Source organism: Propithecus coquereli, unplaced genomic scaffold, assembly GCF_000956105.1.
Source record: "Propithecus coquereli isolate 6110/MARCELLA unplaced genomic scaffold, Pcoq_1.0 Scaffold461, whole genome shotgun sequence".
NCBI classification, from domain to species: domain Eukaryota; kingdom Metazoa; phylum Chordata; class Mammalia; order Primates; family Indriidae; genus Propithecus; species Propithecus coquereli.
Window position 1 is genome coordinate 2,346,659 of NW_012150408.1, and position 140,509 is coordinate 2,487,167.

A 140,509-nucleotide genomic window follows, 5' to 3' on the forward strand; every position below is an offset into this window, starting at 1 on the left:
AATCAAAATAATTACTGAGTGCTTACCATGTGCTGGGCTTGGTTCTATGTATTTTACATGAAATAACTCATTTAAGCCTCATAACACCTATGAGATAATAGTATTATTCCCTTCCCGTTTTTGTTAAGATAATGAAACCATTTGCTTCCCATCCCTGTTTGCTGGGAGGTGAAGGAGCCAGAATTTGAGCCCAGAAGTTCCAGAGCCCCCTGCTCTTCCCCCTTGCCACATCTCTGAGACGGATGCTCCTGTAAAGCACTTGGAGGGCCCGGAACCTAGTAAGTGCTCAATAAATGCCTACCGTGTGCCAGTAATGCAGTGTTACCATGTAACAGTGTCCCCAAATCCCAGATGCTGGAACCACGGCCAAGAGAAGCCAGGTGACTTGCTCAGGGTCGCAAGACAATCTTCCTGCTGCACCAGCAAGTTTAGGCAGGTTCAGGGGTCGTAAGTGCTCACCTGGCTGTGCCTTCACCTGGCCCACACCTGTTGCTTCACTGCCAAGGACTGAGACCTCCTGCAGCCCCACGTCAGTTCCGAATTCCTTCTAGATAGAAAGTCTGCATCTCCTCATCTCAGCTCTTGTTCCTGAGAAAGCAATACCTGTTCTGGAAGGTTCCTAGTCAGATCACCTCCTCAGCCCTTGCCCCTCCAGCTGGGGTCCACCTTCCCTGGGCATCTCAGACCCGTCTCTCCTCGAAGCCGCAACCACTGACAAGGCCCCAAGCCATCACAGTGGTCTGAAGGAGCCCCGGCCTCATTTCCTTCCTTCCCCCCTCAAGACTATGCCCCTGGGTGCCTCACTGTCCTTAGCTTACTCCAGCCACTTATGTTTTCTCTGCCCGGTTTCCTGAACTTACCCAAAGCCCGTGCACGGAGCAGGCAGTGGGAAGGGCACTGCTGAGCACAAAAGCCCCTGCTGCCTCCCTGCACCGGGCCTCGTGCAGCAGCCCACGTGTGCTGGAGGGCCCCTGCCTCCTGCAGCCAGTCCCGGCCTGGCCAGGGGGCCATGCTGAGGAGTTGCACTGGCTTCTAGCAGGGCAAGTGGAGTACTTGGCCCTAATCCCAAATGCCAGCACTCTCCCTGGAGAGGTTCAGCACCCTAGACCAGGCCCTGGACAGCCCTTTCGTACATGGTGGAGGACAAGAGTCCAAGATCTAAGGTTGAAAGGGTCTTCCACGTCCTGACACTTCCCGCTGTGTGACCTTGGGCCAGTGACGTCACAAACCCTCTGAACGTCATTCTCTCTGTTGGTAGAATGGGTTTAATTATAGTACCCACCTCACAGGGTTGTAGGGACTCAGCGAGATATCATATTCGCTTTTTATTTGTTCATTTATTCATTCAACACTTATTTATTAGGCACCTACTAGGAGCCGGGCACTTTTCTAGTCAGAGCAGCACAGAAAACATAGCAAACCCCCACCTCCTAGAATTTCCCTCGGATGGATGATACTCCACAGAAGTCTTAGCACAGGGCCTGATACATAGTAGATGCTCAAGAAATGGTCAGGGGAGCACTGTTGTTCATACAGACATTCTTGGTCCCTGACTCAACTGCTCCTACCAGGAATACACCGTTGGGGTCAAAACTCACGGGTTCTGTGGATGGTGTGTGATCTGTCCGTGGCCAAGGAGCGGGAGCACTCTCGTGGTATTGGAGTGTGGCACCGAGCGCACAGTTTCTTTGGCATCTCCCCTCTCTTGAGGCGTCATATCCGTGTTATATTCTACTCCACAAGGCACCTATTGGTCCCAGTGTAAAACTAATGCTTCCCGCTGCACCCTTGGGTAAAAGTGTCCCTTCTGTAAGGCATGACAGGTTTCTCTTGTGGCTCCAGCACCCCTGACCCACGACCGGGAAGCCCCATACCAGGTGGAAACACACCAGATTCGAACATGGTTTATAATTAGTTCCCAGTAAATAGAGAGGTGGCTGGGGCACAGGGGAGTGGGTAGGGGAGAGCGGCTGTTATTGTTCCCATTTCACAGATGCAGGAACTTGCCCAGGGTCCCATAGCCAGGATTTTGGAGAGCTCGGATTTGAGCCCAAACCACTCTCCTTCCAGACCCTGTGCTGTTAAGCGCTGCACGTGGCCCTGTCCACCCACCGGCCTGGGGTCTCAGAGAGGAGGGCGGGCGTCCCCTAGGGGTAGGGAAAAGAGCCCAGGCTGGGGGCCAGGAGACCACCCCTCTCTGCACTTCCTCTCTCTTGCTCTGCTCCGCAGCTCTGGACGAGTGCCTTTCCCTCTCTGAGCTTCCAGTGCCTCCGTGGGAAAATAAAGTTAACCCTAAAGTGCCTCCAGCGCTAATGACAAAAGGATTGCGAAGGAGACAGGCCAGGCCAGGGGCCTCCGTGCCGCTGCCCCCATCTCCTTCCCCCTCACTGCCCTGGGTCTGGGATGGCCAGCTGTCCCTGTGCCAGGCCCAGCCGAGCTCAGCAGGGGCCCTTTGTCACCCAACGCTTGCCAGGGCCTCGGCCTCCGGTGTTGGGTGTCTGGGCAGATTGGATTCTCTCCTGGCAGCCCCACAGATGCCGCACTTCTGCAAGGGTGGCCGGGCGGGCAGGGGGAAGCTGGAGCTCCCTCCTCCTCCTGGGCTCCAGAGAGGGAGGGTCGGCCGCTGTCCATGGTGCTGGTCTATCAGGCTGCAGGTGAGGGCTCTGCCGGCCAGTGCTCATGCTAGGGACAAAGCTCTGGGCTCAGCGACGTCCTCCTGGGTGTGCGAGAGCTGTTTTCTCTTGGGGGCTGAGGGCCTTGATTAACACGGCTGGGGGCTGCGGGTGAAGGCAGGGACCTTGCGCCCATCCCCATGCCTGTGAGAGCAGGAGGGAGTGTGGGAGAAGAGGTGTATGGGTGGGTGTAAGTGGCTTGTATGGGGGGGCTCAGGGGCTGTGAACTCAGGGGGGCAGATGTCCCTGATTGTGTGGGCTTGGGTCACACGTAAACATGCTGAAGACGGTGAGAGAATCAGGGAAGCGGGGTCTGGGTGTGCTCGGAGCATGAGCACAGGTGTCTTTGAGGGAAGAGGGGGATGTTAGTTTCATGCTTAGAGTATGACCAGCGGTGACAATGCGGGGGGTGGGGCGTGTCCATCAGAGTGGTGTGAAGTGGGCCCACGTGTCGGTGCCTGTGCGTGGCAGTGAGGCAGGCCTGAGGGTGTGCCAGTTGGGGGTCGCAGGCGCCTGAGGGCGTGTGCACACCGCGGTGTGTGCTGTGAAGTCAGGTGTTACATGACATGGTAGACAGCTGGCGGCTGGGGTGGGCTGTGGAGCTGTGCCTTCGGGGGCATATTGCGGGGTGCCCGGTGGGTGCTGGCGCCATCCGATTTACCGCGTGTGCTGGTGTGTTGGGGGTTGTAGGAAACTCCCATGCCAGGGTACGTGTGTAGGCAGTGTTACTTGGTATGCTCTGTGTGTGTGTGTGCACACGCGTGCACGCACTTAAGGCCTCCCTGAGCACCTGCCCCATGAGGCTGCCAGCGCCTGACCCTTGTCACCCACTCTGTGCTTGTCCCCACAGGAGCCACTGCCCCTGACCATGTAGATGCCAGCTCCAGGGAGCAGCATGGGCCCCACTGAATGGAGACTCCTGGGTCTACATCCCTGAGCCCCCCTGGCCCCTGGACCTCACCCCACGCCCAGGGACACCCCCTGGAGCTCACCACCGCTGTCGCCGGGACCCGGAGTCGGCCACCAGGAGCCACAGCTATCCAGCGAGGGTGTGCCCAGGACAGCCACAGCAACTGTCACCTGGCAGCCTCTTGTCCAGCGCTGACCCTCGGGCCCATTCCGAGCAGGGACTGCAGCAGACATGGGTGACATGACAAACAGCGACTTTTACTCCAAAAACCAAAGAAATGAGTCGAGCCATGGGGGCGAGTTCGGGTGCACGATGGAGGAGCTCCGCTCCCTCATGGAGCTGCGGGGCACGGAAGCTGTGGTCAAGATCAAAGAGACTTATGGGGACACCGAAGCCATCTGCCGGCGCCTCAGAACCTCGCCTGTGGAAGGTAGGTGCAAGAGGCTCGAACCCAGGGCCCAGCCCCAGCAGCCACTATCTGAGTCGGCCCCGGTGGCCCTGTTCACAATATTTAACAGCAGGGCTGTCCCAGACAAGGGCTGAAGTGCCAGAACGGCCGTTCTAACGCGTGCGGGCCGAGTGTCAGCCGGTTGGACAGGGCAGGGCACGGGACCTCGTCGGGGGCCGGGGCCTAACCCAAGGCACCTGCAGGAGAGTGGCGGGAGGAGAGCCAGGTCAGGGCTGTGTTCTGGACACAGCATGCCCGGTCAGCCCCGCCGCAGGGGGCAAGTTCAGCGTCCCAGGAACCTGGGAGGCATCTGATCTCTGAGGCTGGGGCAGGAGGGCCACAGGGTGAGACCAGCAGGGAGCCGCACCTTGCTGGCCTGCACCCAGGCCCAGGAGGGCTCCTGCTGTCCACACTTAGCCCACGGTGGCTGGATTAGGGGTTCTAGCCACCCAGGCCCCATCCTCCCTCTTTCCAGACCCCAGAAACTCCCTTAAGTGGGCTTGAGCATGGAGCCTTAGCACTGCCTGTCCCCCGCAGCTGGGCTGGAATCGTGTCTGCCTCTCCCAAATCCAGGCTCTGGTTGGGGATCGCTGGGGCTCGGGGGCTGCTTGGCAGACTAGGCAGGAAGACGGGCCGTGATGGGAAGGGTGACAGATGCCCTAGGGTGTCCTGCCCTGGGCATGAGAGAGGGGCTTTCTTGCAACTGCCAAAATCAGTGGGCCTGGGATCTCTGGAGAGAGAGGGTTTCAGCTCTTGGGGGCTTTTCTGGAGGGGCCCAAAGCTAGGTCATCTGCCACGAGTCAGCGAGAAGGAAAGCCAGCCCAGCTTGGCCTCCAGAGCTCAGAGTTCGGTTACCGCCCCAATGTACCTTCCCCTCGCCGTGAGGCGGAGGAGTTCCCTCCATAAGGCCAATGGCACGGCATGGGGGTGAGGCTGTGCCCTGACACTCCCGTAACCTGCAACTTTCTGCAGAGGCTGCACCGAGCCTCAGTTTCTTCCCGTGGAAAATGGCCCAGTGCCTACCTGACAGTACCTAGTGCACACCTGGGCATACAGTAGGTGCTCAATAAGTGGCAGGCTTGACTATCTAAGGAGAAGTGGCTGGACAGTCCCTTCTGCAGGTGTAGACCACACCCTGGGAGTCAGGCGGAGTCTGGACTGTCATCCGCACACGTCCCATCCCTGTGCCCAGGCGCTGCAGGACTCTGGTCCTGAATGCGCTTCCTGCAGAGGCTGCTGGGGCCCACGGGGTCACACGTGCCTCCACCCCACTGTCTCCCAGGTGTCTGTGTCCCTCTTCGTCTGCTCTCCTGGGTCAGGAGGAAAAGCTAAGCCTGGTTCTTCTTTCCACATAACTACTCTTGCTGACATTCGGCCTGCGGACTGAGCCCGGGACGTCAAGAAACGCCTTTCTCTCGGCGCTCTTGTTTGATTTCGGTGGGGAGGGTGGGACTAGAGGAGGCAACCTTCCTTCCCAGTGTGATTCCTGCTCAGGGCTTGGAAACGGCCACACGTGCCCTAAGATGGGTGTCAGCTCTGCTTGGGGACTTCTGGCCCCAGCCCCATGTGGTCACCTACCCCTGGTTAATGGTCCATGCTCCCCCCCACCTTCAGGTTGGCTTACCAGCCTGCTGGGGGGCAGGGTGCCCGAGGGGCCTTTGCCTTTTGGATGGGGACCTGGAGATGCCATTGAGTCAGGAATTCTTAAATGCCTCTGGGCCCTGGTCCCAGAGGAGAACCTGGTGGAAGCTGTGGCCCCTCTCCCCAGAAAAATAGGCAGTCGCAAGCAACAGACGTGGCTCATACTATCGCTGCATTTCCGGAACCCCCTGAAGCCAGGCCATGGCCCTCGGGTTAAGAAACCCACCCTCCTCTTGCACAGGAAAGGTTCTCCAGACCCTGGGGGACTGAGCAGCACACAACCAAGCTTCAGCTCTGTGTAGGGCCATTGCCTGGTGGCTCTGCGGGTCCCCCACTCTGTACTGCTGGGGGAGCGTTGGGTATCTGAGGGCGGGAACCCTGCCTGCTCTACCCGCACATCTAGTGCCAAATTGGTGCCTGGCCACTGAGTCCCAGCCCATAGGGAGCAGTTCTCAGACACCTGAGCAGCCCAAACGGCAGATAATGGAGACTGAGTGCAGTAAGGGCCCTGGGACTCTCAGGAGTGGTAAGGTAGGTGGGCAGTGAAAGTCTGGGAAGGCTTCCTGGAGGAGGAGTCGTTTGGACTTGGCTATAGAGGAAAGAGAACGAAAAGCATGTAGCATGGGCTAGAGCAGTGTTTCCTAGAGGAAATTCCACAGAATACCAGTATGCTGCAAGAAGTTGGGCTTTATGTGGCAAATCAAGGACTCAGTTTTCTCATCTATAAAATGGAAAGAATAATGACAGCTCTGTTGCCCTGCTGCCTGCCGGCTATGTGGCTTTGGGCCTTTTGTCTGACCTCTCTGGGCATTGGTTTCCAAATTTTTCATGAGGACCAAGTGAGATCTCTGATGGGAAAGATCTCCGAGAAGGAGGAAAGCCCATCGTAGGGTCTGCTGGAGCTCCTGCCTCACTGGGCTCTAGAAGGCTCTCCCAGGGTGCTGGGAGGGCAGAAGAGCACAAGCATACAGACCGAGACCCGTGAGCTGGGTCCAGTCCCGGCTCTGCCGTGTACCAGCCATGGGACTCCCAGCCTCTCTGCACCTCCATTTCCTCATCTGGAGACGGGGGAGCAACAGCGACTCCCTCACAGGCTGCGGCGAGGGCAGAGTGGAGCAGGACGGCGCCTACGCGCAGGCGGCCCTGCGTGAGGGAGCCAGCCCCAGAGACGGCCCACCTCCATTTCCTCAACTGTAAAGCGGTTGTGAACGTTGAGTAAGATTAGGCCAAGTGCCCAGTACTTAGGTGCTCAATAGATGTCAATTCTTGCTGTTGTTTTCGTGATGAGCGCCTTCTCCAGAAAGGGCGGAATGCGACTCTCCCAGGTCGTCGGCCGATGTCTGCACATCTGCAGCACGTGTGGGGGGCAGTTATGCACCCTTCTTACATGTGTTCCTGTTATCCCCCTTTGCAGAGGAAGAGTATGAGGGCTGAGGGTCACCACCGCTGTTTGTGTCCGAGCAGGCTCTCAGCACAGCCCCAGGCGACACCACAGCTGCCTGTCTCCGGCTCAGAGCCGAGCACGTCCACAGACGGGCCTGAGCAGGACGGGGCCACCGGGACACGTCCTGCCTCTCTCTCATGTTCGGCATTTGTCCTGCCCTATTCGGCCCCCTTAGAGAGATGCCTGGCCCCAGCCCACCCGCAGTTTGAAAGCCGCGTGGCCCGTGCTGTGCTGGCTCCAGACCGGGACTGGGGTCGGCCATTCCCAGCACCCCCCACCCCTGATCTGCTGACGTGAGCAGGGAGCTGGCCTCTGAGTCACGCTGCAGGACTTGCTCCAGGCCACGCATAATTAGCCTTCCCATCTATGTCCAGCTAATTTTAGGCAAAAAGATCTCTGCAAGTGATAAATGGGGTCTGAGGCCAGGAGGAATCAACTCCCACCCAGGGCACCGCCTACTGCCTGTGGGGGGCGTGGGCCTGGCTCTCCCCCACAGCGGGGGACTCTCCCTCCGGTGTGGAAGTCCCATCTGGAGGCCCAACTTAGGTGACACCTGTTGGGTAAACCTGGCTCCCTGTGAGGCCGCGGGCAGCTCTGCCGCCTCTGAGCTCTGTGGCCTTTCCTCGTCCACTGCTGCTTCTGTTCCACTCTGATTCGTGCCCTTCCCTTCCGGCCTCTGCTCTTCCCTGTCCTTCCACACCCTTGCAGCCCGGGATGGTAGAGTCCCCGAGACCTGGGTTCCAGTCCTGAGTGGGTTTCTCTTCAAGGGACATGGGGAGAGTTCAACTGAACCTCTGATCCTCAGTCAACCTATCTGTGAAATGAGGATGGTAACGGGACCCCCTCGTGGGGATGGTGTGAGGATTAAATTCGATAAGCCACAGCGCAAGGCAGACCTGAGACACTTACCAAGGGATGTTCGTTATCATTGTCATTATACCCGAGTGCTTCTTTTACAAAACAACGTGTGTGGACCCCACGCCCGTGAAAACATTAGGCAATAAGATGGTGATGGTGCCCAGGGAAGAGTTGATGTGCTGTCAGAGAAAGTGGAGATGGGTGACTAGTGTTGGGTGGTCCGGGAGCCTGGGGGCAGGGGCCCTGTGTCATTCTCCATTGTCCCCAGCACCTGGTACGATGCCTAGGGGCTCTTTCCTTCGGGGAGAGAAGGAAGGGAGGGAAAGGAACAGGCAGGGATGCCCTGGGACCCTGCCTGCATGGGACGGAGGCTGAAGGCCTGGGATGGACACAGGACACCCTCTGTCACCCATGAACAGTTGGCTCCAGTTCCTGAGCCCAGCGTGGCACTGCCCTGAGCCACGGCACACACGGCCCTGGCCCCTCACTTCCTGATACCCGCTCCTCGGGCTGTCAGGGCCATGCAGACAGGTCCCTGCCGGGTGTTCGCCACATGGCATGTTTCTCGGCGAGGGGAGAAGGTGAACAAAGACGGGGCAGCAGCAGGGGTGGGGTGGGAACCGGATACTGCAGAGTATTGTGAAACGGAACCTCCAGTTAATTTTGTATGAATCCCACAGCCCGCCCAAGCAGAGGAGAGAGCAGGGCTCGGAGAGGACGGGAGAGCAGGTCATGGGAGATGGTGGGGGCTTCGTGTTGCATGTCAGTACCGCGTGGAACAGGAATGCCCCTTGGCCTGGGTGGGGCCCAGGTCATCCAGGGAGCTGGGCAGCTGGGCACCGGGAGGGGTGGGGCAGGGATGGGGTCTTCCACTCGTCATTGCCCTGTGCTCTGGTTTTCCTGTGCTCCATTTCCCCAAGGGTGGCTGGGCCCCTGGGGGCCGACGGGGAAACTGGGGCAGCCAAACTCAGTGGTGCCCCTGCAGGGTGAGGCTAGGGGTGCCAGACGCAGCGTCCCCAGGGGGAAAGCACGGACTGGCCAGAGCCAGGCGAGACCGCCTCTCCAGACCCACCCCGGGGCTCCAGAGGAAGTGACCATGCTCCATTTTAGGGCCCGGGACTCTATCGGGTATAAAGCCTGGAGGAGAAAAAATCATCCAAGTACCTAAGAGGCTGAGGAGACATAGCTGCCTTCTCGAATGGATGCAGGCAGCAGGGGAGGCATGAAGGCGGGAGAGGTGTCCCAGCCTCACCTCTGTCACTAAGCAGGTTCGTGACCTCAGGCAAGATACTTAGACTCTCACAACCTCAGTTTTCTTACCTGTGAAGTGGGAATTGTGCTTTCCCTCTCTGCCATTTGGAGACGGTGAGTTGAAAGTGCTTTAAAAGTTTTCTAGAAAAGAATCTACTTCCAATATTTACAGAGTATTTCTATCGATGAGGGCCTTATCTGATTAAAAAAAAAATCTCAAACTGGTTTATGCACAAAAGGAATTTTCTGGCTTATGCATCTGAAAAGTCCAGGGATAGGTCTGGCCTCAGGCATGGCTGGATCCAGGGTCTCAAATGTTTTCAGGAGGACTTTGTCCCTCCCTTTCCTGCTATTGTGCACCTCCACTGTCCTCTGTGTTGGCCTCATCTCAGACAGGTCTCACCACGTGGGGGCCCAACAGCTTCAGCTAACACCTCCCATCCCAGCCACCCTAGCAGCCACAGGCAGCTATTTCCTCATAGTCCCCCCCTTATATCTCAGAATAGACTCTCATTGGGCCACCTGGAGTCACATGGCCACTCCTGAACCAATCCCTGTGGCTAGGGGATGGGATAAGCTGATAGGTCAGACCCACTCACATGCTCACCCCAGAGGGGCAGAGTCAGCCCACCCAGACCACATGGAGATTGGGGGAGGGAAGAGGAATGGAGGTGCAAACCATGGGCCAACTGCGTGGAAGGCCTACTGTGTGCTGGGGCAGAAGAGCAGAGCAGACGTGTTCTGTGCTCTTGAGGCAGGCGAGGCCTGGATGGAGAGGAAAGGTAGAATTGAGGAGGCAACTGAGGAGTGAGGGAAGGATTCAGCTGCCCCAGATACAGCACGACTACAGATTCTGCGAGCCAGACCTCCGCACCATTAATGTGACACCAGGGTGAGAGCATAACTGGGACTGTCCGGGCCGACTAGGTCTGCGACTAGTGTCACAGCGATGAAGAGGCCAACTTAGCATCACGGTCCAAATCCTGGCTCTGCTGCTTTTTTTGAGACAGGGTCTCCCTCTGTCGCCCAGGCTGGAGTGCAGTAGTGTCATCATAGCTCACTACAGACGCATGCTTCCGTGCCCGGCTGATTTTTCTTCAGTAGAGGCAGGGTCTCGCTGTTGCTCAGGCTGGTCTCGAACTCCTGAGCTCAAGTGATCCTCCCGCCTTGGCCTCCCAGAGTGCTAGGATTACAGGCGCGAGCCACCACACCGACCTTGGCTCTACTTATCCAGCTGGGAAACATGGGAGCAGTTATCTAACCTCTCTGTGCCTCAGTTTCCTCATCTGTAACATGGGATAATAGTGGGGCTGTAAGGATTAAAGTAATATGTTTAAAGCACTTAGTATGTGGCACATAGTAGGTGTTATGTCAGTGTTAGCTATTGTTATTAGTCTTTGCTGGAAACTGTGTGTGACTTTTAAGGGTCACGTTAGGTTTTAATTAGTGGAGAAGAGAAAGGCTGCTTGTCAGGGAAGATCAACGGGTTTGAGCAACACAAGTGAGGCTATGGGTTAAAAAACTGTCATCCCCATGTTTGATTTGCAGTGCTTAAACACCTCCCCTCCACCACCATGGAAAAACGACCCTTTAACAGCACGGTTTGATGTGGAGCTCTGAGGAATCGCGTGCAGACGCTTTCCAAAATGCCACCCGCACATCTTTCTCAATCAACCACAAAAGAAACCCACATGGCAATCGAGCCTGCTATGCCTTGTCCCAGGCCAAGGCTGCAGAGTCTCTGCCAGGCAGACAGTTCTGCAGGCCAGAGGGTGGCGGAGGGAGCACGGGACAGGTAGGCAAGGGCCCTCCCTGCAGCTGGCCAGAGGGCTTCCAGGTGATTCCAGCAGGAGTAGGGAGACTTTACATCCACGAGCGATGCTGCTTGGCCCAGTAGGTGCTTTGTGCCGTTGGGCACCTGGAGAGGTGTGGAGAAGATGGGTCATGAGGGCGGAATTTATGGGGCCTTGCTCTAGGCAGACCCACCATGCAGAGGATCCCAGAGCTACCTGGTGGCTGTCACTGTGTGCAAACTAAGGGCCGGGCCCCTCCAACACATGATCCCCGGGTCCCCCAGCAGCTCCTCAAGCAAGAAACAAAGCCTGGAGAGGAAGAGGGGCCTGATTCTGCCTGTGGAGACATCAGTCATTGTTTGCAGAATAAACATGCACTAAGTGCTAAGTGCCTACTGTGTGCCCAGAACAGGGAAGGAACGAGGAGACCATTGACTCTGAGTCCCAGCTCCCCTATATGGGGCCTCGAGCAAGTCACTCCCTCTCTCTGAGCTCCAGCGTCCCCATCTGTAGATGGTGTGACAGCAATGCCCGCCTCCCAGACCTGAGGATGCAGGTATCGGTGAACATCCGCATTGCTTCTCCTGACCCTACCCCACCAGTCAGCAGCAGAGGTGGGCACGCTTTTATTTGTTCAACAAATACGTGTTGTGCACCTACTATGTGCAGATGTGGGGCACATGTGCTGTCCTGTAAAGAGACCTAAAAGCTCTTCCGTGTGCTCCCTCAGGAGCAGTGTCTGTGCGATGTGGCTACACGAGGGGCAGGCGGGGAGGTAGGGACAGGAGCAGGCTTCAAGGACGTCCCCTCTCGGAAACAGCAGAGGCAGCCGGGGGCAGGACGCCAGGCCTCAGTCCAGCCTGAGGGGAGGAGGGGGGCCTCCTAGTCCCCTCCCCCAAGGCCTCCCCAAAGATTCCCAAGAAAGGAGGGTGCAGGGGTGGATGTAAACCACCCCTGCCCTTAAGACTTCGCCAGTCCAGCTGTGACACTGGTCGCTAATACCAGCTGCGACGCTAGTCGCGGCCACGCTGTGGAGACTGGTTAGCGCATACTGGGCGCCTAGAGCATGCCGGGCCCGCTGCTGGGGCGTCACGGCATTATCTCATGTAATCTCCACGTCACCCTTGTGAAGCGGGAGCTGTTCTTATCCCAGCTGACGGATGAGGAAGTGCAGGAAGTGCCGCCACTGACAAGCGGCCCAGTGGACGTGGTGCCCACGCTGACTGGCTCCGGAGTGCACACACATAACCTCTCTGTCTGCGGCCTGCTGCGGTCGAAAATAACCGCGGTGGGAGGGGGTGTTCTGAAGGTTGAAGCCAGAGTGATCCCGGCCTGTCTGGGGACAGAACCAGGAGAAGCTTCCTCTCAGCCAGGCCGCGAAGGACAGGAGGAGCTGCGAGTGCAGAGACAGGCACGGGAGCACGTGCTCAGTGGGAGAGCAGGCACGAGCAAAGGCCCTGAGGCGAGGGCAGGATGTGCCTGGGGAGAGGGAGGCTCGTCGTGCCTGGAGCCCAGGACGTCTCTCAGAGGACCGAGGACTGCAGCCCGTGGGCCGCAGATTGATGTTTGCAGACTCTGGCTGTTAGCTGGTTTGTTGGCGCTGTGCGTGCAGACCGTCAGCCTGGGCGAGCGGGCTTCTGTCTGCCTACGCTGTCCGTGCGCGTGTGGGCCGGACCTCCAGCTCCGCTAGGGCCAGGCCCTGGGAGCAGCCTTCTCTAGGTGCGAGGACCGCCGGAGAACTCAGCGAATTCAGGGACACTGAGGGTTTGGGGAAACGGTCTTCGCACCGGGCTCCCCGGTGGCCCGAGGCTCCGCAGAGGCGCCACGGCCAGGGGATGCTGCGCGGACGGCGCCCGGGGCTTCCCGCCCAGCCTGGACCACAGCCGCTGCTTCTTATCCGGTGTATGTGGTGAGGCAGCTGGTAAAAAAATTTTTATGTAACAGAGAGTTGAAAAAAAAGAAAAAAAAGCAAACAAACTCTGAACAGCTCTGAAACGGGGGAACAGTGCTGCTGAACCAGCGTATCTAACAGCCCGGGTTGGGGCACAGGGCATATCAGTTCTTGTCGCCTTGGTTGCTACATCTGTGAAATGGAGCAGACGACGTCCAGCTCCCAGGGCCTGTCCTGGCCGCAGGCTAACCGAGAGAACACACGGCGGGCCTTCGGGGCCACGTGCGGCTGCGCGGGAAAAGAACTCCGGATCCACCCGCCCGTGCTCAGCCGCGCTGCGCTGGGGGGAGGCGGCACCAGCCCGACTGTGGCCCTTATTGGCCAAGACCCTCTCCGGGCTCCCCCAGCCCTGTTCTGTGCCCTGGTCTCCCCATCTGAAAAATAAGAAAGGTGGGTCTGGTGGTATCAGAGGCCCCTCCAGGCTCAGACGTAGAATTGTGAGACTCGCAGCCTCAGTGTCCCCCGCAGTGCAGCTGTCAGGCTGGCAGAGGGTGGCTGACTCACAGCCGGACCCCGGGTCTCTTCCCTTGAAAGTCAGAGTCTCTGGACCTTGAGGCCTGGGCGTGCAGCTAAGGCCCCGTCACAAGGGCAGTGCCCTGGGCCCTTCCCTGCCAGGCAGCTTTGGGGCCCTACCCACACTGGCTCCCACAGGCTGGGCTTTGCCGCTGACCAGACGTGGGCGTGCCCTGGCCACAGTTCTCTGGCTCCCAGAAGCCCAGGGGCCTGGACCCCAGTTTTCAACTATTTTTCGTCCCTAAGCCTCGGTTTCCTCATTTGTCACATGAGCTAAGGTGTGAGAAGTGTTGCTCAGTAACTGCAGCCTGGACCATCTCTACTGTTAGTGGGACCTCGGTCGTTCACCCAGCCGAGGTCCCACAAAGTCCCCGAGTTCAACCAGAGAGAGCTGAAACAGCCTCTTTCTCCAGGCCGCCTGTCACCCGAGAGGCCCAGACGGGGCGAGTAAGTTATTTATACAGGCACCTCTCACCCTGCAACGATTGTCTTACTCCTCCTGGTGCAATCCAGGCCCCTGCTGTGGTTTCAGACCCGGAGTTATTTATAGTCAGTGGAAATTAGTGCCTCCACCGATGGCTCCCTAGCACCCGCCTGCCCTAGCCACCAACCCAAAGGGAGGGTCCCCTGGAAATTTCTATGGTCCCAGCAAATGACCCCAAGGACATTTCTAGCTGGGAAGACTCTGTTCCTTCTGTGAGATAGCTTTGGACAAGATTTCAAGGAGTTGAGAGGTGGGAGCCAGCATTTCTGGCTGGAGGATCTGGGAGGGCTGCATGGAGGAGGTAGTATTTCAATTAAAATGTTTAAGGGATAGGCAGGATTTGCAGTGGGGAAGGACACTCAAGGTAAAGGGAATAGCATGGACAAGGGCACAGAGGCAAGGAAGGAGGGTATGTGAAAGAAAGAACAAGTCATTCTGTTTGGCTGGGGCTTGGGGGAGGGAGTAACTAGAAGTAGTAGTTATAACGCAGAGTCCTTGAGCATTGTGGGTGTTCCAGACACTGTTCTAAGAGCTTTACATACAGCACTACCTCATTTAATCCTCCCAACAACCTTATGAAGTAAATGCTAGTATTATTCCCATGTTTACGAATGAGGAAACCGAGGCACAGAGATGTTAAATCACTTGCCCAAGGTCACACAGCTCATGAGTAGAGGAATTGGGATTGAAATTCAGACAGGTAATTCCAGATCCCACGCTAGGAACCTCTATAGAGAGATGTGAATGTTGAGCAAAAAGTGTGGGTTTAAATGAAGAGGTAAGAGGGGGCCCCAGAAGGTTCCCAGGCAGAGGAGCAGCGTGACTAAGACAGCTGGTGGTGCGTTTGGTTTAGAGTGGGAGACAGCCCATGGGCGTCCGGACGAGAGGTGACAGGGCGAGCCCACGGCCTGGCAATGCAGAGGAAGGACCTCAAAACAGCAGGACACAGCCTGTGATTGGCGGCCAAGGGAGAGAAGTGTCAGCGCCGACTCGGTTTCCAAGACAGCAGCTGGTGGCGGGTGGCAGAGGCTGGCCAACGAGGGAGGAGCAAGGTGCGATGAGAGGTTGCCCCGGGCACCGCACGCCGGCAGGGCCGGGGGGAGGACAGCAGTGTGGGACCTGAGAAAGCCTGGGCCCGGAGGCAGGACATCTAGTGACAGAGACGTCTGCAGAGAAGTTCTGATTCTGCTCACAAGTCCCCAACCTCCATGGGCGGGGGCAGCCACAGGGGGGCAGGATCTGAGCGTCTCATTCACTGCCCTGTCACAGCACCTGGAACAGTGCCTGCCCCCTCCAGACATGTGCAGGGACGGGTTCAGCAGGGCACCTGCTAAGGACAGACCCTTGAGGAACTGGCCTACTGAGGGAGCAGGCAGCCGGCAAAGGAGAAGGCATCGGAGAGGTGGAAGGAGAGTGTTGCCTGCAGGTGTGGTGTGACCGGGCATCTCACAGTGGATTGGCAGAAAGGTGGACATGGTCGTTGCCAGGAAGCAGGACAAAGAAGGAGAAACAGCCTTCACTGAGCAGGGCAGGCTGTCGGGTGAGCCCTTGGAAAACCTCTGCTGGACAGAACAGCAGAGGGGAGCGTCCCCTGGGGCCTCGCCCCACACGCCAGCTCGTGGGATCAGAGCAGTTGGGATGAGAGCCGGAGGGACTCACGGACCCATCCATGGGACCACAGGTCTGCAGGGCCTCAGGTACCATCTCATCCGGCAATCCCAGGGTGCACAGGGGAGACTGAGGCTCAGGAGGGAAGGGACTTGCCCAGTGCACAGTGGGTACAGGCCAGACCCCAGGCCGGGCGCTGAGTCATCCCTGCACGTGGTGAAGCGGGCAGAGACCCCCTCCTGGTCTGCGTTGCAGCCTCCTGGCCCCCCGCAGGCCCTCCGTACACTCACGCCGTCCTTTCCTGCCTCTCCGTGTCAGCCGCTAGGGCTGCCACAGACTGAGGGGCTTAAACGAGGGAAACTGACCCTCTCCCGGTCTGGAGGCCGGAAGTCCCAAATAGATTAAGACAGCAGGGTTGCTGCCTTCTGAGGGCGGTGAGGGCAAGACCTGTTCCAGGGCCCTGTCCTTGGCTTGCAGATGGCCATCTTCTCCTGTGTCTCTTCCCATCGCCTTCCCTGTGCCCAAATTTCCTCTTTACGTAAGGGCACCAGTCTCGCTGTGGACTGTGGCCCACCCTAACGGCCTCATCTTAACTTAGTAACTACTTACCTCTACAATGACCCTATTTCCAAATACGGTCACAATTTTAAGGTATTGGGGATTAGGACCTGAACATACGGATTTAGGGTGGCGTGATTCAGCCCAGAACACTCTCGCTTGGGAAAACCACTTCTGCGCTCAGAGCTGCAGTTTGTCTCCTGTAAAGTGGGGACATGAACGGGACCACGTGAGGAGCGGGGTGAGGGGACAAGCCCACGGCTGTAAGGGTCTCTTCCCGAGACCCCGTCACACAGTGGGCATTAGGGAGCAGCAGTGCCGCGTGAGTTAAGAGGCAGACATCCTGGGTCTGCCTCCCAGCCGTGCCGCTTACTAGCTGTGTCGTGCCAACCGAATGACATCACCTCTCAGAACCTGTTTACTCGTCTGTGAAATGGTTCTTACTCCTGAGGAGTAAATGAGCAGGTGAGAGTCTCACACACTTAGCATGTGTGTGAGGAAAGGAAGCCCACCGGAAATGGAAACCACCATCATCATCATTATTATTATTATTATTATTATCGTTATCATCAACATCATATAGGTTAAGAAGCACAGGCCCAGAGAGGGCAGGGTCTTGCCCAGGCTCACACAGCCATCTGACTGGCACAAAACCAAATGAGAGCTCTGGTCTCCCGACCCACAGTCGCAGATTTTTTAACCCACCCCTGTGTGACACTAAGGCAGGGAAAGGAACAAGTAATTCCTAAATGGCCAACATTAGGAGAGCAATTAAGCCCCTTTCGGCTTCTCCATGTGCCTTCGGAGCGTTCCGGGAAACAGCTGTCACAGAGAACACGAAGCAGCGCGGATGCGGCTCGAGAACGCACGGAAGGTCGAACAGCCAGGCTGCGGCACGGGACGCTCTGGCAACGGCAGCAGCTCCGGGAAGACAGACACAAGGGGAAGAGGCTAGCAGGAAACATCTAGAAAGTCCTGGTGTTGGGGTGGCAGGTGTGACCGAGGGCAATGGCTTTCCCCTTCTGCCCAGGAGGTGGTGTCACTCTCAGGCAGGCGCCAGGGCATTGCGGCGCGGGCAGCAGGCGCTAGCTGGCAGGGTGACGAAGAGCTGCAGGCAGGAGGGCAGTGGTCTCCCGGCGCCGGAGCAAAGCCTGGAAAACCTAGCTCGGCTTTCCAGAAGGAAGCTGGGACCTGCAGGGACTAGCGGCATGACTCACAGAGACATGTCCCTTTGGGGAATTTGGGGCTGGGACAAATCCACTCCAGCTGGTTTTGGTCCTCGTATCCCTCGGGATTCCAGACCGTGCCGTGCTGGTGAGTGGTTCACGCCGGCTCTCCCGCTGGGGGGGATGCCCATTGTAGTGGGTGCTGATTGCCATAGCGCAGATACGGCCACCAGATCGCCAACATGGCGTCATCAAAGACAGAGGTGGAGAGAGACGCGCAGTAGCACGCCATCGTAGGGTACTTCCACCACGCAGACACAACCGACCGTCTGTCCAAGGGAGTAGATAATAGTGAAATGTAGTGAAATAACGAGGAAGTGCCTTTTAAAATATAGTTTATATAATTGCAAGTTTATGTAATTGAATTCTAATGATGGCTATAATTAACAACCAGCTTACGAAATACCTGAAAATTTAGCAATTGGCTGTCACAAGCAGGTCTGGCTGGCTCCCACAAATCACTGACTCCAGTCCCAGGAGAGAGCATCCCTGGGAGGGGATTGGCCTACCTTGGTCATGTGCCCACCCCTAGGCCAGGAGGGTGGGGACATCTTGATTGACAGCCCCCAAGACTGTTCCTGAGGGGGAGACCTGATCCCGTAAAGGAAAGAGGGAGGCCCGGGGACAGCCAGAGCTCAGCATGTGCACTTGTTTCTCTCCTTGATAATTTCTTTGGATGTATTTTTTCTTTTAAGATATCCTTTTTATTTCTTTTTTTCTTCCTTAACTCATAATTGCTTGAAGTCCCAGAGTCTTTAAAAAAGGATCCAGAACTTTAATCCTGGACACAGTGAACCAGGGATCCAGCCAGGACAGGTCCAGGGCTCCGAGCAGCTGTATCTGCCCCCGAGCCCCACTCCCCTCTCCTCCTTCTCCAGAAGCGAAGACCCCCCTTCCCCACCTGTCACTTGGGGCCACCCTCAGAGGTCCCCCAAGGGAACACAGACACCTCAGGGTGAGGAGTATCTTGGGCAGAGTCTCGCCAAGCGCCCGTGAGGGTAGATGAGGGGGATGGGACCCTCGGAGGTGTGGAGTAGCGCAGATACAGGGATGCACCCTCGAAGGCCGAAGCCTCAGCTCGGAACACAGGCAGGGCAGGCATCCAAAGCCCGGGGAAGTCGTGACTTCCCGAGAGGCCCACTGAGCCTCCAGGAAGATGCAGGATCTCAACGGCCAGGGCGAAGAACCAGAGCCCCACATGAGGACCTCAGGTCCACGTGCTGCCCTCTTACTTGGGAACGTCCGGTGGCCAGCAGAAGGCCAGGGGATCCAACTGAGGAAGGGAGGCTGAGGGGAAGTACTGCCCCATCCTCCAGCAATAGTCCAGTTGACAAGTGACCAGCAGGTCATACCCCTAGGTGGGAGATGCCGGATTGACCCCATTTTGCAGATGAGGAAATTGAGGGACAGGGGTTGACCGGCTTGCCCAATTTATATAGCTGTGGGAGTAAAACTCAGGGCTGCCTGGGGCCTGACCTCGTGCTCTTAACCATCGGTCGAAGGGGATAAGGGATCATCCCCAGGACTCTGTGTCCCCACAGAGGAGGCAGGACTCCAGCCCAGAAACCTGGGGGTTTTCGGTTGCTCCAAAACACGCTGGAGCTCAGGCCCCAAATCTGAGAGACAGGAGCTAGGGTGGAGGCCAGGAAGACCCTCGATCTGCCAACGGGGCAGCTGAGAGCTTGGTCCGGGTTTCCAGGCCTCACTCATCCACCTCCTTCTGGCCGGCAGCATTCCCAGGGTCACCCAGGCCGGGGCCTCTTGGGCTATAAGAAGATGAACCTGGAATCCCAGACCATGGGATTAGAGGCTGTCAGCCTCAGAGCCACTCGACAAAGCCTAGCCAAGGAGCACCAACCGGGAGTCCCATGTCAGCTCCTCTGCTCACTTGCTGTGTGGTCTTGGGTGAATCACTGCCCCTCTCTGGACCTCAGTTTCTTCATCTGAAAAGTGGGTCTAGGTATGCTTGCTTACAGGGTTGTTAGAAAAATTAAATGAGAATAATGTAGGCATCAGCCCCTCCCTTTTTTCATCCTCTCTCCTCCCAGCTGTTTTCCCCACAGTGGCCAGAATAAACTTAAACATAAGCCAGGTTGTGCCAGCACCTGCTCAAAACCCAGTGACTCCCACTGCTCTCAGAATGAAATCACACCCCTCACTGTGGCTTGCAGGCCCAGCGTGATCCAGCCACCACCCCGTTGCAGGAGGTCCTTGAGGACAGGCTGCCAGGCCTACAGGAGATGGGAGTTCCCAACCTATAAAAATTCAGAGCTTCCTTTAAAATTGCAGAGCTTGCCCCCTCCAGGAATGCCATTTGGGATTCCAGAATAAATTAAAGATTGCGACTGAAAATAAATGATAGTAATTATAATGTTGAAGTTGTGCTCTGAGACTATAGATATCCTGCTTCTCACTACCTCCTGCAGAATGTTGACACATTGCCTAGTAGGGTACACCCCACTCCTTAGCTGAGAATCACTGAATTCATTTATTAATGCATTTACTGCCCGTTAAAGAAGCATTTATTGAACTTCTGCTTGGTGCTAGGTGCTGTCCTAGGTGCTGGGTGTATTACAGTGACGAAAACCAACAAAGATGCTCTTCTTCACAAAGCTCCCCGCAGTCCAGGAAAAAAAATGTAGAAATAAATTAATGAGCAAGAAAATATCAGGTGGTTAAGTGCTTTGAGAGTGATTTGGACAGGGGCAATCAAGGAGGGCTTCTGTGTGGAGGTGACATTTAACCCGTGCTTCAAATTGACATGCTGGGTGCCTAAGAACTACCCTCCATGGATCACTGAGGGTGAATAATAGTGGAGTCCCTGGGGTTTTCAGACACCTTATGTCCATTTCTTGGGCTCTACCAGGTATTCTTCGAGGCCTTGTAAGCTTCACGATTTCCTTTTATGGCATAGCTGCCAAGGGGAATACACATTTTTTGCCTCCCATTTTATAGTAAAGAGACTGGGGCTTAAGAGAGTGGCTTGTCCAGGGTCACACAGCAAGTGGATGACAGAGTCAGGACTTACCTTTGGGTATCCTAACCTTCCCAGTCCTGTGCCACCTTGCCCACCCCTTTCCTTGCCGAGATGCATTTAGAGAAATCAATGTCAGAAACAGAGCCCCACAGTCTGTTAGAGCCTGGAGCTGTCAGCAGACAGAGGGGCACTGAGTGTTCAGTAGGGACAAAGGGGTCCCCACACCATAGCCAATCCCTGGGAATAGGCGTGTGGGAAAAATCCTAGGTGAGCATGATTGCAAAAAGAAAAACTCCCTGCAGAGACGCACGTGGAACGCAGTGGGTGGCTCTGTCTGTTCGTACTTTGGCTCAGCTCCTGGGGGCTCAAGTGTTTCCCGTCCACGTGGGAGAGGCAGCTGCAGCACATCTGGTGGGGAGGCAGGCACCACTCCAGCTGTTGGATTTTACACCTCCTGGAGCAAGGGCAGCTTCATCTGCCTCTGAAACCCCAGCACCTAGCAAGTAAAAGACAACAGAAGTGAGTGCGTGGGTGTTGGTGCGTGTCTGTGTGCTGAGGGCTCCCCCAGTCCACCCCCACCCCCAAGCAGGACCCACAGACCAGCTCAGCTTCGGTGGAGACATCAGAGAATCTGTCCTGGCTAAAGCCAACAGCGACGCCTCTGCCACCTCCCAGTACACTCCCTGGCCAGGCTTCCCTGTCATCCCCTCTGTCCCTGCTGTAGCAAGCTATGTCCTTTTGACCCCCATGAGAGTCAAGACCTGAGGGAGAACCCCAGGCCCACAGGGGCTGTGATCTGAGCTTGCCAGCCTCAAGGACACATGCGTAAGATTTGCTTCTGGCACAAAGCCACCAGCATCGTCTTGGGAGATCTAATTACCCAGATGAGGGGAAAGTGTCGGGCAAGTGAGCGCCAGGGTTTGGAATAATCAGTTTTTTGACTGCTGCAGTTAATGTGAGGCCAGGCTGCAAAACTGTCCCTCTCATGTTCTGGCTCCCAGGATGGCTGACTGTTTCATCTAGAACTGCCAGCTTTTCTGTCGCCCCCACCCGCCGCCCAGCACCACCACCAGGAGACTGTCCTAAATTGTCCTAACAAGTACCATCTCCGGAGCCAGCCAAGCCTCAGGCCTCGTGCAGCCACAATGTGGCAGGCTCATGGAGACCCTGTCTGAGGCTGGGGCGGGTCCCAGCCCTGGGGTTTAATTCCGAGCACTGGGGAAGGGAGGACATGGCCTTTGTTATGGCATCTCCTTTCCATCTTATCACCATCTTACAGATGAGGAAACTGAGGATCAGTGTGCCCAAGGTCATGTGCCGACAGGTTGCAGAGGTGAGACCCAAACCCAGGCCTGCCTGGCTCAAGCCCTTGCTCTTCCAACTCGTCCCAGACACTTCAGATCTTTCTAATAGATATTTTTCCCTCTTCCTATTTCATGTATCTCAATGTCAGAGCCTCTTGGAACATGTCATGCCAGCTCCATCCTGAAATTTTATCCCTGAAAAGTGCCAGGAATGATGATTTTGTGCTAATGTGTTTTTCATTAAGGGATACTTGTATCTTTTGCTATAAATATCTGAAGAAGAATTGCCTCCCATAGATGCCAAACCAGGCAGTACAGGGTTTAAGGGTGTCAGCCCAGCCTCTCTTTGGAAAAAGAAAAACAAAGGGAGTTAAGGCTCATGAACACCAAGTGCCAGGCACTGGGAAACCCATGTTTTTATTCATTCATTCAATAGATGTTTCTTGAGCACCTACTATGTGCTAGACACAGTTCTAGGCCCTGGGGATAGACATAGTAGTGAACAAAACAGTAAATGTCTCTGCGCTCATGGAGCTTGTAAACCTTGGCCTTTTTATTTATTTATTATTTTTTTTGCAGTAAGCAGAAAAGCAAGTATAGACATGCCTTGGAGATATTGGGGTTCAGTTCCAGACCACCACAGTAAAGCCAAGATCACAATAAAGTGAGTCACATGCTAACTATCATCTGAGCCTTCAGCCAGCTGTGACCTTTTTGCTGCTAGAGGGTCTCGCCTCAGTGTTGACGGCACTGACTGATGAGGATGGTGGTTGCTGAAGGTCGAGGGGGCTGTGGCGATCTCTTAAAGTAAGACAACTATTGACGCTTGCCACATCGATTGGCTCTCACCAAGCTTCTGTAGCATGTGACGCTGCTTGGCAGCATTTCACCCCCGGCAGGACTTCCTTCACGATTGGAGTCAGTCCTCTCAAACCCTGCCACTGCACGATCTACTAAGTTTACGTGGTATTCTAAATCCCTCGTTGTCATTTCTAAATGTTCACAGCATCTTCACTAGGAGTGGATTCCATGCCAAGAAACTCCCTTTTTGCTCATCTGTAAGAAGCAACTCCTCATTCATTCAAGTTGTATCGTGACATTGCAGTAATTCAGTCACATCTTCGTGTGACTGCTAGGTCTAATTCTCTTGCTATCTTCACCACACCTGCAGTGACTTTCTCCACTGGAGTCTCGAGCCCTCAAAGTCACCCACGAGGACTGGAATCAACTGCTTCCGAACTGCTAATGCTGATACTTGACCTCCTCCCACGACTCACAGATGTCTTAATGGCATCTAGAATGGTGAATCCTTTCCAGCTTTTCATTTTACTTTGACCTCATTCGTCAGAGGAGTCGCTGTGTGTGGTAGCTTTCGCCTTATGAAATGTACTTCTTAAGTAATAAGACTAGAAAGTAGAAATGACTCCCTGATCCGTGGGCTGCGGAATGCGTGTCGTGCCAACAGGCCGGAAAGCAGCACTCATTTCCTCCTGCCTCTGTGTCAGTGCTCTGACAGGCTCCGGATAGACGAGTGCATTGTCAATGAGCTCTAGTAGTTTTTAAACAATCTTCTTTTCTGATCAGTAGGTCTCAACAGTGGGCTTAAAATATTCAGTAAACCATGCTGTAAACAGATGTGCTGTCATCTAGGCTTTGTTGTTCCGTTTATAGAGCACAGGTAGAGTAGACTTAGCATAATTCTTAAGAGCCCTAGGATTTGGGGAATGGTAAAGGAGCACTGGCTTCAACTTAAAGTCACCAGCTGCATCAGCCCCTAACAAGAGTGTCAGCCTGTCCTTCGAAGCCTCGAAGCCAGGCGTTGACTTCCGCTTTCCAGCTAGGAAAGTCCCAGGTGGCGCCTCCTTCCGGTGGAGGGCTGCTTCTTCTGCACTGAAACCTGTCGTTTAGTGCAGCCAGCTTCGTCCACTACCTCAGCTAGATCTTCCGGGTAACTCGCTGCAGCTGCTCCGTGAGCACGTGCTGCTTCGCCTCGCACGCTTGTGTCCTGGAGACGGCTTCTTTCCTTAAACCTCGCGAACCAACCTCTGCAAGCTGCAGGCTTCCCTTCTGTAGCTTCTCAGCCCTCTCAGGCTGCGCAGAACCGAAGAGAGCGAGGGCCTTGCTCTGGATCAGGCTTCGGCCAAAGGGAACGTCGCGCTGGTTTGACCCATGCAGACCACTGACGCTTGCTCCACATCAGCAGCGAGGCTGTTTTGCTTCCGTATCACTTGGGTGTTCACTGGGGTAGCACTTTAGTTTTCTTCAGGAACTTTTCCTTTGCATTCACAGCTCGGCAAACTGTTGGGTACAAGAGGTTTAGCTTTCTGCCCGTCTCAGCTTCTGACCTGCCTTCCTCACTAAGCTTAATCGTTTCTAGCTTCTGATTTAAAGTAAGAGACGTGTAACTCTTCCTTTCATTTGAACACTCGAAGGCCCTTGTAGGGTCACTAATTGTCCTAATGTCGATATTGCCATGTCTCAGGGAAGAGGGAGGCCACGGAGAGGGAGAGAGGCGGGGGACGGCGTCCGTGGAGCAGTCAGAACATGCCCGACATCTATCAGTGAAGGTCGTCATCTTAAACGGGAGTGGTTCCTGGCGCCCACGACAATGACAATGGTAACGTCAGTGATCACGGATCACCAGACAGATACAATAGTAATAGAAAAGTTTTGAAAGATGGTGGGATTTGCAGAGATGGGACACAAGACCCACAAAGCAGGTGCCAAATCCTCACTCTTGGAGGTCAGGAGCCGCAGAGGCTCCGAGGGCAGAAACGGCTGCCCGATGAGGAAGCGCTTCTTGAGACCAGACCTGGTCAACGGTCTCTGTCACACCTCACCCTGCCCTGTGCCCGGCCCGCCAGGGGCGGGAGTGGCCAGATTCCCAGCGCCAGTCTCCTGGCACAGTGCTCTGTCCCCGGGAAGCCTTGGTGTTTTGTTCTGCTCCTGTTGTTTCCGTTGCTGGGCCTCAGCCTGAACAGAACTCAATGGAATGTGATTTGAGGGTTTGCTGGGAACATCGTGTCTCCCCAGAAAATTTCAAGTGGCTGCAGAGATGGGTGTTCCGAATTGCTAGGCAACCAGGTGTGACAGTGAGGGGAGGGGGCGATGATTCATAAGCACAGAAGTGGCTGGTCCGCCCACCCTTCCCTCCCTCCCAGGCAGGTGGGAGGACCCCGGGGACTCACAGGAGGACAGATACAGGGCAAGAGAGGGTAACAATTCCAAACCAACACCAAATGGGTTTAGCCCCGGAGAAAAACAGAGAGAAGGGCCTCTTTCCAAAAATGTAGGAAAAGCCCCTCATGACGGAAATAGTGGCCTGCACCTTTACCACGTGGTGAACACTGTTCTAAGCACATTGACAGATAGGTTCATGTAGCTCATCCTCACGATAACCCTGTGAGGGAGGTGGAATGAAAGACGTGCTAACCCTTCTCTGCAGTACGGGCGGCAGCAGGGGTGGACTTTGCCAAATCCCTGGAGAGACATACAGAACATTCAGGTTACAAAAGAAAACCCAGTCGCGTGTGGTTAAGCATCAACATGAATGATCCATGGCGCGAATGGTTAACAGTTCCCCAGAGAGACACCCACACACACCAGTGTCAGGGAGCAACAAGACCATAAGGTCTTGGTGTCTAAAGACCTGGGTTCTAGTCCTGGCTGGGCTACTAATGGCTGCATGAGCTTGAACGAGTCACTTCACCTTGCTGAGCTTCAATTTCCTCCTCCGTAGAGTGTAGACGAGGCTATTGTCCCCGTGGAGTTGGAGTGAGGGGAATATCTCCCTTAACTGGTGACTTCAGGCAGCATTTATCAAATGCCCACTCTGTGCCAAGCACTGTGTACCAGGCATTGCCTCACAAAGCCTTCCCGTTGGCCTTCTGGGGTCTGCAGTATATCCCCCATTTTATAGCCCAAGAGGCCCAGAGAAGTGAGTAACTTGCCTTGGGTCACACAGCTGGAAAATGGTATGGCTGGAGCTGTGGTTAGTCATTGGATGCTGTGACCACGTGGCTCAAAGCCCAGAGGATCAGAATTAAGCGATACTTTATTTGCGCGTATCCCAGCAGCTCCCAAAAGATTTGAGACAGCACGTGATAAGAGCGCTACACAGTAAGGCCACCGAGTAGCACGGAAAGTCGGGGGAGGCTGGGAACTGATGTTTCTGCTCGTGCTCATGGAGTGCTGGGACCGGGCGCGGCGCAGGCTCAGAGCAGGACTCAGCCAGCTCCTCCGGCAGCCCGGCAGGCGAACGGCGAGTCAGGGCGGCAGAGCAGAGAGCAGGTGCGTCCGCATAAGAGGCTGGCCACCATCGCGGCATTGCCGGTAGGGCGCCCTGCACCTGGGTACAGCCCTCTCTCCTGGCGCCCCCCACACGCAGCACAGGTCCATTCCCTCGCTCGGTTGGCCGGTGCCCTCCACTAGGTGCCAGGGCCACAGTGCTGACCCAGCAGCCTGAAAAGGCCCCTCATGGAACATTGATGGCTTCCTGAATGAATGATTCGGTTACGAGAGAAGTAAGCCGAGGAGCTCAGAATTTTCAAGCACGAAGGGCCGTCAGAAGGCTGACCCAAGCCCCGCAGTCCAGAGGAAGCAGAGGCCCAGCAAGGGAAGACAACCCAGGCAGCCGGGCCCACGGCTCCCTCGCATCCGTCTTCGTTTGGGTGCCCCCAGAAGCAGAGCCTGGGTCAAAGCTGGGGCGCAGGTAGTGTGTTTGGGAGTGATGGCAGCAGTGGGAGGGTGAGGCGTGTTATACAGGAAAGAGAGACATGCCACAACAAGGGACACTCTCGAGCTGGTCACTGCTGTGGCAGCTGGCGCTCAGCCCCGCCGGGGACCGGGGAGGAAGCGTGTGGGATGCACTTCAGATGTCCCTCCAAGGGCACCAACCGGAGCATTTACCCTGACTCCCATCTCCCATTGGGCAGAGTCTGGGTAACTCCCGGCACTTCTGGGCTCCATGTTTGGGGGGACCTGGTGACCTCCCAGGTTCAGAAAAAAGCCCTGAAGCAGAAGACAGATGCAGTGTGTGCATGGAAGGGTGTGGCAAGCACGCTCAGGAGCTGCCCACCACAGCTGCGCCTGGAGTCAGGGAGGACCGAGGGGCTGGGCACATAGAGCGGATGTCACAGCTCTTTAGAAGTTAGTAATAGTTAGTAACAGCATTGACGATGGCTTCCATTAACTGAGGCATTTCCCTGCATGCTGAGCACATCACCTCATTTGATCCTCAGACTCATCTTAGGAAGTAGGAACCATTTATCCCCATTTTACAGATGAAGAAACTAAGGCCCAGGGCTGTTTATATAACTGTATAAGGTCATGCAACTAGAAAGTGACAGAGCCAGATTCAAACTCATCTCTTTGACTCCACAGAACCCTTTAAACCCCCAGCCGTGCTGCCTCCCAGGAGGTCAGCCCTTCCAGGTGGCCTGGACACAAGGAGCATGTCAGGGATGGAGGTGCTAAAACACGCCTCTTCAGAGGAGGCGCGTGCTGCTGTGGACCGTCCAGGTGCAGGTTCAACGATCCGCCTTGGGGAGCGCCACTTTCCCCTCTCTCGGTGCCTCAGTTTCCTCATCCTTCATGAGGGTCAGCCTGGCTGGAAGAACTTGCACGGGGTACACACGCTGAGAGAGGCCCGAGGCATGCTGGGGGCACAGTACCGTGGTTAAGACTTGGACTCTAGGTTCAGGCAGATGTGGAGTTCAAATCCAGAGGACAAGTTTCTTCACAGCCCTGTGCCTCAGTTTCCCCATCTGTAAAAGGGGGGTAATAGAATGAGGTCACTGGGAGACCCTGAGAAGTAAATGACATAGTGCCCAAACAGAGTAAGTGCTCAGTGACGCTGTGAGTACCGTCATTGCTCTGAAGTTTCGATGTGTGACCTCGAGTCAGTTCCTTAACCTCTCTGAACCGCCGTTCCCTCATCCGCGGTCCAGACCTCTCCACGCTCACCTCATCGTCTTCAGACATGAGAACGGGTGTCGGTGCCGCCTCTAGCTCGGCTTCCCCCCGGGACTCGCTCTCTGCTTCTGCGTCCCGTGGGTTTTCCGACTGGCTTCATAACCGTCTCAGCACCAGCTCCTCCAACCCCGGCCCCACCCCCACTGCCGTCCCCCTCAGCGTTCTCTCATCCAGAGGGACAATCCATTTCTAGGAAGTGCCTCCTGCTCCTCAAAAAAGCTGCGTTTTTGAAGAGCAGGGAGGAGCCACTGTCACAGAAAGGAAGGCCTCTACTTTCCTGGCATTTATTTCCGATACTGGATTTCACTGACAACTTCCCCCCGCAGTAACCTCAGACAGGTAAACGGGAAGTTCGAGGGACGTCCCAGGTTGAGGCTGGGGCTGGAGAGGCACATTTCCCCAGTACTTTCATGGCTTTCTCAGCCCTGGAGGTCTAGCTGGGGGCTCCGCCATCCCTCCTGTCAGCAACAAGGACATGGGAGGCCACTGGGGCACCTGCTGTGTGGCCTCGGGCACAGAAGAGAATGACTCGAGGAGTCCCTGGGTAGCTCCTCTGCTTCCCAATCCTTGGCCTGAAAATACCTCTCTTATAGCAGACATTGCTTTGGAGTTAAGCACTGGCCCCTATTCACTGCTTTCTTCCTATGCAGGTATACCTAGGAGAGGCCGCATGTTTATTCAGCATCTGCTATGTATCAGACCCAGACAGATGCAATCCTCACCCTCAGGGAACTCAGAGTCAGCAAGAGAAACAAACATTAAGAAAAACCAGACCAGGCATAGTGGCTCACACCTGTAATCCTAGCACTCTGGGAGCCCGAGGCAGGAAGATCGCTTGAGCTCAGGAGTTTGAGACCAGCCTGAGCAAGAGCAAGACCCATCTCTACTAAAAATAGAAAAATTGTCTGGGCATCAGGGCGCATGCCTATAGTCCCAGCTATTTGGGAGGCTGAGGCAAGAGAATTGCTTGAGTCCAGGAGTTTGAGGTTGCTGTGAGCTAGGATGGTGCCACTGCACTCTACCCAGGGTGACAGAGCAAGACTCTGTCTCAAAAAAAAAAAAAGAAAAAAAAAGAAAAACCACTACATTATTAATTATAAAAATGATTAAAATGAAATGGATTTGAGGGGAGCCATGAGAACATTCAAAAGGGGGTCTAACCTAGCCAGGAGCAAGGTTCAGCCAAAGAAAGTGCTGAGTTAGGAACAAAAAGAGGGAAAGAACATTCCAGGCAGAGGGAATAGCATGTGCAAAGGCCCTGAGGCAGGGAAGCAGTGTATTGAAGCCTCAGAAAAGAGGCTGGTGTCACTGGAGCATAGTGGTGGGACAGGAGCAGTGGGGCTACAGAGGACAGCGGGAGCAAGACCATCTACAGGGCCTTGCAGATCTGGGTAAGGAGAGTGGATTTCCTGCGCATGCAAGGGGAGCCACTGCAGCGTTTTAAGCAAGGGCTTCACGTGAACACAGTGCACTTTCCACATTTAAAACATCCTCTGGCTGCTGGGTGGAGACTGGATTGAGGGCGGGAGCAGGGATGCTGGTGAGGTGGCTGCTGAGGCCCTCCAGGCAAGCAAGGAGGTGGCCTGGACCAACGTGGGCAGCAGAGGGGAACAATCAGATCTGAGATAAGCTTTCCCTTGAGGTTTGCCGGGTGGCATAACGGGGTCAGGAGGCAGGAGAGGACCCTGATGGGAGATGGGGACAGGATACAGAAGAAAGGAAAAGATGGGTTCGTACATTGAACGCCTGCTCTGTGCCTGGTATGTCACACTCGTTACATTATTTTATTTATTTATTTATTTTATTTCAGCATATTACAGGGGTACAGATGTTTAGGTTACATATATTGTTACATTATTTTAGTCTTCACAGCCTGGCTCTAGGCCGGGCACCACAGCCCATGGTACAGAGGAGGTGAAGTGACTCAGAAAGAACACACAGATAGTAAGAGAGAAAGTGAGATTTTAACCCAGGAATGTTTGTGCCCAAGTCTGCTTCATCCAAAGGTTATGTGGAAACAAATATTTATTTTCTTACAGTACATACCGATTTCCCTTTTAAATTAAACTTCGAATTATTTAAATAAAACATGGACACATTCTCCTGATTAAAATTAAAATATTTCAATCAAAGCTAGAGTTTGCCTGACCACTGCAACCTAACATAGTACCCTTTCCCCTCCCCAGAGATACCATCTTCGTGAGTTTGGAGCAGATCCTTTCAGACCTTTTGCTACATATTTACATATATATGTACCCATAGAAAATACAGAATATTATTTTGTAGAGTTTTCTGTTTTATATAAGTGGAATAAAGCTATACATATTGTTCTGCAACTTGCTCTTTTTTAACTCAAAAAGGAGTCTTGGAGAGCCTTCTAGGTTAGTACATAAAAATGGATCTCATTTTTTTTAACTGCCGTGTAGTATTCTGTGGACTAGATGTACCACCGTTGATTTAGCCCACTCGCTTTCCAAAGACAGAAATGCATTTTTCTATAAATGTTGTAGCTTTTGAAAGACTTGTGGATTTTTTTTTCTTTCAAAATATAAGACTTTTATTTATGCTAATGGAGGAACCCACACCGCAGTGACAACACAAATATTTAGCAACACCCAGCCTGGTGACTAAGTTTTCCCTATTTCCTTCAGGTGCTTGGCATCCCTGGGAGCTAGCTCTTGTCTATTGCCAAGTCTCTGGTTATAGCAAGAGGCTGTCTCAAGAGCAACAAGGAAAATGGCAGAGTTGTCGGCTTTCATTTCCGTGCTGGGTCCTGAAGCAGGCAGCATGGCATGGTGTGGAAAGAGTACAGTTGTGGAGCCTCAAAGACCTGAGTGTAAATCCCAACTTTAGCTGTGTGGCCCTGAGCAAGCCTCTTTACCTTTCTGAGCCTTAGTTTGTCCATCCACAAAATGAAGCTTGTAGTCTCTGTCTTACAGCACGGCCAGAATTAGATGTGTGCAAAGTGATGCTCACGTAAGCACACACGTGCTCACTTACATGAGCTGCAGCCCCAGCCTGACGGGGGCGTTGCAGGGGGTTGGTCCTGCGTCACTGGAGGGGTCACTTGAGGTCACAGAACAATGAGAAGACACGAGCGCGCTGCCACTGCTGTCCATGCAGCATGGGGGTAGCGTTTGAGTTCAAAAGGAGAAAAGGAATATTCTGCCCGGGCTCTGGGTGCCAGCTGTGTGCCAGGCACTGTCCACGTTGCATTTCCTTTCATCTGCCCCGGCGGCCGAAGCTAGGCTGTCCCTCTGCCCCAGTTGGCAGATGAGGACACTGAGGCTCAGAGTGGGGCACCACTCTCTGTCTCTCTGTCGGGAGGTGGCAGGCTGAGTGGAGACTGGAACTGAAGCCGTCCTGGGAGGCTGCAGGCAGCGGCTCTGCGGGGCGCCTGGAGCGGCAGATGGCAGCACTCACGGAGGCCCCTGTGCAGGAGGAGGGAGAAATGGCTTTTCTGGCCTCCATTTTTCAAAGGGCTGAGACAAAGCCTGCTCAGAGGTCACCCCAGGACAGGCCGGATCCAGTCTCTCCAGCACAGCGGACAGAGGGGAGTAAGTAAGGCTGGTTTGAGCGAGCCGAGCGTTCGCTCCTTCCTTACGCCCCCGCGGGGTGGTGAAGGGGCCCGGGCTCCGCGCTGACTCTCGCTGGACCTGGGTCAGGTCACTGCCCGTCTCTGGGCCTCCCTTCTCCCACCTGTCCATGGGAGGGTGAGAGTGGCTGCCACGGGACATTTGCTGCTCCAGCTTCGGGGAAGCAAGGCAGGGACTTGGGGACGGGGTGGTCAGACCCCACGAAGACGGATACAGGACATCCCGTGAAATCGGAACTGCAGAGAGCAACAAACAATTCATTTTCTGTTGTCAGTGTGCGCCGCTGCACTGCTCCCGCCCCCGCACCCACGTCCCTGCCCGTGTGGCGGTCCAGCACCCTGAGCGGGGGGTTATTAAGAATTCCCGCAGCGGGGAGGGGCAGGGCCCAGCCTGCCTCGGGGAGAACACGAGTGGTGGACTCCGACCAGTGGAAACCTGTGCCGCGCGTGGCGGGTTAGAGGCACACAGCACGTGCCCCGCTCCGTGCCGTGCCCACGCGTGCACACCGGCCCACGGAGAAACCGCCCAGCGTGCAACTCCGCACATTCATGTCCACAGCCGCGTGCCACGTCTGCGTGTGCACGTGCATGGCTCGATGTCGGGTCTGTGTGTGAGCGTGCAACCAGTAAACACCTCCCCCTCCACCAGCCACTTGTAAGGATTAGAGACTTAGGTCCTTAGAAAACCCCACCTGGGGCCACCAGCTATGAGAAAGACACCCCTCACCCTGCACCCTGCCCATCAGGAGCCATCGGCTCTGTGATGTGATCATAAACTCCAAGCGCTATACCCGTGCTCAGCACAGATGCTGGGTGACAGACAGCCCATCAGACCTGTTCTGAATCTCCCGTGACCGCCCAGACAGACCCAGACCGCAGGCGATGCCCAGGGCATGGGCTGTTGTCCTGCAGAGGCAGTGTCTCTCTGTCCCAGGTTCATTAAGTGGCTCTTACAGGCGGCACGTGGCTGCCCATTTGTCCAGGGGCCTCTGGGCAGCTGCAGCATCCACACCCCCATCTCTGGCCGCCAGAGAGGCAGGAGGGGAGGGAGGTGCACTGGGGGCCTGCTGTGCTCTGGCGCAAGCAGCCTCCGTCAGGGGATAGCGGAATCCACGTCCAGAAGGCAGTGGCAGCAAAGGGCGATCTCAGCTGGGGATCTCTCGGGGCCAAAACCTGGCACAGGAGAGACGCCCAGCAGAGGCGTTAGTGAAGAAAGAGCTGCCTGACAAAGGCTGTTAAGGAAAGACAAGAAGGAGAGGTTGTTATTGCTAGGTAAACCGAGCAAGGCTTCCGGACGACGGCAGCAAACGTCCATCTGGGTCGCTGCAGACTAACTACACAGGGCGGTCGACAGAGGGAGGGTGGGCATGCTGGGGAGGAGCCAGATGAGCACGGACGGAGCAGACTAATGCCAGGCGCTGCAGGGCCTGCGGCTGGGCAGGACAGGGGGTAAGTGTGGCCTGGCTGGAGTGACGCAGGAGGAGTCCTTTGGGATGTCAGAGGGGCCACTGCAAGCCCAGGAATTGGATGGTCGTAAAGGGCATGGGGAGCCATGGAAGGTTGCGGAGCAGGACAGGGTGCCTCAGAGCTGACCTTGAGGGCGATCTCCTGGCCCTACGCTGCCTGCTCACTTCTGCCGGTCTCCTTTCTCTCCTCACCTGGTTCCTAGTTTCTCCTTCTCCAGCTGCCTTTAGCCACCAGCAGGAGACAGTCAGAGTGTGTGGTCTCCACACCCAGAGATTCGAGTCTGGGTTTGCCGGCTTCTCAGCTTGCAGCACTTACGACCTCCTCTGCCACCTCCGGAGAGGTGGTGAGCCTGGCCAGCAGCTCCCAGGGAAGGAGGTGGGCCCTGGGGGAGCCGGCAAGCCCTGCAGATGACAGCGAAGGCAGCCCCAGGCTGGGGCCGGGCTCTGTCACCCCCCGCTGTGTGACCCGGACAAGCCTTGGCAACCGCCCCCACGTCTCAGGGTTATTGACGAGGTTCCGAGGTGACGATGTGCCCAGAGCACCTGGCAGCTGAGCGTCCTTCTCCCCCTTGGCCCCAGGCCGGCGATTCTTCAGGCCGAGGCTGAGGGATTGGAACACCGCGGTGGCCGGGCCCCACCCCGCAGTGTGGACGCAGTAGGGCCAGTGAGGCCTGAGAATCTGCATTCTAACAAGTCTTCAGGGGATGCTGAAGCTGCCGCCCCTGGAGACCACCTCGCTGGCTGCACACCGCACACTTTGGGGAGCTCTTAAGACTCCCAGGGCCCAGGCTAAGGCCCTGCCCAGCCCGATTCACTCAGCGTCTCCGGACTACAGCCGGACAGTGATACTCTTTAAAGCTCCCTGGTGATGCCAACGTGCAGCCACGCTGGGAGCCAGAGCCTCGGCGGTGGCTCAGTAGTAACAGCAGCAGCAGTGGGAGCTCACATGAAGACAGCCCTGCTGTGCGCCAGGCGTCGAGGTGTTACCTCGCTTAACTCGATGAGGCAGGCGCTGTCAGTAGTCTTCATGTTGCGCACAAGGAAATGAAGGCCCAGAGAGGGGAAGTCACCCGCCCAAGGTCACAGAGCTGGGAAGCAGCCCCGGGCAAGGCTCAGACTTAGGTCTGCCGTCCCATTTCATGGCTTTGTCGTGAGCCACCGTGAGTTCCAAAAGTCCCATCAGTGACGCCTGTGTGAGCTGCCTGCTCTGCCTGGCCTCTGACGGGGCACGGGGCATGTGGACTCCTGCCCCACACCCCCGCGCGTGCCCACGTCCGCACAACCTTGGGCACACACGCTCGCGCTGACACCTCTCACGCGTACCGAGTCACGCGCCTGCTTTCTGGGTGCCTCTCGGGCACTGTTTGGTGTGAACCTTGTTTCTGTTTTTTAAATACGTGTAGCAGTGCCAGGAAGCCACCTGCACAGCTTTTCTCGGGAAAGCACTCATCATGCATTTCATCGGAAATCTCCTAAGCGCCCCAGAGTCACAGCGAGCGGGCCGGTGTGAAGCAGGATTCCTGTGGGGCATTTGTTCCGAGCGGACGCAGCCTGCCCCTAACTAGATCAGGCCGGAGCAGGCAGGGTGGCCGCTGGACTCTGTGGCAAAAGGCCTGGCTCAGTTACCTTCCCAACAGAAGGACCCTGTGCCTCAGTGTATGCATCTGCATAATGGGGCGCTCACAGTAGAAGAACTTTACCGTTTACAAAGCGCTGTCAGGGCCTTGGTTCTGTTTGATCCGCAAGTGAGACAGCTGAGGTCCCCCTCTCGGGACGGTGAGTGATCCACTCAATGTCACACAGCAGGGACAGGTGGATTCAAGTCAGGTCTCCAGATCTAGGTCGGGGTGTGCTGTGGCTGTGTTGGTGCTTTTTTCACAAACTAAGACAGTGGCAACGCAGACAGAAATACCGAGGATGCACATTCTAGGCCCAGAGTAGCAGCAGTAGTTTGTTACAGGAGTTAGTAATAACAACTGCATCTGTCTTTGTTTTTTTTGTTTGTTTTTTTTTTTTGAGACAAAGTCTCGCCCTGTCACCCAGGCTAAAGCGCAGTGGCATCATCATAGCTCACTGCAGCCTCAAACTCCTGGGCTCAAGTGATCCTCCTGCCTCAGCCTCCCAGAGTGCTGGGATTACAGGTGTGAGCCACCGCACCCAGCTCACACCTGTCATTTACGAGGGCCAATATGTGCCAGGCACTATTTATACACATCCTCCATCAACCCTGCAAGACGCTAATATCTTTTTCCACATTTCACTGCAGTGGAAACTGTGGCTCCGACAGGGAAAAAACTTGCCCAAGGCACCAGCCCTGAACCAAGGAGCTGCCGGGGTTCGAACCCAGGGCTGAGGTCACCCAACAGCCTGCTGCTGTCACCCACCCGTGTGGCCCATCCCAGCTTAGCGGCCCCTGCCCTGCAAACAAGGGGCAGGCTCCCATCCCCCACCCCCGTCAAGAACCCTGCTCTCGGCTCACTTCCCCCCTCACCACTACCTGTGGCCTGGGCTCCTCTGGGGGGCAGTTCGCTTTCACACGAACTCTGAGCAGCAGACGGAGAATCTGGGGGGCATGATTATTGCTGGGTTTTTTACTCGAAATCATTTCCTTGGGCAGTGGGCAGGTCCACTCAGCCAGATGGTGCCCCAAACATCAGCCAGCTCCTGCCAGGGGTGGAAACATCTCTGGGGTTCCCTTGTTGGAAACAGAGGTGCTCAGCCTCATGGAGCCTCAGAGCTGGGAGAAGAGGTCAGAGGTCATCTGGATGGCCTGGAACACTCACCCTGAGCCCCTCCCAATGGCCAGCGGCCTCTGCTGTCAGTGGAGCCCAGACTGTTGGCGTGCGGTGTCCCACTCATGGGAAGAGCAGAGCCCTGTCCTACCCCCACTGCCAGGGAGAAACATCCCTGCGCCGTCATCCCTCCCCTCCATTCTGACCTCCAGCCCAGCCCCTGCTCCTTTACCTATCTCAGTAGCCCCTTCCTCATTCTGATTAATTAACCGCATCCTACCACCAAAGTGGCTTATGAAAGTTTGTCTCACACTAAAAGGTTTTAAATCCACCTGAGTTAGGAAATCCAGACAAGGGGAGGAGAGGAGAAAGAAGATGAAGATTCACCAGCACAACACATGCCACTGAGTCATCCAGTGCAGCTTCAAGAGGTGAACTGCAAATCCAGTGCTAAGCTACCAAGCAGGCAAGGGGAAGAGGGTAGCGAGATGAGTTACAAGAGCCGAAGTCTCCGTCAGAGAACACTCTCACCTCCCCACTGCCCTCGAGGCCTGCATAGTGCTACCCCTGTGTGGCATGGGAAGAATTCAGCCTTTCCCGGCCACTGGGTGCAAAGAGCACAGTAGATGTGTCCTCTTCCTTGGAAGCCACTGGTCTCCTCTCCTGAGTGGCAAACCAGGGATGTTCCAGCTACTCTGGCTTTTCCCAGGCCCTTCGAAATTTCTTTCTCCTTTGCAGACCACTCACACCCTTTTGACTTATTAACTCTCACTCCTTCTTCTGAGCTCACCCAAATTATAATGACACCTGCCAGGAAATCCTTCCTGACGCCCTGCTCTTCCTCACTGAAGCACCCCCGACATATAGAACAATGTGTGGCTTATAGTAGGTGCTCAATGAATATTTGTTGATTGGCTGAATGGGTAGATGATTGATTGGATGCACACCATTTAGTATGACCCTAGGTACCTCCTCTACCTCCAGAGGGGCCGATGGAGTAGGAGAAACTCAGGCCTCCCTAAGATAGGAGGATCCTGAGTCTCTGGGGGCCTGGCTTCTGGTGATGGGACAGCCATGGTGGCCACCAGCCTTTGTGTGAACATTCTCCCTCCCTTCTTCCCTAGATAATCCATCCATCCTCAGCTCACCTGGTCGAAAGGCCTCCTCCTCATAACGCCAGAACGCCCTCCTTGTGCCTTGTCCTCCTGGTCCCCAGCTCTGTGCTCTGTGGCCCGACAAGGCACAGGCTCCCTCTGCCCTGAGAGACCAGCCGCCGCGCACTGTCGCCCAGGCTTTCCTTAACAGAGCTGATGTGGGGCTGGCGTTTGAGTCAGACAACTCCCAATCACGAGTTCCAACTTAGGTCGGTGCATGGCGCGCCAGACCTCGGGATGTTATGTGGAATTGCCTGAGTTTCGAACGTTTCTGAAAAATGTCCACTTTTTAAAAACACCGGCAGACCAAATAAAACCTCTGATGGCCTGAGGCTGCTGTTAGCAGGGGTCAGAAACGGCTGAGAAGAGAGAGGAAGGCACTCCGGGCAGAGGAGTGGGGAGTGCCAGGGCAGAGGCTTAGAGGCTGGGAAAGCCCGTTAGTGTCCAGGACAGCTGAGTAGAGATGAACTTTGGGACAGAGATTTCTCAAAATGCCCAGGGACAGCAAGCAGCCATTGCAACAAGCAGTTCCTGCACAGCCAGAGTGCCCCGCTCTGCCCTGTGGTTTCTTCTCTGTGCAAGTATAGGGCACCCCGGGTCTGACCCCGGGAGAAGAGTCTGGGCAAGTGCCGATGTATGTTTCACCACGAAGACACAATGATTGTGCTGTAGTCTGCAGAGAGCTTTCGCACCACTGCTCTGCGTGTGGCTCTCCCCAGCCTAGGGGTTATTTTATTGATGAGAAAACTGAGTCTCTGAAGGATGAAACAAATGGCTCAAGTTCACTCGTAAGTCCGGGTAGAGCCAAGACCCCAGCCTGGCTCCTGGCCCCGTGCTCTGTCTTGTTCAGAAAGCGAATTCACAGGGGAACACCCATACCCCGCAGCATCTGTCTGGGCATTTGTGTTTCTGAATTTCGGGGCCTCCCTGGCTTTGTCTAGTGATACTCGGCATACTATATTAATTTCTAACATGCTAAATGGTGAGATGCTCTCTAATCTAAATCGAATCTCTAACGCCATCTCTCACACCAACCTCTGTTGTTTCTGCTCCCAAAACCAGGTGTGTTGATGTTCAGCGGGAAGGCAGGGAGACGACGAGGCTCAGCTCCTGGGAAGGGCGTGGTGGGTGGGCTGGACCAGGCCACATGTCCCACCTGCAGGTCCTCAAAACCACTGTCTCTGGATACAGAGTACAGAAAGCCCCCGCCTTCATCCAGGCCAGTCCTTCATGTCACATGTGGGGAAACCGAGGCCCAGAGAGGGGAAGTGGTTTGCCTTCAGTCACAAGGCCCTTCTGCCGTGCCTTTCCTCACCTGAACCGACCCCTCTCCGTCTTACCAAAATCCTGCCAGTCCAAAGCCTTCCTCTCCCAGGAGGTCTGGGTGAATCTCCCACACAGCCTAAAAACTGGACAGTGGTCATAGTACGGTCCGCTCACCTGACACAGACGCAGTGCTGTGCCCCTCGCGGGAGACATCTCGCCGAAGCCCCACCCCACCCCTGTAAAATAGGCACTGCTGCTGCCTGCGTTTTACAAATGGGAAACTGAGGCACCGAGCAGTGAGGTCACTTACCCAGAGTCACTCAGAGCTGGGATTTGAGCCCAGGCCCAAGGTCTGAGCCCAAACCCCACCCGTGTTCTTGGGGCCTGGTATGCCCAGCTCCAGCTTGGCCCGCCTTCGCTGATAGGAAGATGGTGAGTGGGGTGTCGTGGCCACATATACCATCTCAGAGGCCCCACGTGGGCCTCCGTGCCCAGGAGTCCGCTCTTGGACTTAGATTCTGGGGTGTTGGGTGTTGTGGAAACTGCCTAGAAGTTTCTGCCATGGGAAAAGCCCTAGCAGAAGATACGAATATTTCTGTTCCCTGAGTTATTTCGGAAAGACAGAGGTCTTCTCTGAAGCCCGAGCGAGCAGGGCGGGGCCTGGCGCTGGGAAGGGAGCTGCCCAGGAGGGAGGCCAGGGAGGCTGCCCTGCTCTGGCCCCTCCCCCACCCCACCCCATAGCCTCGCGGGTCTCAAACTGGCAAGCTGAGGGCTGTATTTGGTCCTGGAATATTTTTAATGGGGAGATTTTACAGCAAATTCCAGATCCAGCTTCTCTTAGAAAACTGGAAGATCCGCCAACTGGGCCCACAGTCCCCCACGGGAGCTGAGAAACGGCTGCCCCCTTTAGAAGGACTGAGATTGTTCACTTTGCCGCAGACCCCACTGCTCCCCATCATCTCCCACCCACCTACTTCACTCATCACAAAACCTGTTCAAATTTGCCACCCCTACCCTGTTTGCTGTCCCAGGACTCAGGGTCCCAGTGCCTGGCCTGTGGCTCCCAGCACGACAGAGCCCCCAGAGCTGTGGCCTGGCTCCCAGAACTGGAGAACATCCACATGATATCAGCCGTTCACACTCTACACTCCAGAACGTTTGGCTCACAGAACCTCAGAAGGTTCAGAGACCGCTTTCTCTTTGAGTTAATCAAGAAGGGATGGGCTGGCCCCACCCTCACCAAGCTTTTTCTTAGCAAAGCCTCTTATTTACAGCAAATTTTATCAAGAGCTCTCCCAAAATGTGGAAACAGACCTCAGCAGAACCACTTCGGGGCCTGCAGACCTTGGAACCTCTGGGATCCTTGGGGCATACCCATCTTACTGAACTCCACCATTGTTGGGATGGGGAAACTGAGGCTCAGAGAAGGGAATTGGCTGGCCAAAGGCACAGCAACTCCTATAACAGACCAATGTGGGCTGGTCAGAGCCCACCACCCTCTTGAACTCCCCCTTCTCCCCTTGTCAAAACCCACTCCCAGGGAAAAGCCTGAAAGTCACTCACGCCGTGGCACCTGGAACTGAGGATGGCTTCTCCCTCCCAGGAAGTCTAAAGGAATTGGAGCCTTTAGTTAGAGGAATAAAGCTCAAGTAGGAGAATTTCAGACGTTGGCAGTGGGTGGAACTGGACGAAGGGAGGAAGACAGGAACCTTCCTACAGCTCCTGGAGGCGCACTATGGTGTGTTGTGCCTGCTTGCTCTGCGCGCAGGTAGCCCAGATGGCCGCCCTGGCACGGACAGTGGAGGCAACCTCTCTATCTGCTCAGGGCTAGCTGGGTTCTCGGGGGCCCAGGAGCTACCCCGAGGCAGCTGGGGCAGATGGGAAGCCTTTCTCCCCATCTATAAAGTGGGCATAACCTCACTGTCACTGCACAGGTGGGATGTGAAATCTGCAGAGCCGACAGGAGAGGCTGGTGCGAGGCCTCCTGGGGAACGAGCCATCCCTGAGCTCTCCCCCGGGGGTCTCGGCCATCCTGGCTCTTGGAGGCTCCCGATGGAGTTCTCACTGTCGGCAGCAGAGGACACCCAGCACCTAGAACTGCAGACAGGAAAAATGCCTGTCTCCCTGTACCCCTGAACCTCAGGCCGCTGGGCTCCCAGGACCACTCAGCTCTTGTCCACGGGTGGCTGGGCCTGTTACCTGCACCTCACTCTCCCCACATCACTAGGCTGGGCCCATGGTGGGGACTCAAGAAATGCAAATTGAGCGCACGAATGGATGAATGAGCCAGTGAACAACAGACTGGTGGAATCCTGGAACCGAATCGTATTAAACCACTAGGCCCCCATCAACTTAAAAGCCTACTGTTCCAGTCCTCCAAGCGTGCTGGTTGTCAGGAGTGGGCTGAAGGCCAGCCCTGCTTGGACTTCTGGCCTTTGGTGAGCGATGGAGGGGACGTACAGACAGCAGACAGCAGCAGGGACACTGGCAGAGACGGGCGCGGCACAAGCACAGTGTGGCAGGAGGAAGAGAACGCCAGACAGGGACCTGCCAGGCTACGCTGGGATGAAGCCACGTAGCGAAAGATGAGGCTGCCGACCTCACTCCAGGGTCAGGTCAGGAGGCCGGGGAGCCAGGCAGGGGAGCGCGGATTTCATTCCGGAGCTGAGGAGCCTCTCAGGGTTGCTGGGCAGGGCGCGAGTCTGGAAGAAGCACCTGGAAATGAAGAAGTGGTGGGTTGGAAGTGGGCCCTTACCACTGACCAGGCCCCACACAATGAGGGCTTTGCCAGGCCGCACCTCGCTCCCTCACCCAGAAGCGGCGCAACTGCTGGGTCAACTGAGTGGCCGCGGGCGGCTCTGAGCACCCGGCACAGGCACCCAGGCGAGGTCAGCTCCCGGGGCAGGGCGCTCTGTCTGGTTGGCTGCTCTGTTCCTGTGTCTACGACAGTGCCAGGCACTTAGTAGGTGCTCAGTAAATGCTCACGGACCACATGCATTACCTCCTGTGGTACTCGCAGCCACGCCGTGGGTTAGGTACGGTCCCCACCCCATTACAGAGGATACCAAGGTTCAGAGAGCTAGGGCCATCAGGCCGGGACTGGAATCCAGCAGAGCCTCTAGAGAGGCTGTTCTCTCATCTGTCGTGCTGCACTCGGCGGGAGGGTGGGTGGAAACGCAAACAAAGAACGGGGCCTGGTGCGGGGCGGGCACGGTGCTGTGTGTTCGCGTCCCACAGCTGCCAGAGCAACGACCACACGCTGGGGCCTTATTTGTTCTCTCACAGCTCTGGAGGCCAGAAGCCCTGAATCAGGGTGTCGGCAGGGCTGCCCCTCCCTGGAGATGCTGGCGGAGGACCCCTCCTTGCCTCTTCCAGGTCCTGGTGGCTCCAGCGTTCCTTGGCTTGTGGCTGCATCACCCCAGTCTCTGCGTCCGTTTTTACATGGCCATCTTCCCCGTGTCTGTGTCTCTCATAAGGACAATTGTCGCTGGATTTAAGGCCCATGCAAATAATCCAGGATGACCTCACCTCAAGGTCCTTAACTTAATTACATCAACAAAGACTTTTCCCAAATGAGGTCACACTCACAGGTTCCGGGGGTTCGGATGTGGACATATCTTTTGGGGGCCACTGTTCAGCCCACTCATGGCCCAAAGCCCGTGGAGGTGTGAACTCCTGGGCCAGGTGCCTGCAAGTTTCCTGCTCTGTTTGCCCCTCTCTGGCCCTAGATTCCTGGCACTGCCCCCGTGTCCCGCCCAGCCCCCGAGCCAACCTCTCTGCGCTCTGTCCACAGGTTTGCCGGGCACGGCTCCAGACCTGGAAAAGAGAAAGCAGATTTTTGGGCAAAACTTTATACCTCCGAAGAAGCCAAAAACCTTCTTGCAGCTTGTGTGGGAGGCGCTGCAGGACGTGACGCTCATCATCCTGGAGATCGCTGCCATCATCTCCCTGGGGCTGTCCTTCTACCACCCACCTGGCGAGAGCAATGAAGGTAAGACGGCCTCGGACCCCACTTGTTCCCGCCACGAGCGTGCACATGTGGACACGGCGTCCACACTGGAGCGTGCTCGGGGCTCACGGCCACCGCTCCTTCCAGGGGAGGAAACCGAGGCCCAGGGGACAGGGCCTCGCCACCACCGTAGTGGAACCAGGCCCCAGTTTTCCCATGTGTGCAGTGCAAGGGTGGCGCCAACAAGTGGTGGTCACAGTGAGCATCGTTGAGCACTTACACCATGCCAAGCTCCAGGCCGCAGTGTCGTCCTAATAACCCCATGCAGCAGGGGCCATGCTTGTGCCCATTTTAAAGATGAGGAAACCAAGGCGCGGAAAAGTGGATGTACTTGCTTGCGGTCGCCAGCTAATAAGGAGTCCTCAGCGTTTCCTGGGGAGCTTGTTAAGAGCATGGGTGTCAGCCCTCCCTGAGAGGGTCTGGTCCTGTTGGACAGAGACTGGAGCTGGACGTCTGGATGTTCGCAGGCACACAGGTGAGGGTCTGTGAGGGTCTCTCCTTCACCCCTGAAGACAGAGCCCCCGAAATGCTCACCCTGGGGGCTGCAGACATCGTCTGATTTGAGGTGCTTCAGCTCCCTTCACCGGTATCCCTCAGGGCAGCCCGCCTCTGCAGGGCCCTCCAAAGCTGGGCTGCTTCCCGGAATCCCCAAGTCCCCTCCCCATGAGGCACGCCACTGCAAAACATTCATGGCGATGTCAGAGGTCTCTGCACCTGATATTCTAGGACAGGGATGGACACCCTGCTGTCCACAGGCCACGTCTGGATGGCCTCACCTATGAGCTAAGGGTGCTTTTTACATTTTTAAATGATTGAAAAATACCAGAAGAATATTTCATGACATGGAAATATGACACATAATATATGTTTCCTGGTTTAAGAATAAAGTTTCATCTGAGCATGTGCACTTCCCTTCCACGTTGCAGCGAGGGTGAGCGGCGAGAGCCACGTGGCCCGCACGGCCTGAAACACTCACTGTCCGGCCTTCCGCAGAAAGAGTTTGCCCGCCTCTGTCCTGGAAGAGCGGGCTGGGAGGTTTGGCCTCATGAAAATCTCCCTCCCTCCCTCTTTCTCCCCTGCCTCTCCCCACAACCCTCCCCTCTCCCTCCGAGTGTGGAAGGAGAAAAAAGCCCAGCCTCTGAAGTCAGGCACCCGGGTTGAAATCCTGTCTCCATCACTTCCTAGCTGCGTGACCTTCGGCAAGGCTCTTTCCTTCTCTGATCCTCAGTTTCCTTATCTGCAAAACAGGGCAAGTGATCCTACCCCACAAGGTTACCGCAAGGAGCGATGAAGGGTCTCGTACCCAGTGCCGACGCAGCCCGGCACTCGGCTGCTGGGCGCTGGCCCTGCTCCTGCCATGGGCGTGGCGGCCCCACGCTTCCTCTGCAGCCTTCGTCTCGGACCCCATCCTTCCTGCCTCGCGTGAGAAGGCTGCTCAGTCCCTCTGCACCTCTCTGCCTTTCGCGGCCCTGTCGCTGGGCTTGGTTCCATGTGATGGACATACTCGTGTCACTGATGCCGACTGCGCTTTCCCACATGCACAGACTCGGTCTCAAGGGGGCATCCCAGACTCTGTCTCTGGATTCTCAACGGGGACACTGCTCCATAGGCTGAAGAAGCACCGTCCCCCCCCCGCCAGGGAGGGTCCCAAGCAAGCCCACTCTTCCCAAAGTCAGGACTTACGACTGCTGTGGGAAAACCTTGACCTCCGCTCACTCATCCTTTTATTCCAGAAACGGGTACCGAGCGCCTGCGGAGGGGCAGGGCTTCTCCAGCCCCACGCTGCTGTCCTTTGTGGTGGCCAGGTCTTTTAGACCTCTCCTGGTGAATGTTGCTTTAAATTAAAAATACACATGTAATTAGCATATTACAAAAGCCCCCCACGATTGCTGTAGAAAAAGTCTAAAATGCAGATAAGAAAAACAAAATCAGTCACAATCCTACCTACCACCCAGAGAGAACCCACTGCTAACCCAAGCTCTGTGGATCCCAAGTGAGTATATATACATACAGCACGCCAGATAGATAGCCGGGATCGCGTGAGATGTGTTATTTTGTTGTTAGGTGGTTTTATAATCCGCTTGCTCAATTAATAGGATTTTATAACTGCTTTTGCGATTATGATCCAACATTCCCTAATGAATGTGGTACATAAATAGATAATAATTTATTTGCTATTCAGACAAGCACATAAAAGATAATAGCATATAGGAAATAACCACTGTGGGCCTCATTTTCCCAAACAAGGAGGTGGCCTCTGAGGTCCCTTGAACATCTGTCACCCTACCCTCTCCTAAGCTAAAGTTGCCCAAGAAGCTGGATAACCAATTCTATTAGGCCAGCTACCTCAATTTTGTGCATATAATACTAAGTTGATTTTTTCTTTTCTGCATGACATATTTCCATAGAGAGTTTAAAGACACAAGAGGGACATATCTCACAAGATGAGGTCAAATAGAAAGCCAGGCAGAAAAGGAACGTTAGCAAATAAACCAGATCTAATTGCTACCATGATTGAGATTTAAATTTAACTTGAGCTTCCTGGCAGCCAAGGCAGAAAGGGAATTAGGATCATTTGCATAGTTCAAGTTATCAACAAGGAAAAATATTAATTCTTCAGGAAGATGACCTTTCTCCTGACAATGAATTCTGGGATGATCTTTCAGGTAGGACTTTGTAAGAGATGCATAATGAGCAGCCTTCTTTGCAGAAGTTTTATAGCAAATATAGAAGATTGTACTTAGCTACTTGAATAAGCCTTGAACAAAGCTAAGGGTGCAACACAAATGCAGAATGATGATAATAATCCTTACTGTTTTTATAGCTACCACTAGTTGGGAGCTATTATAGGAGAAGTCCATTTAATCTTCAATCTCACAACTCTGTAGGTAGGTGCCATTATTATGCAGGAAACCGAGGCCCTGACATGGTAAATGGCTTGCTAAGGTCACCCAGCGAGGAAGTGGCAGAGCCATGACTCAGACCGAGGCGTTCTGGCTCCTCACTCCTGTCCCTCAGCTGTGCTTCCTCAGGGAGGGATCGGCCTGAGTCAGCCCAGATAAGTGGCCTCGTGTGACCCAGTTTGGTGCAAGAGTAGAACTCAGGGGCAGGTGGTGGAGGGTGCGGTGGGAACACCGAACAACTCTCCATGTGTGCCGGGAGGAGCCTCCGCACAGCCCCCCAGCCGGGCAGCTGCGATTGCTTCCATCTTAGGGCTGTGGAAACTGAGGCCCAAAGAGGGGAAGGGCTTGCCTGAGGCTGCAAAGCTTGTAGGTGGCGGAGCTAGACTTCAAACCCAGTCGGTAGGGTTCTTTCCCTTGCTCCTCTCCACCGCTGGCCGAGGCTGTAGCTCAGACCACAACCTGGGTCAACGGCAGCTGCATGTACTCAGCCCCATGAGAAAAAAATAGTTCCTGGACTTTGTGACTGTACTTATTTCTTCTCCCCAAAACCCATGCCCCGGCCTGAGCTCGGAACGTTTCAGGTTGCCAGGATCCCTGCCCCGAGTTAGACTCGGGCTTCATCAGTCCCCAGCCCCCATCAAGTGCAAGGAAACCCCCACAATTCCAGAGGTTCTGGGGGAAATGTCGGTTTCACCAGGGAAGGTGGCAGGGAAAGTTACGTGGCCCTGCCGTCTCCCTTTTGGCCCCCGGTTACTGAGGGCCCGGCCATTGCTGAGCACCTAGTGGTGCTGGCACTCCACGCCAGGGCTCTCGTGGACCCCACAGCCATCTCACAGACCGGGAGCCTTGCCCGACGTCCCCAGCAGGGCCTTCCCTGGGCAGCCAGTGTGGAAACTGTGCCATCGCTGCGAGGGCACTGAGTTCTATTTGAAATCGTGAGATGAACCTGGTTTCTCTTTGACACCAGCTGCCACCTCCTGGAGGCAGCAGAAGCCAGTGGTCAGGGCCTGGGCTCAGGGCCCAGGTCTGCCTGTCTGACCCCAGACACAGGCCGGCCCTCGGTGCTCCCAGCCTCAGTGACTTCATCCACAAAATAAGGCGATAACAGTACCTACCCTGTGGGGCTCTTGTCGGGACTAGAGAAAATAATGCCAGGTGCTCAGCACACGGTCCCATCAGCACAGAGCCCCGTGCACAGGAAGCAGCGTCTCTATCCACGCGCCGATCCCTCCCCTCTGCAGAAGGGTAGCCACGTTATTGTCAACACCCTACAATTCTGGTGTCTTCTGTGGCAAAGCAGAGGTGGACGGCGTGAGCGTCTTAGAACCGCAGATTCCAAAGCCCCGGCACCTGTCAGACTGGGGCCTCGGAGGCCCGGTGCCCCGGATCTGGAGATCCAGGAGTTAGGGCCTGCGCCAGAGGGCCCCGTGCTTCCGGCGCGGCAGGCAGACCCTGCGCACACAGAGCGGGCTCGGGAGGTTCTGCATGAGGAGCAACAGCGGTCCTTCAGCGCAAGGAAGGGAGGGAGGGAGGGAAGAAGAAGGGAAGGGTTAGTTACAACCCAGCCCTGCAGGAAAGATGGACAACGTCCTACCACCAGCTGCCATTCAGACCCCAACTGTGTGTGAGTCATTCAGTGTTATTGACCACCTGCCGTTATCTTAAGTGCCTCTGAACAGACATCCTCAGCCCCGGGCCGTGGCATCCCCACCCCCGCCCCACTGGACAGCTGAGGAAACCGGAGCTCCACAACCGTGAGGACTGGCCTAGAGCTGCGGCCTGTGACCTCGAGCCAGGCCTTGGGCTTCCCTTGTTGGGGACAGTCTCAGAGAGCCAGGGGCACATCTGGACTCATTTCCAGGGTCAGGTTTAGGGGCAGGCAAAGGGATACGACAGGATGGCAGCACTAGAGGATCTGGCTGCGCCCGTCACACGGCATGTCTTCCCAAGGAGACCTGTTCTTAGAGGGTGAAAACCGCCGGGCTTGGGCCCCAGAGGGTTGTGGGTTCAAATCCAGACCCAGCCTGCTCATGGCAGGGCTGGGATTGACACACCTGGTGCTCCCAACCCCTGCTAGTGACAGCTCCCCTGGTGCTAGGGTGCCAGCAGAGTGGCAGACACACAGTGGGTGCTTAGAAAATGTGTGTGGCTTGGCCAGGTGTGGTAGCTCATGCCTGTAATCGTAACACTTTGGAAAGCCAAGGCAAGAGGGTCGCTTGAGACCAGGAGTTCAAGACCAGCCTGAGCAACATAGTGAGACCCCATCTCTACAACAACAGCAACAAAATAGCCGGGTGTGGTGATGCACGCCTGTAGTCCCAGCTACTTGGGAGGCTGGTGTGAGGACCGTGTGAGCCCAGGAGTTCAAGGTTGGGGTGGGCTATGAGGACGCCACTGCACTCTAGCCTGGGCAACAGAGCGAGATGCTGCCTCAAAAAAAAAGAAAAAGAAAGGAAAAGAAAATGTTCGTGGCTTGATCAGTTTTGAGGGGCTCTTTTTGAATGCCAGACTCTGATAACCACCTAGGAGGCAGATATCCCAAGCAGACTGAGGTCCACAAAGGCCAAGTGGCTTCCCGGAGGTCACGCAGACAGGGAAAGGCCATACCCTATACAGCCCAGGTCCAGGGAGAGCAGCTGCAGTTCCCCGGACCCTGTGACCACAGTCTCCAGATCCTGTCCCTGCCCCAGTCCAAGGGCGCCCTAGAGGAGACCTCAGGAGGGCCTCTCCCCCTCCCCGCTTCCTTCCCCTTCCTCTTCTCTTCCCCGTAACTACCCCCAGGGCAGCAGGAGTTGTTCCCAGGGTCCGCAGCTCCCGGGTGGCTGACGGCCTAACGCAGCAAGCTGCACACCCGCTTTCTAGCCGTCCCAAGGCACCGTGGGACCGTCAGTTCTCAAAAGGAGATAAAAGCTAATTGGCTTTTGCTGGCAGAGGGAATGTCCCCAAGGTTCAGAAGGCTCCTCGGTAGTGAGGTGGCAAGGGCAACTGACAGGCTGGGCGTGGGAAGAGGGTGCGAATCCTGCTCAGCCACTGTGCCCTTGGCTTTCAGCGGCCAGTTCAGGGAGAGGAGCTCATGAAATGAGGAGAGAACCAACATTTACCATGTATCCACCACATGCCAGCCCCTTGGCTCACAAAATCCCTGGGGTTATCCCACTTTACAGCTGCCCAAACTGAGACTCAGAGAGGCCAAGTCACTTCCCTAAGGTCACATAGCAGAGCTTGGAGTTGAAGCTCGGCCTTTCCAATTCCTGAGCCCAGAAACTTTCCATCGTCCTGTCTCTAAGTGTCGAGTGCTCCAGCAGCTGCTCCGGCAGGGGCCCCGCTGAGGAGCACGACGGGGGAAGTAGCGGCCTTCCCGTTCACGGTGCACACAGCAGGGCGGCTAACGCAAGTCCTGCGAAATGGGGCACTGGGCTCTGTGTCTCGGGTTGCTCCTTCCCCTCCCCACCCCTAAGCCCCAGGAGGACGCGTTTCCGTGTACTCTGTTTCTGGTCAGCAAGGTTCACCCATGTCTCCCAGTCTTTGGGGGCTCCACTGGTGTCCTCCAGGGTGGCGCAGGGCACGTGCCCTAGTTCCTCTCTCATCCCATCATCACGTTACCAAAATCCAGCTGGACCCCCTTTGTAACGGGGCTCGGGGCTCCACGGAGGCAGGCTGTGGAGCTCGAGTGCGACAAGGCGCCATGCACTGGAAACCGAGCGGCAGCCGCCTTCCCCGAGCATGTACCGTGTGCTCGCTGCAGCGCCGCTTCACGCGCAGGCTCTCGGCCCTCTCAACTGCCTTATGAGGGAGCGCCTGTTATTATGCCCATTTTGCAGATAAGAAAACCAAAACTGAGGCACAGTGGTTAAATAGCTAGCTCGCTCACGGGCACACAACAGTTAAGTACCACACCTGGGATTCGAACTCAGGGCTGGCCCAATGTCACTCATCATTAGCACCGTGATTATTATCATTACCACCAAGGCTGGTCCTGGTAAACAGCTTTAAATTACTGGAAAAGTCTAAAACTCCCAGGGGGGAAAAAGCGGCTTCGAGAGCCCCACATGGTGACATTGTCTACAGGCCTGCACTTCTCCAGTGTCACACACTGCTGGGCCACAGTGTTTCTGTGCCTCCCCAAGTTTGGGCCCACCAGCTGAGCCCCAACCCTCCCAGGAACCAGAAGCCACCAAATGTTCCCCAGGCAACACTTGGCTTTCTTGTCATGTTGCTCTGACCCCTGGCTTTCCAGAAGCTTCTGGTAGGTTCTCTTGAAACTGCTGCTTTCTTTTCCTTGAGACTGAATTGGACTTCCAGGTGGTCAGCCATGAGTCTTTGGCAAGCACGTGGCAGAGGGAGCCACTGGGCTCAGGGGTAGTGTGTAGGCCAGATTTGGTGTCAGATTCCAGGCCTGGATTTAAACCCCACTATCTGCTGTGTGACCCCAGATGAGTCGCCACCCTTCTCTGAACCACTTCCCTTCTCTCTGCCCACTTGAGGTTTAAAGCGAATGCTTAGTGCACAGAAGGCCTTGCACATTCCCTGGTCCCCTGCCCGGCCCCCATGGAAGGGACCACTCTGCGTTTTCCAAGAGTGGGTGGTCAGACACTGCTCAAGGTCACTTTCCATGGAGATGGTCATTCCCCAACCCCAGTGGAAACAAAGCCTGGGCTCATCCTGGCTGGGGCATCTCACCTCTCTGGGCCTCTGTAAATGGGGTAATAGCTCTGACTCTCAGGATCCTCGGAAGGATACGGGGAGAGGCTTGGAAAGGCCTTAGGCTCAGCCCCTCATGAATCAGGACCCGCCTGCCTTTGGGCTGGAGGCTTTCGGATCCAATGTGCCCGATGTTTTTCTTTTTTCTCTTCACCCCGTGGGTCTGCAGACGCGGAGAGTTCAGGGGCCCAGACTGGGAGGTTCAATGGTGCGAGGGTGCGGGATGCAGCGGGGTGGCCTGCAGCACGAGTGTCGGTGCCCTGGCTGTGCAGGCAGCTCCGCCCTCAGCTCGCAAGGCCTGAGCTGGAGCCTCCTGCACGCTGAGCACTGGCCGACACCTTTTGCCTCCCTCTCCCTGGGCCCGGGAAGGGGTCTCAAGGATTCCTATTTTGCAGATGAGGCCGCTGAAGCCGGGCGGGGGGCAGTGACCTGCCCAGGATCATGCAGGGGCAGCAGCAGGAGCAGAACCAGTGGGGCTGTGGCCCCTGCCCCCAGCCCTGCTGCCTGGAGAGCTGCCTCCTGGTTGCTGGAAGATCGGGAAGAGAGGACGTCGGCAAAAACGCACGTCAGCCCTAAAGCACGTGCACGGCTGGCTGCCTTCATTCTGTGAAAAACCATACTTTTTCTCTTTTCTCATAAATTAGAGAAAATTCTATTTCTTTTCTCATCAGTTAGGGAAAATAAATTCTCTCTTTTTTCTCCTCTGTGCCCGGTCTATGCTGGAGACTCCGTGGACTTCACCTCATTAAATTCCACCCCTCACAATAGATCCCCACGATAAAGAATATTCTTCTCATTTTACAGATGAGAAAACTGAGCTTCACAGAGGTGGAGTCATTTTCCCACCACCTCACAGCTGGAACAAAGGCGGGAGCCCGAGTGGCTAAGACGGGGGGCTCCGAACTGCCTGGCTGTACATCCTAGCTCCCTGCTTGCCCTTCCTAGCTTGGGCAAGTCACTCGACCCCTCTGAGAGGCCTCAGCTCCCACACCTGTGAAATGGGCAGCGTGCGTGCCCGTGAGCTGATCCGTGCGAGGCACTTTGCGCGGGGCGTGGCACCAGGCACGGAATAAAGGGATCGCCGTCATCGGATTACCAGCACTTGTTACCTGGCAGAGCTGGGCTTCAAGTCCAGGCCCAGGAGGCCCCTCCCGCCTGCCAAGCCTCACTGCCTGCCTCCTTCTGCTCTTGCAGGATGTGCAACGGCCCAGGGCGGGGCAGAGGATGAAGGAGAGGCGGAGGCCGGTTGGATCGAGGGGGCTGCCATTCTGCTCTCGGTCATCTGCGTGGTCCTGGTCACCGCCTTCAATGACTGGAGCAAAGAGAAACAGTTCCGGGGCCTGCAGAGCCGCATTGAGCAGGAACAGAAGTTCACCGTGGTCCGGGCTGGCCAGGTGGTCCAGATCCCTGTGGCTGAGATTGTGGTTGGGGACATTGCCCAGGTCAAATATGGTGAGTGTCCCAGCCACAGAGCCAGGCTCTAGAGCTGGAGTCTGGACAGAGGTGGGATAGGACAGGCAGATATAGAGATTGGCCCAGGGAAGGGGGTGGGTTCCTAAAGTCTGATCCCAAGTCAGGATGTCTTCTGAGATCCTTTGAGAAGTAGAAGGGTACTTCCCGGAGGAGGCAAGATCCCAGAATCCATTTAAATCAAAAATGGCAAATACATGGCACATGTGCCACCACTCTCCTAAGTTCCACCCCTAGCAGACATTACTTATCAATCACAGCTCAGGGCCTGGATACAGCCTCAGACGCCTTCTCAACACAACCCTGCAAGGACCGCTAATACTCAGAATAAGTTTATAAGATTAAATCCATTTCCCATCCCTGATTTGGCTGTTGAGGAGGTGCTAGAGGGAGCAGAAGTGGATGAGTGAATAATATGGACCAGCGCTACTGCCATGGAGAAGGTGGGCAGGTTGACACCAAAGAGGGTTTGGACCAGATATGCTCTGGGTAAGTAGAGGCATGAGGTAGATGAGAGATTGGATATTCCTCTTCATTCAGCCCTAGAGGGCTTGATTTCCCCCTGATAGTGTGCCATGGTTGGGGTCTCCTCAGCCTAGCCAAGATAGACTAATCCCTTCTAAAAAAATTTCCCAAAACTTGAATAAATTGAAGGTGTGAAAAAATAATAACAGTAATTTCCCCAAACTGTAACTGAGCCTAGAGAAAAACAAATCATTGAGAAAACTGAGCTTCAAATCCAAGCCAGGCCAAGAGAGACACTTCGTAAAGTACATGCCACTTGAGCCCAACCTCAGCCCCCCGGGCCTTGCGCCATTCACCGTGGCTCTGGTTTTACCCTGCCCTGTGGCCTGCAATGGGCAGCGTCTTGGCTCCGTACCCTGGGAGCTGTAGGCATCTGGCCCCCATTGGTGAACCTTCCCTTGTAGTCACACCTTTAAGGGAAAGTTCCAGCCTCTCCAGCCACCCGCCACCTGCTGACTCCCTGCCCTTCCTCCCACCAGGCGACCTCCTCCCTGCCGACGGCCTCTTCATCCAGGGCAATGATCTCAAGATCGATGAAAGCTCCCTGACCGGGGAATCTGACCAGGTGCGCAAGTCCGTGGACAAGGACCCCATGCTGCTGTCAGGTGAGCTGCAGCCCGACGGCAGGCACACCCCCATTGCCAGTTCCTGCCCCCAGGTGGAGCGGGACGCCTGTGTGTCCCCTTCATGAGGCTGAAGGATCTCAGAGACTTTGATCCTTGGCTCTGGGATCTTGGCCAGCTCGGCCCCAGTGGAACACCCTCCCCTTTTCCCAAGAAACATGCATCGAGCCTGCGGTGCACTCAGCAGCACTCCAGGCTGGGGAGACCGCCGTGAATTAACTGGACAATCCTGCCCTCGCAGCACTTACCTTCTAGGGACTTGGTTCACTGGAGCCCCTTCTTATGAGGGATGAGAAAGACTCAGTCAGGTGACAATCATTTTAGACACCTGCCGTGTGCCAGGCACTGGGCTGGGTGCTGGGGCCACAGCAGTGAATAAGGAAGACGAGGCCCCGGCCCTGAGGAGCTCGGGGTGGGGTGAGAAGCGAGAGGCAATGGAAAAATTCCAGAAGGGACAGGAGTCTGGAGGAAACAGACAGGGCTGTGGGATGCAGCTGGCTGGGAGGGCAGGGAAGGCTTCTCAGGGAGGTGACAAGGTACGCTGAGACATGGATGATGAGAAGGAGCTGGCCTTGGCACTGTCCAGAGGGAAGAGCAAGGGCAAAGGCCCAGAGGCAGGACTGTACTGGGAGTCACCAAGTTCAATTACAGAGAAAGGGCCCTCCCGGCAGAGGCCACCATGTGCAAAGGCACAGAGATCTAAAGGTATGTGACATGTCTTGGAAGAACAGAGGGGAATATCAACAGGTCTGCTGGGTAGGATGTTAGAAAGGAGTGAGATTCAAAGCTGGAGCATTTATTTATCCAGCATGTATTCAATCAACATCTATTAAGCACCTACTGTGTGCTAGTGGTTAAGGAGACAAACAAGGTCTCTGCCATCCTGGAGCTTAGCATCTAGTAAAGGAGGAGCCAGAAAAGGAAGAAGCACGCGAATGTGTGAGCGCGTTTCGGGGAATAAGCCAGATGGAGACGTTGCACTGTTGTTATGAGATACAGAGATCCAGAGGAAGGGGCAGGAATTTTAGTTGGTCAGGGGAGGCCTGTCTGAGATGTTGCATTTGACCTAAACCAGAAGGAAGAGCATTCCAGACAGAGGGACTGCAAGTGCAAAGGCCCTGGGGTCTGATCGAGAGATCATGGAAGGTCTCAGAATGCCCTCTTGGAACACAGAGCCACAGGAGAGAGCTCAATAAATGATCACGGCCCTGTGGCCCTGGCTCTTGCCTCTGGGATGATGTGGTTGACAGACAGGCACTCATCCTTGGGAGGAGTGGCCAGGTGAATCATCTGGATCTTCAGGAGCCCAGGGAAGGCACGGGCCTGAGTGAATGGGCGATGAGAGCTCAGGCGGGTTGGAGAAGGGGGAAGAGGGGAGGATGCTGGCAGGGGGGTGGGGAGAGAACGTGTTTGGAATCACTGGCCCGACAGCATCCCATCCAGCCAAGGAGACAGACACAGGTGCAGAGAGACCCTGGAAATGACATGGCTGGGCAGGGAGGGATGGGAAACCAGCCAGCCAGCCTGGGGTGAGTCACAGGGTAGCAGGGTCTCTGAGCAGGGACAGCAGGACCCAAAGAGAACAGAGGTGCCAAATATAAAACAATGCCGGAGGCAGAGGACAGGAGTGGGAGACTGTTCAGGGCCAGAAACAGGAGAGAGAGAGAGAGAGAGAGAGAGAGAGCAGGAGTTTGGGGGCCTTAGGGAGTACCTCTCTGGCTCTGTGTCCCTTCTCTCTATCAAGGAGAAGCCTTATAACTGGGGAGGGGCTGGGATGTCCCCAAGGCAGCCAGAAGTCCCGGGAGACCAAGGGGTCCCACAGGAGAGCCCAGGCTCGCAGGCCCTTGGTGACAGGAAGGCACTTGCCCCTCCGCAGACAAGCACAAGGGGACGGGAGCAGATAGGAGGCATTCCAGGTGTGAGCAGGAATCCCAGTGACTCCCGTGACACCCAGGCTGCGGGGGTCAGCATTGGTTCTCAGCAACATTCCCGTCAGCTTGGGAGTGGTGGCTTGTGAGCGCTGGGACAAGAATGGGGTGACCATAAGACGCCACTATGGGGACCCTGAGCCCCAGTTCAACCAGCAGCCTTGATCTCCATCTATCAGGCTGGCTGGAAGCCCAGGTAGATGGAGCAGGTCTGGGGCCTCTGGATGTCAAGAGACATCAGCCAAGGTCTCGGGGACGTCCTTGTGGGCAAAGAGGAAAAGGGCGCACTGGAGCCTGGAGATTGCGGTGGGTTGGTGCCGATTCCTGGATTGCCGGTGATCTGGTGGGAGGTGTCTAGCAGCCTTCCCTGGAGCTCTAGCCTGTCGTAACGTGGAAAGTGTGCCCACCGGGCTCTCAGAGACCGTGGGCGCAGGGAGGGTGGCAAAAAGAAAACAAGAGCCAGGATCCACAAGGATGGCCACAGGGTGCAGGATGAACTAGATCGAGGAAAGTGAAACTCAGTGGTGTCCCTGCAGCGCGGGCATTCCGAAAGGCAGCTGTGTGGGGTTGGCAGGGCAAGGGGATGTGGCTTAGCTCAAACTCATGCGGGGAAGACAGAAAGGGCATCGTTGGCCCAGTAGAAAATAGTATAACTGAAAAGGGAAGAATTCTGTAACAGTCAGAAACGCTCTAGGACAAAAGGGGCTGCCTATAAGGTAGTGTAAGTTCCCCGTCACTGATTGTGTGTGAGCAGGCTGTGGGTGGAGGTGTTGTAGAGTGGCCCCCTGGGTGGGCACTGCATTCAGTGCCCCTCCCAGCCCTGAGAGTCACAGATCCACCGCACTCCTTCCCCGTGACCCTCGCCTACAGATCCCCCTCATTTGTTCTCTCCAACTTGCAGCTGCTGAGGCTATTCCATCCTCCCAGGCAATCCTCTTCCTTCCTCTTTGCTCATTTAACTCCCGCCCATCTGCTCAGGCCCTGCCTCCTCCATGAAGGCTTCCATGATCACCTCTGCCCTGTGGCAGTCAGCCCCTGCCCACCTGGGATTCGCCTTTCAGCCTACACCACTCCACTTTGTGCCTGGCCCATTCAGGCACAGACTTGTAATGCTGATTGAGTTTTCACTGTGCAAACCAACTCAAATAAAATCTGCAGTCCTGCACCCCATCGTACCTAACTGGTCTCACTTTTGTAGGTCCTTCTGTCCTTGGCCATATGCAGACAGAGGGACACTGCCGTGATATGCTTCTTCACCAACCCTTCCACCCAGACAGGTCCAAGCAACTGGGAGCACGGACCAGAGACTCTCAGGAGCCTGTGCCCAGCTTCAGCCCGGGGCCCTGCAGACCTCAGGCACTGTCCTCCGAGCGAGGAGTGGGCGGCTGTGCAGAGGTGTAGAGAGAGCAGAGAGACAGCCAGGCTGAACTGGCCTGAGCTCTGGAGTGAACTCGCTGTGTGGCCTTAGGTACATGGCTTCACTTCTCTGAGCCCCGGTCTCCCTGTGAGGGGATAGGGAGGTCGGCGGTGGTGTGAGTGGGCGGCCCTCTAGCACAGTGCTGCCACAGGGAAGCCTGAGATGGGTTGGTTCCCTTCCCCATCGCCTGGGGGGAACCTGGACTTGGGGGTGAAGTAGCCTGGGTCCAGTCCCAGCTCTGCCCCTCTGTGGCTGGAGACCCCTGACAAACTTCTCCCCCTTTCCGAGCCTTCGTTTCCTCACTTGTGAAATGGGACAGTCAGCCCCGCTCCTGCGGTGCTGTTGGAGTGTGGCATCTCCAGCAACGTCCACGTCCCCTCTCTTCCTTCCTCTCGGACGTCTGCCTTTCCCTCTCCGGGCTGCCGGCTTCCTTCCGCCATGCAGCTCCTCCCTGCCTTCGCCTGCCTCAGCCCGCCTCCTCTGGGGGGGTTGCCTTGACTGCTGTCTTCCCCAGTGCTCTGAACTCTCCGCAGAGCACACATTTGGACGCTCATTTTTGTGCACGACCAGACACCTTGATGTGTGTTGGAAGCCTTGCTGGCCTTCTGGTTGGACAACCCTCGAGAAACACAGAGACAGGGCTGGGGTGCTTGTGGTGTCCTTATGGCAGTTCAGAAACCCCCTGCTGGCGTCTGACATACAGGTTCAGCCTAGAAGAAGGCAGAGAACACTTAGTTCCAGCCCGTTGGTCCAGCGATAATCGGCCTGTGTGCCTGGACAGGTCCTTTCACCTCTCTGAGCCTCCATGTTTGGGTCTATGCATTGGCGGAGCTGGGGGCCCCCACTGCCTACCCCACGGGGCTGTTGTGGGGACCACAGGCATGAACAGATGCGACTGTTCTTTGCAAACCCTGCAGGTACGGAGTGCTGTGTGGTGCAGAACCAGCATGATGTTTAGAAGCAGAACACCCAGGTTCCAGTCCTCCACTGGCTCCCACTGAGACCTCTGCCCCTCAGGCCCTCAGTTTCCCCATCTGACAAATGGGGGCATACCTGCCTTCGGAAAGACCAGATGACCCCAGTGCTCAGGGTACCAAGGAAATCACAAATATCTGTCAGGTTCCCTGGGACAGGTAGACAGACACCATCCCACTTCTGATATATTCAGACTGGGCAGAGTAAAAATGTTCAGGAATTGCAAACTCACGCGTCTGCAGGGCCAGGCAGGGAGAGCGCGGGTGCCAAACCAAGATGGCCGGTGCTTCCCATTGCTGCCTGCAGGAGCCAGCCAGTGTGACCTCAGTGCTCCCTTTGCAAGAGGAGCTAGGAATGCAGATTTCCGTGTACGATTTCCCCATGTTTAAATGTTAACAAGAAATTCCAATTTTTTAAAAGTCCGTGTGGGTCAAGCACCATATGAGTAGGTCCTACAGTACAAACTCTGGCCGAGGCCTGTCCTTTTAGCTTTGTAGTTTAAGATCATTTCAAACTTTTGGAAAGGTTGCAAGAGCAGTACAAAGAACAAATGCGTGCCCTCCGCTCTGATTCATCTGTCGCTAACATTTGCTCCGGCTGTCTCACAAGTCCCACTCTCGCCGTCATGGGTGCATGTGACAGCCCTGTCCCCTACACTCCAGGTGTATCTCCTGAGAGCGAGGCTGTTCTCGGGCAACGACACGGCACAGCCGTCACGTTCTGGGGACGCGATGTCGTTGCGGCACTATGACCCATGTGTTGTCCATATCACATTATGCCAATTGTCCAGGCAGCGAGCATCCTCCAGGCCTGGATCTGGGGCGTGGCACTTAGATGTCTCTCCTCCTGAGCCCCCTCTGCATGCAGCAGCTCCTCATCTAGTCTTCGTCTTCACGGAAGGCCTCCCAGGCCTGAACCCCCGTGAGCGTCCCACCAGGACAATGATCCCTCTCAGAAGGAATAGGTGCCCAGGCCTCTGATTGTGCAGCATTTCCAGGGCTTCAAAGATCCCTAGAGAACGCTGATCTTGTCCCAATTTGCAGCTGGGGAAACTGAGGCCCAGAGCAGGAGTGTAAGGCCCCCTGAAGGCAGGGCCAGGGCAGGAGTGAGACCCCAGCCTTTCATCCGCCCATCCCCGGGCGCCCCCTGCAGCCTCCAAGCACCATGTGGGCTTTATCATCTGGCAGTGTGGCGTGTTGGAAGCATCTTGTGGTAACTTCCACTGGGAACACACGCCTAGATGCCACTGATGTGGCAGTGGATGGGCCAGGGGGCTGGGGTGGGGGCGTGTGTTCAAACAGCAGCAGGGCCTGGCCCCGGCAGGACCTCCCTCCCACTCCATCACCCCCCAGTCGAGCAGTAACGGCACCAGGTTACGCAGGACATCAGTAAACCCTTGTGGGACTCTGCCCACATCCCAGTGCCTGCTATCCACCCTGCCAAGCAGCAGGCCAGGCACGGGAGAGCCGGACCTGCTGCCACTGCCGCCGCCTCCAGGGAGCCTAGGACGACACCGTGACTGCAGAAGGCCCAGTCTGCTGTTCGGCCCGCACTCTCTCCATTACACTACCCTGCCTCTTCTCCATGAGAGGCAGCGGGGTGTAGTGGATAGAGCACGGGTTCAAGTCCCGGCTCCTCCACTCACAGCTGTGTGACCCTGGGCTGTCACTCAACCTCTCTGAGCCAGAAAGGCCACGGTGGGCAGAGGGGCTCGGGGTTGTGCTTGCTCCAAAACCTACCTCACAGGGCTGTTGTGAGGGGGACACTTGCCTACGGTCCAGTGCTCTGGGAGTGTGCATGATCACGTTGCTAGCTGCACCGAGAGCGGTAGTGATGAAAGCTGTGTCTGGGCTGGGACCCTGTTGGCTTTGTGTGGTGCTTATGCCTGGAGGCAGATGGTAACCCCAGAAGTGGCCTCGATCCCTTCCTCACAGCCTCTCCCCACTGCAGGGGACCTTTTAGAAGACACACCCTGTCCCCTCTCCCTGTCCAGGGAGAGGCCTGGCTGGTCACACGCAGATGAAGGGGCCTGCATTCCAGGCCCAGCTGTCGCACACCCCTGTGCAAACCCCGTCAGTCGTTTCCCCTCTCTGGGCTCAGAAGCCACATTTTGTAAAATAGGCCCTTCTAGCTCTGCCACCAAGAGCTCAGTGGACCCCACTTGCCACCACATGAGGCTCTGGCTGCAAGGCAGCCAACATCTGGCCCAGCCTCAGGGAAGCTGTCTCCTGCCGCTCAGGACCAGCCCCAGGCCAGGCCAGGCTTTGGGCCTGCCGCTGGGAAGGTGCTGGCTCTCCTGCTGCCACCTGGTCAGACGCCGAGGAGCTCCCCCTCCACGGGATGGGGACAGGGACGGAGGCTCAGGCAGGACAGGACAGTCCCGTTGGCAGGAGCCACAGTGTTGCCCGGGCCTGGGCTCCCTTTTCCTCCCCATGGGAGGGCTGACGCAGCTGCCCAAACAGCTCTCCTTCCCACGCGCCCACCAGCCTGCCCCGCAAGGCAGGCAACGCGAGGTTGGAGCCACTCGCCGGCTCCAGCCCAGCTCTGCGCTCCCAGGCCGAATGTGGAGGCGACCCTCTGAGCTGTGCCTGTGAAGTGGGGGTGGCAGCGGCCACTTCACAGACTGTGACAGCTGAGGGAAAAGCAGCTCAGATCGTACTTGGCACACCGACTCCTCAACCGACGTCCCTTCTCCTCCTCCCTCCCCCACAGAATATTCTCAGGGCTTCTACTGAACACCAGGCAAGGGCCCCACCCTGCCACCTGTGCTCAGGCCCTGAGCTTCGCCATCACACGGGGCCCTCTCCCCACTCTGCCTGGGCTACGCCCCACCTGCCTCTGGATCCTTGGCTTGGTTTTATCTTTTTTTTTTTTTGAGACAGAGTCTCAGTTGCCCGGGCTAGAGTGCCGTGGCGTCAGCCTAGCTCACAACAGCCTCAAATTCCTAGGCTCAAGCAATCCTTCTGCCTCAGCCTCTCCTGAGTAGCTGGAACTACAGACATGCGCCACCACGCCTAGCTAATTTTTCTATCTTTTGTAGAGATGGGTCTCGCTCTTGCTCAGGCTGGTCTTGAACTCCTGAGCTCAAGCGATCCTCCCGCCTCGGCCTCCCAGAGTGCTGGGATTATAGGCATGAGCCACCGTGCATGGTGGGTTGGTTTTGTTCATGCTGCTGATCTGTGTGCCTGTCTGCTCCCCTTAACCCCAACTAGACCGGGTGCTGGGGTTCACAGGGAACCCTCATGCAGCCCCAGAACCTGGCTTGGAGTCAACACCCCATGATGTCTATCCATCAAATGAAGGACTGCGGCCTGGGTGGTGGGGCAGGGGGAGGGCCATCTGGTCAGTCTGTCCACACAGACAGGGGTCTGTCCTCTGCTGGCCCATCCAAACCCTTTTCTTCCTGAGATGTAGCTTCCCTACCCCACCCAGGACGTGCCCTGGTCTCCCTGGGACACAGAGTGTCCGGACACCATTGCTGAGAGGTAGTGACCTAAGCCAGCTCCCTCCCCATTTTACAGAGGATGACACTGAGGACCAGAGAGGAGAGGGCTGGCCTAGGGTCACACAGCAAATCAGAATCAGATTCCAGATCGTTCCCAGCCCAGGGCTCTCCATCCACACCCCAGCCCAGGTATTCCGAGGAGCCATGGGTGGTTGGAGGAGGGGAGGCCTAGAGAGTTGTGTCCAAGGGACAGTGGCCAGTGAGGCCTGGTGCAAGGCCCTGCCAGGCCTCCCCACCCAAAGGGTCCTCGCTTCTGCCCCACCCAGACTCCTGTGGCTTCCTCTGGGAGATGAGCCCCTGTCCTTGACTGCAATGCCTGCTGCTCCACCACCAGTGCCTTGGTCCCTGGTGTCAGCATCCCCTCTGCGAGGGCCTCCTGGGGCTGCGTAGGGCAGCAGCAGGGACCGCCTGGTCCCTCAGAGCGTTCCCCTGCAGGAGGGGCGGCCAGTGCTCAGGGCCTGGTCAAGGAGACGGCTGGGCCCAGAGGTGGGGAGGAGGAGGGCACACAGCTGGGAGGAACGTGACCCTTTGTCTACACAGATGATTTACTGGGGAAGTGGCTGGGTGTCCTCCGTTATAAATGTAGTACGTGCCCCCCATGGAAAGCACAAATAAGAAGGTAACAGGAAAAAGGGTGCTGGAGTTGCAGCTCCAAGCCAAATTCTGCTGGGGGAGGCCGAGAGGAGACTCGCACTCAGACCCTGCCCTCAAGGGGCTCACGTCTCGGGGAGCCCGGCTGGGAGGTACCCCCAGGGAAGACTGTGGGGGTGGTTCAGGGGAGACAGATGAAGTCCCCTTGTGGGAGGCAGGGGCCACCTAAGGGGAAAGGCATTTGCCCTGGGCCTTGAAGAGGGGGCTCTGGACCAGAGGTGAGAGAAGGGCACTCAGGCGGTGGTGACCGTGTGAGCACAGGCCCGGGGACGAGACACAAAGGCCGCGGGAGCTGTGCGTGCGCCGGGGCAGAGGCGCGTGGCAGGAATCCATGGCCGAGGGCCAGAAGAAGACTGGGGTCTGATCTAGGGGGCACTGCCTGAGTCGTTTGGACCGGGGGGAGAGTGTCTGTGCTGGGGGGCCACTGGGGAACAGAGGAGGAGGTCGGTGCCTGCACCTCCCCTGCCCCTGGCCAGGTGGGGCCCAGAGGACCCCTGGGGCTTCTCCAAGGCTGTGGCCAGAGGGCACCTCCCTGGCCTCCCCCTCCCTCCTCCCTGCCCCAGATGCGGTGCTGAGCTGCAGTTCCCGCTGCGATGGGAGTGATTAGATCAGCAGGTGATTTGGGGTCTGATTCTCTTGGGCGGAAACTGGCCCCTGTGTCTTTTTCCATCCTGTCTAACCTTGGGGGACAGGGAGCGGCCTCTCCGTTGCCACCCGGACAAGAGAACCAACACCTTCACTTTGCAGCAGACCTTTTCACTGATGTGTTTGAGACCTTGTCTCCTGGGGGCAAGGGGAACGTGACAAAGATAATAGGCTCGAGGGATAGCAGAGTTCCAGCCCTGGCTCTGCCCCTCACCAGCGGGTGACCCTGGGCAAGCCACATCTTCCATAGAGCCTCAGTTTCCTCTGGTGTGGGGACTAAATGAGATCATCGCGTGGAGGGCAGCACACGCCCTGCGCACAGCAAGTGTCCTGTGGAAGTTAGCTCGGGTGGCGGTTACTGCTTTCTGCGCTCCGTGAATGCGCGAAGTGTGTCCCTTCCTCTCCTTGGAAGAGTCTCCAGCAACCCCCAGCCCCATGTGACCTCGGTTTCCTCATCTGTCTAATGCTGACCTTTCACAACCCCTCCTCCAGGCCCCGACGCAAGCCAAGCTGGTGCCCGAGACAGCGTCTTGTCCACAAGTTACCATAATGACCAGTGTTCCGGTGACCGGGGCTCAGGGCAGGGGTGGGTGGGCTCCAGGAGAGGTCGCCAGGCCTGGGCTGCCCAGCCAGGAGCCCGTGTCTGAGCTCATTCTGTGGCCCCCACTGCACTCTGGCCAGGGGCAAAAGAGAACTGTCCTTGTGTACCAGGAATGGCCAAAGAGCTCACCGTCTGAGAATCCGGTTCTATTCCCGCTGCTGAGCGTCCTGCCCACTCTGTGAGCCTTCAGGACTCAGTTTCTGCATCTGTGCGTGGACAGGCTGACGCTCGCCTGCCTTAGAGGAGCTCCCTGGAGAGTATCTGTCTGTCTGCAAAGCACTTGAAGATCCGGAGATCCTGGAAGTCAAGGGGCCGGAGCACCACACGCTCACGCACATGCAGGCACGCGTGTGCACACACAGCACCGAGCTGTCACGCAGACCCTAGAAGGAAACGCCAGCGTGGGCGACACCACTTGGAAAGTGAAGGCAGACTCCTCGCTTAGGCAGAGCACTCCGGGTCCTGACTCAGAACCCCTGGACTCCTGCTCTAGCCGCCATTCGAATGAGTTTGCTTCCCTAGACTTCAAATCTGAAGCAAACTGGGAAACAATGAGAAGATTGTTAGAGACAAATTCTGCTGAAAACAGGGAGAAGTGGCAGCCAGTCCCGAGGGAAAGAAGGGAAAACTCTAAAAAGCAGGAGCGGGTTCCAGAAGCAAGTCCTAGAGCGTCGGGCGTCAGGATCGTGGCTGCTGGGGCCCCCGGGACACCGTCTGGCCACCCTGCTGTGGTGCTTACTGCGCTGTGCGAGGCGGCCTGAGACGCTGCGCTAGGCCGGGACGGGATGCTTGCTTCATTTGAGAAGGAGCCGCGTGCTGCGTTGTAGAGAGCCTTCCACCCAAAGTGGTAAAAAGTGAAATGAAATAAAATAAACGGGCGCCTGAAGAGCCGAACATCACTAATTCAAACTCGTCACTAAGTAGGGGCTGCGGCAGGCCTGGGCACCTCCCTGGGGTGTGCCCTGAGCCCGGCGCAGGCAGCACACGCAGGCCAGGAGGGCGGTGGACAGCAGCTGCATGCACCTGGCTCTGGCAGTGCGTCCACCCTGCGGCGCAGCCGTCGCCACCACCATCCCCAGGACTTTGTCATCTTCCCCACCTGAAACTCTGCCCATCAAACACTAACTCCCGTTCCCCCTCGCCCAGCCCTGGCACCCGCCATTCTCCTCTCTGTCTCTGTGAACTCGATTACCGTGGGGACCTCATGGGAGTGGAATCGCATGGTATCGACGGTCCTTTTGTGGGGGGCTTATTTCAGTTGTTACAATGTCCTCTTGCTTCGTCCATGTTGCAGCAGGTGCCAGAATCTCCTTCCTCTTTAAGGCTGAATAATATCCCATTGAGTACATAGACCTCATTTTTTCCCTTTGCGTCTTATCCTCACTAGGCCACAAGCACTCTGCACGCTCTCGGGTAAGTCGCTCTGTGAGCCTGCGTGGTGGAGGGGCCCATCTTCAAGCAACAGCGAGACTCTCATGTCAAACAAGAGCTGATGCCAAAACCCCCAAAGATGAAACAAATAAAAGTAGAATCACTCTACCAAAGGCCTCCTTTGCCCCCCACAGCTGCCCTTCCAGCCCCTGGAATTCTTTCTAGGGGCTGAAGGGCCCTTTGGAACCCAGTTTGAGAAATCTAAAATTCTAGCAAAGGAGTTCTAACCTTTCTTGCAGCATGGACCCCTGGGGAAGTCTGGTATCATCATGTGTCATCCCTATTCAGAATAACGCTTTGAAGTGCATAAAATAAAATCTATTGGAATGCAGGCAAAACCAATTACATTAACATAATTTGAGTAGTAAAAAATAAAGTGTGGTGATGTATTGCTTCTTTATTAGTATATTAAATAACAAGATCCACCTTAGTAGTAACATAGGGATGAACATCAACAATTCTGCAACAGCTGTAAAGTGAGATGAGGAAGTCTGTGGTTTTCATAATGTATGCATGGCATTGTGGGCGCCAGTGAGACTCCTGGGTTTGTTGCCTACATTTGTAATAGGAGAGATGCTAAGTTTCAGTTATAGGTTTGTGAAAATAAAGGCGTAATTTTTTTCTTGTCTAAGTTCACAGACCCCTGAATTCTTTCCACAGATCTTTGGTGGGGGGTTGCTGGGGACCCCATTTTAAGCAGTTCTGTCCAGGGCTTAGTTGGCATTTCTTTACTGATTGCAAAATTAGGCAGGATGAGATCTGGTTCTAAAGACTGTCAATAAAGAAAAGAGAGAGTGGTCCCTGCTTGGCCTCTAAGGGCGGGAGAGGAGGGGGGAGAATGAGGCAGAGGGAGGATGTGATCATCCAGGGCAGGGTAGTAGGTGGTGGGCCTGGAACTGTTTGGGGGCCTGAGAAGTGAGGAGGGATAGCAGCGTTTCAGCCCCAAGCCCATCCCATCACTGTCCTAGGGGAAATCTTCTTAAAAGGATCCACCACACACACACAGTGTGAAACATAACCATAGCCAGTGCCCCATGACCTCAGCAGAAGAAGAGCAAGGAGCTGACTGAGACCTCATTTCTTCTACTCCTTTGGGGAGGGGGCTTCAGCCATGCAATGGTTAACTTGGCTTTTGTCCTATTGCTCAGGGACCCATGTGATGGAGGGCTCAGGACGGATGTTGGTGACCGCCGTGGGTGTGAACTCTCAGACTGGCATCATCTTTACCCTGCTTGGGGCCGGCGGTGAAGAGGAAGAAAAGAAAGACAAAAAAGGTAAGTGCAACCCCTTTGCAGACCAGGAGAGGAGCTCTTAAGACCACTTTTTTTTTTTTTTTTTTTGGTTTATTCATTCACTCAACAAAATAGTTATTGAGTGCCTTCTGTGTCCACACCCTGTGCTGACAATCACCTCCTGCATCCTCAAGGCCCTGCTAGGGCCAGGTGGGCTCTGTCTGTTCCATCTCCAGGGTCTTGTCCCAGTCTCTGTCTTGTCCAATCATGTCATGGAGGCCCCTCCTTCCCCTCTGGGCCAGGCCATGCATGCTGACCACATTGTTGGGTCACCAGCCTCAGGTGGTAGAAACAGCCAGCATGAACTGGTCCCATCAACACCCCAATATTGAGTACAAATCCCTACCCAAGCATATTCCTTACACTGTCATCAACTCCACTGAGCAGAGCTGAAGATCCACCCAGCAGAGACTTGTCCAAGACGTGAACAGAGGAGGCTGGTAGGGAAGTTGGCCAAACAGATGGCTCCAACTCAGCCACTATGAGTTCCTTCTCCAGTGTCCCTGCAGTGGCCACCTTGCCTGGGTTCTGGTTCTTCCTCCCCCTCGGAAGTAAGATTCCTTATTCACCATTTTCCCCTCAGTGCAGCAGGCCAGCAGCCCAGGCTAAAAGTGCCTCTGAGAACAGGGAGGGATGCTCACACAAGAAGCTCAAATACCATCAGGCCAGGCCCACCTCCAAAGGCCCAGGCTTCTGGCCCCAGCACAGCCCACTCCTCATCTGACACCTACACTTTGCCTCAAGGACAGCCCCTTTTCACATTTTCAGTCTTTTGTCTCCTTCCCCAAGCTCCAGGGGAGCATCCGCAACATCTAGAACTTCTGGAATTAGAATGCTGGGAGAAGGGAGATGGCAGGGCAGAAGGCCCCTCCCTGAGTTTCTGGGGCAGCCCTGCCACCTCCAGCTCTCAGAAGCCAATCAGGTAGAGAGCCTGGGTCAGGATTGAAGGTGACTTGTTCCTGAAGGCAAAAACTGTTTTTAATGGTTCTCCCTAAGATTGTGGCTACCCCACCAGCAGGAACAATGGAGCTGGCTGTGGTCTGGGAAATCAAGAGGCTGGAGAGAGAAAGGGGTGCTGAGGTTGAAACTGAGGAGAGAGTCCTGGCCAAGAGACCTGGAGGGCATCACGATAGCGTCAATGCACTGAGTTGGAACCTGTGGCCAGGGTGGGCAGGCCCTGCCCCAGAGTGCTGGCAGGTGGGCAGATTTGAGCACTTGGACAGGATGCAGCAGCCTGTACCCATTTCCTTGTCCTCAGTCGGGCTTGGGTGAGGGGCAGACACACTCAGACCCTTCCACAGGCTAGGCATGTGTTTTTAAAAATGCCTCTAGGAAGACAGGCCTCAACTGGCCCAGAAGCGTGGGTTGGGGTCCTTTGCTGACATACACCTGCACCCCAGCAAGATGGGGTGTCGGAAGAATTGGCCTCATGTAGAGAGAAGGGATGGTATGTGGAAGGGACGTGGCAGAGGAAGCCTAGGGACAGCCCAGCATCTCAGTCCACAGTGAGCTGCGCGGCCAGGGCTGGGCCTCTCTGCTCTCCCGTCCTATCACCTCATCTAAGGACTCTCCTTAGAGCCCACCAACCACATGTTCCCATTTCACGATGAGCCCAGGTGTGTGGCTGTGTGTGCCCACACACACACGTGTGTGCATGTATGTGTGTGTGCTCATGTGTGCAGATGGGGCTGCGTGTGCTTCTCCTTCATTAACATGTCTCAAAAATCATCACACAGGTGTGAAGAAGGGGGATGGCCTTCAGCTACCAGGTACAGTAAGACACCCCTCGGGGTAGGCGGGCTTTTAGAAATAGCAGCAGCCTTTGGCCACTGGGCCCTGGCCCCAGACCACCAGCACGCAGCTGGGGAAGGCACGTGCCTGCTGAAGCCTCCCCCAAAGACACTCCTCTGTTTCCTCATGTGATGCCAGCCCCATGGGATGAGCCAACACCCCACTCTGCCCTCTTGCCCATATGTTGCCTCACCCTCCGGGCCAATGCCCCTTGGCACCACCATAGTGCCCGGCCCTGCTCCTCCCACCAGCACCCTACAGAGCCCATGTCCACCTCGCCCAATAGTGTGTCTCACCCAACAGGGCCTCTTCCTTCTCCTCCCCATAAAACCCTGTTCCCCACCCCACAAAAAAAGCACCAGGGGTGAATTTGGCCATTTCATATCACTTTTAATTTCTAAATTAAGATAAATTCACTAGTGCCTTTTCTGTCTCGTGTACAAAATGTGACATGCTTGATGTCACCTTTTAAGTGGCGGGACATCTCCTGTGGACGTTAACAAGGCAATCTTTGGCATGGGCAGTGGCCTGAGTCAGAGGCGTGAATCTGTTTAAGTCACAGCCATGGGCAGATGCCCTGCGGGAGCACCTGGCACACGGTCACTGAGGTCATAGCAGATACCCATCCTGAGTGGTTGGTGCCCACACCCCACGGTACATTGAATATTTTGAACTGACTCCTAGCCATGAGTCCCTCTGGCCCCGGTGGGCAGTCAGATCCTCTCCCCCGTGGAACCCTCCCTGAAGGGGGACCCGCCTGACCGGCCGGGCCGACAGGGTCCACACCTCACCACAGAGCAGTGCCATCCCCCCAGTCGCCCTGGTCGTCCTCCATGTTTTATTTCAAAGACCCTCCATGTCTGAGTTCTTCCCTTCAATGTCTGCATCTCTCTGGGAACATTTCACCCCCAAATTTGAGTTTCTCGATTTCCAACGAAGAATTTACTTTTTTTTAAGAATAGAGTCATGTTATTTCCCCACAAGTTGGTTCATGTCTTCACTGTTGTTGCTTTTCTCCATTGTGACGCACTGCATTTTCCATCCCTCCCACCCCTGCAGCAGCAGACGGTGTGGCAGCGTCCAAGGCTGCAGATAGTGCACATGCCAGCCTGGCCAATGGTATGTCTCCGGCGGCGAGCCTGGGTCTCGGTTGGATGGGCCTCTCCCCAGCTCTGGGCTTTCTTTCCCTGTTCTGGACCGCACAGATCTCAGATGTGCATGGGCTGCTCAGTCACCCTCTCACGCAGGGCCAGCGCTTAAGAGGAGCCACACTGCGGAGTCAACTCCACGCCCACTTGCGGCTGCCAAAAAGGCACTGGCCCCCATGGCCCTTGCCCCCCAGTGGGGCCCAGAAGAGGGACATGACTTTGGCTTCAGATCTGGCCCCCAGGGAGCAGTGGTATCCCACCTGGCGTGGCCCTCTCCTAAGTGCATCCTGGCCCTGGCTTTGGGAAGAAGGCCTGGGGTCAGGACCTGGGCTGAATCTGACATCTGGGTCCCCAGAAGAGGCTCCAGTCCTTGACTCTAAAATGCCCTCGAGGGAGGGGGACCCAGGCCAGGTTCAGCTCCTTGGCCCTGCCCCCTAGCATGGCTGAGCCACCAGTAGACATTTCTCCTCTCCTCTTTCACGGAGCAAACGGGCAGGGGGTGGCTTGGGCCCGGGCCTAGTTCTGTCCCTCGGACATAGACAGGTGTTTCTTGCTGTGCTTGTGCTGGAGCCTTTGTCCTGGGTCTCTGCGTTCCGACTGGCCCCTGGGGATGCGGGGAGGCGCTGCCTCTGTGTACCGGGGTCTGCTCTTCAGCCTCTTCACGCACGGCCAGGAGGTAATTCCCGTCGCTGGCCTCCAAGCCTCTAGAAGATTGCGGATTTCTATCCTCTCCCAACTTCAGAGCAACAGATGAGGCTTCTGTTTACTCAGACACAGCCCCTGTCCCCAAATAGGTAACACAGTCGTCACCCAGGCTACTTCTGAACTGCTGGGAGCCATCAGGGCTCGGTCATGAAAACCTTGCACCAGAGAAGCCAAAGGAAGGGGAAAGTCTCTGTTGCAGCACCGCTGCGTACCAGGCCCTGGGCCACGGGTTTCTTACCCATACCATTTACTCCTCACCGGTCCTGCAAAACGTGGAGACTGGTTCCCCCATCCTCCCATCCCTGCTCCAGACTTCTGGCCAAGCCACCTGCATTCAAAGTAACCAGGGATGGAAGCGCCTAGTAGATTTCTGGGCCCGGGCAAGGCACTTTTGCCAGCAGGACCTTGCCAAGAAGGGCTAATTCAGGTGTGGGTCTATTTCAGGCCCAGGAGGAGGAAGGAGGACAGCTTGGGGAGTGGGAGGTGTCATGTGTCAGGGAGAGGTGGCTAAGGGGTGACAGGGAGAACCAACGCGGGCAAACCCACTACTGGGGGAGAAGAAACCAGGAGGTGGCACCCCTTTCCCCCAGGTGATGAGCCCGCTGGGCTCTGTGAACATACAGACCCCTCCAGGCTGCCAGTTCCAGAGAAAAGGGCAGTTTCACTTCCACACCGCAGGAGAAACCACCAAATGTCCCAGGAAAAACTGCAGGAAAGATGGGGAACTTTCATTTCTTGACCACTGCTGTGCACCAGGCACTGTTGCAAGCATTTCATGTTCCCCATCTCATCTAATCCTCCTGACAACCCCGTGATGCAGGTTTTATTGTCCCCACTTTAAAGATGAGGAGACTGAGGCTCAAGGAGATCAAGACGCTAGCCCAGGGTCACAGAGCTGGAACCCAGACCTGGCTGGCTCTAAAGTGTGTGCTGTGCTCCTCCTCCTGATGCAGGATTTCTCAATGGAGTGTGTCTTGTAAGTTTCACAAGGATGTTAAGAGGTCCCCCCAAGAAAAGGATCCCGTGGCCAAAGATGTTTAGGGACCACTGGATTGAGTTGGTTTCTTCCTATTTAGAGGAGTTCTCAGAGCTTTGAATATGCTGGTGTGTAGTGAAGAGTTATATACAGGGTTTCCCAGGCCTTTCCTGGCTGAATCCTGCGGGATCGGCACACCCCATAATGTACTCGGGAAACAGTGCTCTAAGCCATTGCTATTCAAAGTGTGATCAAAGACCCGAAGCCCGAGCGTCACTGGGGAGCTTATTATAAGTGCAGAATTTCGGGGCCCACCCAGACCAACTGAGCGAGGGTCTCCATTTGAACAAACTTTCCAGACTCCAAGCGAGGCCTGAGCCTCAGTGAGGGGGAATTAACTGTTCTTCCCCTCCTTCCTCCGAGCCTCCCTTCCTTCCTCCAAGCCTCCCAACTGCAATGACTTGCATGTGGGGAAAAATTGGGGGCGGCAACATCCCCCTTGACCCCGCTCGCCAGGCCCCCAGCTGAAAGGTGGGTGTGCTCCATCTATCTCGGAGGCATTATGATTGCCATTATTATTTTATCATTTCCTTTTATGCTTGTTAATACATCACCTATAATCACAGTTACCATCACGATTAATTATACATCCCCGTTAACCCCTGAAGTTTACACAGCACTTTGTAGGTGCGTTTCGTAAACGTTGCCTTGGCTGACATCAGCCCATTCCACAGAGAAGGAAATGGAGGCACAGGGAAGAGGAGTGATATTTCCCAGGTCTCCCCAAAGCTTGTGTATCAGGTCACCCACCAGGAGTCCTCCAGATTTATGCTCTTCACACTCATGTCCCTCATGGGGCACCAAGAGAAGAGACCCATTTGGAAAAGCCTCATCTGGCATCGGATGCAGAGAAGAGCCTCCAAGACTCCGCCCTGGTGCCCCTTCTTGGATCCCATCCCCAGCTCCCCCGAAATATAGCCCATCCTCCAGGCCCCACGTGGAGCCAGAGCTGGCTGTCCCAACATAGTCCATGGCCAGGCGAGCACAAATTTGACTGAGGAGAGCCCCAAAAAATCCCCTTGCTGCTGAGAAACCAGGCCATCTGCTCCAAAGCTCTCCCAGAACGTGGCTCCCTTCCTCCAACATGTGCATTGGTGATTATTTTTCTGGCCACGTGGTCACTATGGAAATAAAAGAGGAAATTGCTAGCTTGGCTTAATGAGCACCCACACCCGCTCTTGCATGTGATAATATGCAATGCAAATAAAGGGCCCTTTGAGCCTCCTAAAACCAACTATTGAAGCAGAGTCCTCTGGTGCCCCCAGCCCAGTTAGTAAAATTATTTTAGAAAATAAAAATAATTGTTCATTCCTGTTTGCTCTAAAAAGCTTTTTTCTCTCATGTTTTTTAATCCAGTAGAGAGAGTTTTACAATAGAGCCCCGAGGGCCTTTCTCTTTAAGGCCCACAGTGGGCCACTGGCCCTGTGCTGTGGGAGGCCGTGGGAGCGGCCTTACGTAAGCTGCACTTACACTTGGATAGACAGTGTTGGGCGGGGCCCAGGGAAGCCACTTGTCCCCTCTGAGTCACCATGGGGTGGGTACAGTGACAGTGAGGAACTAATCACGCAGGGTCGTTCTGGGGGTGCTCCATAAATGCAGGCTGCCTGTGAGCCTCCCTTGGCCTCAGTTTCCTCCTCCATAAAATGAGAGCGATGAAAATCCCTCCTCCCCTAGCTTGCAGGACACTGGGAGACTGACAAGAGATGACACTTGCAAAAGCCCTTTGAAACTTCAAAAGGCTGAACCCTGCAAGTGGCTAATATTAAGGTAACTTTGGGGCTCTCTGGGAGGTGAATGTCTCATCCCATTTTATGGATGTGGAAACTGAGGCTGGGAGAGGTAAAGCTACACAGCTTGCTGGCGGCAAAACGGGAGCTTCGGGAATCCAGTCCCAGCAATGCCTCCTAATTCCACTGCCCTGGGCTCACAGAGAGTGAGGGGCAGCTGTGGTCTCCCGACTTGGCTTCCGGGGAGGCGACGGCTGGGCGGAAGCGTGCACGCACTTTGGAGCCAGCTATCCATTTACCTATTGAGGCTCGGGGCCTCAGTTTCTCATCTGTAAATGGGTATAATATGAGAGCACCCTTCGTAGGTGAGGCTGTGGTGAGGATTGGATGGAACCGTGGGGCCCGTGTGCACCCGGCATGCGTTGGGCTCTCGGAGAACGTGAACTATGACAATGACCTTCATGGCAAACACCCAAGGGTGACCGACCCTCTCAGACCCCTCCCAAGGGGGTGAGGCCCACAGGCAGAGCTCTGGGTGAGCGTGCGGGCCCAGTGGACAGGAAGGTGCAGGTAAAGGCAGGCGTCTTAGATGAGAGGCAGCAGCCACCAGTCCCCACACTGGGAACACAGGCCACAAGCCTCTGGCCAGGGCTGGGGCAGGGCCTCCAGGGCAGCCCTGACGAGGGGCTGGGGAGCCCCACATTCAGCCCTTTCCCAGACGAGGCAGCATCGGGTCCTGCTGGGGGGCGCCCAGGAGAGCCCTCGGACCCTGCTCAGCCTGTCTGCTGCGGCCCAAGGCACAGAGTAAGAACACACATTCCTACCCACGGGTCGACGGCCCCCCCTTGGGAACCAGGGCACCTCCACGAAGCCCCTGGACACACTCAGAGCCCCTCAGACACCACCACTGGGACCCCCTGCTCACTCTGTGCCCTGGTCACTCTCGGGGGTGTGGGGCAGGGTCATCCCTGCCATGGCTTCGCACCCTTCAGAGGAAGAAGGAGAAAGTAGAATCGTCCTCTAGAGCCAGAAACTAAGGACCACATTGACCCCTCCATTCTAGAAACTGCCCCCTTCCCCTGCCCTCTGTATCTCTCTCTCTCCACCCGCCTTCTCTCTCTCTCTCTCTCTCTCTCTCTCTCTCTCTCTCGTTGTGTTTGCGTCTTTTCCTTTATGGAAAAACGAAAAGCTGAACAAGTTTCCCTTTACCTTCTCTCAGCCCCTAAAATGCGCCAACCAGATCAGTCCTAAAAGGCTCTCCTCTCCCTCCTGCCAGGAGACTCTGGTCCCTTTTACCCTCAAATTCTGTCCTCTCATCTAGAAAGCGCTCAGGGCCACAGTTATCCAACAGAAACCCTCTGCCAAGCCCCCTGGAGAGTCCGGAGTTGCTGGGACTGGCGCAGCTGAGGCGGTGGCCAGGCTTGCTCTTGTGCCGGGGCCTCCCCAGTGTCCCTGTTCCCTGTACGGAGGGACAGAGTCAGCACGGCCCTTCCTCCATCTGTGCCGTGAGTGTCTGTGGCCTCTTGTGTCTCCGTGATGACCGACCGTGTGCTGTCTGTTCTCTGTTGTCTGTTAAAATTCTCTGTCGTGTAGGTAAGATGCAGGATGGCAATGTGGACTCCAGCCAGAGCAAAGGTAACCCTCTCCCATTCACCGGCTTTTGTGCTCCCTGCAGCCCCTCCCCATGGTTCTGAGAGTCACACCAGAGGCAGGGACTGGCGGGGCCAGAGGCAGACAGTCCACACTTGCGGGTGTCCGCTGACTTCGGGGGTGTAGCGGTGATCTGCATGGTGCCAGGCCAAATAAAGTGGTGTCCACCAGTGAGGAGAGGGGACGCCCGCGGGCCCGCGTCTCCCCAGCCTTTGAGTGCTGCTGCCCATTCAGCTGAGGACTTTGAGATCCTTAGAGGCCAAGAGGGAGGGAGTTTGGCTCAGTCTCCATCCGGAAGGGCCACAGCCCCTCCAGTCAGTCCTGCCTGAAGAGGCCACGCTGACTGGGGACAGGACTTGGCACCCATGGATGGGGAGAAACCTCTTGTACCTTTTAAGCCTCCTTTTTGTTCCTCCTGTTTGGTGGCTACTTGATATCTCAACAGCATGGCCCAAGGGCCGGCTGGGTAAAGCCCAAGCCTGCCTGTCCTGTCCGAATGTGGGAAAGGCCAAGGGGCCATTTGGGGTAGCATCCGTGGGCTGCTTCAGGTCCAGAGGGGCCCCCAGCCCGCTACTGCTGGGAATCCAGGGAGGAGCCGTGTCAGTCCCTGCGGTGGCCCAGATTCCAGGTCCGAGGCAGGGAGTGCCGCTGGCATCCAGAGGCTCCCGCTGGAGGAGGCAGCCCCCACCACAGGGCTTCTGCGCCAGCCATGCGGGGCAGGCGGGGGTGGGCGCCACACCCCCACCCTGCAGGCTGACCTGCGCATGTGTCTGTGTGTGTGCCCGTGCCTGCTCTGCCCCCCGCAGCCAAGCAGCAGGATGGGGCGGCCGCCATGGAGATGCAGCCCCTCAAGAGTGCCGAGGGCGGGGACGCCGACGACAAGAAGAAGGCCAACATGCACAAGAAGGAGAAGTCCGTGCTGCAGGGCAAGCTCACCAAGCTGGCTGTGCAGATCGGCAAGGCAGGTGAGTGTGCGGGGTCGGGGGGGGACACAGGACACATAGTGGGACCCAGGCAGAGCCCTGCCCCATGTGGGCCTCAGCCACCTCATCTGCAATGTGGGGGGCTTGAATGAGGGGGGGCCCTGAGGCCCTCCCTTTTCTACCGTAGCAACCAGTTTGAGTCCTGTATACAGTAGGCACTCAATTAGCACTTAGCAAGGCGTAAGATGAAGCTCAAAGCCTGGGCTCTGGTGGCAGACTGACTGCATTCCTGTCTAGCAACAGCTGTGAAAACTCGGGAAAGTAACTTCACCTAGCTCTGAGCCGCTGTCTCTTTGTAAAATGGGGATAATGGTTGTCCCTACGTCACAGGCTGCACGAGGATTAAAGGAGATGGTATATACAGAACACTGAGCACCGAGCACTGGGCATGTGCAGTGGCTAGAGAGGGGACAGGGCCTTCAGGGCCTGAAGCTCTAGGCAGCATGGACTTTATCCCGAGGACAGTGGGAGCTATGGAAAAGGTTTGAGCAGGGGAGGGCAGGGATGGATTTGGGCTTCATAATGTCCACCCTGGCTGCAGTGCAGACGAGAGATTGAAGAGGTTCCAGACAGTGCCAGCAGCCCAGGGAGAAGCCCATTGTCTGAGCCCCAACACAAGCCGGGCTTCCCAGTCGCAGTGGTAGTGGCAGGTGATGGCTGGGGACAGCCCCTCTGGCCCAGGAAGCCAAGCCCAGCTGCAAGGTGAGCCCTGACCCTCTGACATGGTCTTGGCTTCCCCTTCTGGGCAACCATGTGGCAAACGCCAAGGCCTCCCCACCTGGCTGCTCCATCCGTGGCTGTCTCCCGGCTCTAACTATAGACACACAGCCTGGGGACGGGAGGCAAATTATAGGCTTGGCTGTCTATATTTAAAGCCAGGGGCCTGGGGATGGCTCCGGCTGCTGGGAGCTTGGCTTCCCGCCCCTGCAACTGTCAGACAGGGACAGAGCTGGCTCTGCAGTGCTGCAGCTGGAGGTGGGGGTGGGGAGTAGTGGGCCCAGGGATTTCCTCCATCCCTGCCATTGCCACCATCACAGGCAGAAGGCCCCATGGAAACATGGCACCAGCGGGGCAGGGAACTAAGCGATGAGAACAACCCCGTGACCTCCTAAGTCCTCCCTCCCGCCTTCCCACAACCCCAGGCCTGCCGAAAATGGAGTTCCCAGGCAAGCAGTCCTGGCTTCATGATCCACTCTGCCTCTCGGGCTGAATTCCCTGGAGGTAGAGCTGAGATGGGTGGGCGAGGGACTTACGGATATGGCGCTCTCAGGTGAGACCTGCAGGGGTAGGGGGTGCAGGGAAAGGCCAGGGGAGAAGCCAGACACAGCTGAGATTTCCGGAGAACTCTCTATCTCGCCTGGTCCCGGGGGAGCCTGTCCCACCTCGCAGCAGGCGGCTAGGCTTCGGGACCCCCACATCAGCCGCTGGGTATTGGCCATCGGGTTGGGGCAAGTTGTATTTCCAGGTGCTTCCCAGCAAGGGGACTCCAGTCGCCCCAAGGGGCTCCTCGTCTGGCAGAAGCTGCAGATGCGAGCAGTCTCCACAGCACCTGTGGCAGCACCTGCAGCCATGGGGGGTGGGCATGCCCGACCAGCAAGAGGAACCCCAGGGGATCTGGACGGGTCCCCAGCTGCATTCCTACAGCTACAGCGTCTCCTCAGCTTGCAGCCATGGGCAAGTCACCTCCCTTCTCTGAGTCTCAGGTTCCTCACCCAAAAAAATGGCCACCCATCGTTTCCTCTACCTGGGACGCTGTCCCCCAGGTCACCATGTGGCTGCTCCCCTCATTATTCTGGTATCTGCTCAAATATCACCTCCTCCAAGAAGCCTTCCCTGGCCACCCTAGCTAAAGTAGCCACTCCCTGCCACCCCTTGTCACTTCCTACCACGCCGCCCTGGCAGTTTTCTTCACAGCACATATCCTTGTTTATTCGTGTCTTGTCTTCCTCCCCTCTGGGGTGTCAGCCCCCCAGGGCAGGAACTCTGCCTTCTTTACTGCTGTGTCCCTTCGTCCTTGACTAGGAGCTACCATGTGCCTGGCACATCGTAGGTGCTCAAAAGGTATCTGTCGATGAATGAGTACGTCAGCGACACCAACATGACGTTACTCCAGTTCGAAGGCCCTGTGCAAACAGCCCTTTGTTTCCCCGCGCAGTCGCCCGCACACGCTTGTTGAGTGCCTGCGACGTGCGGGCGCTGCGCTAGCATCTCACGTGCATCACACATCAGAGCCTTCCCTGTGGGGGGAGTGTGCATCCCCCTCGGACGGACTGGGACACTGAGGCCCAGTGAGAATCAAGGACTTGCCCCGAGTCACCGAGCGAGGAAATGGCGGAGCTGGCAGGTGAACTGGGGTCTGCCTGACCCCGGAGCCCTTTCGGCTGAGGGTCTAGTCCGCACTCACTCCCAAGAGCCTCCCAGCCCTAGCACGCCCTGAACACGCGTGCCCGTGTTGCAGGCTTGGTGATGTCGGCCATCACGGTGATCATCCTGGTGCTCTACTTCACCGTGGACACCTTCGTGGTCAACAAGAAGCCATGGCTGCCCGAGTGCACACCTGTCTACGTGCAGTACTTCGTCAAATTCTTCATCATCGGCGTGACGGTGCTGGTGGTCGCTGTGCCCGAGGGGCTCCCTCTGGCAGTCACCATCTCGCTGGCCTACTCGGTGAAGGTGAGGGGGAGGAGAGCAGGGCCAGCCGCAGATGCAGCCCTGCTGGGGGCCTGGGGGGCCAGTGGGGCTGGCACTGGGACTGGGAGATGAGCTAAGAAGAAGCCTGTGAGCCCACTGGTAGCTCGGAGAGAGGATGTATGCAGGACCCCAAAACTCCAACACCTCTCTGTGGCAAACCAGAGAGCCAGACCCTGGCTAAAGGGGCACGTTATTCAGCCCAGCCAAGTGCCACTTTGTGGGCATGCAGGCCAGATCTGCACGTTTTTTAGAAAAGCCAGAAGTCTGGTTTTAATGTAAACTCTCTCAATTTTTAGACATTGGCAGTCAACTCAGCTTTAAAAAAATAAAATGCTTTTTAAAAAATGAAAGAGACATCACTGTGCAGGCCAAAACTTATGCTCACCCCACCGAATTTAGGCAGAAGTCTGATAGTCGCCATTACAGGCCTCATGGGTAGCCAAGCGACTTCTAAAACTAACCTCAGGGCTCGCTCCCTAGGCTGGGAGAGGTAAGCCAAAAATGAAAAAGAAGTTTGATTTTATGGAAGCCTCCTCCCCTAGAGAGATGGCCTGAAAATATAAGAGGTTTTAAAAGCAATTAAGTGAAGGATTGAGGTCATGAATGCTCGCTGGGAAAGCTTGATCTGGGGGTAACCCTAAGTGCCACCCTGATAGTAGAGCCGCACCTCCACCTGTGCATGGGCTGCGGCTGTTTGTGCAGCCCAAATGCTACAAGTCTGACCCTCCTTGGGTCACCTCCAGGTTCTCACGCCCCAGTCTCCTTTTCTTCCCTTTGCCCTGTGGTTTTTCCTCCTCAAAGGGTCAGGCCCTGGGTTCCTGCCTCCCAGTGCCCCAATGCTGGGATGTCCGCGAGGGCGGAGGCATGGTCATGTTTAGAAACAGGGCCTTCACTCTGAGAAATTGGCAGAGCCACAGGAGGGCACGGTGAGCATCAGTTTCCAAGCTGCAATTTGGGTTGGGCCCGCCGATGTAATTTCATACAGAAAAGAGATCTCTGGGTGCGTGCCAGAAAGTGGCGGCTCTGCGTAAAGGATACGGCCCTTATCAGCTCCCTGTTTTAGGGTTCTCGAAGAAACTCTGTCCCACAAACCAGAGCCCAAACAGGTCACAACACAATGTTCTTGGGGGCCTGGGGCCGGGAGAGGGTGACTCTTACAAGGCCGTGAGTAAGGGGCCCCACAGCCACCCCGCTGAGCTTGGGGTCTCTGAAAGTTGCGCAGCGCTGGTCTGGGGCTCCTGTGCCGACGGTGTCAGGCCCCTGCACCTTCTGCGGCTCGTGTCTCTGGCAGTGGCGCCTTCAGTCGTCTCAGCTGTTACTTGTGCAGTCACTGGATCAACTTAGAGCGCCCAACCCAGGAGGGCAGACTGCGCCCTCTCTGAGCCAGGGCCTGGGAGCCACCATCAAGAGCACAGAGGTGACTGACCAGGGCTCAGCAGAGACGCAATGTGACCCACATGTGTAATTTGAAATTTCCTTGCAGCCACATTACCAAAAAAAGGTAAAAAAAATGGGCAAAGTTAATTTTAATGATATAATTTACTTAATATGTCCAAATTATTATCAATCCAACATGTAATCAATATAAAAATTATTAATGAGATATCTCTTTTGTGTTTCTTTTTTCATAACACCTGAGGTGTATTTTGTACCCACAGCACGTTTCACTTCGTGCATGCAGCAGCCACCCGTGACTACTGCATTGGACACAGCAGACTTAGAGATTCTTGAGCCCAACAGACAACCCTCTTCAGAGGGTGCAGATGGGCTAAGGCCCGAAGGAGTGATCCGGGCTGTGAGGTTAAACAGAGCTGGGTTCAAATCCCAGCTTTAAACCCCACCAGGTGTGTGATCCTAGTCTACTCACTTGGCCTAGGTTTCTTCGATTGCCAAAATGCATTACCAGAACCCTCTCAAGTCTCACAGCGTTCTTACAACATCAGACAAGAAAGCAAATTCAGAAGGGCTTTGCAAACTGTAAAGTGTGTTGCAAATTTGAGTTGCTGTTAGTGGTCCATTCAACATACATTTATTGTTACTATATTCACAAGTTTATAATACAAGGAACAGCAATAGCAGAAAATCCTACCAGTACTTGTTTTATAGTAACATAAGCTTGTATTAAAATTATTCTAACCACGCTCCTTTTTTACCCTTGTTATAAAAGGGTATAATAGGAGCAAGAATAAAGGAAATCAAATTCCCGTGCGCAGGCTGGAACTCCGTCTGATTCAGCCACTCTGTCAGGAGAGCCTGCGAGAAGAATCGTGATTCCTTGAGAATTACTTTATTTGCATTATTTGCTTGAGAACCTAGAAAAAGCCATGGGCGTGGTGCTGGGCCAGCGAGAAAAAGGAGGGCATATAGAAGAAGATAAAGAGCATAAGAGGGTTCCATTTTTGTCATAAATTTTGAAAGAAAGGATGTTGATGTATAAGATGTATCAGTTCTAAGTGGTAGCTTATGGTTTTCTTTTTCCTTCTAGTGTATCTACATTTAAAAGATATTTTTGGTTTTTATTATGCAAGTTATAATACGTATTTATTATAGAAAAAATATAATAAATACTGTAGATCTTTATTTTTTATCAACCTACATCACACTTCGAAAAATCTATAGATCTTTAAAAGAAGATCGTGAAAATCTGCAATTCTATTGCCTAGAGATAATGACATTAATACTTTGATATTTTCCCAGATAGTTTCTTATATTCTAGATTTATTTATATCCTCAATTTATTTACTTTTGTTGAAATTAAAGAGATGATGAAAACAAGGCACCATTAAAAGATGATGCATTTAAGAAAATCTATAACAAAATAAGGAATATTTACATTAGGCTGTAAGAGAGAAATATTTGAAGTAAATCAGAGAGGACCTAACCTGAATTTATTTATTCTCTTTTCCCTTATTTTTTCCATAAAGAATGTAGATTACTTCTGTAATCCAAATTGATAAACTCAATTAATCAAGCCTTTTAAATGGCTCAGATAATTAAAGAGAAAGGAGCCCAGGCGTCAGAGGCTGCAGCGGCCAAGATCCTTCACAGACACAGGAAGCAAAGGGCAGGCTGTGGCATCTCTGCCTCATTGACTGCGTATTTACCCAGTGTCCCCAGGTACTGCTGGTTCCCCAGCTCCCTCTCCTCACTGTTGCCCTCTCACCTGCTCCTTCTCCCAGAAAATGATGAAGGACAACAACCTGGTACGTCACCTGGATGCCTGTGAGACCATGGGCAACGCCACGGCCATCTGCTCGGACAAGACGGGCACGCTGACCACCAATCGCATGACCGTGGTGCAGGCCTATGTCGGTGACGTCCACTACAAGGAGATCCCTGACCCCAGCTCCATCAATGACAAGACCATGGAGCTGCTGGTCAACGCCATCGCCATCAACAGCGCCTACACCACCAAGATTCTGGTAAGGGGGTGCCAGGCACGTCCTCCACCAGAGGGAGCAACATCCAGGGGAGGATGCAGAAGCACTGGGGCAGGTGGAGAAATGTGATTCGTATTTTCAAATCCTGCTGATACGTGTTGGTATGGTTAGATAGTAAGCAATTTGTTCCTCTTTGAGATAGTATTCTATTAACATTGCTATGACATTTGTGTGACCAAAAAAAAAAAAGATTGTCGTTAATTGTGTTTTTTAGATCCTGTCATTGGCCCTCCCCCACACACACACAATTTTTTTTTATTAGTTAGCTTTTGCTACATAACAAACTATTCCAACACGTAATGGCTCAAAGTAAAACTGTGTATTTAGCTCGAAATCCTGTGAGTCAGCAGTTCAGCTGGGTTCAGCTGGGTGGTTCTTCTGGTCCCGGCTGGGCTGCCTCATGCATCTGCAGTGGTTCAGGTGGACAGCTCTGCTGATCTTGGCAGCACTGTGGGCTAATACAGCATAGCCTCAGTTGGGCTGGCTCATGTCCCCTCTGCGTGGTCTTGCAAGCAAGCTAGTCTGAGCTTGTCGACATGATGATAACAGGATTCCAAGAGAGCAGAAGTGCGCAAGGTCTCTTGAGGCCTAGGCTCTGAACTGGCGTGTTGCTGTGTTCTTTTGGCTAACGTAAGTTAGGAGGCTAACCCAGATTCACATACTGGGTTAACAGACCCCACCTCTTGATGGGAGGTATTGCAAAGGGCTGGGATTCAGGGCGGGGAATAACTGTGGCCTTTTTCACAATCTACTACTGACGTTGTTATTATTGTTAGTAATAGTAGTAATCTTCCTCATTTTGATAAGAAAAAGTCTCACCTTACTATCTCTGCTAAGCGGCCTAGACTCTTCATGTTGTAATCCCTATTTGGTTTGGAAGCACAGGTTTCCTCTTTGTAATTAACCAGCATTTGGATGAAGAGAAACCCAGAGTTCATCTGTCCACATGTCTGTCAGCTCCCAGATGTAGGACATTTCTGCCTTGTGAGATTCTGGGTGATCCACTGAGCTTTATGTTTACCCTCCAAATATGCCACGCCCTGACCTCCCCCCACATCCCAGAGCCAGCTGCAGCCTTCGAGATCAGGTCGGGTTTGTGGGAGCCGCCAGCAGCTTTATCAAAACGGGAAAAGAGCGTGAGTCAGCAGCAGAGGGCCAGGGGCTGGTGGGAGAAGAAGGTGGAGGAGGCTCCTCACTCTCTGCTGCAGCAGAGCGGCCGCCGCGTCACGCCAGAGCAGCAGGCTGAGGGAGGCAGAATTGACAAAGGGGGAAAGCAGGTTGGGGAACACGAGCTGACGGTGAGCGAGCACCCTGGGGGTGATGCCAGGAATGACGACGTTTTCGTCTTCTTCCCCCACCCCCAACCCCGATTTGGGAATCAAGGGAGATCAAAGATGCTTTATTCTGTTCCCCAGGCCTTCCTAAAATAACTGACATGCTCTGACGATCTCGTCCTGCAGGCGTGGCAGAGAGGGGAACAGGGCGATTCCCAGAATGGGCTTCAGGCAATGGGGACAGCCACGTGGGCGCAGCCCTTGGGGTGGGCTTGGATTGAGATGTTATTCAGTTACAGTCAAGAGGAGTTCTTGGGATCTGCCAGGAGGGCTGCAGAAACATCTCTGCAGTGATAAGTCTCGATTAAGCAGTGCTTTGTCGCACCGGCGACAAGTTAAAATCTCATTTCCAGATGGTGGATTGAGCCTGTGTCCAGGTGGCATAAAAGACAGGGGTCAGCCAGCCCACCTGTTGAGGCTGGAGAGAGGCCAGGACCCTGGGAACTGGAGCCCTTGGTTTACAGCCCAGGCCAGGTCACTTACTTCTCGGTCCCCTTCTGTGCCTTGAACCCTGGCGTCCTAGCACACCTATGCCTGTCTTTCTGGGTCTTTCCTGAAAGTACCCTGGCTACATGGTTCCCTTTGCTGGGGGCTGACAGCCATCAGTGTGGGAGGCACGGCAGAGCCCCTGTATGACTAGGAAGTGGTTAAAACTCAGGAGCCAGACGGCCTGGGTTCAAATTCCTCACTGGCCGTGCGAATGTAAACAAGTTACTTAACCTCTTGGTGCCTCTGTTTCCTGGGGGCTATACAGGATTACCGTGAGGATAAAGTGCGTTACTAAATGGAAAGCACATGCCTGGCACGTAGTCGGTACTCAGTGTTACTGGTGTTGCTCTTCAGCAATCAAATCACCCCTGCAAGGGATCCATTTGCAGCAATGCAGAGGCTATCAAATAAACGACAGCAGAGACATCGGGTTAGAGAGGGAAAGGGTGTTTGCCCAACACCTTACAGCCAATTAGCCGCAAAGCCAACCCCTGAATACCCTAAAGCCAACTGCCGAGTCAGGTTGCCCAGACCAGCTTCCTGGTCACCAAAACCGGTCATGGAGCACCTTTAGCTGGTCTTGGGAAGGAGGGCCTGGGTGCAGAGGGTCCGATTCACAGCCAGGGCTTGCCAGCCATGTGGGGCAACGGGGCTCTCCGGGGCTGCCTTTCTAGGCCCGGTGAAGCCTGAGAAGAGGCTGGGGCTGCTTGGCTCAGGGCAGAAGCCCAGCCACTCTCCATTTGGAAAATCTAGATGAGGACATCCTAAAACCATGCAACAGGAGACAGGGCAGGAAAGACATGCCACGTCCCTCAGCTTCAGTACCCATCAGCTTTAAGTGAGCCTGGCCTGGGAAAGTAAGCACCTGGGCAGGGCTGGGTCACACACTGTCCTCCACGAGGACACCAGTTCCTTCGTCTTGTCGTCGGATAGAGGCTGTGGGCTCTTTAAGAGCAGGAGACAGAGCTGAGTCTCCCCTTGTCCCCTGGCACGGGCTGTTGGGAAGTAGTGGGAAGATGGGTGGGGTACGTGGATTTATTGGTGAATAAATGTATAGATGTGTGGTCAGTGAGATGAGGGAGACAGGAAGAGGGAGGGAGGGAGGGAGGAGCGGTGGGTAGGCGCAAGGACGGCTGGGCGAATGTGAATTGATAGGAGTCTCAGGGCAGGACCAATCCCTCCACCTTCTACTTTCCTGTTCTTGAGGCAGCAAGAGGCAGGAGCTGGTCCCAGGGCCAACACCCCTCTCGCCGCTCCTCAGCTTGTCGAGCTGGGCTCTCCTGCAACTCCCCACCCTCGGCCATCCAGGCTGTGTTGATCCACAGACCTCCTGGTAGCTGGGGCCTTTTATTTTTAAAAAATGTAAAAAGGGAAAAAAATGGATGAGTATTTGCAAGGACAGCTCGTGCGGGTGTCGTCTGCCTGGATCCACAGACCTTGGAGGCCACCTAGTCCAGCCCCGCACTTCACTCTGAGGCCAAGAAACGACAAGGGGCCATCCCGCATCACCCGGCGGGTCAGTGGAGTTGGAATCCACGTGTCCCGGTCCCCAGCCCAGGAGGCAACGGTGGAGAGCTTTGGCTCTGAAGCCCAACAGACCAGGGTTCAACCTCCGCTCCAGCACTCGCCACCTGTGCGACCCCGAGAGCCTGTTACCCTCTCCCTGCCTGTTTCCCGGTCCGTGCAGTGAGCATATTGTTCGTCATAATCACCGTTCACTTCGCTGGGCTCGGGGCTGAGCGCGCACCCTGTCGCTTCATGCAGCGACCCTTGAAGTAGCTGGCATCACACCCCCGATTCCTACGCAAGGCTCCTGAAACTGGGGGCAGTTAAGGAACGTGCCCAGAGTCCCAGAGCAGATATGCGGCCAAGCCAGGATGGGATCGCGAGGCTGCGCGACCCGGAGTCTGCGCAGGCCGCCACACTGCGCGCCCAGCCCCTCCAGCTGCTCGTCTGCCCCGAGTCTGCGGGAAGGTTCAGCAGGCAGTGTAGGTGGAGCCCCTGGCACAGCACTTGGCACGGCGCCAGCGCTCAGGCCCTGTTAGTTGTCACTCTCGTCACCTCTCCTGTTCTTTCTGAGCCTCTCCCTCTGTCATTTGCTCTGCCAGCCAGTTTGACCCTCTGCACCCCTTTCAGATCACCAGGCCAAACAGGACCTTCCCAACCAGCAGCTAAGGAAGCTGAGCCGCAGAAACACCGAGTAACCTGCCAGGGTGCTCCTGACCACCAAGGGGCAGAATTGGGCCCAGAGAATTCTGGAAGCATTCGCCAAGCTGGCAAGAGGCCAGGGTGTTCCAGGCAGGGACCACAGCCCCACAAAGGCCCGACACCTACGGATGCTTGGCTTGTTCTGGAAACCTGGTGGTCTGTGCGTGGGGATTTCTGCAGGGCTAGAATGATGAGAGGTGAGGCCGGAGGGCCCTGGGGGAGCCCGGTGGTGGCACATCAGCCCCTAAGAGGCTCTCTTCTCCCACGGGGCACAGGAGGGTGGCACGAGGGCCGGGCCACAGGCAGGGAGGCCAGGACCAGACCCAGGAGGCCCTCCCAGGCCCCCCTCTGGAGAATCTCTCTCCACTCATCTCTGATCAGGGGGAACTTAACTTGCCCTGGGAGGGAAGCCGCGTGAATCATCTGTCAGTCAGAAATCGCTTCCCTGCCTCAGAAATCCTGGTGCACCCTCAGGTTTCCTTTGTGGTCTCCTCTCCTTGTACGTCAAGCCTCCGCCCGCTCCTTCTGGCCGCAGCTGAGCTCGGCGACAGAAATAGCTGTCCCGCGCGTCGCGGGCGCAGGCTGTGCTCGCTTGGAGCACGGTGTCCTTCCCCGCCCACGTCCACTCCGCGTGCTGAAGCCGCCCCACGCTCACGTGCTCTGATATTCCCCAGACCTCTTTCAGAGGAGGTGACGCTACAGTTGACATCCGAGCTGCGAGGCCGAGGCCGGGCGCTTGCGGCGCGGCAGTGTCGGGCATTCCCGGCCTGTCTCCGAAACACAGACTGTCCAGAGAGCCGCACATCTCCCTGGAGCCCCTGAAATGGTTCTGAAGGAAGAACTTCCCTGGCAGGACGGTTGTCCCGGATAAATGGGCCAAGCTTCACCTCGTGACACCCCAGGTCCTCGGCATACCCAGTTCCCAGCTGAGGTGGCTGCGGCGCCGCCTGTCCCAGGGAGCCCCGTCACCCACAGAAGGCAGGAAGGACCTGCTTGCTTGTGATTCCTGTAAATCTTAGACCCGGGCAGACGGTAGGAGGGCGAGGAGAAGGGGGCAGGGGAAGGGACTCCGGAAAGCAGAGACAGCCCTTGAGCTCAGATGTCCTGCTCCAAACCCAGGGCTCCATCTAATACTTGAACAAGCCTCAAAGTCCCTTGAGTCAGGCCGCACTCTGAGGCTGGGCTGCAGCCAAGCCGAGGGTGCCGGAGGGCGCGGAAGGCTCTGGAAGGGATTAGGCAGGGCGTTCAGGTGGGGAGGTAGGCCGTGGGGCATGGTTCTTCTGGTGTGTGAGCTGGCAGGGAGTTTGGTGTTGAACTCAACAATGGTTTGGGTTTTGCTTTTTTGCAAACACCCTCTCTGGGAGAAGAGTTTAAGGCAGATCAGTCCCGATGGGGAATTCCCGTCTGTAACAGTTATTAATCCCGACATCCTACCCCTTGCCCCGATCCTCACACACTCATGCACGCACACACCGGGCACCACAGCACACACACCACGTACAACACACAGAATACATGCAGCACACACACCACACACGCACCCTGTAAATCATGTACACACCACACACACACACACACACACACACACACACACACACAATGCATTGGTGAGCTTGGGAAGGTCCCTAAGGCACCTACTTTCCAGGAGGGCATCTCACCGTCCCAGGGGGTTCTGTCGTCCTGGACACCCGCACTGACCTCCTGCTTGGGGAAGATCCCATAGCTCACTGTCTGGGCCACCTCACTGTCCTCAGGTGGCAGGCCCTGAGATGACAATTCTGGAGGCCAAATTCTGCCAAAATTCCATCCCACCTGGTGTCCCCTAGGCAGCACCCCACACTCAAACACAAAATTATTCGCTAATTCATTGCACAAGTGCTCACTGGCTACCCCACAGTACCAGGTGGGAGGGGCTTCAGGGATGAGCAAGGCAGGCTGCCCCTGCCCTGGTAACTCTAGAACAGTCTCCACGGTCAGCTAGTGGACCAATGGTCTCAGACACCAGTGGGCGAGGCAGGGCTGCTGGGAGAGCAGGCGCTGTGGGCTCAGGGTCCACTGCTTGGCACTTACTGGCAGTGCAACCTCACCTCCCCAGGCCTCAGTGTGTACTACTGTGCAATGGGAATAATAACAGCCCTGCCGCCTAGGGAGCTGGGAGCTACCACTAGGCGACGCACGTGGGGAGCTTGGTAGAGTGGTGAGCGCGGAGTAGGTGTGTGGGAAATGCTCATGGACCTACTGTTGACATGGGGCCGGTGGGCACCCTGTGTGTTGGGGGAGGCTTCTGGCGATGCTTGTCCTGGATGGATGGCGGCTGGGTCACCAGGGACAGCCAATTAGCGTAAAGTCCTTTCCTAAGGCCCTCTTGGGAAAATCATCACATTGCAGTTACTGCAGTTTACCACGCTATGGGGTTTGTTACCATGGGGTTTTTTTGGGGGTGTTTTTTAGTTATTTGATTTTTATATTTTTTAAGTTGTGGTAAAATACACGTATCATATAATTTACCAACTTGTCCCTTTCTAAGTGTGCAGTTCAGTAGCATTAAGCACATTCACATTGCTGTGCAGCTGATCTGCAGAAGTCTTTTCACCTTGCAAAACTCAAACTTTGCCCCTGAAGGACAACTCCACATCTCCCCTCCCCACAGCCCCTGGCGACCACCATTCTACCTTCTATCTGTGAATTCGACTACTCTGGGGACCTCATAGAAGTGGAATCATACATCCTTTTTGTGACTGGCTTATTTCGCTTAGCATAATGTCCTCAAGATTCCTCCATGTGGCAACATGTGTCAAAATTGTCTTCCTTTTTAAGACTGAATAATATTCTTTCATCTGTATGGACCACATTTTGTTTATCATTCATCTGTTGATGGACACTTGGGATGTCTCCACCTGTTAGCTGCTGTGAGTACCGCTGCCACGAGTATGGGTGTACAAGTATCTCTGAGTCCCTGTTTCCGATTAATCTGGGTATATCCCAGAATTGGACTTGCTGGATCAGATGGTGGTTCTATGTTTACTTTTCTGAGGAGCTGCCATGCTGTTTCCATAGCGGCTGCACCGTTTTACATTCCCACCGACAGTGCACGAGGCTTCCGGTTTCTCCGCATCCTCTTCAACACTTGTTTTCTGGTTTTTTTTAGAGTAGCCTTTGTAATGGGTGTGAGGTGAGACATGATATGGTTTTTTAAATCTCATTTTTGCAGACGTTATTTATAACTTGTAGCTGTTCAAGTCATCATTCATGGATCTTAGCTCCATTCACTCCCCAGCGTCCCAAAACAGGAGTAGGATTTATCCCCTCAAAGGTACGATCGCACTGGTCCCAGGGTTCCCGAAGGGCTCGCCGCCCAGGCAGGGAAGCGTGCTGGTTGAAGCTGGGACTGGAATTGCGGGCTTGGGGTCTGCAGGGCCTGTGACCAGGAGCAAATCACTTCCCTCTCTGGGCCTGTTTCCTGTCCCCCAAAACAGGAACAATACCAACCCCTGAACTCCCCTACAGAGTTGCAGCCCTGGAGATAAAAAGGCTCTTGAAATTCTACAACAAGAGCAAAGCCTCCTGGTTTGTCAGGATAAAAAAAGCCTAGAGAGAAAGAGGGAGTGTCCCTGCTTCTTGGTAATGCGCGTAGGCGATTTCAGAGCTCAAGTTCATGGAAACAAATCGAATTACGGAGGAGGCAGGTCTGCCATTTGCAACTGTGGATTGTTTGAAATCCTTTTAGGGGAAAATTAAAATATTTCACAGAGGGTAATAAAATGCTGGGTGTTTTGCAGGCATGACTGCTCAACTCTCTTGGGCAAATAAGTAATTAAGCATTTTTATTTAAGTTTTCCGTGTTGTCATTTTCTTTCATTAGTGGAGGGGGGAAAAAACTATTGTGGAAAATACACAAAACTCTGGAAATCACCAAAAAGTTAATTATGAAATTATAAAAGGAATCTATATATGTGTTTTTTTAAAGCACAACATAACAGCAAGCTGTAAAGACAAAGAGAAGCTCTTAGAATGTATTTTCCCAAACGTCAGAAATGGGAGGCTACATCAAAGATTCCTCTGCTTCCAGATACAATCCCGTCTAAGCATTTGGGGACGGGAAGCCTTCCAAGGCACAGAACGCTGCGACACCGGTCTGCGTGGCCGTGGGAGCTGGGGAGGTGTCCTGGCTCTTGCTCCCCATCCGGGTCCCCCAGACCATCCGCTGAGGGACCTACAGCTCTTCCTCACTCTACCCTCCCTCACCATGGCCCACTCTAAGGAAAGGGTTGATTTTTCTCTGAGCTAGGAATCATCTGCCCCAACCTCTCCATTTTACAGGTGGAGAAACTGAGGACAGTATTTAGCTTCTAAGGCTCTTTGTTCCTGTGCATGCCTGGGTTTCAGGACTGCTGCGTTCTGATGCCTGTGTCCAGATGTGGCTCAGGTCTGCTCCATGGCTTGGGCCCTAACTGATGGTGGGGAGTAGGCTGGGGACATGTCCTGCTGCTAACAGAGGGTCCACCAGGCCCCTGCACAGCCAGTCCATGCTGGCATCTTGCTGAGTCCACCTCCTTCCTGCCTGGGCTGCTTTTATGAGCAATACGAGGGAGAATGAGGAGGGATCCTTGTGCAAGGCTTGTCTGAGACCCACGGAAAGCCACTCAGGACACAGGCATGCTCAGAGCTATTTATTCATCTTCAGAATCTCTCCAGGGCTTGGGTTATCTCTGGTGGCTTTCACCACCCCCAAAGCCCCCTCCACCTGAGTCGCTGCACAGTCATTGTACGTTAGTGGCAGGAGTGGGTGTGTGCTTGTGTTGGGGTGCACGGGCGAGTGCCTGTACCTGCAAATCTGCACTCCCACAGCCTCCTGCAAGCCCACTAGTGCCGTATAGAGGCATCTTGTCACATGAGTGAGCGACAGAAGGAAAGAGGGAGGGACCAAGAGAAGGGGAAAGTCAATTGCAGCTTGTTCTTACGATGGAATCTTTAGAGCAGTTAAAAAGGAACACGCTGAGGCCGGGCGCAGTGGCTCACAGCTGTAATCCCAGCACTCTGGGAGGCCCAGGTGGGAGGATCGCTTGAGGTCAGGAGTTCAAGATCAGCCTGAACAACACAGCAAGACCCTGTCTCTACAAAACATAGAAAAATGTGCATGCCTGTAGTCCCAGCTAATCAGGAGGCTGAGGAGGGAGGCTCGCTGGAGCCCAGGAGTTCGAGGCTGTAGTGAGCTATGATGACGCCACTGCACTCCAGTCCTGGTGGCAGAGCAAGACCCTGACTAAAAAAAGAAGAAAAAGAAAACAAACTGAAACACACATTCTTGCTTTTATCTCTTAGTTCTAAAAAAAAAAAAAGGAACACATTGCAGCCATAAACATGAATGACTTTCAAAAGCAGAATCGAGTGAAGCAAGTTACAGAAGAAGGTATACAGTCTCCTGATATGAAGTGTGCAACATGCACAACCGCACTCCACGTGCACACAGACACACATTAAGTTAAACTGCACCAAATTGCCTGTATATGACCGTCTTGACATACAAAAATAGCAGTTTCAATTGATTCAACCTAAGTCAAAATCACGAGGCACAGTCTGTCCATACCATGGATTATTACTCAGCAATCAAAAGGAACAAACGATTATCACATGCAGTACTTTGCCTGGGTCTCAAGGGGATTATGCTGAGTGAAAAAGTAAATCTTCAAAAGTTTCATACCGTGTGGTTCCACTTACACAGTGTACTGGAGATGATGACAGCGTAGAGGCAGGGAGCAGAGGAGTGGTTGCCAGGGCAGGCAGGGGAGGGAGGGAAGTGACGGCGGCCATAACAAGGTAGCACGGGACCCTTGTGATGAACTGTCCTGGATCTTGACGGCGGTGGTGGTCACAGGAACCCACACATGATGCTGTTGCATAGAAAATACCCGCGTGCACACGAATGCGCGCACACACAGGTGTGTGCAAAGCTGGTGAAATCTGAGCAAGGCGGTTTCGTCGTGTCCGTGCCGCCATCCTGGTTGCGATTTTGTACTGTGGTGATGTAAGAGGTCAACACTGGAGGAAACCGGATGAAGAATATATGACATGTTTCTGCATTATTTCTCATTGTGTGTGAGTCTACAGTTACCTAAAAATAAAAAGTTAAAACACACGTGGTAATGATTAATGCCAAATTTAAGGTAGAGGTTGCTTCTGGGACACGGTAGATTATGCAGATGGGGAGCGCCATACAGAGGGGATTCAACTTCATCTATGCCGTTTTATGGCTTTCAAAAGAAAAGTCTGAAGCAGGTGTGCATGTTAGGATCCTGGGAAGCTGGATGGTAGGCACACAGCTTTCATTATATTATTCTCTTATCGTTTCTATGTGTGAAATAATTCATAATTTTCAAAACCTGATCTTGCTTACCTCCTTTCATCCAGAGGCAGGACTGGGTCTGGGATCGCAGGCCTGGGGGTGCAGGAGGTGGGCCCAGGGCTCCGGGAGGGCTCAGTCCCCACTCCGCAGCCCACCGGGCAGCAGCGCCAGGGCCTCGGGGACAGCCAGGGCGGGGGGTCCCCTGGAGCGGGCCCTGCGCATGCGAGCCGCTCCCGCCTCTCCCTGCAGCCCCCAGAGAAGGAGGGCGCCCTGCCCCGGCAGGTGGGCAACAAGACGGAGTGCGGCCTGCTGGGCTTCGTGCTGGACCTGAAGCAGGACTACGAGCCCGTGCGCAGCCAGGTGCCGGAGGAGAAGCTGTACAAAGTGTACACCTTCAACTCCGTGCGCAAGTCCATGAGCACCGTCATCAAGCTGCCCGACGAGAGCTTCCGCATGTACAGCAAGGGTGCCTCTGAGATCGTGCTCAAGAAGTAAGCGGCGGTGAGGGGGTCAGTGTGCGGGGAGCTGGGGACATCCGGGTCACACCGCACTGGCTGCCATCCATGCTGGGCCTAGAAGCCTGCCCCGGCTGGAGTGGCCCTGTAGCACCCATAGGCACGGAGACAGCCCTGCCCTACGTCACCCACCAAGACTCACCTCCAGGGCACCTTGCCCACTGCTTTTTCCACTATATCCCCTTAAAAATTTCTATGGAGTCCTCCTCCCTTTCAGAGAGTCCTCCCCACCTCCTCCCTAAGTTCCTGGATCATCAGGAAGTTCTATCCATTATCGCACTGAGATCTCTCTTATTTCACTTCCCTTGGTATAGACTCAGTTGATGGTGGCTGTTCACATTATCAGCCCAGCTCCTCTGACTCCAGGTGCTAGAAATAAGCCTGGAGAACTAAGCAAGTCACTTCCCCTCTGTGGGCCTCAGTTTCCCCACTTATACATGGAGGGGATTGGTCTAGCCCAGTGGCCCTTAACCCTGGCTCACACATTGGAATCACTCTAGGGAGCTATTAAAGAACCACTGACTGCTGGATTCACCCCAGACGGATTGAATGGGAACCCCCGGGGCGGGGCTTGCACATGGCTCTTTATTAAATGCTCCCCAAGTGCTTCTAATGTGCAAGCAGGGTCAGAACCCCTAGCCTAGGTTTTACGTCCTTGGCAAACTTCGCTGTGGAACTGTTTTCTCAGATGAAAACTTGTGAATATATAACAGATCAAAGTGCAGCTGCTGTTGCTGAATGGCCTGGGGCAGATATTGCAAGAAGGCTGCCTGATTTCACCCTGCCTGGGCCCTGGGTGCGCCCGGCCCCAAGACCTGTGGGAGGTGGGGGGATGGGCACCAGCCGCCATCCACAGCCAGCTGGGCATCACCAGTCAGGAGGAAGAATGCTTGGGCTCCTCATCTCCCTCCCATCCTCCCCCAGGTGCTGCAAAATCCTCAACGGGGCGGGTGAGCCCCGGGTCTTCCGGCCCCGAGACCGGGACGAGATGGTGAAGAAGGTGATCGAGCCCATGGCCTGCGATGGGCTCCGCACCATCTGCGTGGCCTACCGCGACTTCCCCAGCAGCCCCGAGCCCGACTGGGACAACGAGAACGACATCCTCAATGACCTCACCTGCATCTGCGTGGTGGGCATCGAGGACCCTGTGCGGCCCGAGGTAGGCCCCCGGGGCAGCCAGCTCGGGAAAGGGGGCAAGGCCGGGATTCCAGTCAGCTGGGTGACCTGGAATAAGTCACTTCACCTCTCTGAGCCTCCGTGTTTGTGCAACACCTGTGGGATCTTCTTACCTGACCCTAAATTCACACTCACAAGACCAGCATAGGCCACAGTCGGCAGGGGTGTGCTCTGGCGGCAGCCCTCAAGCTGCCCAGCCACCAGGAGCCCTTCCATACGGTCCCACAAGGGACACGTGTGGGAACTGCCCTGCCTCAGAAGCCTTTTGCCCCGCAGGAGCCAGGATGCCTTGTGACGAATCCACAGCCCTGGATTCCAGGGTCCCTGCAAAGAGCACACCCGGGTGTCACTGTGCTCGGGAGAACCAGTGTGTGCCCAGTCCCGGTGCACTTCACCGATCAGTTCGCCCTAGCAAGCTCGCCTGGGAGCACAGCTGGCGGCCTGCTGTTACCAGGTTTCCAGGGGAACAGGGCTAGAAAGTTAACCGAAGGTCACATTCTCAAGCAGAAGGGAAAGAGGTGACAGCACCTACCTCACAAGGATCAAGGGAGGTGATGCCTGTGAGTGCACCTAGTGGGTGCTCAGCTCACAGTAGGTCTTCAGTCCCCTTTAGCTGAATCTGCACCTGGAGGGGGCGCCGAGAATTCAGTGCGGGGGGCTTGTGGGCTCAGGGGCGAATGGGACGTCGGTGGTCTGTGGGGCTGCCCAGGCTGAGGAGGAGCTGTGGGGAGCAGAGCACCCTGCCTCGAGTCTCCAAAACGCTGCGGTGGGCAGGCAGGGAGCCACCTCACGCTGCGGGGCCACTGAGGAGCTCAGGGCATGAGGCGGGTGCAGGAGGGGCCAGTTCCGCGTCCTCCGTCCTCCGAGGACTCACTCAGCTGCTGAGTCTGGGCCTCAGTCCCAGCCAGCCCCCAGCTGGGTCCACATAGGCCTCGGCTGAGAGATTCAGTGCCGATGCCCTGGGGGGCCCTTCCTCCACTGAGGGCAGCTTCTGTGCTCCCAACCTGCCCTGACACCGTGCTCTGGGGGCCTCTGGCCATTCCCTGCTCCTCTTGGAGCCTCAGTTTCCACTTCTTTAAAGTAAAAGGGACTAGACAAGATGCTCTTCAAGTTCCTGGCCCTGATGTTGTGAGATTCTGTGTTCCAAAGAAAAGTGAAACTAGGAGATCACAGACATTGACTTTCATATTTAGGCTGCAGGTCAAAGTGTGAGCCCAGGCATCAGACAGACCTGGGATCCTGAGTGCCAGCATTGCTGGCTGTGTGGCTCTGGACTAGTTACATAACCTCTCTGAGCCTCAGCTGTAGACTGGCGACAATAATAGTATCCCACACACCCACACCCTAGAATAATGTGAGGCGTCCAAACATGCATATAGGGGCAACAAACAGAGTATCTGGCATGAGATAGGTGGCCCATAAATGTGGGTACCCTTCCTTCATGCCTTCCCCGGTACCCCAGATCCCGTGACACACATAATGGCCCTCCACACAGAGCCTGGCCTACCGAAGGTGCTCCGTAAGTGTGGAATGAATGAATGAGAGTGCGGGGGACTCGAACCCCAATCTTCCAATGCCATCTCTCCCTCTCTCATGCACACACGTGCACACTGACACATGGAGGCCTCCTGTGGGGATGTCCCTGTGGCTTCCTCACTCCTATCCAGACGCTGAAACAGCAAAGACAATAATGCCCAGGGAGCTTGGCACTGGAGCCCACGTGTTTCCTGCAGGCAGCTCTCTCCCTGCACGGACAGGCTGCGTATCCACCGCCCGTGGGACACTGCTCGTTGCCAGTCTAAGGGGTTCGGGCCTCACCTCCTTACTGAAAATTGCTCAGAACAGGTGGCAGAGACTCACCCCTGCTCAGTGCCAGGCAGGCCTGCCCACACCGTGCGGCTCCCCCGCCCGCCCAGCCCCACGGCCTCCCTCGGGGCCTCCCAGAGCTCCTGGCTCGTCACCCTGCCTTGGAAACATCCCGAGGCACATGGAGAACAGCATCGGACACTAACTTTATTTGGCCATGACCCACAATAACAAATGTGTTTTATGTCATGAGTCAATAAACACACACACTCAACCAAAATAAGAATTTCACAAAGTAATGTGATGCATTTAAATATTTTCTATTCTCTCCTATTTCTTTTGTTCTTTTTTTAAATGCTGGTCACCACCCACTAAACTGATTTCATAGTCACTAACAGGGTATGACTCAGTGTTTGAGCTGCCGATCCAGTCCAAACACCTTCCCCTCATACCCCCCAATTTGCAGATGCTAACACTGAGGCCTAAAGAGAGACAGCGATGTGCCCAAAGTCTTGCTGTAAGTGGCTGAATGAATCCAGATTAGAACAGGTTTTCTGCCTCCCTGCCCCAGGGCCTTTGCCTGGGTGCCACAGAAAAAAGGACAGGGCAAGTAGTCCTAAGTGACAGAGTGAGGGGAAGAGCCTGAGAGGGGCTGAACTGGCTCCCTGGCATTTTCTGTTGACAGCACAGTCATCCAGAGAAGTTGGCTTCAGACACAGACTCTGGGGAAGGGAGGCCTGGATGCGAGCCCCAGCTTTGCCACTAACAAGCCACTTCCCCTCTATGTGCCTCAGTCTTTCATCTGTGAAATGGGAGTTTGGCCCAGGTGCCCCCCCACAGGTCCCCTGCCCCCAGGTGCCCCTCAGGCCCAGCTCTGACATCCTTAGACCAGAGCCAGCTGTCCGGAAGCCTCACCTCACGTCTCCTTCAGTGCATGCATCGCTGCTGGTGACCTGGGGTCAATTCTGGGATGTATATTTGGAAGTCGTAGATTGTATTTGAGAGCAGTGACTTACCTGAGTGACACAGTACAGTCAAGGGACATGGGTTTCCGTCCTGCCTCTGCCATTCCTTCGAAGATGTCCTTAGGTGCATCGCTCCCCTGGGCCTGTTTCCCCCTCTGAAAACTGAGAAAGGCCACCCCCCCTTTACACGTGATGGCAGAGTGGCGTTGCAGGCGGCGCTACTTGAAAGCATAAAAGCTCAGACCTAACAATTCAGCCTCTCCCAGCCGGTGGGGATGGACGCAGGACCTGAGGAGACCGGTGGGTTTACTTTTTGTTTTTTGAGGAGAGGTAATTTGTGCCGCCTCTAGCTCCCCACCCCCATTCCCACCCCAGAGGCAGCCACTGTCACCGGTGTTTTGGGTGACCTTCAGGGAGTATCTGTGCCTGTGGGGTCTGTGTTTTTGCCAAGCTCGCCCAGGCTGTGTCCTCTCGGGCTCATCCCATCCCACGGGATTCTTTATCGCCCTGCCTTGACTTCCAGGGGTTAACCACCTGGTGAGGCTCAGCCTGAGGGAAAACCTCAGCCCAGACCCGCTCTAGGTCCCGCAGACACAGACGTGCTCAGAGTCATTTTGCAACTGCAGCAAAACAATCTCCGCCTCCCTGGACTCCCAGCTGTGGAGGGTCGGATCTGCATGTCGCCTTCCTCCCAGAGAGGACCAAAGGCCAGGACAGATACAAACGCCCGCCCATAAGCCCTACGGCAGGTCCATTTTCCAAGGCCGATTGAAGCCAGTGCCGATAAAGCCATCAGGAGAGCAACGGTCTGGGATTTGCCGGGTTATCCGGGGGTGTTTGGAGCCCTTGGAGTCACAGACAACGGCTGTCACCAGAAACAACAGATGTTCAAAAGCCTTTATTTAATGAAAACAGGAAGCGCCCATTTCCTGGCTCCTTTTCCTCAGTGAGAAAATATCCAGGGTAATTTTAGCAAAAAAAAGTCATTTTTCCCCTAAATTTATTTATTTATTTATTTTTAATTTTGCAGCAATTTTATGTATGTGGAAAGCGTATTTGAACCAGATCGATGCTTCTGGGGTTTTAGTCTTAACCGTGGCTGGGTCCTCGGTGCCCAGAGCAGTTAGGTGTCCGATGGCCGTTTGTGCGACGAGAGAATGTGTGAGCCAGGGCGCAAGTGCCCAGAGCAGTGCGGGGGAGACCCACCGGGACGAGGGATCCAGAGGGCTCTCGAGTAGAGAGCCTTTCCCACGTGAGTGGGAAGGGTCCGACACATAGGCAGAGGGGACGGCAGAGGCAAAGGTAAGGAGGTGAGAAGGGGCGCCAAGTGTTGGGGGGCCGCTGGCTGCCCCGGTTGCATTTACAAGGCAAAGGCTAGCCAGGGAATTTGGAGCCAAGTTGGTTTGCATGTCCCTGTCCTGTGCTTGGCGCTATTTGTGCCTTGTCACAGAATCCACCCAGCCTTGCTGAAGGGTGGGTACTATCGTCCCCATTTTACAGATGAGGAAATCGAGGTTTGCGTGAAAGCCTGGGGCAAAGCCTAGCCCAGCCTTCTGGTCTCTGAGCCCTCTCTCCGCGACGCAGGGAAGCCTCCACTGCACAGAGGAAAGTGTAGGGTCCCTAAAAATTAGCCTCCTTTTCCTCATGGAAACTTCTTATTTGGAGAGGCCCAGAGGGTGGCCGGTTTGGGCTCCATACGACAGTCTTGAAAGCAAGGGTCTTTCTGAACACCCGTCACCTCATTCCCAATTCAGGATGTCCCACGGCTCCCAGTATCTGAAGGAGCAAGTCCCTTGTTCCAGCACCTTCTGACCACAGGTCCCTCTCTAGCTTCATGGCCACCAGCCCCTACCCCACACCCTCCCTCAGCCTCAGCACTCCCAGCTCACCTGCGGCATGGCCCGGGGCCCAGTCATACCTCAGGCCTTCTGTGCCTGAGACCTCACAGACAGTTCTTTTATTTTATTTTATTTTATTTTTGAGACAGGATCTCGCTCTGTCACCCAGGCTAGAGTTCAGTGGCATCATCATAGCTCACTGCAACCTCAAACTCCTGGGCTCAAGCGATCCTCCTGCCTCAGCCTCCTGAGTAGCTGGGACTACAGGCACGCGCCACCTTGCCTGATGAAGAAAAATCGCCTAGAAAAATTTTTCTATTTTTTGTAGAGACAGGGTCTTGCTCTTGCTCAGGCTGGTCTTGAACTCCTGAGCTCAAGCAATCCTGCTGCCTCGGCCTCCCAAGAGTGCTAGGATTACAAGCGTGAGCCACTGCACTTTCCACATCATGGACTGTTCTCTGGGGCCACGATCAATTTGTGTTCATCTGTGTGGCCTCAGACCCAGCACAGTGCCAGGCACCAGAGCCTCAGTTGGTGTGGACTGAAGGGAACCAACTCAAACATCCCCTCCTCTAGGAAGCTCTCCCTGATTTCTCCTCCCTACTCACTTCCTTGTAAAGTAACAGTGCCCTCTGTGCTCACTTGAGCAGCACATATATTAATACCAAAGTAACAGCACCCTCCTCTGTGCTCTCAGAGCCTTTTGTACAGGACTGTGCCAAAAACTCTGCCTGGGGACAAGAGCACAGATCTGACACGGAGTAACACTCCGTTATCTGAAAAAGGAAAGGTTATGGGAAAGAATCGGCTAGACTTGTTCTACCGTGGAGCCGTCGGTCTTAGAGGGAGTGGGCACCCTGTCATCAGAGGTGTGCAAGCAGAGGCTGGCCAACCATCTGTTGAGGACACCTGGGAGTGGCTCTAGGCAATGAGTAGAGGGTCAGAGTCCATGACCCAAAGTCCCTTCCAACTCCAAGACCTCAAGCATGTTTGAAACAAACATAACCTAAATTCCTCCGTCTGGGGGCGGGAGCCAGATACGGTGTGTTCCCAGAACGGCGGCTCTTCGCTGCCCTCTGGGGCAGGAGATGGCAGGCGGCGACAGCCAGGGCGCAGCCATCATGAGGACATCAGTAAATTACGTAAATGGGATCTTGGACATTCCACATCCCCACTCCCTCCAGCTCTGTAAAAAAGAGGTCACATTTGCTCGTGTGAGCAGCTGCTGTGCGTGAGGCAGAGGCCTAGTTCACGTGGTCCCCAAACCCTGAGTGGGCACACAAAGGCTCCCCCAGGCCCTGGAAATAAACCCGAGAGCAGGTCCATGGTCAGCTGGCCCCGCTCTAACCATTCAACGACAGGGAGATCAGTGCTGGCCGCCACAGAGCCGGTCTCTTAGACAACTCCGGCAACTGGAGAGGCCACCTCACCTGCACACGGAGCCTGCTCCTCCAGGGCACCCACTCCTCACACTGCCACAAGACGGCCGTGCTCGGGAGCTGGGCGTCCTCCTGCAAGCGTCAGGATGGAGCCCCTGAAGGAAGGTGACCCCCAGGCTGGGGCTGAGGCAGGCGGCTGCTGGCCAGGGCAGGGCAGAGGGGCAAGGCAGAGGCAGGGAGACCGGAGGGGTCTGGGCTGCAGCCCCACTTGAGACGATGGTGGTGGCAGCTGAAGGAGCAGCAGGCGGTGCAGATGGGGCGGACACAGGCAAGAGGTTTTCAAGGTCAATCTTTGTTCTTACAATTTCCAAGAGCAGAAAGGTGACCAGTAGGCAGGAGTTGTCCACAGTCAGGTTTTGGAGCAACGTTTCTGCTCTTCGTATTAATATTAGTTTCCTAAGGTGCTGTAGTAAAGTCACACAAACTGAGCGGCTCAAACAGTAGAAATTTGTTGCCTCATAGCTCTGGAGGCCGGAAGCCCGACCCGTCCGAGATGAAGGTGCTGGCAGGGTGGGTTCCCTCCAGGGGCTGTGAGGAGAGCCTGTTCCGCGCCTCCCTCCCAGCTTCGAGTGGTTTGCTGGCGAGCTCTGCTGTTCCCTGGAGTGGAGAATCGGCACTCCGATCCCTGCCTTCACCTTCTGGGGCATCTCCTTTGCATATCCTTGTGTCCAAATTCCCCCTGTGTAAGGGCACCAGTGACAGTGGACTAGGGCTCACCCCGATGACCTCATTTTAGCCCGATTACTTCTGTAAAGACCTCTCTCCAAGTAAGGTCACATTCGCTGGGGCTTAGGACTTCAATGTATCTTTTTGGGGGGACAGGTCAACTCACACAGTGTTCAGACTCTCTCAGCAGTGGCCTGGCGGGGCGGAGGTTGGAGTGAGCCCATGGCCGTGGTGTGCAAGAGGAGCGGGGAGTCAGACCCAGGCCTGAGAGTCTAACATGCTTTGGTCTTCCCCTAGAACAGGATTTTCCTCCTGCCATGTTCTTTCCCACTCAAAGATGTTTTGCAGCAAATATTATTTTATTATTTCTCACTGCCCACGGGTAAGAATTCATTTGTTTAGTTAATTTGTGTTGTGTATAAAGGGCTGCAGTGGCCCCAGGCTAGTTTTTGCGTCCTGTTTGCTGGGCAAACCCCCAGCTCTGCACAGGGGTGGCTACTGGGCCCAGTAGGGTGGGGTGGGGAGCCTCTCTGCCTTCTGATTGGCTGAGTCTGATCTGGCATGATTGGCCCAGACCTCTGTCTGTCATTATAGTCAGAGAAGGCAGGACACAATCCTTACTGTCCCAGTGAAATGGCACATTTTACATGGAGCATAGTCTGCCACACTTATTCCAAACCAGCGTCACATTCTGTAAATAGAATGCCCACAAATGCACATGTCCCCCCAAGAAACTGAAAATACACAAACAGATTTATAATCAACCAGTTTGCAGGAAGTGTATACATGGACAAAGCAGGAGCAAGTTTCATACACAGTAGTGGAGTGCTCCGCACTCCTTTCCCGGGCCAGATCCGAGGAGGTGTTTACTGAAGTATTCCAAAGTCTTCACCCAGGTCAGGACAGCCAATGGTTTTGTCTTGGGATAGACTATCATGGTTGACAGGTGGCGGCTGCCTGGGACTCTGCTGAGAACTACATCAGGGTTTAATCAGAGGATGCTGTGATCGATTAACAATGTCTGCCATGGGCACAGGAAGGCAGGCAGTGGCCCATGTGCTATACGTGCCGTCAGTATCTTGTGGTCGTCTAGTCCCCTTTCCGTGGAGCTGTCTGTGAGAAGGGCTCACTCTGGAATCCATGAAGGCAGAGAGGGCCTGCCCAAGGTATGCCCTTCCCCATGGCTCCCGCCCTCCTGCCCAGGTCCCAGAAGCCATTCGCAAGTGCCAGCGGGCGGGCATCACGGTCCGCATGGTCACTGGTGACAATATCAACACGGCCCGGGCCATCGCCATCAAGTGTGGCATCATCCATCCTGGAGAGGACTTCCTGTGCCTGGAGGGCAAGGAGTTCAACCGGAGGATCCGCAACGAGAAGGGGGAGGTAGGTGTCCCAGCGTAAAGGGTCCACAGAGGGAGGAGCTTGGGGGGGGGCTGGGAGGCGTGAGTCCTGCATGATTGTACAGAAGCCAGCCAGTGTGCCGCTGAGAGCCCAGTGACTGTGGCCAAGTCCCCTCCCTCCTCTGGGCCTCAGTTTCTCTCCCAGACCCCACTGACTCGCCCCCTCCCCTGTGCCTCTCCAGATTGAGCAGGAGCGAATCGACAAGATCTGGCCAAAGCTGCGGGTGCTGGCTCGCTCCTCCCCCACGGACAAGCATACCCTGGTCAAAGGTAAGACTTGGGTGGGCACAGGTGATCCTGAGGCCCGGCACCAGGCTGGCACTTGCAGCTTCTTCTCAGGAGAGATGGGGCTCCTGCCTGGCATTCTCCACACTGGGGGACAGCCTCTGTCACCCCCTTTTTCAGCCCTGGGAGGCCTGCTAGGGGCCAGAAGGAGATAGCGGCTGTGAGTCTTCCCTCTGGGCCTCCAGCTCCTCTAGGAAGCGGTGCTCCTGGGCCTGTGTGGGGTCCCGGACTCACAGCGCAAGGGCCAAGTGGGGCCCACAGGCGCTCTATCTGGCTGGCGCGGTGCCTTTTTAACATGGACTTTTGAATGACTTTATGCAGACCCTGCCCTCTCCCCTTGACACAGTCCTCACCGCCCGCACTGCCTGAAACTCGGCCCACTTCTCTCGTTCCCAGTCTGGCCCCAGAGCTTACAAGTTTGAGACCCTTGGTCTGCCTGGCCTCTGAGGCCCCGAACCAACATCTGGTGACCAGGACCCCAGGGATGGGCTGTTCTGGGAACAGTGACCTGAGAGATGAGGCCAGAAGCCAAATCCTTCTCCCTCCCGCCCCGCCTCCAGAGAGCCGGCGCACCACTTGCAGAGCCTAGGTGGCCAGTGCTGGGCACTTTTAGAGTCGCACAGTCTGGCTCCACCACTGACCTGCTCTGTGGCCTTGGGCAAGTCCCTCCACTGGGGGACTCAATGTCCCCCTCAGTACAATGGCTGCGGTGGGCAGGTTTCTGCCTGGGATCACCCCAGGGCATCTTGGACTCCTCTCTCAAAGGCGCTACCCGGGACATTAATGGAAGCAGATCTGGCCTGGGGACAAAAACACAGAACCCCAGAACCCAGACACTGGAGCAGAGGGCCCCCAGCCTGCCCCATTCTTATTCACTCACTCGTTCTCTCCATAGCTGTTTATTGAAGACCCACTGGGCGCCAGGCCCTGCTCTGAGCAGACATGGTCCCAAACTGCTGGAATTCCTGGGCCGGGTTCCATGCAGCAGACAGCAAACGGTGGCATCGCTGCACAGAGCCGCGGGCTGCGCTGCTGGCAGAGAAGGGTGTTCTGGGGCCCACTGCTGGCCGCCAACTCAAGCTAGGGAGATGTCAGGTTGCCATGGAAGGGCCATCAAAGCTGGGAAGGGCTCCAGGACTTGTGAGGGTCTGTGTTGGGGGCAGGGCAGGGAACTGCTCTGAGAAGGCCCAGAGGCAAAAGATCCCCAGACGCCTCCAAGGAGTGGAAGGAAGTTCAGCTGGCCAGGCCAGGACCTCAGGGCGAGAGAGGGAAGCCAGAGGGGGCTGGAGAAAGTGGGGTGGTGGCAGATCTTACAGGGCCACCAACACCTGCCAAAGGCACCTGGCTGTGACCTGCTCTGTGACCCCAGGCTTGGGAACGTGGGAGGGCCCAGGGGTGGGGAGAAGCATCATGGTTTCAGAACGCCCCCACCCCGTGGTGCAGAGAGTGGCCTGGCAGCAGAGGGACCAGCAGGACCATCCAGGCTGGAGAGGTGCTGACGGCACCCGTGAAGCTGGCGCCACAGCGATCTGACAGGTGTCTGGGTGGTGTTGGGGCACTGTGGGGGGGCTGGAGGAGGAGGGGCTGGGGTTCCTTCGGCCTGTCTGGGACCTTGCCTAGTACCAGCATGCGCCTCGGTTTTTGAGAGGGCTGCTGGGGTCAGGAGTCACAGAAGAGACATGCTTGAGGGGAAACTGACGCATCCGGGGCCCTACGACGTCCAAGCAGAGCTGTCGGGAAGACAGCTGCACACGAAGGCAGGAGACGGAGAGCTGGGTGTGTCTGCGAGTGGGAGGGAGGAGCCGCTGGACCAAGGGTTGCCGCTGCCCACCGCCCACCTGCGCGATGGCAGAGGCTGAGAACCCGAGGAGACAAACGGGGAGACGGCCGGAGGGCTAGGCGAGCGTGGTGTCGGGAGACAAGGAGGGAGGCCTGTGGAGGAGGAGGGTGCGGCCCGCAGTGGCAATGGCTGCTGAAAGGCCTGCAAGGACAGGACAGAGATGTGACCACAGGAGGAGGCCACAGGAAGGCCCTCGGTGACTGTGCCGGGCTGGCAGAGGGCAGAGGGGCCTGGGGAGGCCTCTTCCTGGCTCTGCGCTCCGGTGAGCGGCTGTGCAGAGGCCTGGGAGCCACCGGGAAGAAAGCCACCCTCTCCCTGCCGTGGAGGAGCACCCGGGCAGGCACGGGGCCAAAGGCCGGGTGGCTGAGCCTGCAGAGGCCGAGTCAGGGTTTGCAGTCAGCGGAGCACAGGCGCTGGGACTGGGCTTGCAAGAGGGTGGGGCCGCCGGTGCAGGGCCCCAAGTCAGGGAACAGGCTGCTGCTGGCTACGCGGATGGGGAGGAACACAGAGACCCTGTTAGGCCCTCGGGGGGTCACAAAGGCTTCCTGGGGAAAGTAGCTTCTGAGCTAAAAGTGCGGGACAGGCGGGGACAGGAGGACATCCGGCCAAGGGAACACCCTGTGCAGGACGGGCTGCGGGGCCAGCTCTGTGGGACCGCGAGCACAGATTGGAAGTGCAGCAAGGGCTGAAAGCAGAGAAGGGGTCAGAGCAGGGGTGAGGCCTGGTCACAGAGGACCTGGTAAGTAGAGCTAAGAACGTAGCTGTTCTCCTGAGGCTGAGGGGGACGCGCGAGAATGAAGTTCTTGTTGTGAGACTGGTGGGGCAGGTCCAGACGCGGGTGTTGGACAGAGATCCTGGGGTTGCGGGCGGGGAGCAGGCTGGAAGGAGCGCCCAGAGTTCATGAGAACAGCTGTGAGACGCTGGCGGCAGAGGGGATGGGGACAGAGAGAAGAGGAGGGTTTCGGCGGGATTTTGGAGGCAGAGTGGGCAGGCCTGGGTGATGTGTTCCATGTGCAGCATGAGAGAGGGACATGTCAAAGTTGACACCCCAATTCCTGTCCTGCCCGTGGTTCTGTCTGGACCCCCATGAGTGGCAAGTCCCACAAACTCCGCAGGCCCCCAGTGATGACATCCTTCCCCCACCCTTCTCCGCTGGCCGCAGCTCGTGACTGGGGCCGCACGTCATCTAGCCGTGCTGCTATGCATTTAATATTTTATTGAAGATGAATGTCTGGGGAGGGGTCGAGGCGAGAGCGGTGGGGCAGGGGTCACTGGCAAATGGCACAGCCAAGGCCTCCTCGAGCAGGACTGGCCTCCCCAGGGAGAAGGTGCTGGCGGGGCAGATGGTGGGACCCTGCTGCAGCCCTGGGAGCCTGGAGCAGCCCCTGAGTACAGGCAGAGGGGATAGTGCCTCTGGTAGGGTGGCAACCGGTGAGGCCAAGAGCTGCAGAGAGCAAGGGGGGCGGGGAGCAGAGCCCAGGCCCCAGAGGGGCTCAGGCCAGCCCGGGTCTAGTAAGGTGCCCAGCACACCCTGTGGTGCTGGCAGCTGTTCCCAGCCCAGAGCTGGGAAGAGCCACGCCAGGAGGAGGTGGCCAGGCAATGCCCAGGGCAGGGGCCTCCTGGGGGTCAGCGCTGGCCCAGACTGCCCCGCACCATGGTGGCCCAGGGCCCTGAGCACACTCCCGCCCCCACAGGCATCATCGACAGCACACACACCGAGCAGCGGCAGGTGGTGGCCGTGACGGGGGATGGGACCAACGACGGGCCCGCACTCAAGAAGGCTGACGTGGGCTTCGCCATGGTAGGAGCAGCTCACAGGGGCCCTGGGGTGGTGTCTGGCAGGAGCTCATAGGCAGGGGATCTGGGGGCTTGAACTGGTTGTGCCGGCCCCCAGTTCACACTCAGCCCGCCTGCCAACTGCCCTGCGTGTGTCCAGCGCCCTTGAGGCTCAGCCTGGTCCCCGGGTCTTCCTGGAAGGCTGCAGGGAGCCTCCTTGCTCAGGAGGGCTTTGGGAAGAGGGGCACTTGCGGGCTGGGCTGGAGCAGGGGCCAGAACGAGTCTTCCTGAAGGCAGAGAGTGGCTCAGGGGGCTGGGTCTGTGGGGGGCGTTAAGGGAGGGGTGTCGTTGTGTGGCCTGGCTGTGCTGGGCCCATCGGATGTATGTACGGGGGGCTGTGCAGGACTGAGGATGTGGCGGGGGTGAGGACGGTGGTGCCAGAGTCACTTGCATCCCCTGCCTGCCCCACCCAGGCTCCTGTCCCTGTCCCCGCAGGGCATCGCAGGCACTGACGTGGCCAAGGAGGCCTCAGACATCATCCTGACGGATGACAACTTCAGCAGCATTGTCAAAGCGGTGATGTGGGGCCGCAACGTCTACGATAGCATCTCTAAGTTCTTGCAGTTCCAGCTGACAGTCAACGTGGTAGCCGTGATTGTGGCCTTCACAGGAGCCTGCATCACGCAGGTGGGTCCTCAGGGGGGCACATAACAAAGCCTGGAGGAGGGTGGAGACCTCTACGGGGACCTGAGGTCTTGGGGCACCCCAGGTTGTCCGTGTCAGAACACCTAGGGATGGGGCACCTGTGGACGGAGTGCATGCTGGGGGGTGGGAGCTGCATCACAGACCTCAGGTGCAGGCACCAGCCCTGGTGGGGTCGAGGAAATGAGGTTCAGAGAGATGGTGTGACTTGCCCAAGGTCACCCAACAAATGGGAGATGTCAGACTCACACGCCCATCTGCCTGGCCCAGGCGCAGGCCTAGCCTTTGCTCCAGGAGGTGGGAGAATGAAGGCAGGGCAGGAGGGGAGGGGCAGGGCCCAAGGAGGTCAGGCGGCCAGCTGAGTGCAGAGAGCAGTGGGCCTGGGTGCCCTGGTCCTGGGGTGGAGTCTGGAGTGGCCCAGGAGATGCCAAGTAGGGGCAGGCAGCAGGAAGGGGCCCAGGGTTCTGTCTCACGGGGAGTCAGGGAGGGTCCTGTTGAGATCACCGTGTCTGGGTCCTGAGCAGCCCCGTGCAGTCTACAGACTCACTGCCTCTTCACCCGAGCGCTGCGAGGCAGGAACTGTGATGATCCCATTTTACAGAGGCAAAAACTGAGGCTCAGAGGATGGACCGGCCAGGCACCTGCCATGGCTCCCTCAGCCTCCTGGTACCTGGCCTGCCTCCTGCTGTGGCTGACCGGCCTGGCCTGGGAGGAGAGGGTGGGCTCCCTTAGCCCCAGGGAACCCCCAAGGCCTGACCCCTCACAGCAGCCACCTGGGCCGACCAGCCCCTGCCCACGGGAGCCCTCAGAGGCCCAGAGTGCAGCACTGCCCCAGAAGCTGTGTGGCCCCGGAACATTGCTCCCACCTTTGCATCCGGAGCTTGGGGGTGTCCCTGGTAGCTCCCTCTGCCCCAGCCCCAAGAGTCAGCCCTAGGGTGTGGCTGAGTTCCCTTCTGCTCCCAGGGCCCTCCCTCCTGGTCTGTGGTGAGAGGCTCCCTCTAGTGGCAGCTGGGGGGACACTCCCAGGGCAGCAGCAACTCACACAAGGCTTCTTGGAGACCAGGTCTTGATGCCAATAGGGAAACTGAGGTTCTCAGATGACTATCAGTTTGCCTGAGGTCTTCAATTGAGTTGGTGGCAGGGCCATGCAGACACTGGTGGGAAAACAGGTGGATGTGCCCCTGAAGCACGTGAAGTCACAGAAGACTGAAGGGCAGGAAGAAGCCAAGGGGTGGGGAGGCTGCTGGAGCCCCAGGCATGGGGAGCAAGGCTGGTCCCAAGAGAGGTAGGAGACGGGCCAGGAGGAGGGCTGTGGTGAGCACGTGGGAGGTGAGTGAGGGTATGGGCTGCAGGCACAGGGAGCCTGGGGAGCTGCACTGAGAGAGGACAGAGGTGCTGCTGAGCTTACCAGGTCTGTGGGCTCCCTGGAGGAGGTGTTCCACAGGCCACCACGTGGATGAGAGCAAAGCCACAGAGAGAGGTCTGGGCTAGAGAGAGGCTACGTGGGGGACAGGTGGGTCCCTGAAGCCAGGGAGACAGGTGTTGGGGAGAGCAGGGCCACCAGGACACAGATTTGGAAGGAGGGAGGAGGGCCAGGAGAGCGGGGCTGGGACAGGCAGGGGCCAAGTGCCGCAGTGAGGCCACGAGGTGAGGCTGGGGAAGAGCTCCCTCAGTTGGTGACACAGAAGTCAACGATGGCCTCGGAGAAAGGCATTTTGGAGGTGTGGAGGGGCCAAAATCTAGCTGCTGTGGGCAGAGCATGCAGTGTGAGGAGGGAGGAGTACAAGTGGACCCAGCCTCTTTGGGCAGTGTAGACCGCATGGTATGATTATGTGTGGAACCCTAAGAATAGTGCGATCCCCATCTCAGCCAAAGAGAAGGGTCTGAAGGGATCCCTGGCAGAAAGTGGACGGTGGTAACCTCTAAGTGGTGAGATCCTTGGCAACTTTCAGCTTCTTCTGCTATTCCTTACTTGCCCAAATTTCCCACCATGAAAATGCATTATTTTTGGAATCGTCGATGTACACAATAATTTTTTAAGGTAAGGTGGGGTGATAGGAAGCGAGGAGAAATTGAGGGACAGGAGAGACAGAAGGAGGCGGCAGGAGGGAGCGGGGCGGAGGCGGGGCCTTGCTGAGACAGGGGCGGGGCAGGGGATCAGCCTCAGCCAGGGGAGACCCCACACTGGGGGCTGGAGGGGAGGAGGTGAGATGGCGAGAGGCGGCTAACCTTACCGGAAGGCAGGGAGTTGGTGGCTGTCGGGCCTGGGGGACTTGGTTTTCTCCTGGGGGCAAGACAGGGTTGGGGTGGGGAGGTCTGTGCTATCCTCAGCCTCTCAGGAACCCCAGGGGCTGCTGCTCCCACGGGAGTCCTGCCTAGCTTCAGAGCAGCAGCAGGTGGGCCGTGCCGCCACAGACCTGTCCATGGCCGCTGTCCCCAGGACTCCCCTCTGAAGGCTGTGCAGATGCTCTGGGTGAATCTGATCATGGACACGTTCGCCTCCCTGGCGCTGGCCACTGAGCCGCCCACTGAGACCCTGCTTCTGAGGAAGCCCTACGGCCGCAACAAGCCCCTCATCTCGAGGACCATGATGAAGAACATCCTGGGCCACGCCGTCTACCAGCTCACCCTCATCTTCACCCTGCTCTTTGTTGGTGAGTCCCCCAGCCCGCCCAGCCCTCTATGGCAAGGTCACTGCCTTCTGGGTACACTGTGGCCCAGACCCAGCCTTCTGGAATCGCATCTGCCTCCTGTTTTGCTAGTGGAGACATTGAGGCCCAGGGAGCTCGAGGAAGTTGCTCAAGGTCATGCAGCCAGTCTTGGGCAGAGCCAGGCCGTGTCCCAGGTCTGGCTGACCCCACAGCCACCAGGGGCTTTTTCCACCGATGTCAGCTCTCGACACCAAGTACACACTGTGCGTGTCCTCACAGCCCCTGGGGGCCTCAGACTGGGAGGGGAAGTGACTCACCCCCACTCTGGCCCATTCCGGCACCTCATCATCGCTCAGGGAGGGTATCCCCACCGAGACCTCCTTCGGGAAATGCCACACGTGCCCAAATAACCGCCACCTCTTTTCACAGCGCTTCCACTCAGGCCACCTTGCTTCTGCCTTCTAACCACTCGGCGAGGCAAGCGCTTTGGCCTCCACCCCACGTTACACACGAGGGCACTGAGAATCAGAGAGGTGAGGTGACTTGCCCAAGGGCGCACAGCCTGTCTGAGGAGGAGCCTGGGCAGAGAACCAGGTCTGGCTGGGGCTGAGACTGGCCTGGTTTCCGTGGGTGCTTCAGAGAGGATCCCAGCAAAGCCTGCCCCCCGTCACAAATGGGGTAACAGGCCCAGAGACAGGAAGGGTCTGGCCCACGGCCACACAGCGAGCCAAACCAGTGCCGCGTCCCCGTCTGGGGCAGGCTCCCTTCACCTGAGCCTCCTGCAGCTGCAGCTTCACTTGTCCTCAGGCCCAGAGCACCACGGAGGTGGGCCTGGTCCTGCACCCCAGAGGACGGTCGTCTTCCGTGAGCTTTGAAGGCAGCGGGGTGCTGCCACAGGAGCCCGAGGGGCCTGAGGACACATTTCACTGCTGTAAAAAGCCTTAGAGGAAGCCGCATAATGCCAAGCTAGAAGAGGATCCGAGGACGCTGAGGGGCAGGGAGAGGAGAGGAGGTGGGGTCAGCTTGCTCACGGCGTCCCCACTTGAGCACGGCCTACTCTGGGTGGCCATGGGTTCAGCTGGACGCCTCGTCGCCAGAAATCTCCTCAAGCCCTCCTGGCACCGCTTTACTCAGCTTGGCGAAAGGATCAGGAGCGTGTCAGGCACCCCGTCAGTGGTGTCCACACGGCAGACCCCGAACCCCCACCTCATGCGCCAGCGCAGGTGTGAGAGAAGGAGGCCACACGGGGGGTTGGAGCCAGCTCGAGCTAAGTATAGGAACTGGCATCTCTTGTGACAGCCCCATGAGCTTCCCAAGGTCTCAGCAAGGGACAGGCTAAGTTACGAAAAGCAGCACTTTTAGGGGAGCCCGAAGCCACGGCCTCCCAGTGCGGAATGAGTTTGCCGATCTGCGCTCACTTTTTGCAAGCACTGTCACCTGGTCACGCAGCTCACGTTCCACCTTTGCCAGATTCCCGCAGAAAAAGTGGAAGACAGTTCCCCCAAGCTCTTTCTCCCCTAGAGGAGAAAGGGTGTTGCCAACCCTTCACGCGCACTCGCCAACCAGCCAGCAGCGCAGGCCCACCCCGCCCCCACTGTCCAGATGTGCCTTCACGTCCGGGCGATTGACCTCGCTGCCCAGAAGAGGCCCCCACGAGGGGCCGGGCGCATCCCCCGCCACCACCGTCAGCCCAGCCCCCGCCCTCTCCTTGGCAGGTGAGAAGATGTTCCAGATCGACAGCGGGAGGAACGCGCCCCTGCACTCGCCGCCCTCGGAGCACTACACCATCATCTTCAACACCTTCGTCATGATGCAGCTCTTCAACGAGATCAACGCCCGCAAGATCCACGGCGAGCGCAACGTCTTTGACGGCATCTTCCGGAACCCCATTTTCTGCACCATCGTGCTGGGCACCTTTGCCATCCAGGTAGCCAGGCCCCCGACCCCGGCCTGGCCTGGGGCGGGCGGGGAGAGGGCGCAGGCCTCCGTGCCTGCTCTGAAGGCCTGTCTCTGTCTTCTCTGCCCCCTGTGACCTCCAGATAGTGATTGTGCAGTTCGGAGGGAAGCCGTTCAGCTGCTCTCCGCTGCAGCTGGATCAGTGGATGTGGTGCATATTCATTGGGTTGGGAGAGCTCGTTTGGGGCCAGGTGAGTTCCGGGTCGGTTGCAGGAGGTGTCTCTTAGCGGGGGAAGGGAAAGAGCCCTGGATTGGGAATGCGGGAGCCCCAGGAGTGGGTCCCAGGCTCTGCCATGGGCTTACCGCCTGACCCTGGGCAAGACCCTCCCCATCTCTGGGCATCTGAGCAGTGGGCGTTGGCCCAGGTCCCAAATAGTGGTCCTCTGGGTACCACCACTCTATATTTTGCCTTATATGTGTGTACCACTATGCCTGTTATTTACTTAATATTTTCGTTCAATTGTATCAGCCTTTTTAAACTTAAACTTATTGGAAAAGGCGACTTTATATTACTGACATGACTGGAAAATCTGGATCGCTTGTCATAAATAGAAGCTAACAAAAAATTGATGTAATGAGAACGATGTTACTAAACTCTAGCTAGATGCCACACTCAGAGCCTGAAACCACCTTGTTAGAGAGGGACATTAGTCAGTGGCCTGCTAGCACTGAGTAGGGTCCTTTAGAGGGCTGAGAGGGAACGTAAGAGGGACAAACTGTGCCACATCGCAGTGTTACTCAGTGCTGTGCCTGTGGCCATCTGAGATCCTCCCCAGCTTTGGGGGCTGGGTGCTCTTCCAGGTTTAAGCCCAGAACATTCTCCCACCAGTTCCCTTCCCTGTTTGCCCAAGTTCCAGGTGCACACGTGTGTGCTCACACACACACACACACACCCGTGACAGCTCTGACAGCTTGCAGCTCAAAGACTCCTGACCCAGGACACCATGCTTAGGAGAAGTACCAGAACCAGTCCTGGGCCAAAGGGGCTTTATTCCCCAGGTACTTGGACATCCAGGTGGCAGGGACCCCACTGGGCCAGCAACATCGTTCTTGCCTTCCTGCTGTCTGCAGGCTAGAGCGAGAAGCTAAAGTGGCAACAATTAACTAGAAATAAAGAAAGTTTAGTTTCATCCAAGAGGACCTTCTTTAAACTTTGGAGCTTCTTTGGAAATCTTTTGAACTAGATTTGACTTAGCAACCCCATTCCCTGGGCACCCTCAGAGCTGGGCCATCTTTATCCCACGGGGAGCTCTTGGTGTCTGGGGGAAGGGACTCATAAGGACTAAGGTCGATGCCAGTGTGCAGTGCTGACCTTAATGGCCAACGAGCCCCTGAGGCTGAGTGTTCAGGCCAGCACCTGCCTGTCCCTGTGGGAGATGTAAGGGGCCACTGACATCTGCCACCTCAGCCTCCCTGCAGGGCCTGCCTCTCAGGCCTCAGCCCGTGGACAAGCCCTCTGGGGCAGAGCAAGAAGGAAGGCACATCCCCTTTCCATGTTGCCTTCCCAGCCGAGGAGTGGCCACCCCCAGGGCACCCAGGCCCTGCGCGCCATGTCCTCAGATAGAATGAGCCCAAGAGACCCGAGGACCAACCACAGGCCAGGCTCTTGCAGGACAAGTCAGACATTCCACCCCACTCAATCCTCACCACTCCCAGAGCTGCCCCCAGCTTTACAGACGGGAACGCCAAAGCTCAGAGAGGTTAAATGACTTGCCCAAGGTCACAGGACCAGGACCGTGTGGGGAATTCCAGGTCACATCTGCCCAACTCCTAAAGACCACGATTTTCCACTGTGGCCCCGACTCTGGATGAATGAGTCAATTAAAAAGGAAATTAATAAGAAATTGTAAAAGACTGAGTTGAGGGGCAGGTGAGGGGGGTTAAGGCGTGAATTGGTCACGTGACAAGGTAAGTGGGTAAGAGGACAGGAGGGAGGGAGGGGAGAAAACCACCCGGAAGGATGGCCCCATCGCCCTGACAGGCTGGTTCCCTTGCAGGTCATTGCCACCATCCCGACCAGCAGGCTCAAATTCCTCAAGGAGGCTGGCAGGCTCACGCAGAAGGAGGAGATTCCGGAGGAGGAGCTCAACGAGGACGTGGAGGAGATAGACCACGCTGAGAGGGAGCTGCGGCGGGGCCAGATTCTGTGGTTCCGAGGCCTGAATCGGATCCAAACTCAGGTTCGGGAGGCTCTCGGGGGCTGGGCCCAGGCCTGGCCGGGGTGGCCGAGTGTTGGAGGCGAGTGTGCTTGTGCCACCCCCAGGGCCCTGCTCTGGCACTGAGGGAGGTGGCCACAGAGGCGGCCTTGGGGGAGGCTTCTACGAGCCCCACCACAGGCCCCTCCAGGCCCGGCTGGCTCTCACCACCTCAGCCTGCTTTGTGCATCCACGTTCCTCAGATACACTCTCACGGCCACCGAAGACGCAGGCGGCCTCCTCAGGAACGTTCCGTCTAGAGGGGTCGCAGTGGGGTCACACCCACATGGGTCCTGGGGGGAGTTCCCCTGAGAGGTGGGGAGGGGTGGCTCCAGGGGCTGAGGTGAGGAGGGGACTGTGGCTCAGGGATCGGGGCAGCCCCCTGGAGGGGCGGTGCAAGGCTGGACAGAAGCTGCAGGCCAGGGTCGCCCAACTTCTCCCTGGACCTGGCAGTCAGCCTGGTGAGGTCGGCCCGTCCACACGCATGTGCAGCCTCTGCCTCCACGGGGCCTTCACCACTCCCAGCCTCCCGCAGGGTGAGGGCCCTGGGAGCAAAGGTCAGTGATGCCCACATGTACAGACACACGTGCACACCAGTACACACGTGCGAGCACACGTGCCGGGGGCACACCCGCCAGAAGTAGGTTTCTTCCCCAGAGCAGAGCGCGCTGGCCGCCACGTGGCACATGACAGAACCCCTACAGGCCTTCAAGGCGAGGCTCAGAAGGGACTATGAAAGCAAGACAGAGTGGGTCTCTTGCCCAGACCCCTGAGCAGCTGGAGCTGGGAGCTCATCCCCAGGCCTCGTCACACTCTGGGAGGTGTCGCCCAGGAAAACGTGCACCCACAATTCATCTCCATCCGGGGAAGCAAACGGCTCCCCTGCTGCTCCCCACCCTCAGTGCCCCGTCCCACACCTCACCTCGTCCGACCCTCACAGCCCCTGGGAAGTAGGTATGACCCCAGGCTTAGAGGTCACTGAGGTCCAACAGATGACCCTTTCTACACAGCTGCCACAGCTGGGACGGGGACCAGGAGCAAGTTTCAGACCTGGAGCTGCCTGCCACAGGCCTGGGCTCTGCTGCCCTGACCAGGACCCTGGCAGCCAGCCCTTCCTACCGGCCCCCACTTTCTGTGAGGGGCTAGTCAACTCTCGAGGCATATGGCCCTGGTGCTGTCACTGACCTGGCGGCAAAGCCACACGGGGGTCTCCAGATTATGGGAGGAAGGACTATAGTTTCTTGAGTGGACACGAGCACCTCTCTTGCCTGTCTCCTACTGAGCGCTAACCTGGCCAAGTGCTTTGCCACTTACAGATGACTGTACCAGGCAGGCAGGATTGCCCCTTCTCAAGGACAGGAAACATGCTCAGAGAGGTGACTTGCCCAAGGTCACCTAGCTAGTAAGCAACAAAGCCGGAATTTGGGCTGAGGTCTGTCCACCTCAGAGCCCCCAACACACCACTGTGGCTCCACGCCTGGATCGAGGGAGGCTAAACACCCACTCCCATCCCTCCAAACGCCATGTTCGATCACCGTCTTCCCAGCCAGCCTCTGCCCAGCCCACTGGCCCCTGAGCCACTAGTGCAGGGAAAGGCCTGGGCCTCTGTGTCCTCCCTGGGACCCTGGGGCCTACAGGTGGGCCCAGAGCTGAGCAGACATCTTTCAGAGCCTTGGAGTGTGTCTGGTATTTTTGTTTTGATTTAAGTGATGTTGTCGTTGTTGCCGTGGCTGCAGCTGTTCTCGTGACGTTGCGCCTGTCAGTCTTGTAGCTGTTGTGTTCGTTCTTCTCGCAACTTGTCTCGTTCTCTCCTCCGTTGCAGATTGAAGTAGTCAATACTTTCAAGAGCGGGGCCTCCTTTCAGGGCGCCCTGCGGAGACAGTCCTCCGTCACCAGCCAGAGCCAGGACGTAGCCAATCTCTCTAGCCCTAGTCGCGTGTCGTTGTCCAATGCTCTTTCCTCTCCGACCAGCCTTCCTCCTGCTGCAGCTGGGCGTGAGTGTGACTCCTTACCGCCTCCGTCTGGCACCACCAACGCCAGCTCCCGGGCGGGCAGGCGGGCAGGGGCTGGGGTACCAGAGGACACGGGGGGCAGCCGGTCACCGTTAGGCCCAGGGGGCTGAAGGGTCACAGCCACTGAAGAGGGTCCCAGTTGGTCAGATCACAGCCAGTCCTGGGTGGCAGTCACTCAGCAGGTCGGGGCAGCTGGGGTCAGGGCCAGGGGTTCCAACCAGGCAGTTGGGGGAGAAGGGGTTAAGTGGCCAGAAAGTCCAGGCCACTCAAAGAATCACCATCGGTCAAGAGGGCTTCAGTGATCAAGTGGCCCCAATGCACCACGGGGTCCTGGTGGCCAAAGGGACTGAGTGGTCATCGAGGGGACACGGAGTGTCCCGTTGGCCTGTGGTCATACCTGAGTCAGGAAAAGTCTGGCCCACGGGGGCAAGGGTCAGAGTTGGACAGGAGGCCACAGTCTTGCAGTCAGTCAGGTGGAAGGTTGCCAGGGGCCAAGGGATAGAAGCCCCTGGGGGGGTCACAGTCAGTCACAGTGGGGTCCAACCAAGAGGGGGCCACGTCATCTGGGGCTTTCCAGCTGGTCAGGGAGGCCCTCTCAGTGGGGGTCATGGTCAAGGCAGATGGTTGAGGCAAGAGGTCACTGCAGGTCAGAGGTCACAGTCAGTCAGAGGTCCCAGGTCACCAAGGAGATGACAGCCTGGAGGCCTCACCCCAGCAGTTCGGAATCTCTGCTTTCTTCCCGTCATTCCTCCCCTCGCACATCTGACGACATCAGCTGCCCTACAAACACTTTTCCCTGCAGCAGAGGTTGCAGCACACTGAAGTTCTAACCCCTTCCTGGAAGGGACAAGGCCTCTGGCCCATTCAGCTCGACCTCAGTTAGAAGATGGCAGGTGGAGCCACATGTCTCAGCTGGGTGCCAGCAGGCCCTGAGGGATCGGGTCTAACCCTCGGCATCCTGCCCTCCTGTGTGTGAGGGATAGCCCGGGTCTCTGGCCTCCTCCACCTCCCTCCTGCCATGCTCACCACCTCACGCCACCACTTCCGACCTGGCTCTCACTGCTGGGCTTGTCTAGCTCTGTCCTGGACCTCGCCATGGCTTCAGGCCCCCGAGGGAATAAGTCCATGTGCCACCTGCTGCCCTCGCACTGTCTCCAGTCAGCTCCTCACAAAGTGCAAGGGAGCCCCTGGTTCTGGTCCTGTCAGCTGACATGGCGTGTTTGTGGTCTTAGCCAGCCTTCGACTTCTTTGATAAGAAACAGACTCCAGGCCTCATCTCTTGACACTGTATAAAGGGCCTCTCCCCCATCCCAAAACAGAACCACGACACACCGCCCGCCACGGGGCAGGAAGGGACCCGTGTGCTGGGTGGGACCTAGTCCCTCCCCGCCTTGCCCTCTGGCAGGAGGTGCAGGCCCAGAGAGCCTGTGGGTGGGACATGCTCGTGCCCCTGCCCTTTCTACAGACACAGTCGTGCCCAGGACACAAGCCGACAGGAGAGATGCAGAAAAGGGGAGTCCTTCAGGGTTCAAGCGTCAGCACAAGCACAGTCTGGGCAGGCCAGGTGCGCCCAGACAAAAGGGAGACGTATTGGAGTAAACGGTGTCTGAGTCATGTTTCCATGAGGGACTGTCACTAGGAAGTCACTGGCAGGCGACACTGTTCCCATCCTCCTCCCCTTCAGACCAGAGAGCCCTGCCTTAGTGGTAGCCCTCGCCAGCTACCCCTCCACTCCTTCCTGTCCCCGCGTCGGCTCCGCTCAGGCCTTGCTCAGCACCACCACCTGTCTCAGGTGCGGTGACACCTGTCCAGGCCTAGAGAGCTACTTGGGGAAGAACCCATTTCTTTCAGTTCCTGCCACCTCGCCAGGTGACTCCTGCATCCTCTGCGGGGTCTGACTGCCAGGAGGCTGGCTTCTGGGTGCAAGCCTGCTTCTTTGTTCATCCCAGTTCAGCCTCTTTCTTGAAGGGTGACACTTTGCACTGGCCACGACAGAGCACATCGGACATTCCTGGGTACCCAGGCAGCCTTGGCTTAGCCCTCATCTTAGCTTTCACAGTCTCAAACACAGTCCTCTCAAACCTCAGCCACGTCATTCTCACCTTTTCTCTTGCATCATTTATATTAATAAAACCGTTCAGTACAGCCACTCCCGACAACACTTCTCCTTCAGAGAAATGCCCTTTTATGCCCACCCTTCACTTCCTACCCCCAAGCCAGTCGTCTTCCAGGCCAGATCCGTCCCCATTAGCCTGTGGTGACCCCGGCTTTGGCACAGCCTTTGGAAAGGAGCCCAGGCAGAGGCTCGACCACACTGACTTGACAGCCCTTGCCCTGACCCCTCAACCCTCCCCCAGCCCACCCGGCCCCTAGGTATCACGCTTCCTTAAGAACCTTGCCCTTGGCCGGGCGTGGTGGCTCACGCCTGTAATCCTAGCTCTCTGGGAGGCCGAGGCGGGCGGATTGTTTGAGCTCAGGAGTTCGAAACCAGCCTGAGCAAGAGCGAGACCCCGTCTCTACTAAAAACAGAAAGAAATTAATCGGACAACTAAAAATATATAGAAAAAATTAGCCAGGCATGGTGGCGCATGCCTGTAGTCCCAGCTACTCGGGAGGCTGAGGCAGGAGGATCGCTTGAGCCCAGGAGTTTGAGGTTGCTGTGAGCCAGGATGACACCATGGCACTCTAGCCCGGGCAACACAGTGAGACTCTGTCTCAAAAAAAAAAAAAAAAAAAAGAACCTTGCCCTCCTACCCTCTGTGGTTCTGGGTCCCTTCTCAACCCTTCCTTAGGCATGTGGTCTTGAAAAGAGCCTGACCATCCTCCTGCCCAAGGGCTCTGGTTCCAAACGGCACCACAAGCCCCATGGTTTCCACACACACGTTAGAAAACACAGTCGCAGTGCACACTCTACATAAATTGCCCCCGTCCTTTACGTGGATAGCTCCGAGAACAATGTCACCTCCTCTGGTTTCCAAGAATGCAGAGGACCCTCAGATACCAGGCAAGGTCCCTTCAGAAGCCACAGTGCTTTCTTCCCACAGGGAGGTTTGAAGGGGGAGGCCAAGAAGCAAGAGAAGGGCCCCGCCCCCACCTCCTCTAGTGGGGTTTCTCCAGCAGAGGCAGGTGGCCACGCACCTGCCGGGGCAAAGTCCCTGGGTCTGTGTGCCCTGGAAGGAGTCAGACCTCTGTCCCCTGGGTTATCTAGAGTTGACCACAGAGGCCAGGGACAGGGCCTGACGCATGAGGGGGGTGAAGAAAGCCCCTGAAGCGGGACAGACCCCTCCCCCAGCACCGCTGGAGGGCCCCGGCAGACAGAAACCGCGGTGAGCAGGACAGTGCCCTCACGAGGCGCGTGGCACGAGGCTGTGTGGGAGGGAATCCTGGCGCACTCTCCTCCTCTGCTCTTCTGACTTACTCAGAAATGAGGGTTTTCCGCCCAGAAACTCAGTGGTGCACCCCTCGTGCCGCATACCTGAGCCCCGTGAGTCTTCCCAAAGCAGTTCCCCACCCCTCACTGCACAGCTGCCCCACATCCGACTCGCAGGGAAAGACACTGACGGGCCAAGGTCACGCGGCAGGGGGGTGGCAAGAGGCGGCATTCTTCCTGCCACCCCACGCCACTTCCCGGGCAGGCCCGCAGACCTGGAGCCCCCAGAGTTGGATTTCCATTCCACAACCAGTGCCCACGTGCCCGGCCTCACGTAGCGAAAAGCAGCCAACCCTCCCGGGTCCAGAAAGCCAGGGAAGCTGTGTGTGCTTGGATGTCCAGCGCCCGGCAGGGCTGGGGAGAAGGCGATCAGGGATAGCGTTAGCATCCCGTTCTCCATCCAAGGCCGAGCTCACAGCCTCTTTCTTATCACCTCAGATCTCTAACTCAGCTCGAAGCATCTTTGTACTTGGCAAGTCTCTCGCAGGCTCCATGCTCAGCGAGAGTCCTGCTCCCTCCAGCCAAGCAAGCCAAGAGCAAGGAGCAGGGCCCAGAAGCCAGGCCCCAGCCCCGCTCTGCACCCTATGCCTTGCTAACAGAGAGGGCACCTCGTACTCCCACCTGCCCTTCAGATTCCTGGTCCTGAGAACACCTAGGGCCAGGAGTTTGTGCTGTCAGGGGGAGAAATGAAGACAATGAAAAGGGAAGAAAGCTGGACTTCTCATTAGCATTTTGGTAACTAATTTAGTGCAACCTTGGGTTGGCAAGAAAATGGCCTGCTTCTGGGGGGGACCCTAGACCTCTCCGCTATCTGAATATTCCATGTGTTTGTTTCCCTAGAGGGCTAGAGAACCCTGGACACAGAGTTCAGCAAGAGAGAGTGAAATTAAAAGAGGTTGTGAGTCTTTAACCTTGAGCCTGAAATGAATGTGAATCAATCCCAGACTCTTGGCTTCCTTGAAGCCGGGTAAACATTCGAGTATGTCGACCCCACCTCAGAACGGGGCCCTCGGACGGCAGGCGTGGGTCTGCCTGCTCCCTCTGTGCTGATGAAACCAAAACGTCTGGAATCCCACCGCCAGGTCCCTTCCTCTCCTTCCCCTCGCCCCCACGCCCAAACGTGGCTTAAGCCAAAAACACTCCACCTTTAGGGTAGGCAGGGAGGGGAGATGGAAGAACTTTTTTTTCTTCCTGTATTTTTTTTTCCATTTCAGCCTAGGAGAGAACCGAAGCGGAGACTCGAGATGGCCGTGGCGGGGTGTCCCGAAAAGTCTTGTCCCCACAGTCTTGTCCAGAGCAGTTCATTTTTTCTGTTGTCTCCATGCCAGGGGGAGGGCAGAGGAACCTCATCTCATTGTATGTCATCCCCTCTGCGTTGTTCAGTCACAGGACAGGCTCCTGCTCCACCCCCTCCCCCTACATACACTAGGTGTCCCAGTTGGCATCTTATTGCAGTTCAGCCTCAGAACATGCTGGGCACTAGGCCGGGCGGTGCTGCGATGACGATTATTCCCATTCTGCAGATAAGAAAATTGAGGCCGGCAACACCTTTTTTGGTTTTCACTCAATCACGGGTGTAATGGCCCACCTATCAGGAGATCAGAGTATTAGCAATCTCTGCCAAGCCACTAACAGGGAATCCAGGGGAAAGGAATCTCAGAGCAGCAAAATGGCCATGACGAGCACCAACACATGCTAACGCAGTGTCTGGCTGGCTCCTGCTTGGCACCTGTTGCCTCTTATTTAAAGCACGATTCTAGCAAACAAGGTTTCCAGAAGTCCCCAGCCCACATCACATGAGAAGGAGAAGGGACAGCAATGCCTTCTAGAAGACAAGGAAAGGTCAGCACTAACTAGTAAGTGATGGCTGACAGCAAAGGAGAAAACTTCAAGGGAAAAAAAAAAAACCAAACTCTGGGGTCTTACTCAAGACCAAGAAGGATGACTGACAGACTTTATGTTAAATTCTCTCTGTGCACTCTAAATTAGAAGGCAGAGAAGCATATGATGTGCTTTAGAAAGACTCCCCTCTGAAACAGTAAAATAAACCTTCGGTGATAACACTTAAATCATCCACCACAGTCATCTAGAAAAATCACTCCCATGGAAAAGGGCTTTCCCCACTAGTGCCCCACAAAGGAGCTACCCCTGGCTTCAGCTGAGGGCTCACGTCCTGGGACTCGAAGGGCCTCCCCACGACCGTCTCGTCCAGTCCTCTGCCTCCCTGCAGGCCCGTGGCATGGGGCAGCCGCTGCTCTGCAGGCAGGTGCCACTGGGCCTCCGCACGTGGCTGGCTAAGGCTCTGCCCCTGGAGGTGTCAGTCCCCCTGTTCTCTCCACCTCTCACTCCACTCTGAATTGGGGCTGGGACAGGAGCAGGAGGCACCTTTGCCCCATCAGACCGTTGAGATGACAGGCACGGCTGCCCTCCCGGAGTGCAGAGAAGGGACACCTCTCTTCCTAGTGAGGGTCCTGTCCCTCTGCACCCTGTGAGGCGGGCCAGAGGGTGACCAGAGGGTAGTGTGGCTTGCCCACAGTCAAGGCACCACAGTGGCAGAGCCAGGACTCAGGCTCAGGTCTTCCTGCCTCCAAGTCCAGTGCTCTTTCCACTTGCCTTGAAGACCCAATAACCAAGCTCCCGCTATTCTCCAGAGGAGAAAACTGAGGCCCCGGGAGGCGTAGTTCACAACTGACACACGGAAAACGAAAGAGCGTGTTGTTTTGTGGCTCAGTCCCACACACCCCCAGAATCCCACCAGGGGCTGGGTTTGGCTACCTGATTCTGGCCTCAATTTTTTGGTTTTGTGTTTTCAAAGCACAAATAAAGAAATAAACAAAATCCCCCAGGAAAGAAGGGACCCCAAAGCAAGCTCCAATGACTGGCCAGGGCTTTGAGTCTATACTCGAGTGTTTACCTCCCAAATGCATGAAGGAAAGAAACGCTGGGTACAAACGAGCTCCGTTCACATTGTCCAGGCTTCCAAGTGTAGGCGTGTGTCCGTCTGTGTGTGCCGTGTGGTTCCTGCCCCCCGCGTGGCATGCTCCCGGCCCCTGAATGTCATCAGTCTGCCGGCTCCTTCGTGCTCTCTGGCTGCCTCTGCTGTGCACCCGAGAAAGCCCTGGGTTGGCTTTGGTTTGCTTTGCTGCCTTCGGTTTGAGGTTCCCGTTCTCTGTTTGGCCCTCATGTGTCTTCTCGCATCCCAGCTCATCCAACCGTTTCTCCTGTCTGTTCCGTCTCTATCTGTGACACGTAACCTGTTCCATGTTGTGTGGTTTTTTAACTGTGTGTGGTTTTTTTAAGATTAATTTGTTTGCAGTAGCCTCCCTCCTTCCCACTTGATTCCTACCTGGTCCTACTCCCCTTCTGCATGGTCGAACCTCTGCTTTAAAGTTAACAAGGCTCAGTCTCTCACTAGGTCTGGGTGCCCGCCGGAGTCGGCTATGCTTCCTTTAACCACTGTTTCCCACCATCTCTTTGATGGTGCTCAGTGATTCCTCCTGTCCTGAGACTGTAGTTCTGACCAAAACCAAAGCAATTTAAAAAAACCAACTCATGGATGCATATGCCCTGAGCCCCCTCTTCAACTCTCCCCCACCCTGTCAATGCTCATAACACCCAGCGACTGTGGATTCCAGCCACCTGCTGTGCCCTAACCTTCTCCCACCCCCGTGAGCTTCCAGCCTGGCTGCCAGCCCCCCAGGGCAGCGCCTGACTCCTGTGCTTCCCTTGCAGATCCGCGTCGTGAAGGCGTTCCGTAGCTCTCTCTATGAAGGTTTAGAAAAGCCTGAGTCTCGAACCTCCATCCATAATTTCATGGCTCATCCTGAATTCCGGATCGAAGATTCACAGCCCCACATCCCCCTCATTGACGACACCGACCTGGAAGAAGATGCCGCGCTCAAGCAGAACTCAAGCCCGCCGTCATCGCTCAACAAGAACAACAGCGCCATCGACAGCGGGATCAACCTGACGACCGACACAAGCAAATCAGCTACCTCTTCAAGTCCAGGGAGCCCCATCCACAGCCTGGAGACATCGCTTTAGCTGAGGACCCTGTCGCCCACCCACCTGCCCGCCCTCGTGGACTCCGCCACCACCTGCCTCCTGGGCACCCACCCATCCAGGCACCCAACTCACCCAAGCAGCAACGAGCAACAACAGGAAACCAAATACTGGAGAGAAAACCAATGTTTCCACCAACAGACCCTTTCTCTGGCTGCGATGCTGTTTGAACTCTTTTGCACTCTGAGGCAAGGGGCAGGATCTCCACCGGGGGCTTAAGGGACTGAGCACTTTTCCCAACACAAGCCCTTCCTGGCTCCCACCCAAACATGGACCAGCCATGCACCCGCCCGGCCACCATGTCCCCCGCATGAATGTACTGTACACTTTCAATCCTCCCCTTGTTTGGTTTTTGGGGGCTTGGGGAGGGGTTTTTTGTTTGTTTTCTTAGGCAGGAACTGCAAACAGACTCTTTTCTGAGACTATTTATCCAACCCACTGGTCTGTGAGTTTTTGAAATGCTTGCACAGCATGGTCTCGGTTGTATAGATTCATTTAATAATTTTTTGAAATTGCAGAGCTTAACTCGCCAGTAGATTTGCACCAATGGAACCGAAGAACTTCATAGACACTCACAAGGTTATATCCATTTCTTTGTATCTATATCAACGTATACTTCTCCATGACTGTATACGTCCATATAGATAGGTAGATATATATATATATAAATATATATACTTGGATATATAAAGTTTCTTTGCCGGCATGTTGCCTTGTTTCTGCTTAAATTGCTCTATTTTAACTTATTTATGTCCCAAAAAAAGAATGTAATTTGTTTACAAACCTGGAAATAGTGTCTTTGGCTATTTGTATGGTTTAAGAACACTGGTGGCTGAGATGCTATGAAAACAGCTCAGCCCAACAGACACTTCCCTGGATTGCATCCTTGATGTTTTATGATAGCCATGCTCTGATTTTTGCCTGCTGTTTCCGTTCAAGGATGTCACTACCGCAGGAGGCTCAGGCAGAAGCCAAATGCTACCAAGTATCCATCCTGAGGGGTTTAACAACATGCTCTGTAGACAAAGGGAGAGGAGGAGAGAAGGCTTCCTGGATTTGCAACATTGGCGGCCACCCCAGCCCATGGCTGCCAGAACCTGCAAAGCTCTGGTCAAAGACTTTTCTCTCAATGAAACTTAACTTGAGTTTACTAAGAGCATTTCAAACATATGTTCTCTTTGGCTCTGTCTGTACAGAGATTGAGGTAGTGTTGAAATATTATAAATGCTATTGTGTTGATTTTTTTTAGTCAGTAATTTAGAGGTTTATTTCCTTATAAATGACAGTGTATGAGCTGCTGGCCTATTGGATGAGGATCGGTATGGCTTATTGCTTTTATTTTTGAAGAATAGCCTCTTTCTCTGCACTATTTAGATCCGAATGAACCTTATGATGTGTATATTGAGATGTATTCAGTGTGATTTTTAAACCAAATTGTCTTCCTGTAGTCACAACATATACTGTAGCCTTTTAACAGCAAGTCTTGCTTTCCCAGACAGAAAGCCATTCTGAAACCCTGCAGTATCACAGGTGAGAAAAGGTGGTTATTTTCCCCCAAAACAGTAACAGCACTAGCAATTCCACTTGATAAGAGCTTATTTAATTGTATGTCAGCCTGTTAACTGCTAAGCACTTTGTGGGTCTCAGCATTTTTCATAAAGGAACTTTTGTATTTAATACAAAGTTTGCTTTGAGACTTTTCAGCATACGATCTTTTTCCATAAACTTGTACAGTGCAAAAGACATTTTGAATACCATGATCGATGATGTCCCATGCTTCAAGGAAAACCAAACGCTTTCCGCCTTGCTTGCAAAATCCATTCCTCGTGGTGACCCTCCCCATCTCCAGGCCCAGAGAACTCTTCCACAAACAAGATGAGAGCCACTTGGGAAAAGAGCCATAGTCAGCTGGGAGGGCCTACGTCTGGATGGCTGTGGAAAAACTTGAGGGTTTGGGATTCAAAGTCAGCCCATCCCACCTGGCAAAATCCATCTGTAAGAGGACCTTCTTTTCGAGAGAGCACTACTTGAATGTTGTGAAGAAATATCTCTGAATGTATCCAGCAGAGGACACTGCACACCCAAAGGGGTGACCAGTCCTCAGATGTGCTTCTTGGATTCCGGTACAAACACCACCAAAACCAGCCCACTGCTCTCCTCTGAGGAAGGAAAGACCTGCACATCTAAAACATGGGGCAGCCTTGGAACATGGTGTTTTTTTTAGTTTCCTTTCTCACAGTTTTCCATCTTCCCTTTCTTTGTTCACTCATGTGTCCGTGACCTCATTCCATGACCTCAGGATAGTTCTGCCTGCACACCGTGCTCCCTGTTCATCTGGAGCCAGGACACGAGGAAAAAGGAGGGGTCCTCTGAGTGGAGCCTAGCTCGGGAATGGGGAGTGATGGGAGGCTGCCGGCATGAGCGCTGGGCTTCTCTTGTGAGGAATGAAGGATGCTCGCACACACGCACCCCTCACTCACACCTGCACACACATCACACACAGGAGATGGTTGGTTTGTCAAAACTCACTGTAGTACATAAAGCTTGCACTCTGCGTCCTATATCTAGCAGCATGGGGTACGTTTGGCAGTTCACCCCATTAGGGGGTAAATAATTTATGACCATCTGTTTTTATGAATTTTTTTATCTAGACAATAATTGTAAATAAAGAATTCACCGTCTCTGTTCATTTAATACTATGCAATGGTTATGCTTTCAATTGCTGACTCTTCTGACTCCCGCAGTGTGGTTCTGAAATGTCTGTGGTTTAAAAAAAAATAGACAAAAAACAACATCAAGCAGAACATAGTAAATATATACTCTGTAATGTATACTTATTTCTAGTTTGGGACCGCAAACTAGCTTCTTTTCTGCCCTCTGGACAAGGGCTCCAGGAGAAGGTGGCACATTCAGTTCTGAGGCCTAAGCTCCCCAGCTTGTCTCCCCCACGACAGATGGGGGAAAAGCAGCAGGCCCATTAGGTGACTCCTGGAACACAGAATCCCCACCTGGGGAGGTGAGCAGGAAGAGCTCTGAGGAATTTCCTTTTTACCGCTCAGAGAGAGCTTTCCCTAATTCAGGAGCAGCCTCCATTGCTCCTGCCACCCCTCACCATGGCCCCTTGTCCCCACCACAACAGAGAGCTGACAAGAGCAAGGCCGCCCTGCTTCTGATGACAATTACTACACTGGATTGAGGACTCTGAACCTGTCTTGTCCTGGGTCCCCCAGTTATTGAAATGCCACCTTTTCCACGTGCTGACAGCGTACTTAGACGTGGGTCTCTTTCTGGAATTTCTCTTCTGTCCCCTTACCTGGGTGTCTCATCTGGCAGCAGCCATACAGTTTTAATATTGTCACTTTATAATTATTTTGTACGTGGTAGGACGAATCCTCTTCACTCTTCTTTTACAAATGTCCTGGTATTCTCTGACATCTATTTTTCCAAGTCAACTTTAAAATACTACCAAGTCCTCTACCCCCACCCTACTTGCACCCCACAGTGTGGGCCCTGTCTTCTGTGTGCCATCATCTTCCCCCGCAGTCATTACCGTGCACTCAGGGCTACAAAACAGAGTGTGTCCTGTAAGGAGGGACAAAAAGGGCATCCTGACTCTTGAGGAAAGCCTGATGTCCCTCCCATCATTTCACCTGTCCCCTAAAACCTGGGAGTTGTCATGAGAGGCCGCCAAGTCCCCATGCTATCTCAGCTTGGGAACCAAAGTCACCCACCTTGGTTGCGCTGGGGTAGACCCTCCACCTACCCCTGGCCGAGGTGAGAAACGGGTTTCTCTCCAACCTGGAGCTGGGAAAGACCATGTGGCCCAGGTGTCTGTGCTTCTAATTCTCAGCACAGAGAAAACTTTCCTGTCTCCCTTTCCGAATTGACTTTTGGTCTGGTCTGGTTCCGTTTGAAGCAGGGGTCGCCTCTTGCTCTGTGAGCCAGAGTCTTCAGCACTTTGGGGTGCGGACATTTCTTGCCCTGACTTGCTCAGCACCCTTGCTCCCCTCAGCCTATTCTTGCTCTACCTACAAGAGGCTGCCAACCTGGTGCACTCTGACAAGTCTCCCACCCAAGTCCCTCTCCTCCCACAGTGTCCGAAATGCCACCATTAGCGGATCTTGGGAGGAGGGGTGTTTCTTGAAGGCTTTGGGGCCTTCCAGAGCCAGGGCCGAAATCAGACAACAGCAGGAATCCCCAAGTCTTTTCCACATTCCACATCAAGCTCTCCTGATTTCAATGTAGAGATCACACCCACCCTGGGCAGCAGCCGTCACCCCTCCACCGAAAACAAGATATTTGAGGCTGCTTGAGGACTGCCCTTCTCAGCCCCCACGTGTTTCGTAATGCCTGTGGTGCTCTCCCTCCCCGACCTTTCTCTCGGGGGTCACCACACTTTGCTAACTCTTGTGTGCACATATTTTATAGCAGAGTAGCGAGGGAACGGTGCCGCCTCCAGCTTCCACAAGCTGCCAGGGCTCTGGGGGGCTCTGGGAAAGTCGGGGCTGGGAAGTGACTGTGCTCTTACTGTACACTCTTTATTTCTCTGTATCTCTGGCTTGTGCTCTTTGTAATTAATGGGATTTGTCTGCCTTTTCGACACTATACTGAGCAATAACAATAAATGCACACGTGGAAACGCAGACACCGTACACATCACAAGGCCTTTTTCCGCAGGACAGCTGCGCCCCTGCCCTCCGTGGATGTGAACTGAGGGAAACTGAATCCCTGGGAGGGAGGGCACTTCGTCCAAGGGCACACAGCTCAGGGGGTGATCTCTCTCCTCCCACCAGGTCACACCTTTGAACATCCACCATTTGAGGAAGACAAGCTTACCCTGCCATGAGCCATTAACCTATGAGGAATGGCTGGCCATCTCAGAGAGGAAGACTTTGGGGGAAGGGACCTCAGGAGGAAGAGGAGGAGATTCAGGGGTAAAGGGGTTGGGAGGTGGGGAGCACAAATTGGAGAAAGTTAAGAATGGCCTGATTTGGGGTGTGGATTAACCAGAGGAAGGAGATGGGAAATATGGACACAGGATGTGGGTGGCATCCCCCACTGGGGAGGGGTAAGGCAGAGGGAAGCCTGGCACCCTAGGAGTCTGAACTTTACAAACCTCTGCTGAACACTGGCAGAGAAAGAGACTATGCCCAGACCAAGAAACAATCTCTAAGGCTGGCCCAAAGGTTGAGGGTTACACACACACACACACACACACACACACACACACAGCTCCCAGCTCTTCTCAGCTTAAACTAATCCTAAGATCAAGCACCACAGGCCCATCCAACTTCCAAACACACTTTCATATCCAAGGGTTCATTTAATCCCAACATCAACCTTCAGAGGAGGTATTATCAAAATTCCCACTCAAAAGAGAAGGAGACAGCAGCTCGGAAGGGCATGCCCACCTAATAGGTAGGAGATCCAGTCCTGACGCCAGCATCGGCACTCCAAACCTCTATATTGCAGCACCTGTCAGTCCTACCAGAAACATCTTAATGAGTAAGTTACAGTTCTGTTGCTTTTCCCACATCCCCAATCTCTCCAACTTCAATGCGTACACAAAAAATTTAATACCAATTGTTATATTTATTTTATATCTAATATATAATATATGTCTAATATTCCCTTACATTATATCTAATATTCCCTTGTCCCCATCTTCCACTTGAGGAAAATGAGGCTCAGAGAGAAGTGACTTGACCTTATCACCCAGAGAATCAGTGGTGCAGCTGCAGACCCAAGGCCAGGGCCTGTCCCTTGAAGAACAGGAGACCCAAGAGGTACCCCCACACCCACATTTATTCCTTGCTCTACCCTAAGCAACACCCCCCACACTCCTGCAATATTTCTTCACTGGAGGGAATTAACAAATCTCAAAAGGGTGAAAGAGTGGGTTGCTCCCCCGAGGCCTGGCCCTTAGCTCTGTTAACACCCCACTCCACTGGCCCCTCTCCAAAGCTCCTTGACAGTCTGGGTCTATCACACTCTCAGCCTTAACATCTTCCCTCAATCAGTGACCTTCTCCAGCTAGGATCCTTCCTCCTAGTTTCAGCAGAGGAAACTGAACAATTGTGACTTACCCAAGGGGAGTTGAGGCTTCGCCCTAGGTCACTTGCTTCCTTAGTGTTGTGAGGGGCCCAGGGCTAGACCGTGTGTGGCTGAGGGGAACCCCCGGCCTCTGTCCTCCAGTGCAGCAGTCTCACTGTGCTTGTGGGGAGCCTCCAGCTGACCTCCCTTGGGAAGCCAGGGACCCAGGGGTTGGGTCCTGGGCTCCAGCTACAGGAGCTTGGCTGAGGTCCCTCCTTGCTTCAGGGAATCAACCTGATGGACCACACTCAGGATTCCAGGGGATCAGTTTGGAAGAGGCAGTTTGGAGCAACAGTCCTGGGACTTAGGGAGGGCAGGGAGAGAGGTCTCAGCTTCTAGGCATTCGCTGGCCTCCTCTGACCTGGTCCCAGTCCTTGGGTGCTGAGGAAGGACTCCTAAGAAAGTAGCAGGAGGACCAATCTACTCAGGCCCCCCACCCCAAGAAATCATCCTACAATGTTCATCATAAAGCCGGTCGCACCCAGAACCGCAGGGAGGCGTGTGAAGCTGTAGTTAGTAATCCTTTCTTTCATTCATGGGTGTCAGGAAAAGGGTAGGCCTGCTCAGGACAGAAGACCCAGCAGAGCTTCTGATTCCAAAGTCTCCGGGTCAGGGTCGCCATGGCAACCAAAGCCCCAGCCCTTGGGTCGCACGTTTCGGCGAGGATAAGGGGCGGGGCCACGGGAGGGCGTGTCGTGGCCTCTGGAAGGCTCGGAACTTCAGTGCTAGCAGGGCGCGTTGTCGCCCGGAGCCTCTTGAGCCACGGCCCGACGGCTTGCCAGCCCGGCGCCGGAAGTGAGCTGTTCGGAGGCGCAGATTGGAGCTGCGGCGTCAGAGCCCCGGAGCCGCCACTGCCGCAGTCATGCTGAGTTTTGGAATTGGGGAGGCCAAGCAGGGTTTGGGCCACGGTCGCGGCCCTCACGAGTTCCTCGGCCGCGCTGAGGTTCAAAACTCTGGCCTGAGCCATTCAGCTCCCCTCCACCGCTTTGAGGTTTTGGGGGATCCGGCCTGTCCCCGCGGACCTTTCGGAGGGGGAGGCCAGGGGTGAGGCTGCGGAGCCTCCTGGAACTCTGACGATCGCGTCGCTGTCGCGTCTCCTGCTAACCCCCTCCTGTCCTCTTCCGTCAACAGTTCTCTTCTGTCAAAACCAAAAGCACCATAGGAGCTACAGTATCTGATACCGACGTCTTAGTAAGTTCCAAGTATTGTTCGAAATCTCAGCCTGCTAACAGCCTTTTGAAGTAGGTGCCATTATTATCAACACTTTACAGGTGAGGAAACTTGAGGTTCAGCGAAGTGAACCTCACAGCTGGTAAATGGCAGAGCCGAGAGTCGAACCCTCCTAACCATTCCGTTCTGCCATCTACTACCTCTCACAGCAGAGATGACTGAACAGTTGCTCCGGGTAGGGCCCTCAGGTAGGGGGGCTCTTAAGGAAACTGATGTAGGGATGAGCTCAATGAATCTCTAAGGGCAGGGCTCAGTTTTTTAAATCTCTGTAGTATCTGCAATGTATATTCAGTCCACACCTACCCATTGAGTGAATGAATGAGAACTAATGGATCAAAGTATCTAGACTGAGCCTGGCACAGTCTAGCAAACGTGTGCTCTTAGGAAAGTGGGTGTGCCTCAGCAGCAGGTTTGAGAGAACCTGCAGGAACCCAGAAATCAGAACACTGAGTTAGTTCTTACTCTGCAGGGTGGGTAGGTGTTAACTCATTCACCTCTTTTGGCCTCTGGTTTTTCTGCTGCTGAACAGAATTGGGGGCTCTTACACTCTTGACAATCAGCTCATTCTAAATGAATTTTTAACCCCTCTGATTCTGAAGAGGGGAATTGTTTTAAGTGCTGCCTCTTACTACTTAACAAGGACCAGATAATGTCAGTTGCTCAGGAGAAAGTACTCTAAGGCTTTAATACACACACGCCTACATACACACACTTGTTTAGAAGCGTGGTTCACCAACCCTGGCTGGTGGGTGAGACTGGTTAGAAATAAATGCTGATTATTTCTAAGGTCCTTTGGAAACCTGGGATGAAACTACCTCTTTGTAAACTTTCTTCCTGACTCTATTTATCCTTCAGCCATTGGATTTAGGGAATTCGGTGTAACAACTACTTTTTGTCCTAAATAGGTAGCTTTCATTTGGATTGGAAAGCCTCGTGGGCTGGGAGTCAGAATGTTAGGGGATGGGGCTTTTTTTCCCAGCTCTGCCTTTAACTACCTCTGTGACTTTGGCAAGTGCTTTCTCTTCTATCAGCTCCTTCAGTTCCTTAGTCTATCAGGTGGCTCTGCCTTTGGTACCTCTCAGTGAAGATGTGAAAGCACTTTGTAGCCTGCGTAGCTCGGCACATGGAGGAGACTCCTTATCTTCCTTACTTGCTTCTGCAGACCTTGGGGGCTCGCTCTTTAGGGAGTCTAGAATTCGATGAGAGAAGCTGTGCTGACTTGGTGTGCACTTCCTGAACTGCTTTGCAGCCGTCCTCTTCCCATGTCCACCTTTCTGAAAAGTCAAGTTAGACTTTACACCTACAGGGCTTGTGCTGGAAAAGATGAAATGGGAGAAATGGTAAGGAATGTCTGTTCTGTTCTGATTCAAGCAGCAGAAAATTCAAGAAAATTTTTTTTGATTTTAAAAAATAAAAAGAGGCCGGATGCAGTGGCTCATGCCTGTAATCCTAGCACGCTGGGAGTTCGAGGAGGGAGGATTGCTTGAGCTCAGGAGTTCGAGACAACCCTGAGTAAGAGGGAGACCCCATCTCTACTAAAAATAGAAAGAAATTAGCCAAACAACTAAAAATAGAAAAAATTAGCTGGGCATGGTGGCATGTGCCTGTAGTCCTAGCTACCCATGAGGCTGAGGCAGGAGGATCGCCTGAGCCCAGGAGTTTGAGGTTGCTGTGAGCTAGGCTGATGCCACGGCACTCTAGCCTGGGCAACAGAGTGAGACTCTGTCTCAAAAGAATAAAATAAAATAAATAAATAAATAAAAAGAAATGTCTATTCCAAACTGAAACCTCCTTTTTGGTCCCCCTTTCTATCCCAAGAATTTAGAGAATAGCGGTTCAGCAAAGAAAAAAAAATAACAAGTTTTTGTTCATTTATTTATTCATTCAGCAGATAGTTCCTGGGTTCCTTCTGTGAGTTTCTTCTGTTTGTAAAGCTCTGTGCTGGATGATTTGAGGAGATTCAGAACTGAAGATGGCTCACACCATGGCTCCAGGTAGCTCACCTTCTAGTGGAGAGAAGAAACAACATAAAGTGTAGACATTCCATGCCGAAGATAAGCATCAGAGTCCAGCCATCTGGGGATCTGAGAATCTTCAAAAGGGCGTGGGGCAGGGTATGTAATTAGAACTGGACCTCAATGAATGGGCAGGAGAGCAAAGACCATGACAGCTATGTTCCAGCCCTACAAACTCTTTAACCCGGAATCCTACCAGGTGACAGTCTAGGGTCTGTCACAAGTGGTGGACCAGGGAGCAGCCTCAGAAAAAACTTGAGTCTTAGGTAATAACCCAGTTATTCATATCATATCTGCTGAATAGAATTGGGGGCTCTTATACTCTGACATTGTGCCTGAAACATCAGAGGATCTCTCATCCAGGAAGGGAACGCCAGCTTAGCTCCCTTGAGGTTCCTCCTCATCCTCAAAGGTAGCCAGGACTGCTTGCCATTCCCCCATGCACTTCAAGCTCTCCCAGACCTGTGTTTCTTTGCTTGTGTTAGTCCCTCTGCGTGGACTGTACTTTTCCCCTGTGCGCTTGCCAAATTCCTACTCATCTAAGGCTCAGTTCATATCTACCACCACCACCCACCTCAGGCCCCTACAGCATATGTAAATCACTGTTAAAGGATTTATCTTGGGCAGGCACGGTGGCTCACGCCTGTAATCCTAGCACTTTGGAAGTCTGAGGCGGGAGGATTGCTTGAAGCCAGGAGTTCAGGACCAGCCTGGGCAATGTAAGAAGATCCTGTCCCTAGAAAAAAATTTAAAAAATTAGCCAGGCATGGTGGCATGCATCTGTAGTCCCAGCTACTCAGGAGGCTGAGATGGGAAGATCGCTTGAGCCCAGGAGTTGGAGGCTGCATTGAGCTATGATGATGGCACTGTCTCTAGCCCAGACTACAGAGCAAGACCCTGTCTCAAAAAAAAAAAAAAAAAGGATTTATCTTGCCATGTTAGGGTTATTTATGTGCAAGCTTCTCAAGGGCAAATAGTACCTCTTATCCATGTCTGAATCTCCAGTTCTTGGCAAAAAAGAAGGTACTTAGAATGAATGTTCACTAAATGAAGGAACAAATATAGTCAAGAACTTTAGAAACAATTGTTGGATTTATTGAGATGATTGCATTCTAACTGCCATCAGTTACTTTACCAGCAATATCTTTGGTTCTAGGTGTCAGTAATTAACACTGTGGACACCTCCCATGAGGACATGCTTGTAAGTATTCATTTAGCCCTCCTAGGCTGTGGACATGGGCATTTCTGGGGGGGGGGGCAGTTTGGGTTTTTTATTGCCCCTTTCTGTTGATCATTCATGAATCCAGCTGTGTCTTTGCAGCAGTTGCCAGTTAGGCTGTAACATCAGGGGTACACTTAGTCTCCCCAGCAGTATCCTCTGAGTTGGCAGGGCTGTGGCAGTCTGGTCACTCTCTGCTGGCGGGAACCTGGGAATGGCTTGTGGCTTAAATCTCTCAGTCTTATGGTCAACACAGTACCCTGCTCTGGGGTGGAGGCTGAATGGGTGCAGAGGTTTGACAATAGTCTTCCCTCCTGTCTTCCTCTTGCTGTCACTTCTTAGCCCCACTGGAAAGGGGGTTAAAGGAAGAGAGAAGGCAGTACAAAGGCAGCAGGTAAAGGGCCAAGGCAGAGGCAGGTAGAACCACCACAGGCAATAGGTTGGACAAGGCCCTTTGAACCAGCTGGGGAAGGCCAACGGGCCTGCCAGGTGGCTGCCAGCTCCTCTGGGGAGGACAGCAGGGGTCAGATGGATGGGAAAGTGGGCAGGGTAGAAGCTAAGACTCTGCACCTCCACTCTGCACTGTCTGCTTCTGTCATTAGCCCTGTGGCTTTGGGGACTCACTTAACTTTCCCTGTGCCTCACTGTTCTCTGGGAGAATGGGAGGACAGTAGTACCTAGCGCAGGCAGTTGTGTTGATAACAGAGTGAAAATGTTTATAAAGTGCTTGACTCGAAGGAATAAGGTCAAGCTTCCAATACTTTGCCCATTGTTAAATGGGGTTGTCTTTTTTTATGGATTTGGTGGACCTTATGCTAATATCAGTGTGATACTTTGGTCTTCTGTTGGGTATCCTCCCCAGTTATCATGTGAAGGTTGTTTTCTTTGCACTTGTTCTGGTTGTCAGAGTCGAGATCTCTGAGAACTTACAGTCGAAGTATTTTGTTTGAAAGTTAGTTGAGATAATTATTCTCTGTGTGGTTATAGAATCAAATTGATATAATTCAGATTTATTTGTATGAAGTTTTAGGGTTTTTGTTCTTTTAATTTAATTGAAGATTTTGATTAGGTCAGGGTTTGTAGAATTACAAAGTGAAAACCAAAGTCTCTGCAGAGCAGTCTCGCTCCCATTGGTCCTCTCAAGCTCCTTCCCACTCCCTCCCTAGAGATCGCCATCTGCATCAGCTTCTGCCTTGTCCTTGCTGTTCTCATTGTGAAAGGAAGCAAATCCATGTCCTGGTCCATTCTTGTGTCTCTTTCTTTCCCACACGGTAGGCAGTGCCTGCTCTCCAGTGTCCTGGACCCTGCTGTTTTCTCACTCACACCAGTTGGCAGATGCAGTGTTTATGATTTTGTGTTTGCGTGCACTGTGTGGATGCACTGGAGTTTATTCATCCAGCCCGCTGTGGATGGACATCAGCTGTTTCCAATCTTTTTGCTGCCAGTTTTCTTCTTCACTTTTTATTTTAAAGTGATTTTAGATTCACATAGAATTGCAAAAATAGTAGATACCATTGCTTGGATGCTTCACCATCTTCCTCTAATGGTGATATCTCATGTTATATAACATCAGTGCACTGTCAAAACCAGGGAGTTGGCGCTGGGCACTATTGCTAGACTACAGACCTTATTCAGTTTTCACAGTTTTGACATGCACTTTGTGTGTGTTCATGCCGTTTGATCTCAAGTTCAGTGTGGTGTAACAGCAGCACCACCGCCGTTGACGTAGAGCTGTTTTCATCACCGCGTGGAACTCGGTTGTGCTACCCCTTCTTAGTCACATCCCCCACCTCCTTCCTGTCCGCTAGTGGCAGTCACTAATCTGTTCTCATCCATATTTTGAGGATGTTACATACACAGAATCATATAGTGTATAACCTTTTAGGAGGTTGGCTTTTTTTTTTTTTTTTTGAGACAAAGTCTCACTCTTTTGCCCGGGCTAGAGTGAGTCCATGGCGTCAGCCTAGCTCACAGCAACCTCAAACTCCTGGGCTCAAGCGATCCTTCCTGCCTCAGCCTCCCGAGTAGCTGGGACTACAGGCATGCGCCACCATGCCCGGCTAATTTTTCTATATATTTTTAGTTGTACAATTAATTTCTTTCTATTTTTAGTAGAGATGGGGTCTCGCTCTTGCTCAGGCTGGTTTCGAACTCCTGAGCTCAAACAATCCACCCGCCTCGGCCTCCCAGAGAGCTAGGATTACAGGCATGAGCCACCGCGCCTGGCCTGAGGTTGGCTTTTTTTCACGGTTCCATGCTCTTAGGATCCTACAAGGTGTTGCATGTATCAAGTTTATTTCTTTTTATTCCTGAGTACTATTACATTGCATGGATATGCCAGAGTTTGTTGCATCCTTCACTCATTGAAAGACATTTGGGTGGTTCCCAATGTTGGGCTATTATGAGGAAAGCTCTTGCAAACCTTCATCGACATGTTTTTTGTGAAGGTAAGTTTTCATTTTCTGGGATAAATGCTGAAGAGTGCAATTGCTGAGTCATGTGGTACATGCATGTTTAGTTTTGTAAGAAACTGCTGAACTATTTTTGAGAATGGCTGTACCATTGTATAATCACACTGGCAATGTATGGGGTGTCTGGTTTCTTTGCATTCTTGCTAGCATTTGGTGTTATTTCTTTCTTTATCCATTCTAACAGGTACAGTGATGTCACATTGTGGCTTTAATTTGCATCTCTCTAATTGCTAATGATGTTGATTACATTTACATGTGCATATTTGCTGTCCATATCCTTTCTTTGCATGATTTTAATTCTTTTAGATTTATTAAAGTTTTGTTTTATGAAGCAAGATGTGGCCTATCTGGTGAATGCACCGTGTGCACTAGAAAAGAATGTGTATTCCGCTTTTGTTGGATAGAGTGTTCTAAAATGCCCGTTGATGCTGTTGTTCAGTTCTACTGCATCCTTGCTGATTTTCTGTTTACTGGTTCTGTAGCTGACTGAGAGAGGAGTGTTGAAGTCTCAAACTATAACTGTGGATTCGCCTATTTTTGCTTCTGGTTCTGTGAGTTTTTGCCTCTGTCGTTAAGTGCATACACATTTAGGATTGTTGTATCTTCTTGGTAAACTGACCCTTTATTATGAAATGTCCCCTTTATCTCTGGTAACTGTCTTTGTTAGAAGTCTTATTTTTCTGTTATTATTATAGCTACCCTCTCTTTTTATTATTGGGTGCATGGTATATCTTTACCCATCCTTTTAACATGCAGTTGGTCATTTTTTAAAATCCATTCAGTAGGCACATTTTTAAAAATCCATTCTGACAATTGGTGTCTTTTAATTGGTGTGTTAAATCATTTATATTTAAAGAAATGATTGATATGCTTTTAGGTCTAGCACTTTATTACTGGTATTCTGTTTGTTCCATCTGATTTTTCTTCCTCTGTTTCCTGTTTCTTGCCTTCTTGGGGTCATTTTCCCATTTTTATGTTACATTTTAATTTACCTGTTGTGATTTTTACTGTGTCTCTTTATATAGTTTTACGGTGGTTATTCTAGGGATTACAATACACACATGTAGCTTTTCACAGCCTACCTAGAATCAATATTTTACCCTTTCAAGTAGAATGTGGGGATCAGTGTGTAGACCCCTTGATTCTTCCTCTGCTCTGTGATGGAGTTGTCTCATGTGTTACATCTGCATACATTAAAGCCCCATCTGACAACTTTATAATATTTTCTTTGAGCCAGCCAACCTATTTTATACAATTCAATAAAAGAAGAGTCTATTATTTATACTAGATATTTGTACCATTTCTGTTGATCTCCACTTTAATGGTCAGTCCTGCCCCATCTTATTTTACTTACACCCCTCACATTCCCCAGCTTCTTTACCCCTGAATTATTCTGAAGCAAATTCCATACCATTTGATCCATAAATATCTTAGTATGTTTATCAAATATAAGGATCTATTAAAATATATAAGTGTGCTGTCATTATTACATTTAAAATGTAACTTTGATTTAATTTCTTAATGTCACAACTATTCAGACGATGTTTAATTTGGCCTGATGGGCTCACAAATATATATTTCTAAAAAATCTGTTCACTTCAGTCAGGTCCCAAAGAGGTGCAGACATTCCCATTGGTTTGGCTGCTTAAGTCTCTTCATTTATAGATTCCCCTTCTGTCACTTTTTCCTTGAAATATATTTGTTGAAGAAACCAGTAATTTCTTCTGTAAATGTTCCACATTGTGAGTTGCACTGATTCCATCCTTTTGGGTCATTTAACAAATTCCTTTGTCCCAGTATTTCCTGTAGATTATTAGATCGAGAGTCTCGATCAGATTCAGAATTAATGTTTAGCAAGGTTACTTCACAGGTAGCCCTGTTGTATCACTTGAACTTAAATGAATTTTAAAATATTTGATGTGTTTGAATCAATGAGAACTATTTTTCTTATTAATGCCTCAATTACCTCATGTTTTGTTAGTGGCAGCCTCTTGAAGTTGGCTCCTGAGTCCTTTTAACATGACTCTAAGAATCTCCAAGAGCTTCCTTGCTTTCCACTGTAATATTTTGTGTACTTTCCTTCCCTGGCCAGGAATCAACTGTTTCTTCAGGGAGCTGTGGATCCTTTTTATGGAAAGTGGCATGCAGAATCACAGTCTTGGCCTGTGTATTTCATCAGAGTCTGGCATGTGAACACATTGCAGAGCTCCCACTGGAGCACCTCCTGTCTTCAGGAAGGGTGTTTTTTGTTTGTTTATTTTTAATTGGTGTAGCATCCGTGTTCTCTGGAGTTGGCTGTGGATTTTTTCATCTGCTGCTAGTCTTCATTTTCAGTTATAAGTTGCCTTTTGTTGACCTGCACCGTTGTCACATTAGTGGCTACAGGTTGACGTGGAGCAAGTGATGTGTATTTGGATCAGTGGTGTTTGGAGCCTGTCATTTACCAGTGGTGAGACACTTACACATCGTGTTTCAGATAGGAATCATCCATAACTATATTTCTCCAACAAACTTATGCATAACTCACCATTGAATTTGTGAATACAGCTGACACTTCTTTGTTATCACCAAGTTCTTTTTCTACTGAAGAATGGAAGAGGTGGGTAGAGGAACTGTGTGGTTTGTTGACCCATTGAAGTGAGCCACAGTCAGTACCATTTGAGAGTCACTGCTTACACCTGGAAGAAACAGGCACTAAGGGAGAGATTTCTAGCACCTAGAAAAGGGGAAAGTCGGGGGCTGGGAAAATGTGCCAGACCTACATGGAACGCACCTTTAGGCCAAAGAAATCCTGCTCTCAGAAGTATGGCCCTGATTCTTAGCGGAAGCCAGCCTCAAGTTTCCCTTTCTACCCTCGGGGATCCAGCTCATCGGGCCTCTCCTTTCCTCTTCTTCCCCCTCCAGCTTCTAGAGACGTGGCCAAATTCCCCGAAGGACCGTGAGCTTGAGCAGGCCATGTGGTGTGCTACCTGTGTTCTTGGCTTTACTGTAAAAATGAATAAGTTCCAAGTGAGTGGCCACCTGCCCCAGAGCCTGAGCCCTGGTGCCCCCTATTGTCACCCTCACCCCTACCTTTGTCCCCAACTTCATCACAACTGTCACCTGTCCTCGGCACTCAGCCTCACCCTCTGCCCTCTGGCCCCCTGCTCTGTTTCCTCCTGGGCATCCCATCTTGTTCTCGCCTTTCTTTCTCCTCCCTCTCCCCTACCCTCACGTCTTCCACTTGGTCTTTTTGTGCATCCACCAATTCAGTTTCATTCCACATGCTTCGGTCTCCATTCACCCCACCAAGCAGCTACTGGACCGTCACCTTGGCCAGACACTGTGCTAATCAGTGTAGTGGATACACAGATGACCAGGACAGTTCCCTAAATGCCATGATGAACGCACAAACCAAGTGTGGTGGGGAGAATGTATGGAAACACGAATGATCACAAGTGAGGGAATCCGGGAAAGCTTCATAGAGGAGGACGCATTTGAGCTGGGCTTGAAGAACGAGTGGGCTGTCAAGAGGCAGAGAAGGGGGGACAGTGTCAGGTCCTGCCCCAGCTATGTTGGTGTAGTGCTTTCCAGCCACACCTCATCTGATTCCTTCCCTGTTCCCGCACCTAGTCTCACCACTCAGGTCTCTGGCACGTGTCCCCTTCTCCTAGTTTTTCCTGTGACAGCCCAGCCTGAAGGGAGTGGCTGCAGTAACTTGTGACTTCTAGCTCTCCTCCCCAGGTGGAAATTCCGTTCACCTGGCTGGGGCACCTGGTGAGGATGCTGGCCGTGCGCCGCCAGGACCCAGTGGACGGCGTCTGCCGCTTGGCTGCCGAGGCTGTCTGCTAGCTGTACTGCATCATGCTGCAAAAGTGTATGCACAGCCCTCTCTTGTCCCTCCCTCCAACCTCCCCACACGCTGCGTTCCAGAAGAGCGAAGGCCTAGAATTTACCTGAGCACTTTACTTCCATGGAGGGACCTGCCTCCAAACACCTGCAGTTAGCCCTCTGGGCACAAAATACCTGCCCGGGAAAGAGTTCTTTTCAATTAGTTCCTCCATGTCTGGCTGAGCTTCATACTCGTACCCAGTTCTGTCTCTGCTCTGAGGAAGGCAAAGTGGGGGTCCTTAAACAGGGGCTGTCAGCGTTCCTTATGGCGATGTCCGCTCCTCCCCTGCCCGCCCCCACCTCCCTCCAAGCTGGCTTAGCTCAGTAGGTGCCTTGGGCTAGACCAGGTCCCTGAAACGTGGCCTTCTGAGTGTCTGAGGGGTGAGCTTGGGGCCTTTGCTTCAGAGATGAGAAGGAGAAAAACGAGGGCTGTTGGAGCAAGAGGGCAAGGAGTGAAGCCTACAGTGCCAACACCTATAACAACACCATTCAGAGTGGCAAGGTGAGGGGGTGGGGCCAGAGACAAAGCGGGGAGAGCTGGGGCCTCTCATTTACATGATGTTCCAGCCCCCTCTGGTGGGATTCTTGTGTTTTCCTGCCTTCCCTCTCTGTGACTGGCTGTGAAGATTTCCTTTGGGGGACTGTCCTGTGCAATGGAAGACCCAGGCCTGGGCTCCCAAATGCTCTCCCTTGAGCATGCTGGGTCCTGATCCTTCATCATGGCCTGTCCCCCAGAACCATTGGTTTCATGGTCCTGATGCTTCCTGAGCAATGTGTATCCCAACTCCTGCCTCAGAGAGGTGGCACTAAGGACCCCAGCCCCAGCCCCTCTCTGCCACTGCTCTGCCTCTGCAGCCTGTGACCTGTGAGGCCCACATTGCACCTGAGCTCAGTGTGTCTGCCTCCCACCCCAAAGACTCTGGCTGTGGGGACAGTGTCCTCTGGGAGCTCAGCAGATAGCACCGGCCAGGACAAAAGGGCATCTTGCTCCCGAGAGGGGTTCTCCCTCGTCCCCTTCCCAGGAGGTGTGGTCCAGGCCATCGGAGGCAGGGTGCCCAGGTGAGCCCAGACTGGTGGCCCGTGTTGCAGGCGTTTGCAGAGTGCTTCACCCAGATCCAGCTCAGCAACCTGGTGCTGGAGGCCATGGAGGGCCTGACCGACAGCGAGGCTGAGTTTCCTCTGCCTGCTGCCCAGCTGATGGGCACTGTCATGAAAGAGCAGGGCAGAGACATGAGTGACACTATGGCAAGAGCTCTACCCTGTAAATCAGGAGCCCTGGGCTCTCTCCTGGCTCCAGTACTAACCAGATGAAGGGCCCTGGGCAAATCCCTTCTCCTCTGTTGGTCTTAATTCACTCACATATAAAATGTAGTCTTGGACTAGGTTTTCGCTGTGGTCCCACTGAGCCGTGACATTCGTAATCCTGAGCTCGAAACTGCCTCCTGCGTTGGGGTCTGGTTCCTCAGTCAGCACCACCATGTGCAGGGCCGTAGGCAGCTGGAGCGGCTAAAAGCCAGAGCATGGGGAGGCATTGCTGGAGGCACTCCCCTTGTCCCCGGGGTGTCAGGGCTTAGGCTGTAGATTCCAAATCAACAAGCTTATGGGGTGATTCTGACCTTTGAAAGCATTGTCTTTTCTTTTAGTTTCATGTGGAAGATTGGCATGAAAATCTACATCTCCCACTTCACTGAAAAGAATTTAAAATGTGGTCACCTAGGGCACCTGCGTGTGGACACTGTCCTTTTTATAGATGGGGCGTGGGCCCTCTCAGACCATCCTACTATTGCTGAGACCCCTGATACCCATTGTCCTCACTCATGTGACCTGCCTGGCCAGGAGATGAGAACTGGAAGGACGCGCTGCGGGTGTCTGGAAGCACTGCACTGGACTGGCTTTCCCAGGGCTGTGTTAAGGACTTGAGGGCCAGGACAGAGCCTGGGGCACCCCACCTCCAATGCCACTTGTCCCTGCAGTGTTGAGGGTTGAAATTGATTGAAAGTTGATCCCAGCTGGAAGGGGAACCCTTCAAGTGTCTGCAGGGCCCTTGCCTTCCCTCCTGGTGGACTTGCACCTCCTGAGTAACCTGGGAACTCATCTACAAGTTTGGGGGCTGTGGGTAAGCATTTGCTACAGTGGCCTTGGTGCCAGCTCCTAGAGTTTTTTCTGTGGCCCCTGCGGGTCTGGCATCTGGTACCCCAGAACTCTGCCTTGAGAAGGGTGTCACTGGCAGGACTGCGACTAGGCCCCTTGCGTTTGGGAGCTGGTAGAGGAGGAGTGTGGGAAGGAAGCATGGAAGGAGTTATGGGAGTTCTCCTGGCTCTGCCCTGTAGGTTGAGGAAATTGTGGAGGGTGTCCTTAAATGGCTCCACTTGAATCTGGAGCCCAACACAAAGGAGAAGACCCTGCAGGCTGTGTGCTCTCTGGCAGGCAGCAACACTGGCACTGTGGTCCCCGTGTTGCTCAGCAAGCCCCAGCCCTGGGACAGGTACCTCTGCCCTAGCCCAGGGGCACATTCTATACCCCAGGAAGCCCCCATGCCTGGCCCCAAGCCCAGATTAAAAGCCACCCTGCAAGGATGCTGTCTCCTTCCACCCCCTTCTCTTTGATCCCAAGCAAGCCTCCTCTCCATGTGCTCTGGCCAGTTTCTCTTTGGTCTCACTCCCTCCGGTCCCTGAGAACTGGCTCTTCATGGGCCTGAGATCAGACTCATCCTAGGAGTGTGATAACCAGGGCCCATGACATTGCTGTCCCCAGGTTTTGCAGCTCCACTCTGGTCCTGTGGAAGGTGTTTGGCACCCAGCGAGACACCATACTCAATGCCCTGCAGCTGCTCACAGATGTCCTGGAAAAGA

General features: G+C 54.9%; 1 protein-coding gene and 1 long non-coding RNA gene across 5 annotated transcripts in view; both read left to right on the top strand.

The window, feature by feature from the left end:
* The first annotated feature begins 3,748 nt into the window (after positions 1 to 3,748).
* On the top strand, positions 3,749 to 121,540 carry ATP2B2 (ATPase, Ca++ transporting, plasma membrane 2). 4 transcript variants are annotated; one of them, XM_012655142.1, is made up of 22 exons: positions 3,749 to 4,012; positions 41,618 to 41,815; positions 50,632 to 50,889; positions 51,912 to 52,037; positions 64,357 to 64,482; positions 66,237 to 66,269; positions 67,351 to 67,410; positions 72,501 to 72,542; positions 73,364 to 73,522; positions 75,999 to 76,213; positions 79,411 to 79,653; positions 90,295 to 90,536; positions 91,485 to 91,719; positions 99,654 to 99,833; positions 100,033 to 100,120; positions 103,670 to 103,776; positions 104,247 to 104,438; positions 106,894 to 107,107; positions 108,820 to 109,031; positions 109,144 to 109,251; positions 111,058 to 111,240; positions 120,430 to 121,446. In XM_012655142.1, the coding sequence occupies exons 1-22, from the start codon at positions 3,814 to 3,816 to the stop codon at positions 120,739 to 120,741; spliced, it is 3,732 nt and encodes a 1,243-aa protein (XP_012510596.1). In that variant the 5' UTR covers positions 3,749 to 3,813; the 3' UTR covers positions 120,742 to 121,446. The 4 variants fall into 4 exon arrangements, with proteins under 4 accessions (XP_012510596.1, XP_012510599.1, XP_012510598.1 ...); XM_012655144.1 differs by lacking the exons at positions 66,237 to 66,269; positions 67,351 to 67,410 and adding an exon at positions 68,792 to 68,802 and having other exon boundaries at positions 3,814 to 4,012; positions 64,357 to 64,486; positions 120,430 to 120,741; XM_012655143.1 differs by lacking the exons at positions 66,237 to 66,269; positions 67,351 to 67,410 and having other exon boundaries at positions 3,814 to 4,012.
* Positions 121,541 to 127,704: 6,164 nt separating this feature from the next.
* Positions 127,705 to 140,509, top strand: part of LOC105818983 — a 16,791-nt gene continuing 3,986 nt past the window's right edge. Inside the window, exons 1-4 of the long non-coding RNA XR_001137937.1 lie at positions 127,705 to 128,043; positions 129,971 to 130,076; positions 131,254 to 131,298; positions 140,412 to 140,509. The exon at positions 140,412 to 140,509 is cut by the window's right edge and continues 47 nt beyond it. This is a non-coding gene — a long non-coding RNA (uncharacterized LOC105818983). The remainder of the gene's footprint in view (positions 128,044 to 129,970; positions 130,077 to 131,253; positions 131,299 to 140,411) is intronic.

Coding starts and splice junctions, on each gene's coding strand:
- ATP2B2 (XM_012655142.1), top strand. CDS start 3,814: ATGGGTGACATGACAAACAGCGACTTTTACTCCAAAAACCAAAGAAAT. Junction 72,543..73,363: donor GGACTCCAGCCAGAGCAAAG/GTAACCCTCTCC, acceptor TGCCCCCCGCAG/CCAAGCAGCAGGATGGGGCG. Junction 100,121..103,669: donor CAAGCATACCCTGGTCAAAG/GTAAGACTTGGG, acceptor CCGCCCCCACAG/GCATCATCGACAGCACACAC.